A 144179-nucleotide genomic window follows, 5' to 3' on the forward strand; every position below is an offset into this window, starting at 1 on the left:
ATGGCTTACTCATAATTTACATACATCAATAGTACTAATCTCCTTGGGCAACAACACATTTATATCATCATCAACAACTTTTCCCATAGCCATATATACACGCCAACGAGGCTAACAAAATAATTTACAAAATGTGAGCCGACAAGGCTAAAAGACATCTATCCAGACACAACTGTCTACGAGCCTGTAAGAAGAGTATGTAACATCATATAGGCGGGACAGGACCCCACCATGCCCATATATATATATATATATACACAAAAGAATAGTACCCAAAGTTGTAACTCCGAATGAAATGGAGCTCCTCTATGCAGTCCCTGAATAAGAAATCTATGGATCAAGCCTGTCTCCCTGGCTACCTGTGGGCATGACGCAGTGTCTACAAACAAAAGGACGTCAGTATGAATAATGTACTGAGTATGTAAATCATAATCAACATCATAGTAGAAGCATAAGAGACAGCATAAAAAATAGCATAGGATGGGAGAATCAGGAGGTAATAGAGCCATTTGTACCTCTAGTGGCCATCGTTATATTTACTTACTTGTCTTTCGTAGGGACCTTCCATTTCTAATTCTTACTCACGTACATATACATATATTTATTTGTGTTTGTACTCGTATCATACCCGACCATGAAGGTTCGGTGTTTCACATACACGGCCATGACAAGGCTCGGTGATTATACATACCTGGCCCTATCGGCTCAGTGTTATCCAACCCCAACTGCAGTGGTGCGCGCGCGATAGGTATCATACCCGGCCATATAAGCTCCGTGTCACATAATAGTCATACATACTTAGACACGTATAAATAAAAGTCCATAAGAATCATCAACATCATTACCATCATCATTTTCGTTACATCTATCCTTAGAGGATCAACTATTACATAAAGGAGGTGCTAGTATCGTGAAAGTATCGAGAATCATGAGCTTTGGTAATCTTAGAGATAGAGTCATCTGGAAGACATCATGGGATTCATACATACATACATACACACACACACACACACAGATATATATATATATATATATATGTATATATATATATATATATATATATATATATATATATATATATATATATATATATTTATATGTATGTATAGCAAGGGAACCATGCCTTAATGAAAGAAGGGTTAGCCTTACATACCTCTTCGTCTTCTTAACTACTTAATGTCCACTGTCGTAGCTTGAAAAATCTACATTAAAATGATTCATTCCATGGTTAAGCCTTAATGATATTCTTAAATTCAAACTATAATAATTCATGATCTAATAAAAATTGGGCAGCATTTCCCCTATTTCATCAGCTTCCACCATATTACAAAATAACTCCCAACAACCACAATAACATCCACAATATCATAATCAAGTATTCACATTCCATTGAGCCTTCAAAATTCATCCTTATGTTCAACTTGTACCAACAACTTCACACCCATATTAGCACATTTTCATACAATGCTTCCTCATCACTATTACTACCTTCCACAACAAGATTATATCCATATCATGACTCACGTTAGCATACTATTCAAAAATATCATAAAAGTTACATTGAGCCCTCATTTTCTACTTTCTTCTTCTACCCAAATTCTTCAACAACCAAGCATTCCTGATAACATGAAATAAGCATGAAAACTAACATTTTATCTCATGGGTTGGAGCAGCTATAAACTTAGGTGAAAACCTAGCTTCAATACTCAAGAATTTCTTGTAGTCTACTAACCCTAGGAAGACTCCTAACACATTGGTACCTTGATTCTCTCCTCTTGATCTTTGTTTTCTCTTGGATTGGAGTTAAATATGCTTGGAGAAGGGTTTGGAGCTCTCAAGACTTGTGGAAAATGAAAAATGGAATAAATGAACAAAGGCCATCTATTTATACAAAAAGTTAAAAATCAACCCGATGGACTTATACGGACCACTTATACGGTCCGTATAAGTGGAACGTATAACACCACCAAGAAAGTGACCCTTTTTGTTGAGGTTAGGTTATACGGACCCTCCTTATATGGACCGTATAAAGTTATACGGACCGTATAAGTGGTCGTATAACTCCTAGTTGTGCAAAACTTTCTCTCGTTGATTCGTTTGACTTCCAATCCTCGTGGAACCTTCTTAGCACTTTCATAATACTTCATTAACCATACAATAGGCTCTATATCAGCCCCTCAAGATATATTCAAATAAATATTAGCTCAATTACAACGAAAACCTTTCAGAACTCGACTTATATTTCACTTCCTTCAACAAACTAATGCTCATATATTCATACAACTTTAAAATCTTATGGGATGCCCCTTAAGCTATCTACTACCTTCCTTAATCACGTAAGGGTTTCATAATCACCTTAAGCTCACATTAGCCTATCCACAAGGCAACAAAATGGAAATTTTTGAGGTGTAACAATGATATACAAGATATACACCAAGAAGATCATGAGACATGTACTACCCACATATATGTATCTATGAGCCTCTAACTGGAATAATGTAATCATAAGGACGGGACAGGACCCCCCATGCCCTAAATAAATAAGCAAAAAAATATACCAATAAGTGGCAACTCCGGAGTAGTGGAGTGCTCCTGTAAATCTTCTGAGTAAGCTCCTAAGCGTCTGTGTCGACTCCCTGTCTACCTACGAGTATGAATGTAGCGTCCATAAAAGAAAGGACGTTAGTATGAACAATATACTGAGTATGTAAGGCATGTGCAATAACATAATAGAGAAATAAGAGATCATAACATAAAGAGATAACCTGCAACTGATTGCCACTTAAGGCGGAATTATGCATGCTACTTTTATAATAAACATCATCATATCGTGTATACATATATAAGTTACCCAACCATATAGGTATGGTGTGATCATCATTAGCCTGCATCCGGGCCTCCCGCATCAAGGATAAAAATCTTATGCTGCCCACTAGTGGTGTTTGCCCGGCCACGTTGGCACGGTGTAATTATCATCATTGCTGCCCACTACGCCCATCGTAGTGGTGACTGCCTGGCCAATTAGGCACGGTGTAATCTTACATATACGTAATATGAAGCATGCATGAGAGCTCAAATAAAAGTTGTAACTCTATCGGAGTGAGGTAAGGTCGGGAACCTCCGATTATATTATTGAACAATCACGATCGCCATATCTCACCTTGAAAGAACTAGTATCATGAGGTGAGATGATCAACAATGAATAGCATCAAGAAAATCATTAAATAAGATCATTAACCTTATAATGACATCATTTCATAAGCTTGAGAATCTCTAAAAATAGAATCATCGTTATCATAAAACATATCTCATCTCTTTCTCACAAAAAGCTATTCAGACTCTTTAGCTTTCAACATGTTGGGATGTAAGAAAGTCATAGAGATCTATAGAAGATGGTAATATAGGAGTCATGCTTTTGAAGGAAAGGAACTAGCCTTAAATACCCTTACGTCACTTTAGCTTTATCGACTAAACGCTTCCCTTCCAAGCTCGCGATTCTACATTCAAGAGAATTCGTACTAAAATTAGATAATTGAAAGCATACTTAGGTCTCAACTAAGATGTTACACCTCAGAAAATTTCCTGTTGGTACGCAAGTAAATGAACTAATGATGTGTGCGAGGAGTGCGAGTGTATAATGTTTCATGGGAAATGTATGTAAAGGGATGTGGATGATTAGAATGAAAAGTCGAGAAATGAGAAAAAAATTGAAAGTTGGCAAAACTGCCCAGTGGTCGTATAGTGCAAAATATGGACCGTAAAGTGAAATACGGTCCGTAAATTTGACGTCTTAAACTGGCATGTCCAACTTCAACTTTCTGCCAGCCGAGGAAATGGCTAAAATACGACCTGGTGGACGGACTGTAAAGTGATTTACGGCCCGTAAACCATGGTCGTAAATCACCATGCATACAGGCCAAAGTTTTTGGCTCTGCTTAAGCTTAAAAACGACCACGAGGGACGGTCCGTAAACTGAAATACGGACCGTAAACCTCCATGGACGACCACTGTTCACCCAGCACAGATTTTTCAATTCATTAAATATGAGGATCAAGACTTGTCTTATTTCATTTACAACATTACACCACTTCTCTTTAGAACATCTCTCTACATTTATTATATGAGTTTCCAAGGATTATAAGTCATCCATAACATTAAGACAAGTGAATCAAGGATAAGGGAGTCATCAAGGATCATCCAAGTCGAGAAATCCAAATGGAGAAAAACTAGGGTTTTGCTCAAAGAAGAGTATTATCAACCAAAGCTTGTTCCTACAAATTCTAAGGTGAGATTCATGATTTTTACAAGATGTTTAAGGTATTGAAGAATTAAAATACATGGATTGTAGAAAATGTGGTCAACTAGGTCATGAATGATGAATAGTGACATTTTGAGAAATAGTTTGCATTGAGTTATGAATGTGGTTGTGTTGTGATATGAATGTGTTATAAATGGTATTAAGATCATGAACTAAACACTTTAGACGAATGGACGAAGATGGGTGTTATAATCATGAATGTTGGTGAATTAGAGGCAAATTGAGGAATCTAGATAATGTGGTTAATGTGAATGACTAATGGCCATTGTTATGACATTAATGAAGGTATAAATGCTAGCATTGGAAGGGAACGTGCAGGTGTAGAATAGTTCGACGGAAAGGTATGTAAGGCTAACCCTTCTTTCATAAGGCATGGTTCTTGGCCAAATTCCTAAATTCCTCTATATGAGTATGTTGTCTTCACATGGTTGACATTCCGAGCTCATAAGCTCACAACCCTTGATATGTACTATGCTTATACTACGTTCCTCGTATGACGAGTAAGTCTATAATGTAAATGTAACGATAATGATGAGGATAGAAATGATGATGAGAGTAAAATGAGACTAGAGATGCTTACGAGCTACGATATATGTGTATGTGTGCCTATGAAGGGCTATAATAAGACCCCGAGATTATGATGCCGGGTAATACTATATGTATATGACTATGTATAAAGTATGTATACGATTACGAAACGCGCGCACACTCTGCAGAGGGTACGGATAACCCTGATGCCTTGGTAGGGCCAGGTATGTATGACCTTGAGCCTTGGTTGGCCAAGTATGTATAAGACACCGATCCCATGAGGTCGGGTATGCTATGTAAATGCTATGTATATGAAATGACTATGTATATAATATGAATATGAATGTGAAAAGACTAAGTATAGGAATACGGATAGGGACATGTATACGAATATGAGCACAACTATGGTACGAGTATTACTATGGGATACGAACGACGCTGTATGCAAGTAAGCGACATGATGATGATATTACTGTCTCCCCTCCTATGCTATCTTCATATGACATCTATTATGCTTCTATATTGATGTTGCTCATGCTTTACATACTCAGTACATTCTTCGTACTGACGTCCTTTTGTTTGTGGACGCTGCGTCATGCCCGCAGGTGCGCAGGGAGAAAGATTTGATCCTTAGCTGCCTATTCGGAGATTTCATAGAGAGCTCCATTTCCTTCGGAGCCATATCTTTTGGGTACTCATTCTTTTGTGTATATAATTATGGGCATAGCGGGGTCCTGTCCCGCTAATGTGATATGTTATACTATTAGAGGCTTGTAGACATGTGTGTGTGTGTGGGTAGATGTGTTTGGCCTTGTCGGCCTATGTTTTGTATATCATTTTGTCGGACACGGTGGCCCATGTATATTGATGTGGCATGAATGCCTATGATGATATAAATGTGCGGTTTTCCATATGGGACTAGTTGACGAATGAATGGAAATGCATGTATGATTATGTGAATCACCTAGATGTAAGTATAAGAGTAAGCTAAGAGGGTGCTCGGGTGGGTTAGCACCGGGTGCTCGTCGCGGCCCCGAGTCGGGTCGTGACAAAAAGTTGTATCAGAGCAGTTCAGTCCTAGGATGTGTCTACGAGCCGTGTCTAGTAGAGTCTTGGTTATGGGTGTGTTGCGCGCCACACTTATAAACGAGAAGCTGCGGACATCTTAGGAATATAAGACCTTCTTTCTTCATAAGGATCGTTCGATAGAGCTATGATGTAAGAAATTCTTGTTCCTAAATCGTGTGTTGTGTATTTCAGAGATGCCTAAAAAGAAAAAGGCTACAACAGCCCAAAAGGGCAAGACGGTGGCAGAAAAGCGGGCTGAAAGAGCGCCGCCACCGGTAGTAGAGGAAGATGAGTCCCAGAGTGCGGCTCAATCTCAGTCCTCCCAGACAGTGCCTATTACTGAGGAGCACGTGGGAGCCTCAGCCCCAGCTCCAGCTCCTCCACCGAATGCTTCAGGCCAAGATGTGAGAGAGGCCATTAATTTGTTGACTCTGTTGGTTGCGGCCCAGACTCAGAGGCCAAGCGCAAGGCAAAGTGACAGGATTGTTAGTGCAAGGGCCCGTGACTTCATTGCGTTGAAACCCCCGGAATTCTTTGGGTCGAAACTGGAGGAGGATCCCCAGGACATTATTGATGGTATGCTAAGGACGCTCTGGTTGATTCATGCTTCAGACACCGAATCGGTGGAGCTAGCGTCATACAGATTGAGGGATGTATCAATCCAGTGGTATACGGTTTGGATGGCTTCGCGGGGAGCCAATGCACCTCCGCCGGTATAGAAAGAGTTTGTCGATGCTTTTCTCTGTCACTACATGCCTCCAGAAGTTCGGCGAGCTAGGGCCGATAAATTCTTGAATCTGAGGCAAGGTAGCATGAGTGCAACAGAGTATAGTCTCCGCTTCAATTCCTTGGCTAGGTATGCTTCGGCCATGGTAGCGGATATGGGCGATCGGGTGCACCGGTTTGTGAAAGGCCTAGGGCCACATTTGATGGATAAATGTTTGACTGCGTCCCTTCAGGATGGCATGGATATTGCACGCATTCAGGCACATGCTCAGGAATTAGAGGAACACCTACAGCAGCGGATAAATGAACGTGAGCAGGATAGGGGCCATAACAAGAGGGCCAGACCTTCGGGTTCGAGAAGCGAGTCCAGGGGCGGAAACAGACAGCAGTTTCCCAGCCATTCAGGCTATTCTATGACCAGTACACCTCCACAGTTCAGGGGGCAGAGATTTGACAGGTCTACTCATTCCGAACCGAGTCAGGGTTATTCGGGGTCTCAGTTTAGAGGTGATTCAGGCCAGCCAAGGCCACCTGTACCATGATGTTCTCAGTGTGGAAAGTGGCATTGGGGTCAGTGACGATCAGGTTCAGACGCTTGCTATTCATGTGGTCGGCCATGCCATATTATGCGTGATTGCCCCTCAGTACAGGGTAGAGGCAGGACCCAGCCATCAGGGTCAGTAGCCGGATCTGCGGCATCTGTACGCCCTACGGAGCCAGGTTCACATGCGCCAGTCGGCCATAGTAGGGGTAGAGGCAGAGCTCCCAGTACTAGCGGTCCTCAGCACCGTATTTATGCTTTGGTTGGACGCCAAGATCTTGAGTCTTCTCCTGATGTAGTCACAGGTATATTATCGGTATTCTCTCATTATGTATATGCTTTAATTGATCCGGGCTCCACATTATCATATGTTACTCCATACATTGCGGGTCGATTTATAATCGAGTCGGAGTCTATCAAACCTTTTGAGGTGTCTACACCCGTGGGTGAATCGGTAATAGCTAGCCGAGTATATATGAATTGTGTGATTGTGATTTGTGATCGTCGTACCATGATTGATTTGCATGAGCTAGAAATGGTAGATTTTGACGTTATTATGGGCATGGATTGGTAGGCTTCTTGTTATGCCAATGTTGATTGCCGAATGAAGATGGTTCATTTCCAGTTTCTGGGAGAACCAGTCTTAGAATGGAAAGGGAATGCGGCATCACCAAAAGGTAGGTTTATTTCCTATCTAAAGGCAAGGAAAATGATCACGAAAGGGTGCATTTATCACCTAGTACGAGTTCAAGATGTAGAAGCTGAGTCGCCGACTCTTCAGTCAGTTCCGGTAGTGAACGAATTTCCGGATGTGTTCCCGGAAGAGCTTCCAGGCCTTCCTCCCGGGCGAGAGATAGATTTTGCGATTGATGTTTTGCCAGACACTAAACCCATATCTATTCCTCCCTATAGGATGGCACCCGCAGAGTTGAAAGAGTTGAAGGAGCAATTAAAAGACCTGCTTGAAAAAGGCTTCATTCGGCCTAGTTCATCCCCGTGGGGAGCACCCGTATTGTTCGTCCGGAAGAAGGATGGCTTCTTGAGAATGTGCATTGATTATCGGCAATTGAATAAAGTGACAGTTAAGAACAAGTATCCCCTCCCGAGGATTGATGATTTATTTGATCAATTGCAAGGTGCCAAATGGTTTTCAAAGATTGATTTGAGGTCCGGGTATCACCAAGTAAGAGTTAGGGAGAAAGATATCCCTAAGACAGCTTTCAGAACAAGATATGGCCATTTCGAGTTCCGAGTAATGTCGTTTGGGCTAACTAATGCACCGGCAGTGTTTATGGACTTAATGAACAATGTATTCAGGCCTTTTCTGGATTTATTCGTGATTGTATTCATCGATGATATCTTAGTGTATTCTAGATCCGAGGCAGAGCATGCGGATCACTTGCGTGTTGTCCTTGGAGTTCTTAGAACTCGAGAGTTATTCGCGAATTTTTCCAAATGCGAGTTTTGGTTGAACTCGGTGGCATTTCTGGGCCACATTGTTGCAGCTGACGGTATTCGAGTGGATAGCCAAAAAATTGAGGCCGTGAAGACCTGGCCAAGGCCCACGACCCCTACGGAGGTTCGTAGCTTTTTGGGCTTAGCCGGTTATTACAGAAGATTTGTTGAGGGTTTCTCTTCTATTTCTGCACCGCTCACCAAGTTGACTCAGAAGTCAGCTAAGTTTCAATGGACAGATGCTTGCGAGCGTAGTTTCCAAGAGTTGAAAGAACGACTGACTTCAGCCCCAGTCTTGACACTTCCAGAGGGATTGGAAGGATATGTTATTTATTGTGATGCTTCAGGCGTCGGGCTAAGCTGTGTATTGATGCAAAATGGTAAGGTGATTGTGTATGCTTCTAGACAATTACGGAAACATGAGCAGAATTATCCTACCCATGACTTACAATTGGCCGCGGTGGTCCATGCTTTAAAGATATGGAGAAATTACTTATATGGTGTCCACGTGGATATTTATACAGATCATAAGAGTCTCCAGTACATCTTCAAGCAGAAAGAGTTGAATTTGAGGCAACGACGATAGCTAGAGTTGCTAAAAGACTATGATGTTGAAATCCTGTACCACCCCGGAAAGGCAAATGTTGTGGCTAACGCTCTTAGCCGTAGGTCAATGGGAATTCTAAGTGATGTACGACCAGAAAAGAAAGAGATGGCCCGTGATCTTCAGCAGTTAGCTAGCCTAGGAGTCCGAGTGGTGGACTCAGGTAGCAGCGGAGCTACTATTCAGAATTCAGCAGTTTCATCGTTAGTAACGGAAGTAAAAGAGCGACAATTTGAGGATCCCATGCTAATGCAGTACAGAGATACACTCCCTCAGAAGGAGGGGTCATCATTTGACATGTCGGAAGACGGAGTTCTCCGATGTCGAGGCAGGTTATGTGTTCCCGATGTGGCAGGTCTACGCCATCAGATTTTGAGAGAAGCTCATTGTTCCCGTTACTCCATTCACCCCGGAGCGACGAAAATGTATCATGATCTTAAGACTATATATTGGTGGAATGGGATGAAGAAAGACGTAGCGGAATTCGTAGCTCGGTGTCCTAATTGCCAACAAGTGAAGATAGAACACCAAAAGCCGGGTTGCTTATTGCAAGCTATAGAAATCCCAACTTGGAAATGGGAAGTGATTAATATGGATTTCATTACAGGGTTACCCCGTTCTCGACGTAAATATGATTCTATATGGGTGATCGTGGATAGGCTCACAAAGTCAGTGCATTTCTTACCGGTCAGAACGACCTATGTGGCAGAAGATTATGCCAAGCTTTATCTTAAAGAGATAGTGAGACTCCATGGCGTTCCAGTATCTATTATCTCCGATAGAGGGACTCAGTTTACAGCAAAGTTTTGGGGGTCTTTCCAAGAAGGTTTAGGGACCCAAGTGCGCCTAAGCACGGCATTTCACCCACAGACCGATGGGCAAGCTGAACGTACTATTCAGACTCTTGAAGATATGTTACGGGCATGTATGATAGATTTTGGAGGAAATTGGGATGACCATTTGCCACTCATTGAGTTTGCTTTCAATAACAGTTACCATTCTAGCATTCAAATGGCACCGTATGAAGCTCTATATGGGCAAAAGTGTAGATCCCCAATTGGGTGGTTTGAAACCGGAGAAGCTAAGTTGATAGGGCCAGACTTGGTCCAGCAAGCAATAGAGAAAGTTAAGCTTATACAAGATCGATTGCTAGCAGCTCAAAGTCGTCAGAAGTCCTATGCGGATAATCGTCGAAGAGACTTATCGTTCTAAGTGAAAGATTGGGTATTCTTGAAAGTGTCGCCGATGAAGGGCGTGATGAGATTTGACAAAAAGGGGAAGTTCAGTCCCCGGTATATTGGGCCATATCAAAATTGTGCGCAAAATAGGCAAGGTGGCCTATGAACTACATCTACCTCCAGATTTGGAGTCAGTCCATCCAGTATTTCATGTCTCTATGCTTCAGAAGTGTGTTGGAGATCCTACGAGGATCGTCCCAGTGAATGTTATTCAAGTGACAGAAAAGTTAACTTATGATGAAATACCCATTGCCATATTAGATAGGCAAGTACGGAGGCTTAGAAACAAAGAAGTGGCCTCAATTAAAGTTCTATGGAGAAATAACAATCGAGAGGAAATGACATGGGAAGCAGAAGACAATATGCGATCCAAATACCCACATTTATTTCAGCCCTTGGAAGAAGTCCAAGATGAGACGTCAAAATCATAAGGTATGCATGCTTTCCTTTTATACATTCAGGTCGTGTGTGGCCAAATTTCTAGTGCTGTTGTATTATTGCCCTGTGAGGCATTGTTATTGTGGGTTGTTGTGACAGGGTGGTAGTGCCACATTACAGAGGAAACTCGGGCGAAATTTTTATAGGATTCCCCAAGCCTTTAACATTCGAGGACGAATGTTCCTAAGGGGGGTAGAATGTTACACCTCGGAAAATTTCCCGTTGGTACGCAAGTAAATGAACTAATGATGTGTGCGGGGAGTGCGAGTGTATAATGTTTCATGGGAAATGTATGTAAAGGGATGTGGATGATTAGAATGAAAAGTTGAGAAATGAAAAAAAAATTGAAAGTTGGCAAAACTTCCCAGTGGTCGTATAGTGCAAAATACGGACCGTAAAGTGCAATACGGTCAGTAAACTTGACGTCGTAAACTGGCATGTCCAACTTCAACTTTCTGCCAGCCGAGGAAATGGCTAAAATGAGACCTGGTGGACGGACCGTAAAGTGATTTACGGCCCGTAAACCATGGTCGTAAATCACCATGCATGCAGGCCAAAGTTTCTGGCTCTGCTTAAGCTTAAAAACGACCACGAGGGACGGTCCGTAAACTGAAATACGGACCGTAAACCTCCATGGACGACCACTGTTCACCCAGCACAGATTTTTCAATTCATTAAATATGAGGATCAAGACTTGTCTTATTTCATTTACAACATTATACCACTTCTCTCTAGAACTTCTCTCTACATTTATTATATGAGTTTCCAAGGATTATAAGTCATCCATAACATTAAGACAAGTGAATCAAGGATAAGGGAGTCATCAAGGATCATCCAAGTCAAGAAATCCAAATGGAGAAAAACTAGGGTTTTGCTCAAAGAAGAGTATTATCAACCAAAGCTTGTTCCTACAACTTCTAAGGTGAGATTCATGATTTTTACAAGATGTTTAAGGTATTGAAGAATTAAAATACATGGATTGTAGAAAATGTGGTCAACTAGGTCATGAATGATGAATAGTGACATTTTGAGAAATAGTTTGAATTGAGTTATGAATGTGGTTGTGTTGTGATATGAATGTGTTATAAATGGTATTAAGATCATGAACTAAACACTTTAGACGAATGGACGAAGATGGGTGTTATAATCATGAATGTGGGTGAATTAGAGGCAAATTGAGGAATCTAGATAATGTGGTTAATGTGAATGACTAATGGCCATTGTTATGACATTAATGAAGGTATAAACGCTAGAATTGGAAGGGAACGTGCAGGTGTAGATTAGTTCGACGGAAAGGTATGTAAGGCTAACCCTTCTTTCATAAGGCATGGTTCTTGGCCAAAATCCTAAATTCCTCTATATGAGTATGTTGTCTTCACATGGTTGACATTTCGAGCTCATAAGCTCACGACCCTTGATATGTACTATGCTTATACTACGTTCCTCGTATGACGAGTAAGTCTATAATGTAAATGTAACGATAATGATGAGGATAGAAATGATGATGAGAGTAAAATGAGACTAGAGATGCTTACGAGCTATGATATATGTGTATGTGTGCCTATGAAGGGCTATAATAAGACCCCGAGCTTATGATGTCGGGTAAGACTATATGTATATGACTATGTATAAAGTATGTATACGATTACGAAACGCGCGCACACCTCTGCAGAGGGTACGGATAACCCTGATGCCTTGGTAGGGCCAGGTATGTATGACCTTGAGCCTTGGTTGGCCAAGTATGTATAAGACACCGATCCCATGAGGTCGGGTATGCTATGTAAATGCTATGTATATGAAATGACTATGTATATAATATGAATATGAATGTGAAAAGACTATGTATAGGAATACGGATAGGGACATGTATACGAATATGAGCACAAGTATGGTACGAGTATTACTATGGGATACGAACGACGATGTATGCAAGTAAGCGACATGATGATGATATTACTGTCTCCCCTCCTATGCTATCTTCATATGACATCTATTATGCTTCTATATTGATGTTGATCATGCTTTACATACTCAGTACATTCTTCGTACTGACGTCGTTTTGTTTGTGGACGCTGCGTCATGCCCGCAGGTGCGCAGAGAGACAGATTTGATCCTTAGCTGCCTATTCGGAGATTTCATAGAGAGCTCCATTTCCTTCGGAGCCATATCTTTTGGGTACTCATTCTTTTGTGTATATAATTATGGGCATAGCGGGGTCCTGTCCCGCTAATGTGATATGTTATACTCTTAGAGGCTCGTAGACATGTGTGTGTGTGTGGGTAGATGTGTTTGGCCTTGTTAGCCTATGTTTTGTATATCATTTTGTCGGCCACGGTGGCCCATGTATATTGATGTGGCATGAATGCCTATGAGGATATAAATGTGCGGTTGTCCATATGGGACTAGTTGACGAATGAATGGAAATGCATGTATGATTATGTGGATCACCTAGATGTAAGTATAAGAGTAAGCTAAGAGGGTGCTCGGGTGGGTTAGCACCGGGTGCTCGTCGCGGCCCCGAGTCGGGTCGTGACATAAGACGACTAAGAGCTAATGAAAATTGGGTAGCATTTCCTTTGTTTCAAAAACTTTCTCCATATAATAAACAACCCCAAATAACAATAGCAACACCCATAATATCATAATCAATAGATTTCTCAAGTTAAATATTGTTCACTTCACAAATTCACTTTCAAAGTCATCCATAACCATGAATACAATATAACAACATATTCATTCTTCGCATAATACTTCCTCAACATCATTAGCATCATTCATAACAAGATTATACGCATCTCATACTAAGAATCATGACTCAAATTAACTTACTACTCAAAATACCATTATTTCCATATTTGAGCTCATATTCTACTTCCTTTTCTAATCCAAGTCTTTCTGTCACACCCCGACCTTACTAGGGTGTGATGGGCACCCGACCCTTACTTAGGGCCGAACGAACCCTCCGACTCCTATTAAATACATAATCTTTTTAACCTCTAAATCAAATAAACATGAAATACATAATAAAGATTTCTGAAATATTCTTTTTGGTGCTTTCAAATCAAATAAAATCTGTAACCATGTAGAACTGATATCATAATACAACTGACGTATCGGCTGATGGAGCCGCTGGCAGACTGACTCCCAATACCCACGACTCTGTCTGCAAAGTCTCTAGCATCAATCCGGAAATCCTAGCATGCATGCTCTGACTCGGCGACACTCCAGGGAAAATGGAGCTTGCCAACTCCGCTGGAACATCTTCAAAAATAACTTCAACTCATCTGGGTGTACCTGCGCGACATGAAACGCAGCCCCCAAAGAAAGAGGGGTCAGTACGAGTAATGTACTGAGTATGTAAGGCATAAATAATAACATGTTAATATGAACAGAACATGAACAACAATATAATAAGGAAATCTGAAAGATAAAAGAAAAGATATAACTATGACTGCTTGCCTCTTAAGGCGGAATCATGCATGCTCACTTTTACTCTCATGTATACATAACCTGTCTGAATCACATAACATCATTAGCCCCCGTCCGGGCCTCCCGCGTCCGGGGTAATCATCTCGTGCCGCCCACTAGTGGTGATCCTGCCCGACCCTCTCGGCTCGGTGTAAACATAGCAGCCCGCATTAGCGGTGACATGCCCGGCCATATAGGCACGGTGGAAACATAGCAGCCCGCATTAGCGGTGACATGCCCGGCCATATAGGCGCGGTGTAATCATCACAACTCAAGCATGCATGAGAGCCCAATCAAAAGCTATAACTTCACCGGAGTGACGTAAGGTCGGTAACCTCCGATTATATTATGAAATAATCTAGATCGTCATGTCTCACCTTGAAGGAACTAATATTATAAGGCGAGACTATCAATGAAGGATAGAATTAAGAGAAAACATAAAATAAGATCATAAGTCTCATAAAACATTAGTTCATATACTTTGGAGTCATTAGAAAATCGAGTCGTAACAAGGAATAAAATTGGACTCAAAAACTAATTCATTATTCTTATTTTCATATAGAATCCTTAACTTAAGGATTTCTATCATACCATCATTTTTGTCATAATCATTCTAGACATATTCTTTTCTTCGACATCATCGTTATCATTACAAAAACATATTCATCATCGTAGTCATAGAAGTTTACAATTTCATACACCTTTGCCTTGGAAAGATATAGACGTTTTGGAAACCATTACGGGCTATTAGGAAGGTTTGGAAGTACTTATGGAATTATAGCATCAGAATCATGATATCTAACTTTCGAGATCAAGGAGATATAGAAGTAAATATAAAACCTTAACGTCGGAATCATGCCTTGAAAGGAAAGGACAAGCCTTACATACCTTGTTCGCTTCCTTAGTCAATCCGACTTAACTCTTGGCCTTCCCAAAATCTATAACAATGTTAATAAATACAACATTAGCTTTGGACATCCAAGAATCTCATCCCAAACTAACATTTTGTCTACCGAAATTTCGGCAGCACTTCCCCTGTAAATACACCATCCCCAAGAATATAACTTGGCCAATTTTAATCAACAACAATCCGGGAATTCAACCCGGACAAGCTATCAACAACAATGTCAACAATCAACCCAAGATACACTATAACATTAGCAACCTTCGTCACACAATTCAACAACACTTCATTCATATTTAATTCGATTCGCATAACATTCAAATGACTCCATTAATACACTACTCCACCCGACACATTAGCAATATCATTACTACAATTATAAGAAACCCTACTAATGTCATTCTAACTTTTTCCATAATCCACAAACAATCACAACTTCATTAGAATCATCCAATTTTCATTATCAACATAACACCCACAACAACAACAACCAAATACTAGATAAAATAATTAAATCATCACTCCTACACACACACATAGGTGCACGGCCACAACATGTTTTCAGTCTTCCATGAATTTCATCCACTTTTACATACTACAACATACAAAATCATCCTTAACATAAAAAAGAAGAATGAATTCTTACCTTCTTCCTTGATTTATCACTTAGCTAAGACTTGTAACTTGCAAGAATATGGGTTTTTCTTGCTCCAAGGACCACTCCACCTTGCTAGGAACCCTTCAATTGGTAGAAAATAATTTTTGAGGAAATTTTTTGCCAAGGTTCTTGTTGGTTTAGGGGTGGCCGAATGGCCCTTTTAGTTTTTCTCCTTCTTTTATTGTTCTTTAACTTCTTGAAATTTCTAGAGAATTATATAAATATTTTGAAGACTTGGTCTTCTTTTAAATTGTTCATTAAAATTTTATGTGGGCTTAAGCCCACACCAATTTGGACGGCAAACTTGGCCCAAAACTCAAGTCCACTCTTCTTTTTTTTTGTTCTACAATTCATGAAAAATTATTTTTCCAAATTTGCCCTTCGTCTTCCCCCACATTTCCATGGGTCATATTACGAATTTCTCTTTTTGGCCCTAGCCTTCCTTAATATTTTCACTTCAAGATTTTCATAAGCAACTTGTATGCCAAACAAAAAAAAAATAAAACTATGGCCTTGCTTGTTAACTTCCAGCGATTATCGTGAATTATCCGAACGCATAAAATGCGGGATATAACACTTTCAACCACTCAATACTCTTAATAACCTGAAATAGATGGAAAACTCACCTTTGATTATATAGGAATGATCTTTGGATGAAGATACTTCACTTGAGAAAACCCCAACTTTAACTCCAAAGGAAACCTTGACTTCTATTAACCCTAGTGAGCATCCACACACTTGATTCTCTTGATTCTTGCTAGTTAATCTTTGATTTATCTTGAGTTCATGTTGATATGGTGTGGAGAAGGTTCTAGAGCTCTCTTGAGATGTGGAGAATGATGAAAATGAAAAATAAGAACTTGGATCCTCTTTTTATAAAAATTTAAAAGCTGACCGATATGGTTATATGGACACTTATACGGTCATATAACTTATACGGTTCGTATAAGTGACCGTATAATACCACTAGGGAGTGACCCTTCTCTGGACAGTTTATACGGACCCTTATACGGACCGTATAAGCTATACGGACTGTATAAGTGGTCGTATAACTCATATATTTCCGAAATTGTTCTCGTTGCTTCGTTTGACCTCCAAACCTTGTGGAACCTTCTTGGCACTTGTATAATACTTTATTAACCATACAGGGAGCTTGATAACTCCTCCTCAAGATGTTACTAAATCAACAATAGCTCGGTTGCTATGAAATCTTCCCGAATACAACTCTACCTTAACTCTCTCCGACGAGCTTTCTTCTCTTGCCTCAAATGTCTTTGGAATCTTAATTAGAATCATTAAGTATCCCATATTAATTTTAGGGACATCATATGCACCTTAACTTATGTTAGTCTATTCGCCGCACAACGACCCAAAATTTCAAGGTGTTACACTCTCCCCCCCCTTAAGAACATTCGTCCTCGAATGTTAAGCTCTCGGGAGATTCTATAAAATTTCGCCAGAGTTTATCCTGTAATATGGCACTACCATCCTGTCACAACAACCCAAAGTAACATCGCCTCACAAAACTATAACCACAACAACAAGAAAACATGGCCACACACGACAAAAAGTATTAAAAAAAAGTGTAGCATAACAGGGAACAATGGCGTCTCATCTTGAACCTCTTCTGGGGGTGGGAATAAATGCGGATATCTGGACTTCATATCTTCTTCTGCTTCCCAAGTCATTTCCTCTTTATTGTTGTTTCTCCACAAAACTGTAGTTGAGGCTACATATTTGGTTCTGAGTTTCCGCACTTGCCTATCTAATATGGCAATGGGTACTTCTTCATAAGCCAACCTTTTGGTAACTTTAACATCATCTACTGGCACGATTCTGGAAGGATCTCCAACACATTTACGGAGCATCGACACATGAAAAAATGGGTGGACTGATTCAAGCTCTGGAGGTAGATCTAGTTCATAAGCCATTTGGCCTACCTTGCGCACAATCTTGTAAGGTCCAATATAATGGGGAATAAGCTTACCCTTCTTACCGAACCTCATTACACCTTTCATCGATGACACTTTCAGGAATACCCAATCATTAACTTGGAATGCCAGGTTTCGTCGACGATTGTCCGCATAAGATTTTTGGCGACTCTGGGCTGTCAACAACCGGTCTTTGATAAACTTGATCTTTTCCACCGCTTGCTAAATCAATTCCAGACTTATTAATTGTGTTTCTCTAATTTAAAACCACCCAATTGGCGATCTACACTTCCTCCCGTATAGAGCCTCATATGGAGCCATCTGGATACTGGAATGATAATTGTTATTGTATACAATTCGATAAGTGGAAAATGTTCATCCCAATTACCTCCGAAGTATTAAATTGTGACATTTCCTTTTGTGGAAGGGCATCCCTGTAGTGACTCAACTTGGGATCTTTATATTGGCACTTTTTCACTTCCATAACTAGGGATGAAATAGCTGGATTATGAACAGTAACTTCTGCGTTGCCCGAGTCCATTAAGAGGACTCCTAGGATAGCTAGCTGGTGGAGCTCGCGAACTAATTCCTTCTTTTCGGGCTGAACATCACACAAACTTCCAATGGATTTTTGGCTAAGCGCGTCGGCTACCATATTTTCTTTCCCGAGATGGTATAAGATACTCATATCATAGTCTTTCAATAACTCTAACCATCGCCTCTGCCGTAGATTCAACTCCTTTTGCTTGAAAATATACTGAAGCCTCTTGTGATCTGTATAGATATCAACATGTACACCGTACAAATAATGTCTCCACATCTTTAGTGCATGAATGACTACAGCTAATTCAAGATCATGGGTCGGATAATTCTTCTCATGTTTTCTCAACTGCCTGGAGGCATAGGCTATAACCTTACCGTGTTGCATCAACACACAGCCCAACCCGACACCGGAGGCATCATAATAAACAACGTAGCCTTCTGATCCTTCTGATCCTTCTGGAAGTGTCAGTACTGGGGCTGAAGTCAACCTATCTTTCAATTCCTTAAAACTGCGCTCACAAGCATCGGTCCATTGAAACTTTGCTAATTTCTGAGTTAACTTCGTCAAGGGTGTTGAAATAGAAGAAAATCCTTCCATAAATCTTCTGTAATAGTCTGCTAATCCTAGAAAGCTATGAACTTCTGTAGGCGAGGTGGGCCTTGGCCAAGTCTTTACAGCCTTAATTTTCTGAGTATCCACTCGGATGCCGTCCGCTGAGATAATATGGCCCAGAAAAGTCACAGAATTCGACCAGAACTCACTTTTTGAAAATTTTGCATATAATTCTCGAGTCCAAAGAATCCCAAGGACAGTACATAGATGATCTGCATGCTCTGCTTCTGACCGAGAATATACTAAAATGTCTTCGATGAACAAAATTACGAATAGATCTAGGAAAGGCCTGAACACATTATTCATCAAATTCATAAACAAAGCTAGAGCGTTAGTTAAGCCAAACGACATAACCCAAAATTCATAACAACCATATCTAGTTCTGAACGCCGTTTTTGGAATATCCTTTTCTCTAACTCTGATGTGATGATATCCAGACCTTAGATCTATCTTTGAAAACCACTTAGCACCTTGTAATTCATCAAACAAATCGTCTATTCTTGAAAGCGGATATTTATTATTTATTTTCACCTTGTTCAACTGCCTATAGTCAATGCACATTCGCAAAGAACTATCTTTCTTTCTTACGAATAAGACAGGTGCTCCCCATGGCGATGAACTGGGTCTAATAAACCCATTCTTGAGCAAATCCTTCACTTCTGCCTTTAACTCTTTCAATTCTGTAGGAGACATTCTATAAGGACGAATAGATACAGGTTCGGTGTCCGGTAGCACCTCAATAGAAAATTAAATCTCTCTTTCTGGTGGAAGACCTGGAAGTTCATTTGGAAATACATCCGGAAACTCTTTTACTGCCGGAACAGATTGAAAAGTCGGCGGCTTTGCTTCGGCATCATGAACCCGGACTGTTACACCTTGGAAATTTCATGTCTTCATGTAGTGAATGAACCACTGCGAGCTTAAGAGTAACAGGGAGTTCTTAAGACTATAAGACAAATATTTGGTGGTCTTGGAATGTGTACGTCAAGATCTTGAAGTTATATGAATTGATGGAATAAGGATTGATAAGGATAAGTGAAGTATAAGTGAGGTTTAGGAAAGGTTTCATGAATTAATTGCGTTGAGAATTGTTTGGTAAGGCCTTGAAGGCAAGTTATAGGGATGTTCAGATCATTAATGAAGTATTAAACAAGTGTTAAGAAGGTTGTATAAGGATTGGAGATCAAACGAAACGACGAGAACAATTTCAGAAAAACTGTGAGTTACACGACCATGTTATACGGCCCGTGGAATGTTATACGGACCGTATAATGGTCCGTATAACTCAACAACAACTAACTATTCTATAGTGGTGAACCACGACTACTTTCACGGACCGTGCCATGTTCCCCGGACCGTATAAGTGTCCGTGGAAGTCCCGACGGGCTGAGTAAGTTCAATTATATAAATGTGATCCCATTCCATCAATTTCATTTCCCACACACTTCTTCATCTCTCTCAAGACCTCTATAAGGTTACACATACTTCATCTACAAGAATACAAGGGAAATAGAAGGTTTATACCATAAATTCAAGTGAATAGAGTGCAAGGAAGCTCTTTGGGGTTGCTAGAGTCAAGAAATCCCTTGGAAGTTGAAGCTAGGGTTTTCTCCAAGTAAAGTATTTCCAACCAAAACACGTTCCTACGCATTCAAAGGTAAGTTTCATAATTATTCCATGTTGTTTAAGGTAAGGAAAATTTGAAACACTTGGATTATGGAAGAAAATGGAAAATGGATTACAAAAGATGAGATTGGTGGAAATTGTGAATAGTGATTAATATGAATCATGAATCTTGATATGTTGATATTGTAATCACGTTATGAATGATGTTAGGAGTATGAGAGAAACATTAGATAAGAATGAATGTAACATTGTAGTATGGTTATGACTATGATAACCATAAGTGTAAATTGTGGGAATTGAATAATGATGATGATAGTATGAATGTTATTATTGACGTTGGGAGTTGAAATATGATATGGGGGGAAGTAGTAGAAACAAAGGAAATACTGCCCAATTTTCTTTAACTTTAGTAAGCACGTTTAAGTAATAGATTAGCTAATGTTCATGCGACTTCCCTTGAAGGTAGAAACGTGGGCATCGACGGAGAACAAGCAAGCGATAAAGTAGCTAGATGAAAAGGTATGTGAGGCTAGTCCTTTCTTTCTATGGCATGAATCCTATAGCATGATTCGTCCTTCTTTCTCATAAATCGTGTATATATCTCAAAAAGTTAAGAGTCTATGATCGTGAGTAGCCATATGAGATAAGAGACATATTATGAGTTCAATCATGATGACGATGAGTTTAAGTCTAAATATTCTAGATGTTCATGATATGATGTTCCTATAGAGGTAATGATGTCATTTATTGTATACACTCACCTTAACTACTATTTCCTTCAATGTGAGGCAGAATGTCACACCCTAATCTACCTAGGGTGTGATGGGCACCCGACCCTTATGTAGGGCCGAGCGAACCCTCTAACTGTTATCACATACATATTCTTTTTAGACTTTTAAATCAAATAGAATGAAATACAAAGTAATACTTTCAGAAACATTCTTTCTCGTTGCACTCAAATCAAACAGAATCTGTAATCATATAGAATTTATCACATAATACAGAATACACAGCGGCTGAGCGAGCCGGTTGTAGAACTAACAACCAATACCCACGACTCTGTCTGTAAAGTCTCTAACTCGAACAAAACATCATAGCATACATAGACTCTGACTCGGCAACACTCCAGGAGTAAGTGGAGCTCGCCAATCCCGCTGGACCATCTCTTGACAAAATCTTCTACTCATCTGGGTGTACCTGCGTGGCATGAAACGCAGCCCCTGAAGAAAGGGGGTCAGTACGGAATATGTACTGAGTATGTAAAGCATGAAATACAGAAAACAGAACCATAATTGAAACAAACAATACCAGAGTGAGTACATTATCCAGATTACCAAAGTGCTTATTTTCCAGTTACAAATCGTATATGCATATGTCAGGTGTCAGAAAATTACGGATCCAGAATGGCAGAATGTTCGTTTTCCAGACACAGATCATGTATGCCGATATCATATGTCAGAAGAAGTACAGAAGGTACAGAATGCCAAAATGCTTACTTTCCAAACACAAATCATGCATGTCAGAATCATATGTCATATATATGCATATAACAGATCCCGGCCCTTTCGTGAGGGACGCGGTGGACAGAATCATGTAACAGATCCCGACCCTCTAGTAAGGGACGCGGTGAATGGAGTCATCATGTATGCGGACATCATATATCAGATACACATATAAAAGATCCCGTTCCTATAATGAGGGACGCGGTGGACGGAGTCATATATCATGTATGCTTTTAACAGAACCCGGCCCTTTAGTTGGGGACGCGGTGAGTCAGAATCATGCATGTCAAATCATGTATCATATATGCATATAACAGATCCCGGCCCTCTATTGCGGGACGCGGTGGACAGAATCATCATGTGCCATCCTGGCCGCCATCCCCATATCATCACATACAGATGTACATATAACAGAACCCGGCCCGCAAGGGAGAGGGACGCGGTGAACAATGCAGAGCAGACGCACGATAACAGAACCTGGCCCGGGGCGCAGTGAAGTACATACTGAGGCTTGCACGAACAATGTAGTGCGGAATCATATGCACACAAATCAAGTCTCGATAGATACGTACACTTACCGACATCTGAAGGCTCAGAAACAAGTTTCGGATCAATCGGATTTAGCATAAGAAAGTTATGAAAGTTTGAAGTACAGAACGTTCTACAAGTGTTTCAGAAGCTATTTTTGGAAAATCAAAGCAACAATCATATCAAGTACCTTTCGGATATCGTATCGATCAAATCAAATATAACTTTTGGAACCGTATGTACGTGAAAGTTGCGGACATTTTTACCACAGAACTTTTACGAGCATTTCGAAGCAAATCCGAGATCTTTTACGACAGTTAGGGACATTAAAACTTACAGAACTCTTTTAGAAACACAATTCTTTATGCTTATCTCGTTATTCAGTCATATAATAAGCTCAATCATATCAGACATACTTGTATCAGAAGTGAATCAGAGTCATAGACAACCTCGGAAACATATCAAACAGGGCTTCAGAAATCATAGATACATATCAGAAGGGGAATACCAATCATAAACAAACTAGGAATCACAGAATAGAGTAGCCCCAAGATGCATATCATACCTTATTTGGCTCTAGGACATGCCAAAGAAAGAAGGGATAAGCCTTACATACCTGTGCCACGCCTTGTTAGCTACGCTTATTTATCCAAGCATGCTAGTCTACATACAAAAGAATTCACATAATCATTAGATTCATTGTCATTCACTTGCCTTAGACATTCAAATGAATTCACTTATATTCTACCGAAATTTCAGCAGCATTTCCCCTGTAAATACACCATCCCCGAGATTCCAACTCGGCCAATTTTATCAACAACAATCCGAGAATTTAACTCGGCCAAAATATCAACAACAATACCAACAATTATGCTAACAATATCCACAATCGGTTCAAAATGCATATTAACATTAACAACTTCTTTCTACACAATCCGACGGCATTCCATTTATATTCAATTCAATCACATGAAATCAAACCAATACCAATGATCTCACATTTAAGTACTTGCCCAGGACCTTACTAGCAAAATTCAAGAATACTTCAAATAATTCACATAATATTCCAAACAACCCAAACAACATATTTTCTTCATTCAAATTCAAACACAACAACCCACTTACAATCTTCCAACCACATGTCTCATATCCAAATTCATGAATTACACCAATAATTCATACACTACCAACATTGTCTTCAATAATTATAAGAAGACTATATTCAAACCACATTAACTTCTAAAGCAACGCTCAAATTATTACAACTTCACTAGAGTCATTAAACTTTCACTTTCATCATAGAATTCATCACAACAACAACTAAAATACTAGATAAAATTAATTCATCATCTCCCTACGACACAACACACCATCACACAGCCAAACATGGCATATACACGGCCAAACACTAACACACTAATTTCATGGTTTTCATTCATTTTACATCATGGAATTCACAACGCAACAATCAAATTACTAAATAAAATCAATTCATCACATCTACACCATACCACTTCCATTCGGCCACAATACTACATCCATATTTTTATGAACTTTGCCTATTTCTACATACTACAACACTTCACAAATCATCTATAACTCATGAAAAGAAGATTAAACACATACCTTCCTCCACATATCTCTTTACTCGGCTAGGGTGTATATTGCGCCAATGAGTGGTTTGCTTGCTTCAACAACCACTCCATGTTGTTAAGGACGTTCCAATTGGTAGAAAAGCTACAAGAAAACAATTTTTCTTGATCAATTTTCCATGGTTCAATTTTTTTTTTTTTTAGCCATGGCCGAATTCTACTATGTCTCCTCTCTTCTTGAAACTTCTTCATGTTTCTTGAAATAAAGAGAAGATGAATAATAATCAATGGGCCATATTTTATTTATACACACTTAGCATCCATTTGGGCTTTGGCCCAATTAGTTTGGACGGCCACATGGCCTTTTAGTTAAACCCAACTTCTTATTTTTTTGTTTTGTAATTCATGGAAAATTATTCTCCAAATTCCAAGTTTGCCCTTAGCCTTGTTCCATATTTCTATGAGTCATCTTGCGAATTTCCCTTTTTACCCTTGGCCTTTCTCAAAATTTCCATATTAATAATGTTCATAAATAATATTCATAACAACTTGTATATTAAAATAATTTTTGAAAATTGTCTTACCCTTAACTTGCCATGACTACCCCGAAACATCCGAACGTACAAAATACGGGCTATAACATCCTCCCCCCCTTTAGAACATTCATCCTCGAATGTTCAACTGACCTCATGGGGTGTCATAATACTTCGGGGGGGTCCTTTCTTATAGTCATTCTTTTCTTCATGCCCATTCCTTATCTTTTACCTTACTTTCTTTATAGTCGAACCTCTTAGTCTTTACATGAGTCTTCATTCCGTGTCATGGGTTTTCCAATCCATTGCACCAACTTGTTATTCTTGTCCTTCCTATGTCATCTATTGACACAAGCATACTTGTCTTCGATTTCTTTGTATTGGTGCTCGTTTCGTCCATCGTTATTCTTTGTTGACTCTCCGGTGTAGATTCCTTACAAATATGATCAAGCATCGCTTCGTGTCGATGATTCATATGATTTCATAGCGTACATTCTCACATTCCATATAACTAATGGTCCATGAACTATATTTTAGTATCCAATGAACTCTTTTTATTTCATTCATAGGCATTGAGTTCTTTCTTTCATTCAAAAATTTCCAAAATATCAATCGTTGGTTCTTTCGTTATAATAATCGTTCCTATCCGAAATATCCTTTAAATCATATCATTTTCTCCAATATCCTTTGTGAACTTAGCTTGTAGCCATTTTCTTACTTTTTTTGTTACTCTTTAAAACATGTCGCCGCGTACTTAAGTACGGTGTAAACTTGTCCAATATGAGGGATTCAAGTCATGTTCCAAACATATCACAATTCATGTTGACAAGAAGCATTTTCTCAAGGTATCCTTCATTCTTCCCCTTTACGTCGGCCTCACGGTACACTCATTGTCATTTCATTTCTACTTCTTCCATGTATCCTTTTAATGTGCCGACATGTTTCGAACTCTGGTCCCGATCTAATAAATTCTCCTCTTCTGGAGCCTGAAAATGTTGCGAGTCCTTTCTAAGTCTAATCTAATATGTTCTCTCCCCCCCCCCCCCCCCCTTTATAAGGGTTTCCTTATATGTCACAATCTTCGAGTATCCTCGTCTTCAGTTATATTTCATTCCTCGTCTTTCTTTCCAACTCTACGCATAACATGTTGAAAACTCCATACCATAAGTTTTTCTTTCATTTTATGACCATATCATCATTCTTGTCAACATTCCCATATCTTTTCATCCATTATCAGTCCTTTCACTCATTTAACTTACTTACTTGTAATTTTTCTTAACTGTGCACTTGGGTTGCAACGGCGCATCCATATTTTTCGAACATTTCGCTACTCTTGTTCTTAGCACAGAATCCTTACGGTTTGTACCTTTTCCTTTCTTGTTATTTGCAGCATCAACTTGAAGTTCGTGAAATATTCCTTCTAACGCACAAATCCGTCCTATTCTTAAGTCACCTTTTCAGGAAAGCTGTTCCACATCCGAGGCAACCATATTAATATAGCTGCCCGTTTTATTCCTTTATATACTTTTCGAGAGTCGGAATCTTCTAACATCATCACAAGGCTTAATCGTTCTTTTCTCTTACCTTACATTCCTTGTTGCAATCATTATTCTTTTAGCCCCACTTATTCTTTTCATGTGCCTATCTTTGAATTTTTATCCATATAGTCTCATACCTTGCCGGTAATTTCTCTCGGGCGTTACTCACTAAGGTTTCTTACCATTCACCCTTTTTCCGACACTTTGATCTCTTTATCTTCCATCTACAGTCTTTCCTTCTTTTCCAGATATCGTTGTGTTAAGACTTTTCCATTCTTAACCTGTAGCGAAAATAACATCAGGTTATTTTATAACACTTGCACCATTTATTTTTGCTGTCACTCGAACTTCGGTACCTTCACTTGATTAATGCTTTCTTTGCCATAGCACCGGCTGCTGGGGCATACATCACATGCCCGTCGATACTATCACATATGAGATATCATACGCATCCACATATAGTTATATAATTACTATCAACTAGCCCACAAAACACTCCCAAACGCCATTCAAGCCTATCCAAATTTCAGAACTGTGTTGCACCTTCTGTCTTTTCCACCGGTCTGGCCTGCCTCGTCCTACGTGACCTCTTATGGTCTCCAACCATACCATAAACTCTAGCTTCCCTTTAGGTTACTCTAGCTTTTCATTTATCTCTTACGTCTAAACCTTTAGGATTTCTTGCACACTTCCCAGGGGGTCACCCATCCTAAGATTTCCCCCACCTTAGCACGCTTAACCTCGAAACTTTGATGGAATCCGGTGCCTTAATACTGATATAATCGCGTCCACTTCCTCGCATGACTTTTATTACATGATCTGGAGCACGTCGAAGTCTTACAGATTTCGAGGCATGTTCATAACACGTCCTTCCCTTTACAATTACTATTTTACCCCTTTCGATCTTCAATATTCACTTCTTGCTTCCGTATATAACTACCTTTCGTCATAGATTCCCAGATTCCCGATGGTGATGATCACATTTTCATCGTCATTACTTGTAAGTGTTCGGGTATCAGCCTGTTTGGATCCCCACTCACCACTTTTACATAATAACCGGCAGCAAAGTTAATTGTCAACTTTCTGAATTCTCCAAAAGACCTTACTCCTCTTATGCTATTCTTTCTATTCAGAATCTGTACACAGCAAGTATCAGAATGCCTTACAGAGCATACGACTATATATCACATTCTAGCCATCCGGAAATGCCAACTTCAGGTAACAGATCAAATATATCAGAACTTACCTCTTCCGTCGTATGTAAGGCTTATATGAGGAATTTCATTTCCTATGACTTGGCTCTATCGCACGATCTATGACAGAAAGAAGGTCAACAATCCCTAGATGCCCCGTAGCCTCCTGTTTATAAATGTGGCGCGCTTCACACCATAAACAGGACTCTACCGGACACGACTTTGCAGATAACCCCTAGGACAAACCTGCTCGGATACCACTTTGTCACACCCTAATCTACCTAGGGTGTGATGGGCACCCGACCCTTATGTAGGGCCGAGCGAACCCTCTAACTCTTATCACATACAAATTCTTTTACGACTTTTAAATCAAATAGAATGAAATACAAAGTAATACTTTTAGAAACATTCTTTCTCGTTGCTCTCAATTCAAACAGAATCTGTAATCATATAGAATTTATCACATAATACAGAATGACACAGCGGCTGATGGAGGCGGTTATAGAACTGACAACCAATACCCACGATTCTGTCTGCAAAGTCTCTTACTCGAACAAAACATCATAACATACATAGAATCTGACTCGGCAACACTCCAGGAGTAAGTGGAGCTCGCCAATCCCGCTGGACCATCTCTTGACAAAATCTTCTACTCATCTGGGGGTACCTGCGTGGCACGAAACGCAGCCCCCGAAGAAAGGGGGTCAGTACGGAATATGTACTGAGTATGTAAAGCATGAAATACAGAAAACAAAACCATAATTGAAACAAACAGTACCAGAGTGAGTACATTATCCAGATTACCAAAGTTCTTATTTTCCAGTTACAAATCGTATATACATATGTCAGGTGTCCGAAAAGTACGGATCCAGAATGGCAGAATGTTCATTTTCCAGACACAGATCATGTATGCCAATATCATATGTCAGAAGAAGTACAGAAGGTACAGAATGCCAAAATGCTTACTTTAAAAAAACAAATCATGCGTGTCAGAATCATATGTCATATATATGCATATAACAGATCCCGGCCCTTTCGTGAGGGACGCGGTGGACAGAATCATGTAATAGATCCCGACCCTCTAGTAAGGGACGCAGTGAATGGAGTCATCATGTATGCGGACATCATATATCATATACACATATAACAGATCCTGGCCCTTTAATGAGGGACGCGGTGGACGGAGTCATATATCATATATGCTTATAAGAGAACCCGGCCCTTTAGTGAGGGACGCGGTGAGTCAGAACTATGCATGTCAAATCATATATAATATATGCATATAACAGATCCCGACCCTCTAGTGTGGGACGCGGTGGACAAAATCATCATGTGCCATCCTGGCCGCCATCCCCTTATCATCACATACAGATGTACATATAACAGAACCCGGCCCGCAAGGGAGAGGGACGCGGTGAACAATGCAGAGCAGACGCACGATAACAGAACCTGGCCTGGGGCGCAGTGAAGTACATACTGAGGCTTGCACGAACAATGTAGTGCGGAATCTTATGCACACAAATCAAGTCTCGATAGATACGTACACTTACCGACATCTGAAGGCTCAGAAACAAGTTTCGGATCAATCGTATTTAGCATAAGAAAGTTATGAACGTTTGAAGTACATAACGTTCTACAAGTGTTTCAGAAGCTATTTTAGAAAAATCAAAGCAACAATCATATCAAGTACCTTTCGGATATCGTTTGGATCAAATCAAATATAACTTTTGGAACCGTATGTACGTGAAAGTTGCGGACATTTTTACCACAGAACTTTTCCAAGCATTTCGAAGCAAATCCGAGATCTTTTACGACAGTTAGGGAAATTAAAACTTACAGAACTCTTTTAGAAACACAATTCTTTATGCTTATCTCGTTATTCAATCATATAATAAGCTCAATCATATCAGACATACTTGTATCAGAAGTGAATCAGAGTCATAGACAACCTCGGAAACATATCAAACAGGGCTTCAGAAATCATAGATACATATCAGAAGGGGAATACCAATCATAAACAAACTCGGAATCACAGAATAGAGTAGCCCCAAGATGCATACCATACCTTATTTGGCTCTAGGACATACCAAAGAAAGAAGGGATAAGCCTTACATACCTGTGCCACGCCTTATTAGCTACGCTTATTTAAACAAGCTTGCTAGTCTACATACAAAAGAATTCACATAATCATTAGATTCATTGTCATTCACTTGCCTTAGACTTTCAAATGAATTCACTTATATTCTACCGAAATTTCGGCAGCATTTCCCTTGTAAATACACCATCCCCGAGATTCCAACTCGCCCAATTTTATCAACAACAATCTGAGAATTTAACTCGGCCAAAATATCCACAATAATACCAACAATTATGCTAACAATATCCACAATCGGTTCAAAACGCATATTAACATTAGCAACTTCTTTCTACACAATCCGACGACATTCCATTTATATTCAATTCAATCACATGAAATCAAACCAATACCAATGATCTCACATTTAAGTACTTGCCCAGGACCTTACTAGAAAAATTCAAGAATACTTCAAACAATTCACATAATATTCCAAACAACCCAATCAACATATTTCCTTCTTTTAAATTCAAACACAACAACCCACTTACAATCTTCCAACCACATGTCTCATATCCAAATTCATGAATTACACAAACAATTCATACACTAACAACATTATCTTCCATAATTATAAGAAGACTATATTCAAATCACATTAACTTCTAAAGCAACTCTCCAATTATTACAACTTCACTAGAGTCATTAAACTTTCACTTTCATCATAGAATTCATTACAACAACAACTAAAATACTAGATAAAATTAGTTCATCATCTCCCTACAACACAACACACCATCACACGGCCAAACATGGTATATACAAGGCCAAACACTAACACACTAATTTCATGGTTTTCATTCATTTTACATCACGGAATTCACAACGCATCAATCAAATTACTAAATAAAATCAATTCATCACATCTACACCATACCACTTCCATTCGGCCACAATACTACATCCATATTTTTATGAACTTTGCCCATTTCTACATACTACAACACTTTACAAATCATCTATAACTCATGAAAAGAAGATTAAACACATACCTTCCCCCACATATCTCTTTACTCGGCTAGGGTGTATATTACGCCAATGAATGGTTTGCTTGCTTCAACAACCACTCCATGTTGTTAAGGACGTTCCAATTGGTAGAAAACCTAGAAGAAAACAATTTTTCTTGATCAATTTTCCATGGCTCAATTTTTTTTTTTAAACATGGCCGAATTCTACTATGTCTCCTCTCTTCTTGAAACTTCTTCATGTTTCTTGAAATAAAGAGAAGATGAATAATAATCAATGCGCCTTATTATATTTATACACACTTAGCATCCATTTGGGCTTTGGCCCAATTAGTTTGGACGACCACATGGCCTTATAGTTAAGCCCAACTTTTTTTTTTTTGTAATTCATGGAAAATTATTCTCCAAATTCCAAATTTGCCCTTAGCCTTGTTCCATATTTCTATGAGTCATCTTGCGAATTTCCCTTTCTACCCTTGGCATTTCTCAACATTTCCATACTAATAATGTTCATAAATAATATTCATAACAACTTGTATATTAAAATAATTTTTGAAAATTGTCTTACCCTTAACTTGCCACGACTACCCCGAAACATCCGAACGTACAAAATACGGGCTATAACACAGAATGCGTATAAATGCTCCATAATGGAATCGGGGGTTCACGACCTTATGTCACCCCGATAGAGCATAATTGTCTTAAGTTTCCAGTCATGCATTATGATAATAATATGAGGAGAATATGATGAGTTTATGATATGTACATGATGCTATTACACTCTGCCTACATGGCCGGGCAGACACCGCTAAGGCGGGCAGCTATATGGATACACCATGTCTAGGTGACATGGGCAGACACCACTAGTGGACGGCATGAGATGGTACCCCGGACGCGGGAGGCCTGGACGCAGGCTAATGATTATCACACCGCACCTATATAGACGGGCAACTTATAAATTATCACACCGTACCTGTATGGACATGTAGCTTATACATTTATGCATACATGATATGATGATGATTATTAGTAAGCCAGCATGCAATATTTCTTTTATAATTGACAATCAGATACAAATATTCCTTATTGATGCTTCCTTTATTTCATTGACGTATCATTATATTGTTTATGCCTCTCATACTCAGTAAAATGTTCGTACTGACGTCCGTTTTCTTTGGATGCTGTGTTCATGCCCACAGGTAGACAGAGAGGTGAGCTTGATCCAGATTTATCGGAGCTAGTATCTGATTTGAGGGCACTCCATTTTTCTAGAGGTGCCTTGATTATTCTTTTGTGTATATTTGTATATTTTGGGCACGACGGGGTCCTGTCCCGTCCCTATGTCTAGTTCTCTAGTAGAGGCTCGTAGATATGCAGTGTGGGTTATATGGCCTCACGAGGTAGCTATTATGTATATATATATATATATATATATATATATATATATATATATATATATATATATATATATGTATGTATATGTATGTATTATTTTGATAGCCGAAAGGCTTATGTATATAAAAGTATTTATGTCCTCAAATGAAAAATGATTTTTTTTTATTTGAGTATGAAATTAATAAAAGAATGTTTAATGAGTATGTTGAGTAGCAGAACGAGTGGTGCTCGGTGTTAGCCCAGGGTACCTGTCGCGGCCCTCTAGTCGGGTCGTGAAAAAAGTGGTATCAGAGCAGTTCAGTCCTAGGAAGTTTCTACGAGCCGTGTCTAGTAGAGTCTTTTTTATGGGGTGTTGCGATAGAGCGGTGTTATAAGACTTTCTCTGTCACACCCTAATATCCCTAGGGTGTGATGGGCACCCGACCCCATATCCGGAGCCGAGCGAACCCACAGATTCTTATTACACACATAATTTCTTCAGACTCTGAAAATCGGATAAAGTAAAATACATGTTAATCTTTCGAAGTCTTCCTTTTATCGTTCTTAAAATTAAACAAAATCTATAATTATAAAAAAATTTATTACATAACAGAGAATGACATATCGGCTGATGGAGCCGCTTATAGACTGACCACCAATACCCACGACGCCGTCTGCAAAGTCTCTAACATAAATCCGGAAATCATAACATACAAACTCTAACTCGGTAACACTCCGGGAGCAAATGGAGCTTGCCATCTCCGCTGGAACATCTTCTATCAAACTGCACATCATCTGGGTGTACCTGCGCGTCATGAAACGGGGTCAGTACGGAATATGTACTGGGTATGTAAGGCATGAATACAGTATACAGAGTCATAATCGGAATCAGAAGTACAGAAGTATAACAGACAGAATCACAATCAGAATCACAGTACAAAGAGAGTGTACACTAGTCAAAATACCGGGGTGTTTATCTCTCAGAGTGCAAATCATGTATACCGATACTCTACGCCAGAAGAAGTACAGAAAATAAGAAAAATCGTTCAGAGTACCAAAACACTTACTTTCTAAATACAGACAATACGTGCTGGCATCATATGTCTCCATATACATATTCATATAACCAATCCATATATATATATATATATACATATCATATACTACCGTGAAACATACGGCCCGATCCATATATACATATCATACTGCCGTGGAACGTACGACCCGAGCCATATATACATATCCTACTGTCGTGGAACGTACGGCCCGATCCATATATACATATCCTACTGCCGTGGAACGTACGACCCGATCCATATATACATATCATACTACCGTGGAACGTACGGCCCGATCCATATATAATATATACTGCCGTGGAACGTACGGCACAATCTATATATAATATATACTGCCGAGGAACGTTCGGCCCGATCCATAATATAATATATATACTGCCGTGGAACGTACGACCCGATCCATAAATACATATCATATAGTGTTGCGGAACGTGCAGCCCGATCCATATATAATATACATATAACATATAACATACATATCATACTCCTAACATACATATTGGGACCAGACTTAACATAGTACGAATAATAACATACGGCCGGGACTTGGCAAACGACATAATAAGGGTACGCACGAGCAGAGTAGTGCGAAACCATATACATCATAAAATATTTACAAAGACTCGATAGGATAATCCGGACGGTAGATCATTCAGAGGAAGTATCAAACAATAGTCATAGTGCGTACCTTTGAGATATCATAACAGATTATGCCAAGGCAAAACCTTTGAGATCATCCGTACAGACAAAACTATATCATAGGAGTCAATGGATTAATTAAAACAACTGTTGTTTAGTAGTCGGAATGATAACCAAAAGTTTCCTTTAGTTATAGTACGGAAATAAGTCAAATGGGACAATAGGAGAGAATTCGGGAATAGTGGACCCACCTCGGTCAACAGAGGTGGCATACACAAATTACATACATTAAGCTTCATGGAGTCACATATGAAAGTCTTAGTGTAATTCGGTTCCATTTGGGCAAGTTATAGGTGTTTATGCATTTGTTTCAACAAGGCATGCAGAACTTAGTTCAATTCTATTGAATGAAAAAGGGTCAAATTCAAACTCGGATTTCTAAGAATAGAATCGTCCCCAAGACTCGTGTCCAAACCTAATATGTCTAAGACATGCTAAAAGAAGGAAAAGTAAAGCCTTACATACCTTTTCCGCTTCTTAAGCTTCTCCAAATTCAAGTTCCAAATCCTTCAAAATCTATAATTGGTCACAAATACCAAACATTGATTATAAGCCTTTAGGAATTTAGTGTTAAATCAACAGTTGTCTTAATTTCTCAAGTAAATCCACTTATATTCTGCCGTGATTTCGGCAGCATCTCCCCTGTAAATATAACATCCCCGAGAATTAACTTGGCCAAAATACCAACAACAACACCCACAACAATACCAACAACATCAACAATTACTACAAAACACATTCTAACATGAGTAGTCTCCCTTTCTACATGGTGCCACAATTTCTATTCCAACTTCACACTTTCAAACTAATATCAACATTTTCATATTCATTTACTAATTCAAGACCATTCAAATACAATTCGAAAGCATTTCACATTATTCTACAAAATATACAAAAGTTCCACCAAAACCATAATTCGCCCAAGACATTCAATCTTTGACATAAACATTCACAACACATTTTCATCTTCCAATTTCATGAACTACACTAACAATACACACATCAACAACATTATTCTCGCAAATTAAGAAATGACACCAAGATCACATTGGCTTCGAAATCAGCCCGTAACCATTCTAACATCAATTTAAACCATCAAATTCTCATTTTCGTCGTAAAATACATATCGACAACAATCAAATTACCACATAGAAATTTATTCATTTTTCCTACACAACACACATGCCACACGGCCAACACCCAACATTCATAACCTCAACCAAAATCATCAAACTTTCATTCCCAATATAGAGTCCACAACAACCACAACTAGAATGCTACATGGAGTTAATTCATCTTGTCTATACAACATATACATACACACGGCCACATACATATTCATACGACCACCATGCAAACTTCCATATTCTCATGAGTTTTATCCTTTCCTACACACTACAACATATATGAACCATTTATAATACATAAAAGAGGATGAAGTCTTACCTTTCTTCACAACTTCTCAACTTAGCTAAAGTTGTGATTTCGCAACAAAGAGCGGTTTTCTTGCTTCAACAACTATCCCTTGTTAGAGAGGACCTTCAACTTAGTGGGATTGCTAGGAGGAAATATTTTTTTGTGATCAAAATCAAAGGTTCAATTTTTTTGGGGTGCTTGGCCGAATAGGCCCTTAATTCTTGCTCTCCACTTTTTTTTGTCTTCAAACTTCTAAGGATGATGACTAAGTGATGGCCCCTTTTTATTATTTATCACATGAGTTAATTAATCATGGGCTTGGGCCATTTGTTGGTCATAACCGGCCACCCCTATATTTTGGGCCTCATTTTCTCTTATTTTGTTTTTAGCCCAATTAGTTGGCTAACATTTGTAATTCATGAAACTAGTTTCCGAAATTCCAATTTTTACCCTTAGCCTTGCTCCATATTTCCGCATCAACATTTCTCATAAACAACATATCTATTAAATAAGATCAAAATACTGTTCTATCTCATACAAGTCACACTTATTTTAATTTATCCGAATGTGTAAAATTACGGGATATAACATTCTCCTTCCTAATAGGATGCTATGATTTCAGAAATTCCGCCAAAGGGAAAAGCTACCGCCGCCAGAAGGACAAGACTACAACAACAAGACGGGTAGAAAGAGAGGCTCCGATGAATGTAGAAGAGGGCGAATCTGTTACACCTCGGAAATTTTTTCGTTAGTGTACAGTGAAGAGGCTAACAAAGGACATAGCGTATGCGGTGTTTTGGAGATGAGTGATAATGTCCCGTAGATTGATATCGAAGTGTTGAACAATTGTTAAGAAGATTCCATAAGGATCGGAGATGAAACGAAGTGAAGGGAATTAGATTCAGTGAACTGGTGGATTATACGGACCGTATAATGGTTTTACGGTCGTATAATGAACCGCAGAAGTGTCACAGATGAGATTGCTGAAGGGTGAGTTTTTGTCACACCCCAACCTTGGTAGGGCATGATGGGCACCCGACTCTCTTCAGAGTCGAGCGAACCCTAAGACATTCGCTCTTATTAAAATCTGTCATTTCAAAAAAAAAAAATTAAAAACATGAAAAATTTTCAAAATAGAAATCACTGTTTTAATCAAATTATGAAAATTTTTCATCAATTATGTACTTCTTACCAACTGAAATTATATGAAAATGCATACTCTTTTAACACATATACATGATTTACACTCCTCGACACCCTATCCACGGGACGCTGTCTGCAAAGTCTCTAACATATACAAGTACCATGACATAAATACTATGACTCGGCAACACTCTGAACTGAGATGGAGCTCGCCAATTCAGATGGAACATCTTCTAGCAATGTCTTCTACTCATCTAGGTGTACCTGCGTGGCATGAAACGCGCCCCCGAAGAAAGGGGGTCAGTACGGAGTATGTACTGAATATGTAAAGCGGTAACAAGTCATAATCCAGGAAATTGCGACAGTGAACAAGTTTAGAAACCAAACTGTAAGTAGCCAGAAACGATAGAAAGGAGTCACAACCATACCCAACAACTGTAGCCTTCGCTGGAAGAACATAAATGTGTACACAAGTCTCAAAACAGTCTTTAAGTAAACAATGCAATCCAACCAGCCTTTCAAAATAAGTAATGCGCACTAACACATTTCCCTTAAATAAATATTGCAACACAACACACGTGCCGCTTCCGGCACAATATCAATAATAGCCCCTTCGGGCAGTCGCTTCCGGCATAGTAACATAATAGTCCCTTCGGACGGCCGCTTCCGGCATAATAATGAAGATGGCCCCTTCGGGCATGCCGCTTCCGGCATAATGATAATCATGGCCCCTTCGGGCATAATAATAATGATAATGGCCCGTTCGGGCATAACAATAATGATAAAGTAAACATAAGTAGTAAATTAAATGAAGTAGTAAAACCTCGCACCCCTTTCGGAGTGATTTTAAAAAAAATAGCTCACTCAGACATAAGCTGAGGCCATAGAATACTCAGGCATAAGCTGAGGCCATAGCACACTCAGTGATCAGCTGAGGCCATAGCTCGCTCAGACATAAACGGAGGCCATAGCACTGTCACGACCCAGCCCCGTGGGCCGCGACTAGCACCCTACCCGGGTACCCAAACCGAATCACATATTCATTATCAAATCCAAACTTATTTCCGAATTTTACGAAATCATATCAAACTTAATTTATATCAAAATATGTCTTAAGCGGTCGCACCAAATCAAAATGCCATATCAAATACAAACTGAGCGGCGGAATAGACATCGCCGGTCAAAAGTGCAAACGTAAGCATAAGGGCCATTTGAGGCCATCATAACAAACTGACCGCTATAAGACCATAAAACAAAATCAAACAAACATACATAGGACCCTCACCCCACATATATGACTACAGGCCTCTACGAATTCAAAACAAAGACATATGGCGAGACAGGGCCCCGCCGTACCCACATAGTAAAATATACCGAACATATACAAAGCAGAAGGAGTCTGTACCAAAAGTGGACTCCGGATCAAAGAGGAGTACTTCGGAATAGCAAAGAGGGAAGCCTACTGTGGAGGATTGCCAATATCTGCACCTGCGGGCATGAAACGCAGCCCCCGAAGAAAGGGGGTCAGTACGAAATATGTACTGAGTATCTAAAGCACGGAGTACAGAAATATGGATCAAAACTGAAAGCAAATCAGATAACAAAGTGGAATACAAATCGGTATGTCAAAATTCGTATCAAAATCATATACGTATATATAATGCAAACGAAATCATGCAAACGCTTAGGAACGTGGTCGCCACTCCGACGCTGGCGCCACACACAGCATAACACCAGAAGGTTTCAAATCTCCGTACATCCCTGAACACAAACATAATCATAGGTGAGTGTATACAGCTGAATTATCATAGGGCGCACGAATCATAACCGGCCCGGGAACCGGTGAACGAAGTCATAATAAGGCACGAGCGGAGTCGTGAGCAAGCAAATGCAAATCATACTTCAAAATAGTCTTTCAAAACATAATAGTTTTACAAATCGTTCCATAGCACAAAATAAGTGAATACTTAGTCGATACAAAGATCCGTTTCACAAAAGTTTCCAAAGTGGTACGTATGGCTCAAAACGTAACTTAGCATATCATAATATTCCAAATATATCTCATAGGAGGGAGTTCCAAAATCGAAAGTATCATATCAAACTTTATTCACAAAGATAGCCCAATAAGGCAAATAGGGCGTATCGGGGTTAGCGGGCCCACCTCGAGTCAAATTGAGGTGGCGAACATATTTTCTGAACATTTATAGGCCAAAGGGTCATACATAATCATTTCTAAGTTAGCCGACCACATTTCGATAGGTTTCGGACGAGTGGTGGCATTCTAGCCAAAATAGAGCCCTTAGGCTTCAATTGAATTGAACGAATAGTAACTTTTCTGTGGATCGGGTTTCGAGGAGCAGGAATGCTCCGGAAGTTCTCATATTCGCCTATCATACTAAGATATGCCAAACGAAGGAGTGGGAAGCTTTACATACCTTACGGACGTCTTACGCTCTCCCAAAAGTCAAGTCCCGTTCCGTCCGAAATCTGCAAATGGTCAAAGTTACCTAATTGAGATTCTTAGGCTTAAAAATGCCATTAACTTCATTTTTGCCTACCGAAATTTCGGCAGCACCTCCCCTATAAATCTAACACCCCCGAGACCTAACTCGGCTCAAAATACATCAACAACAACAGCCCACACATCATCAAACAATACAAATCACTGTAGCTTCAAAGCTCTACTTTAGTACACAAGTTGGCAACTTTTCATTCAAACTTCCAAAACTCCAAATCTATATCCACATCATTATATTCATTTACTTATTCAAGATTAGTCAATCACATCCCAAATATATTCCAAACCATATACGAAAGTTCCCGAAATTCATTATTCTCCATATTTCATTCAAAACATCAAAAGTCACGACGGACATTCTAACTTGCGTCGTTTCATTCCGAATTCATTAACATCAACTATATGTCACATATAAAGTCTTTGGCATCAAAGATATACAATGATATACGCAAATATACAAAAGGTATATACTTTCTGATAACGTTCCGAAATCATTTTCCAACGCCATTGCAATTATTTAAACGTTCGTTTACGACATAAAGGTTACTACGACGCAACCAAACAAACTAAACAAGATCAATTCACATTTAGTTCTCCTTTTTAAGGGCACACGGCCCCTATGCCAATCACACATGCACACACGGTTTTCTACACATCAAGACTACGGGATTCTCGTCTATTCTCAATCCTCAACACATTCATATCAATTCTATAACATAAAAGTGTAAGAATTCTCACCTTTTCTTGAAACCCCGACTTGTCGCAAACGTAGTTCTTGTGCCAAACTAATTATACCCCGTTGAAGAGGGTCTTGAGTACTTCACAACTATGGGAAGAACAAGAATGTTTTTGATCAACAACCAAGCTTGGGAATTTTTTTTCTCCCTTTCTCCTATTCTCGGCCGAGAGGTGTTCTTGGCTCAAAGTTGAGTTCTAATTTTTTTTTTGATAATTACTAAGTGTGGAGTTGATATATATCCATCCATAGGTCATGTGTATATCACATGACCTTTAAAATGTGGGCTTGGACCTTTACCTTGGCCGGCCACTTCATCATCTTGGGCTTCAATTTTTTTTTTGTGCTAATTCTTGGCCCAATTCACAAAAGCCCCGTTTTGTAATTCCCGAAACTAATTTCCGAAATTCCAAATTTACCCTCGGCCTTCCCCGATGTCTTAACGTTAATGATTCCATAACCAACATAGTCATATTCACTAAAATCAAAATATTTCCTTATAACACACAAGTCGTAATTATTTCTTGATTTCCAATTATACGAAAACACGGGACATAACAAGCACACTCATGCATAGGTTGAGGCCATCGCACCCCCTTCGGAGTGGTTTTGGAAAGTCTATATATTAAAATCTCACACCCCCGTCGGGGTGGTTTTGGAAAGTTTAAATAATAAAATCTCACACCCCCGTCGGACTGGTTTTGGAAATTGTCTTTATGTTTCCTTTAATACAAAACAAACTTTCTTGAAATCATTAATAAACCACAAACACGTTTCAAGTAAATCCGAGTTAGCATAAGAAAAAAGGGTTAACAACCGTATGCATATGCAAAGTAGTGAGAAACTAAATGCCTTTCAAGTATCATTACGGACATCATTCAATATAAAACCTCTACGACCATCTTCAGACAATTCGAGACCGTCCACAGAAGCTACAGACGTTAACCAAAAGTTTCCCTTAACTATCGTACAGAAATAAGTCAAATGGAGCAACACAAAGGGTCTCGGGAATTGTGGGCCCACCTCGGGTCAAGTTGAGGTGGCGTACATAAGTTACGAACAGTAGGCCATGTGAAGTCACTTATGAAAGTTTCAAGGCAATCCGGTTCCGTTTGTGAAAGTTACAGATGTTTAAACTATTTTTCTATCAAAATATAAAGTACCTAATTCAATTACATTGAACGATTAGGGGTCAAAATTAGGCTCAGATTTCTAGGAATAGAGTTTCCCCCAAGGCTTGTATCATAACCTATTATGTCTAGGACATGCCAAAAGAAAGAAAGGTTAGGCTTTACATACCATTTCCGCTTCTTACGCTTCTCCAATTTCAAGCCCCGAATGCCCCAAAATCTACAATTGGTCACAAATACCAAACATTGATTATAAGCCTTTAAGAATGAAATCTTAAATCGACACTTGTCTTATTCTTTCAAATGAATTCATTTATAATCTGCCGAAATTTCGGCAGCATCCCCCCTGTAAATACACCATCCCCGAGAATCTAACTCGGCCAAAAATACAACAACAATAATACCAACAATCATATCTCCAACTTCAACAATTACTCCAAAATACACTCCAACATTAGTAGCTCCTTTTATATAATTCAACAACAATTTTCTTTATTTCAAATTCATAATTGTTCACATATTCAAATACAATTCCGAAACCATTCAACAATATTCAAGAACACTTCAACAACCCGCACAACATTTCAAACGGCCTAACCAACACATACACTACCCGAATTCTTCCAAATTCAACAAGAACAATTACAACACATTTCCTTTCTTCCATATTCATGAGCTACACCAACATTTTTTTTCATATTAACGACACTAATTACATAAATATAAAAGCTAAGTTCAATCACATTGGCCTCCAAAAACAGTCCATAACAATTACAACTCCAACTTGAATCATTGGACTTTTATTAACATCATAGAATCCACAACGACGACAACCCAAAATACTAAATAGAATTAATTCATTCTTGCCATACAAGGTAGCCTATATTCGGCCACCACCCCCAACACACAACTTCCATAGTTTTCATCCATTTTACATCATGGAATCCATATCACAACAATCAAACTACTATATAAAACCATTTCATTCTTTCTACACAACACACCCTATTCGGCCACACCATACACATACATATTTCATGAATTCCATCCATTTCCACATACCACAGCATGCATAAATCATTCCTATCACAAGTAAAAGAAGATTGGATACATACCTTTTTCACTCAATTTCTTCTCGGCTAGAATCCACAACTTGCACACGAATGTTTTTCTTGCTCCAACAATTTCTCCATGTTAGAGAGGACCTTCTAATTAGTAGGAAAGCTAGATGAAAATATTTTTTTGATCAAGATTTCTCCAAGGCTTTATTTGGTATGCCATGGCCGAAATGGCCCTTGTGCTTTTTCTCCAACTTTCTTGAAAATTCCTAAGGGTGGAGAATGAAGAATGTGTTCTAATTGTCATCCTTTGGGCTATTTATTAAATTTCCATGTGGGCTTTGGCCCATCAAACTTGGAAGGCCCACTTGGAAATTCAAGACTTTTCTTCCTTTATTTTTTATTTTTGAATTCATGAAAAAATAATTTTTCCTAATTCCAAATTTGCCCTTAGCCTTCCTTCATATTTCTATGAATCATCTTGCGAATTTTCCTTTTTACCCTTAGCCTTTCTTAATATTTGCACTTCAAAACTTTCATGAACAACTTGTGTGCTAAACAAGGTCAAATCTCCGTACATCCCCGAACACAAACATAATCATAGGTGAGCGTATCGCATCACAAGCCATATCACAGCATAACTCCAAACGGAACCCGGCCCTATGGCGAAGCCTCGGGAACCGTAACACAACATACGGCCGAATTATTATAAGGCGCACGAATCATAACCGGCCCGGGAACCGGTGAACGAAGTCATAATAGGGCACGAGCGGAGTCGTGAGCAAACAAATGCAAAATATATTTCAAATTAGCCTTTCAAAACATAATGATTTCATAAGTCATTTCATAGTACAAAATAATCGAATACTTAGTCGATACGAAATTTCATTTCACAAAATGTTTCCAAAATGGTACGTATGGCTCAAAACGTAACTTAGCATATCATAATATTCAAAACATGTCTCTTAGGAGGAAGTTCCAAAACCGAAGGTTTCATATCAAACTTTATTCGAAAAGAGAGCCCAATAGGACAAATAGGGCGTCTCGGGGTTAGCGAGCCCACCTCGGGTCAAATCGAGGTGGCGAACATAATTTACGAACATTTAGAGGCAAAATGGTCATACCTAATGATTTCAAAGTGACCCGATCACATTTCAATAGGTTTTGGACATTGAGTTGCATTCTAGCCAAAGTGGAGCCTTTAGGCTTCAATTGAATTGAATGAATAGTGACTTTTCTGTGGATCGGGTTTCGAGGAGCAGAAATGCTCCGGAGGTTCCAATATTCACCTAACATACTAAGACATGCCAAACGAAGAAGTGGGAAGCTTTACATACCTTACAGACGTCGTATGCTCTCCCAAAAGTCAAGTCCCGTTTCGTCTGAAATCTGCAAATGGTCAAAGTTACCAATTGAGATTCTTAGGCTTAAAAAATGCCTTTAACTTCATTTTTGCCTACCGAAATTTCGGCAGCATTTCCACTATAAATCTAACATCCCCGAGACTTAGCTCGGCTCAAAATACATCAATACAACAGCCCACACATCATCAAACAACACAAGTAATAATCAAACCACTTTAGCTTCAAAGTTCTACTTTGTTACCTAAGTTGGCAATTTTCACTCAAACTTCCAAAACTCCAACTCTATATCTACATAATTGTATTCATTTCCTCATTCAAACTTATACAATCACATCCCAAATACAATCCAAGCCATATACGAAATTGCCCCAAAATCCATTACTTTCCATAATTCTTCAAAACATCGAAAATTCACGACGAACATTATAACTTGCGTCGTTTCATTCCGAATTCATTAATATCAACTATAACTCATATTTAAAGTATTTAGCACCCTAAATATACAATGATATACACAATTATACCAAAGGTATACACTTTCCGATAATGTCCGAAATCATTTTCCAACGCCAATTTAATTCATCAATCAATCATTTACGACATAACGATCACAACAACACATTATACAAACTAAACAAGATCAATTCACACCACTTTCTTCTTCCTAGGCTCACGGCCAACATACAATATACACACACACCCATGGCTTTCTATATACACCAATGTTACGGGATTCTCGTCTATTCTCAATCCTTAACACATTCATATCAATTCTATATCATAAAAGTGTAAGAATTCTCACCTTTTCTTGAAACCCCGCCTTGTCGCAAACGTAGTTCTTGTGCCAAACTAATTGTACCCCGTTGAAGAGGGTCTTGAGTACACCACAACTATGTAGAAATTAAGATTTTTGGATCAACAACAAAGCTTGGATAATTTTCTTTTTCTCTATTTTCTCCTTCGGCCGAGAGCTCTATTTGCTTGGTGTTCTTCAATTTTTGTTCTTTGTTCTAGATAATTACCAAGTATAACATGATATATATCCATATATTTGATCATGTGCATAGCACATGATCATTAACAAAGGGGCTTGGGCCATGGATATGGCCGGCCACCCCTAAACATTGGGCCTCAATTTTTGTGTTGCATGTTTCTTGGCCCAATCATAAAATGTCCCGTTTTGTAATTCCCGAAACTAATTTCCGAAATTCCAAATTTACCCTCGGCCTTTCCCGATGTCTTAACATTAAAGATTCCATAACCAACATAGTCATATTCACTAAAATCAAATTATTTCCTTATAACACATAAATCGTAATTATTTCTCGATTTCCAATTATACGAAAACACGGGACATAACATTCTCCCCCCCTTAAGAACATTCGTCCCCGAATGTTAAATTAATCTTATAAGGTCTTATGATCAAGGCAGGAGTGTCCCTTTTTAATAATGACATACATAATTCATTTTATCAATCAACACAACAAACTGAAAAAAAAATTAGATTACCTGTGGACGTCGGGAACAAGTGAGGGTATCTCCTTTTCATCTCGTCCTCCGCCTCCCAAGTCATCTCCTCCTGATTATTGTTGCGCCACAGGACTTTGACAGAGGGCACTTCTTTAGTGCGTAGTCTCCGCACCTGTCAATCCAGAATAGATATAGGCTGCTCGTCATAAGATAACTGCTCCGTCACCTGAATGTCATCAACTGGGGATATCCTGGAAGGATCAGCAATACATTTCCGCAACATAGACACATGAAACACCGGGTGTACGGCCTCCAAGTCGGATGGTAAGTCTAGCTCATAGGCGACCTCGCCTATCTTTCGAACGATCTGATACGGCCCAATGTACCGGGGGCTCAACTTACCCTTTCTACCGAATCTCATGACACCCTTCATGGGCGACACCTTCAGGAATACCCAGTCGCCAATCTGGAAATCTAACGGTCAACGTCATCTATCTGCATAAGCTTTCTGTCGACTCTGAGCAGCCAATAACCGTTCTCGAATAAGCTTTACTTTATCTACGGCTTCCTGGATCACATCTGGCCCAATCAGCTTAGTCTCGCCCACGTCAAACCAACCAATAGGAGATCTGCATTTCCTGACATACAGGGCTTCATACGGTGCCATCTGAATGCTGGAGTGATAACTATTATTATAGGCAAACTCAATAAGCGGCAAATGATCATCCCAGATGCCCCTGAAATCAATAACGCAGGCCCGCAACATATCTTCGAGCGTCTGAATAGTGCGCTCGGCCTGCCCGTCGGACTGAGGGTGAAAAGCTGTACTAAGGCTCACCTGAGTCCCTAATCCCTCCTGAAATGACCTCCAGAAATGAGCTGTAAACTGGGAACCTCGGTCAGTAACAATAGATATAGGGACTCCGTGAAGTCTGACTATCTCTCTGATATATAATCTGGCATAGCCCTCAGCCGAATAAGTAGTCCGAACCGGAAGGAAATGGGCTGATTTCGTCAGCCTGTCAACAATAACCCAAATAGAATCATACCTGCGTGGAGTGCGCGGTAACCCAACGACGAAATCCATATTAATTATCTCCCATTTCCAGGCTGGAATTTCCATCTCCTGTAATAATCCACCGGGCTTCTGATGCTCGATCTTAACTTGCTGGCAGTTCGGGCACTAACTAACAAACTCAGCAATATCTTTCTTCATGCCGTCCCACCAATACAAACACCTGAGATCACGATACATCTTAGTGGAACCAGGATGAACAGAATACCGTGCATTATGTGCCTCGCCCATAATCTGCCGTCGTAAGCCCGCAATGTCCGGTACACAGAATCTACCGTCATATAATAATACTCCTTCAGGCGAGATTTCAAACTGAGTCTTTGCTTTATTAAGGGCCACATCTCTGTACTGAATCAGAAGAGGATCCTCAAACTGGCGCCGCTTTACCTCCTGAATAATAGATGACTCAGCAATTGGACGAACAGAAATCCCAGAATCTCCAGAATCCACCAAACGAACTCCGAGGCTGGCCAGCTGATGAATATCACGAACCAAATCTCTCTTATCAGATGGGACATCAGCCAGACTGCCCACGGACTTGCGGCTAAGCGCATCAGCTACCACGTTGGCTTTCCCCGGATGGTACAGAATATCGACGTCGTAATCCTTTAGTAGCTCAAGCCATCTCCGCTGCCGCAAATTTAGCTCCTTCTGCTTAAAAATATACTGGAGACTCTTATGGTCTGTATAGATATCAACATGGACCCCATATAAATAATGTCGCCAAATCTTCAAAGCATGAATCACCGCGGCCAACTCAAGATCATGAGTGGGATAGTTCTTCTCGTGCTGTCTGAGCTGCCGGGAAGCATAGGCTATGACTCGACCGTGCTGCATCAATACATAACCTATCCCAATACCAGAGGCGTCACAATAGACAACATACCCGTCAGATCCCTCTGGGAGAGCCAGAACTGGTGCTGTAATCAATCTCTCCTTCAGCATCTCAAAGCTGCGCTCACAGGCATCTGCCCACTGGAATTTTGCTGCTTTCTGGGTAAGCCTCGTCAGTGGTGCTGCAATAGAAGAAAAATCCTCCACAAACCTGCGATAATACCCAGCCAATCCCAGAAAACTGCGCACCTCTGTCGGTGTAGTAGGCCTGGGCCAATTCTGCACAGCCTCAATCTTCTGCGTATCGACCCGAATACCGTCTGCGCCGATAATATGGCCCAAGAATGCCACAGAAGTCAACCAGAACTCACATTTAGAGAATTTAGCATATAGCTTCTGCTGACGGAGAATGCCAAGTATCGTCCTCAAGTGATCTGAATGCTCCTCGGCTGATCGCGAGTAAATCAGGATGTCATCGATAAACACAATAATAAACATATCCAGAAAAGGCCGAAATACCCGGTTCATCAGATCCATAAATACTGCTGGAGCATTAGTCAGCCCGAAAGACATAACTCTGAACTCATAATGCCCGTACCGGGTCCTGAAAGCAGTCTTCGGGATATCTGACTCCCGTACTAGCACCTGATGATAACCTGAGCGCAGATCTATCTTTGAAAAGTATCTAGCGCCCTGCAGCTGATCAAACAAATCATCAATCCGAGGGAGGGGATATTTATTCTTTATAGTCACCTTATTAAGCTGCCGGTAATCGATACACATCCACAATGACCCATCTTTCTTTCTGACAAACAATACCGGCGCTCCCCAGGGTGATGTGCTGGGTCTGATAAAGCCCTTATCCAACAAATCTTTTAGCTGCTCTTTCAACTCCTTCAGCTCAGCTGGTGCCATCATGTACGGAGGAATAGATATAGGCTGCGTATCCGGCATCAGCTCTATAGTGAAATCAATCTCCCGCTCAGGCGGAAGGCCAGGAAGCTCGTCAGGAAATACATCTGGAAACTCACTGACGACCGGAACAGACTGAAGGGTAGGTACCTCCGCGGCAGTATCGTGCACACGAACCAAATGATAGATATACCCCTTCTGGATCATCTTCTTAGCCTTGAGGTATGAAATAAACTTACCCCTCGGTGATGCTGTAGATCCGAACCACTCTATGACTGGTTCCCCTGGAAACTGAAAACGGACTACCTTTTTCTGGCAGTCGACATTAGCATAACAGGAAGACAACCAGTCTATGCCCATAATGACGTCAAACTCAAGCATATCTAACTCTATCAGATCAACCTTAGTGCTACGATCATAGATGGTCACAGAACAATCCCTATAGAACTGTCTCGCTACAATAAAATCCCCAACTGGCGTAGCTACCTCAAATGGCTCTATAGGCTCAGACACTATCCCAATCTTACTAGCAACGAGCGGGGAAATATATGATAAAGTAGAGCCAGGGTCAATCAATGTATATACAGATCTGGAGAAAACCAGTAATGTACCTGTGACGACGTTTGGCGAAGCCTCCTGATCCTGGCGGCTGGCCAAAGCATATATGCGGTTCGAGGGACCGCTAGAATCTGGAACGCCACCGCGGCCTCGACCGCGTCCTGCCGGTGCTGGCATACCTCGCCCTCCAGGGCGTACAACAGATGGAACAGATAAAGAACCGGCGGCTGACCCTGTCTGCTGAGCAGCACTACCAGAACCGCTAGCCAAAGGACAGTCTCTCATAAAGTGGCCCTGACCACCACACGAAAAGCAAGCTCCAGTCGCTCGGTAACACTCCCCGGGATGAGACTTCCCGCAATGAGGACAACGGGGCCTGGGTGGTCTGGCCTGGCTGGGGCCCCTGGATACCTGCGAACCTGCCACTCTGGAGCTCTGACCGGCCCCAGACGGTCCCGTACTATCGAATCTCCGGCTGCCTGACTGAGTACTCCGGCCGGAGGGAGGAAAAGGTCTATCTGACTGCTGCTGCTGAGGCTGTCCGCCTCGGGAATCTCCAGAATAACCTGCGGACCTAGCCCTCTTGGGCGGCCTCCTGTCTCGATCTCTGCCAAAAGGATCAGACCTGCGACGGTCCTCCATACCCATCGCATAGGCCTGAAGTCGGGCAATGTCCATGTCTGCCTGCAATAAAACTGCCATACAGCTATCAACCAAATACCAGTCCAATCCCATAACATATCTGTGCATCCGATCGGACATATCTGCTACCACGGCTGGTGCATATCGGGCCAGAGAATCAAACTCAAGGTTATACTCGCGAACACTCCGACCCCTCTGCTGCAGACGTAAGAATCGATCAGCCCGCGCCCGCCGTAACTCTGGAGGCAAAAAGTGGCGGGTGAATGCTGTCACAAACTGATCCCAAGTGGCTGGAGGGGCACCCTCTCCTCTAGACAGCTCCCAAGTCTCGTACCAGTGGGTAGCCACATCTCGAAGCCTGTGCGAAGCCAGCTCAATCGACTCGGTCTCTGAAGCCCTGACCAAGTCCAGTGAGCGTCGCATCCCCCGAATAAAATCATGGGGGTCCTCATCGGGCTTAGACCCGAAGAATTCTCAGGCTGTCCCGCCTGTCATCGTCATCATCGTCCCTCCGCCCGCGTCTGCGATCCTGTCCTGCTACCAGTGTAGTCAACAGCTGTACAGCCTCCCTCAGGGTTCGATCCTCCGCCCCTGGCTGAGGAGCTGGAGTCTCAGGTGCGGGTACACGGACCTCTGGAGCTGCTGAAGGTCCTGCTCCAGGCTGTACCAGTGGGGGTGTAGCAGACCCCTCAGAATGAGGCACATCCTCAGGCAAATCATAAACACGAGCCCGGGTAGCTCGCTGTGCCTGGCTAGTCTCTCCCATCCTCGCTTTGCCCTTCTGGGCCGTCGTTGCCTTCTTCGGAGGCATCACTGCAAACACAATAGCGAGTCAGATCAAAATCATCCTAATAGTACAGCTCTATCGCACGATCTAAGATTCTAAAGAAAGTAACATCCTAAATGCCCTGTAGCTTCCTGTTTATAGATGTGGTGCACAACACATCGATAAACAAGACTCTACGAGACACGGCCTGTAGACATTCCGAGGACAAACCGCTATGATACCACTTTTGTCACGACCCAGCCCCGTGGGCCGCGACTGGCACCCTAGCTGGTTGCCCAGACCGAATCACACATTAATTATAAGGTCCAAACGTATTTCCGAATTTTTTTTTGAAATCATATCAAACATAATTATATCAAAATATGTCTTAAGCGGTCACGCCAAATCAAAATACCATATCAAATACAAACTGAGCGGCGGAATAGACATCGCCGGACAAAAGTGTAAACATAAGCATAAGGGCCATTTGGGGCCATCATAACAAAAAGACCGCTTTTAGACCAGAAAACGAAATCAAACCAACATATACAGGACCCTCACCCCACATATATGACTACAGGCCTCTACGAATTCAAAACAAAAACATATGGCGAGACAGGGCCCCGCCGTACCCAAATAGTCAAATGTACAGAATATATATACAAAGCAAAAGGAGTCTGTACCAAAAGTGGACTCCGGATCAAAGAGGAGTACTCCGGAATAGCAAAGGGGGAAGCCTACTGTGGAGGATCGCCAATATCTGCACCTGCGGGCATGAAACGCAGCCCCCGAAGAAAGGGGGTCAGTACGAAATATGTACTGAGTATGTAAAGCACGGAGTACAGAAATATGGATCAAAACTGAAAGCAAATCAGACAACAAAGTGGAATACAAATCGGTATGTCAAAATCCGTATCAAAATCATATACGTATAAATAATGCAAATGAAATCATGCAAACGCTTAGGAACGTGGTCGCCACTCCGACGCTGGCGCCACACACAGCATAACACCAGAAGGTTTCAAATCTCCGTACATCCCCGAACACAAAGATAATCATAGGTGAGCGTATCGCATCACAGGCCATATCACAGCATAACTCCAAACGGAACCCGGCCCTATGGCGAAGCCTCGGGAACTAAAACACAGCATACAGCCGAATTATTATAAGGCGTACGAATCATAACCGGCCCGGGAACCGGTGAACGAAGTCATAATAGGGCACGAGCGGAGTCGTGAGCAAAAAAATGCAAAATATATTTCAAATTAGCCTTTCAAAACATAATGATTTCATAAGTCATTTCATAGTACAAAATAATCGAATACTTAGTCGATACGAAATTTCATTTCACAAAATTTTCCAAAATGGTACGTATGGCTCAAAACGTAACTTAGCATATCATAATATTCAAAACATGTCTCTTAGGAGGAAGTTCCAAAACCGAAGGTTTCATATCAAACTTTATTCGAAAAGAGAGCACAATAGGACAAATAGGGCGTCTCGGGGTTAGCGGGCCCACCTCGGGTCAAATCGAGGTGGCGAACATAATTTACGAACATTTAGAGGCAAAATGGTCATACCTAATGATTTCAAAGTGACCCGATCACATTTCAATAGGTTTCGGACATTGAGTTGCATTCTAGCCAAAGTGGAGCCTTTAGGCTTCAATTGAATTGAATGAATAGTGACTTTTCTGTGGATCGGGTTTCGAGGAGCAGAAATGCTCCGGAGGTTCCAATATTCACCTAACATACTAAGACATGCCAAACGAAGAAGTGGGAAGCTTTACATACCTTACAGAAGTCGTATGCTCTCCCAAAAGTCAAGTCCCGTTTCGTCTGAAATCTGCAATTGGTCAAAGTTACCAATTGAGATTCTTAGGCTTAAAAAATGCCTTTAACTTCATTTTTGCCTACCGAAATTTCGGCAGCATTTCCCCTATAAATCTAACATCCCCGAGACTTAGCTCGGCTCAAAATACATCAATACAACAGCCCACACATCATCAAACAACACAAGTAATAATCAAACCACTTTAGCTTCAAAGTTCTACTTTGTTACCTAAGTTGGCAATTTTCACTCAAACTTCCAAAACTCCAACTCTATATCTACATAATTGTATTCATTTCCTCATTCAAACTTATACAATCACATCCCAAATACAATCCAAGCCATATACGAAATTGCCCCAAAATCCATTACTTTCCATAATTCTTCAAAACATCGAAAATTCAGGACGAACATTCTAACTTGCGTCGTTTCATTCGGAATTCATTAATATCAACTATAACTCATATTTAAAGTATTTAGCACCCTAAATACAATGATATACACAATTATACCAAAGGTATACACTTTCCGATAATGTCCGAAATCATTTTCCAACGCTAATTTAATTCATCAATCAATCATTTACGACATAAAGATCACAACAACACATTATACAAACTAAACAAGATCAATTCACACCACTTTCTTCTTCCTAGGCTCACGGCCAACATACAATATACACACACACCCACGGCTTTCTATATACACCAAAGTTACGGGATTCTCGTCTATTCTCAATCCTTAACACATTCATATCAATTCTATATCATAAAAGTGTAAGAATTCTCACCTTTTCTTGATACCCCGCCTTGTCGCAAACGTAGTTCTTGTGCCAAACTAATTATACCGCGTTGAAGAGGGTCTTGCGTACACCACAACTATGTAGAAATTAAGATTTTTGGATCAACAACAAAGCTTGGATAATTTTGTTTTTCTCTATTTTCTCCTTCGGCCGAGAGCTCTATTTGCTTGGTGTTCTTCAATTTTTGTTCTTTGTTCTAGATAATTACCAAGTATAACATGATATATATCCATATATTTGATCATGTGCATAGCACATGATCATTAACAAAGGGGCTTGGGCCATGGATATGGCCGGCCACCCCTAAACATTGGGCCTCAATTTTTGTGTTGCATGTTTCTTGGCCCAATCATAAAATGTCCCGTTTTGTAATTCCCGAAACTAATTTCCGAAATTCCAAATTTACCCTCGGCCTTTCCCGATGTCTTAACATTAAAGATTCCATAACCAACATAGTCATATTCACTAAAATCAAATTATTTCCTTATAACACACAAATCGTAATTATTTCTCGATTTCCAATTATACGAAAACACGGGACATAACAACGACTTTGCAGACAACCCCTAGGACGACCTGCTCTGATACCACTTTGTCACACCCCAACCTTGGTAGGGCATGATGGGCACCCGACTCTCTTCAGAGTCGAGCGAACCCTAAGACATTCGCTCTTATTAAAATCTGTCATTTCAAAAAAAAAAAAATTAAAAACATGAAAAATTTTCAAAATAGAAATCACTGTTTTAATCAAATTATGAAAACTTTTCATCAATTATGTACTTCTTACCAACTGAAATTATATGAAAATGCATACTCTTTTAACACATATACATGATTTACACTCCTCGACACCCTATCCACGGGACGCTGTCTGCAAAGTCTCTAACATATACAAGTACCATGACATAAATACTATGACTCGGCAACACTCCGAACTGAGATGGAGCTCGCCAATTCAGCTGGAACATCTTCTAGCAATGTCTTCTACTCATCTGGGTGTACCTGCGTGGCATGAAACGCAGCCCCCGAAGAAAGGGGGTCAGTACGGAGTATGTACTGAATATGTAAAGCGGTAACAAGTCATAATCCAGGAAAATGCGACAGTGAACAAGTTTAGAAACCAAACTGTAAGTAGCCTGAAACGAAAGAAAGGAGTCACAACCATACCCAACACCTGTAGCCTTCGCTGGAAGAACATAAATGTGTACACAGGTCTCAAAACAGTCTTTAAGTAAAAAATGCAATCCAACCAGCCTTTCAAAATATGTAATGCGCACTAACACATTTCCCTTAAATAAATATTGCAACACAACACACGTGCCGCTTCCGGCACAATATCAATAATAGCCCCTCCGGGCAGCCGCTTCCGGCATAGTAACATAATAGTCCCTTCGGACGGCCGCTTCCGGCATAATAATGAAGATGGCCCCTTCGGGCATGCCGCTTCCGGCATAATGATAATCATGGCCCCTTCGGGCATAATAATAATGATAATGGCCCCTTCGGGCATAACAATAATGATAAAGTAAACACAAGTAGTAAATGAAATGAAGTAGTAAAACCTCGCACCCCTTTCGGAGTGATTTTAAAAAAAATAGCTCACTCAGACATAAGCTGAGGCCATAGCACACTCAGGCATAAGCTGAGGCCATAGCCGACTCAGTGATTAGCTGAGGCCATAGCTCGTTCAGACATAAACGGAGGCCATAGCACACTCATGCATAGGCTGAGGCCATCGCACCCCCTTCGGAGTGGTTTTGTAAAGTCTATATATTAAAATCTCACACCCCCGTTGGGGTGGTTTTGGAAAGTTTAAATAATAAAATCTCACACCCCCGTCGGAGTGGTTTTGGAAAATGTCTTTATGTTTCCTTTAATACAAAACAAACTTTCTTGAAATCATTAATAAACCACAAACACGTTTCAAGTAAATCCGAGTTAGCATAAGAAAAAAGGGTTAACAACCGTATGCAAAGTAGTGAGAAACTAAATGCCTTTCAAGTATCATTACGGACATCATTCAATATAAAACCTCTACGACCATCTTCAGACAATTCGAGACCGTCCACAGAAGCTAGGGACGTTAACCAAAAGTTTCCCTTAACTATCGTACAGAAATAAGTGAAATGGAGCAACATAAAGGGTCTCGGGAATTGTGGGCCCACCTCGGGTCAAGTTGAGGTGGCATACATAAGTTACGAACAGTAGGCCATGTGAAGTCACTTATGAAAGTTTCAAGGCAATCCGGTTCCGTGTGTCAAAGTTACGGATGTTTAAACTATTTTTCTATCAAAATATAAAGTACCTAATTCAATTACATTGAACGATTAGGGGTCAAAATTAGGCTCAGATTTCTAGGAATAGAGTTTCCCCCAAGGCTTGTATCATAACCTATTATGTCTAGGACATGCCAAAAGAAAGAAAGGTTAGGCTTTACATACCTTTTCCGCTTCTTACGCTTCTCCAATTTCAAGCCCCGAATGCCCCAAAATCTACAATTGGTCACAAATACCAAACATTGATTATAAGCCTTTAAGAATGAAATCTTAAATCGACACTTGTCTTATTCTTTCAAATGAATTCATTTATAATCTGCCGAAATTTCGGCAGCATCTCCCCTGTAAATACACCATCCCCGAGAATCTAACTCGGCCAAAAATACAACAACAATAATACCAACAATCATATCTCCAACTTCAACAATTACTCCAAAATACACTCCAACATTAGTAGCTCCTTTTATATAATTCAACAACAATTTTCTTTATTTCCAATTCATAATTGTTCACATATTCAAATACAATTCCGAAACCATTCAACAATATTCAAGAACACTTCAACAACCCGCACAACATTTCAAACGACCTAACCAACACGTACACTACCCGAATTCTTCCAAATTCAACAAGAACAATTACAACACATTTCCTTTCTTCCATATTCATGAGCTACACCAACATTTGTTTTCATATTAACGACACTAATCACATAAATATAAAAGCTAAGTTCAATCACATTGGCCTCCAAAAACAGTCCATAACAATTACGACTCCAACTTGAATCATTGGACTTTCATTAACATCATAGAATCCACGACGACGACAACCCAAAATACTAAATAGAATTAATTCATTCTTGCCATACAAGGTAGCCTATATTCGGCCACCACCCCCAACACACAACTTCCATAGTTTTCATCCATTTTACATCATGGAATCCATATCACAACAATCAAACTACTATATAAAACCATTTCATTCTTTCTACACAACACACCCTATTCGGCCACACCATACACATACATATTTCATGAATTCCATCCATTTCCACATACCACAACATGTTTAAATCATTCCTAATACAAGTAAAAGAAGATTGGATACATACCCTTTTCACTCAATTTCTTCTCGGCTAGAATCCACAACTTGCACACGAATGTTTTTCTTGCTCCAACAATTTCTCCATGTTAGAGAGGACCTTCTAATTAGTAGGAAAGCTAGAAGAAAATATTTTTTTGATCAAGATTTCTCCAAGGCTTTATTTGGTATGCCATGGCCGAAATGGCCCTTGTGCGTTTTCTCCAACTTTCTTGAAAATTCCTAAGGGTGGAGAATGAAGAATGTGTTCTAATTGTCATCCTTTGGGCTATTTATTAAATTTCCATGTGGGCTTTGGCCCATCCAACTTGGAAGGCCCACTTGGAAATTCAAGACTTTTCTTCCTTTTTTTTTTTGTTTTTGAATTCATGAAAAAATAATTTTTCCTAATTCCAAATTTGCCCTTAGCCTTCCTTCATATTTCTACGAATCATCTTGCGAATTTTCCTTTTTACCCTTAGCCTTTCTTAATATTTCCACTTCAAAACTTTCATGAACAACTTGTGTGCTAAACAAGGTCAAAAATATAGCCTTGCCCTTAACTTCCCGCAATTATCTCGAATTATCCGAATGTACAAAATACGGGATATAACATCCTCCCCCCCCTTTAGAACATTCGTCCTCGAATGTTCAACTGGCCTTATGGGGGTGTTATAACACTTTGGGAGGGTCTCTCTTATAGTTGTCCTTTCCTTCATGTCCATTCCTTATCTTTCACCCTGTTTTCTTTATAATCGAACTCCTCGGTCTTCACATGAATCCTCATTCCGTGTCATGGGTTTTCTAATCAACTGTGCCAACTCATTATTCTTGTCCTTCGTACTCCCACATGTCCTTCCTATATTTGCCTCTTATATCCATATTTATGGAATTTTGGTATACTTCCCAGGAGGTCACCCATCCCAAAATTGCTCCCATCTTAGCACGCTTAACCTCGAAACTTCGATGGAATCCGGTGCCTTAATGTTGATATAATCGCGTCCACTTTCTTGTATGACCTTTATTACATAATCTGGAGCAAGTCAAAGTCTTACAGATTTCGAGACATTTTGGTAACACGCCTTTCTCTTTACAATTACTATTTTACCCTTTTCAATCTTTAATATTCACTTTCACTTTCATCCCCCAACTTTACATCTCAATCATACGTCAATATCCTTACCTTATCCAACATGCCTCTCCCGCACCGTTACTTACCACTGTATTGTGTAACTGCTGATGTCGTTGGTCGCTTTCTTCTATCGATGTCGCCTTTTATCTTAAATCAAAAGTTAGTACCAGGGACTTCATTTCCTACGACCGGGCTCTATCACACGATCTTAGATATGAAAGAAAGAATGACACCCTATTAATGTCTCGTAGCCTCCTGTTTATAGATGTGGTGCACAACACACCGATAAACAAGACTCTACTAGACACGACTTTGCAGACAACCCCTAGGACGACCTGCTCTGATACCACTTTGTCACACCCCAACCTTGGTAGGGCATGATGGGCACCCGACTCTCTTCAGAGTCGAGCGAACCCTAAGACATTCGCTCTTGTTAAAATCTGTCATTTCAAAAAAAAAAAATTAAAAACATGAAAAATTTTCAAAATAGAAATCACTGTTTTAATCAAATTATGAAAACTTTTCATCAATTATGTACTTCTTACCAACTGAAATTATATGAAAATGCATACTCTTTTAACACATATACATGATTTACACTCCTCGACACCCTATCCACGGGACGCTGTCTGCAAAGTCTCTAACATATACAAGTACCATGACATAAATACTATGACTCGGCAACACTCCAAACTGAGATGGAGCTCGCCAATTCAGCTGGAACATCTTCTAGCAATGTCTTCTACTCATCTGGGTGTACCTGCGTGGCATGAAACGCAGCCCCCGAAGAAAGGGGGTCAGTACAGAGTATGTACTGAATATGTAAAGCGGTAACAAGTCATAATCCAGGAAAATGCGACAGTGAACAAGTATAGAAACCAAACTGTAAGTAGTCTGAAACGAAACAAAGGAGTCACAACCATACCCAACACCTGTAGCCTTCGCTGGAAGAACATAAATGTGTACACAGGTCTCAAAACAGTCTTTAAGTAAACAATGCAATCCAGCCAGCCTTTCAAAATAAGTAATGCGCACTAACACATTTCCCTTAAATAAATATTGCAACACAACACACGTGCCGCTTCCGGTACAATATCAATAATAGGCCCTTCGGGCAGCCGCTTCTGGCATAGTAACATAATAGTCCCTTCGGACGGCCGCTTCCGGCATAATAATGAAGATGGCCCATTCGGGCATGCCGCTTCCGGCATAATGATAATCATGGCACCTTCGGGCATAATAAAAATGATAATGGCCCCTTGGGGCATAACAATAATGATAAAGTAAACATACGTAGTAAATGAAATTAAGTAGTAAAACCTCGCACCCCTTTCGGAGTGATTTTAAAAAAAATAGCTCACTCAGACATAAGCTGAGGCCATAGCACACTCAGGCATAAGCTGAGGCCACAGCACACTCAGTGATCAGCTGAGGCCATAGTTCGCTCAGACATAAACGGAGGCCATAGCACACTCATGCATAGACTGAGGCCATCGCACCCCCTTCGGAGTTGTTTTGGAAAGTCTATATATTAAAATCTTACACCCCCGTCGGGGTGGTTTTGGAAAGTTTAAATAATAAAATCTCACACCCCCGTCGGAGTGGTTTTGGAAATTGTCTTTATGTTTCCTTTAATACAAAACAAACTTTCTTGAAATCATTAATAAACCACAAACACGTTTCAAGTAAATCCGAGTTAGCATAAGAAAAAAGGGTTAACAACCGTATGCATATGCAAAGTTGTGAGAAACTAAATGCCTTTCAAGTATCATTACGGACATCATTCAATATAAAACCTCTACGACCATCTTCAGACAATTCGAGACCGTCCACAGAAGCTAGGGACGTTAACCAAAAGTTTCCCTTAACTATCGTACAGAAATAAGTCAAATGGAGCAACATAAAGGTCTCGGGAATTGTGGGCCCACCTCGGGTCAAGTTGAGGTGGCGTACATAAGTTACGAACAGTAGGCCATGTGAAGTCACTTATGAAAGTTTCAAGGCAATCCGGTTCCGTGTGTGAAAGTTACGGATGTTTAAACTATTTTTCTATCAAAATATAAAGTACCTAATTCAATTACATTGAACGATTAGGGGTCAAAATTAGGCTCAGATTTCTAGGAATAGAGTTTCCCCCAAGGCTTGTATCATAACCTATAATGTCTAGGACATGCCAAAAGAAAGAAAGGTTAGGCTTTACATACCTTTTCCGCTTCTTACGCTTCTCCAATTTCAAGCCCCGAATGCCCCAAAATCTACAATTGGTCACAAATACCAAACATTGATTATAAGCATTTAAGAATGAAATCTTAAATCGACACTTGTCTTATTCTTTCAAATGAATTCATTTATAATCTGCCGAAATTTCGGCAGCATCTCCCCTGTAAATACACCATCCCCGAGAATCTAACTCGGCCAAAAATACAACAACAATAATACCAACAATCATATCTCCAACTTCAACAATTACTCCAAAATACACTCCAACATTAGTAGCTCCTTTTATATAATTCAACAACAATTTTCTTTATTTCCAATTCATAATTGTTCACATATTCAAATACAATTCCGAAATCATTCAACAATATTCAAGAACACTTCAACAACCCGCACAACATTTCAAACGGCCTAACCAACACTTACACTACCCGAATTCTTCCAAATTCAACAAGAACAATTACAACACATTTCCTTTCTTCCATATTCATGAGCTACACCAACATTTTTTTTCATATTAACGACACTAATCACATAAATATAAAAGCTAAGTTCAATCACATTGGCCTCCAAAAACAGTCCATAACAATTACGACTCCAACTTGAATCATTGGACTTTCATTAACATCATAGAATCCACGACGACGACAACCCAAAATACTAAATAGAATTAATTCATTCTTGCCATACAAGGTAGCCTATATTCGGCCACCACCCCCAACACACAACTTCCATAGTTTTCATCCATTTTACATCATGGAATCCATATCACAACAATCAAACTACTATATAAAAACATTTCATTCTTTCTACACAACAAACCCTATTCGGCCACACTATACACATACATATTTAATGAATTCCATCCATTTCCACATACCACAACATGCATAAATCATTCCTAACACAAGTAAAAGAAGATTGGATACATACCTTTTTCACTCAATTTCTTCTCGGCTAGAATCCACAACTTGTACACGAATGTTTTTCTTGCTCCAACAATTTCTCCATGTTAGAGAGGACCTTCTAATTAGTAGGAAAGCTAGAAGAAAATATTTTTTTGATCAAGATTTCTCCAAGGCTTTATTTGGTATGCCATGGCCGAAATGGCCCTTGTGCTTTTTCTCCAACTTTCTTGAAAATTCCTAAGGGTGGAGAATGAAGAATGTGTTCTAATTGTCATCCTTTGGGCTATTTATTAAATTTCCATGTGGGCTTTGGGCCATCCAACTTGGAAGGCCCACTTGGAAATTCAAGACTTTTCTTCCTTTTTTTTTGTTTTTGAATTCATGAAAAAATAATTTTTCCTAATTCCAAACTTTCCCTTAGCCTTCCTTCATATTTCTACGAATCATCTTGCGAATTTTCCTTTTTACCCTTAGCCTTTCTTAATATTTCCACTTCAAAACTTTCATGAACAACGTGTGTGCTAAACAAGGTCAAAAATATAGCCTTGCCCTTTACTTCCCGCAATTATCTCGAATTATCCGAATGTACAAAATACGGGATATAACATCCTCCCCCCCTTTAGAACATTCGTCCTCGAATGTTCAACTGGCCTTATGGGGGTGTTATAATACTTTGGGAGGGTCTCTCTTATAGTTGTCCTTTCCTTCATGTCCATTCCTTATCTTTCACCCTGTTTTCTTTATAATCGAACTCGTCGGTCTTCACATGAATCCTCATTCCGTGTCATGGGTTTTCTAATCAACTGTGCCAACTCATTATTCTTGTCCTTCGTACTCCCACATGTCCTTCCTATATTTGCCTCTTATATCCATATTTATGGAATTTTGGTATACTTCCCAGGAGGTCACCCATCCCAAAATTGCTCCCATCATAGCACGCTTAACCTCGAAACTTCGATGGAATCCGGTGCCTTAATGTTGATATAATCGCGTCCACTTTCTTGTATGACCTTTATTACATAATCTGGAGCAAGTCAAAGTCTTACAGATTTCGAGACATTTTGGTAACACGCCTTTCTCTTTACAATTACTATTTTACCCTTTTCAATCTTCAATATTCACTTTCACTTTCATCCCCCAACTTTACATCTCAATCATACGTCAATATCCTTACCTTATCCAACATGCCTCTCCCGCACCGTTACTTACCACTGTACTGTGTAACTGCTGATGTCGTTGGTCGCTTTCTTCTGTCGATGTCGCCTTTTATCTTAAATCAAAAGTTAGTACCAGGGACTTCATTTCCTACGACCGGGCTCTATCACACGATCTTAGATATGAAAGAAAGAATGACACCCTATTAATGTCACGTAGCCTCCTGTTTATAGATGTGGTGCACAACACACCGATAAACAAGACTCTACTAGACACGACTTTGCAGACAACCCCTAGGACGACCTGCTCTGATACCACTTTGTCACACCCCAACCTTGGTAGGGCATGATGGGCACCCGACTCTCTTCAGAGTCGAGCGAACCCTAAGACATTCGCTCTTATTAAAATCTGTCATTTCAAAAAAAAAAAATTAAAAACATGAAACATTTTCAAAATAGAAATCACTGTTTTAATCAAATTATGAAAACTTTTCATCAATTATGTACTTCTTACCAACTGAAATTATATGAAAATGCATACTCTTTTAACACATATACATTATTTACACTCCTCGACACCCTATCCACGGGACGCTGTCTGCAAAGTCTCTAACATATACAAGTACCATGACATAAATACTATGACTCGGCAACACTCCGAACTGAGATGGAGCTCGCCAATTCAGCTGGAACATCTTCTAGCAATGTCTTCTACTCATCTGGGTGTACCTGCGTGGCATGAAACGCAGCCCCCGAAGAAAGGGGGTCAGTACGGAGTATGTACAGAATATGTAAAGCGGTAACAAGTCATAATCCAGGAAAATGCGACAGTGAACAAGTATAGAAACCAAACTGTAAGTAGTCTGAAACGAAACAAAGGAGTCACAACCATACCCAACACCTGTAGCCTTCGCTGGAAGAACATAAATGTGTACACCGGTCTCAAAACAGTCTTTAAGTAAACAATGCAATCCAACCAGCCTTTCAAAATAAGTAATGCGCACTAACACATTTCCCTTAAATAAATATTGCAGCACAACACACGTGCCGCTTCCGGCACAATATCAATAATAGCCCCTTCGGGCAGCCGCTTCTGGCATAGTAACATAATAGTCCCTTCGGACGGCCGCTTCCGGCATAATAACGAAGATGGCCCCTTCGGGCATGCCGCTTCCGGCATAATGATAATCATGGCCCCTTCGGGCATAATAATAATGATAATGGCCCCTTCGGGCATAACAATAATGATAAAGTAAACATAAGTAGTAAATGAAATGAAGTAGTAAAACCTCACACCCCTTTCTGAGTGATTTTAAAAAAAATAGCTCACTCAGACATAAGCTGAGGCCATAGCACACTCAGGCATAAGCTAAGGACATAGCACACTCAGTGATCAGCTGAGGCCATAGCTCGCTCAGACATAAATGGAGGCCATAGCACACTCATGCATAGGCTGAGGCCATCGCACCCCCTTCGGAGTGGTTTTGGAAAGTCTATATATTAAAATCTCATACCCCCGTCGGGGTGGTTTTGGAAAGTTTAAATAATAAAATCTCACACCCCCGTCGGAGTGGTTTTGGAAATTGTCTTTATGTTTCCTTTAAGACAAAACAAACTTTCTTGAAATCATTAATAAACCACAAACACGTTTCAAGTAAATCCGAGTTAGCATAAGAAAAAAGGGTTAACAACCGTATGCATATGCAAAGTAGTGAGAAACTAAATGCCTTTCAAGTATCATTACGGACATCATTCAATATAAAACCTCTACGACCATCTTCAGACAATTCGAGACCGTCCACAGAAGCTAGGGACGTTAACCAAAAGTTTCCCTTAACTATCGTACAGAAATAAGTCAAATGGAGCAACACAAAGGGTCTCGGGAATTGTGGGCCCTCCTCGGGTCAAGTTGAGGTGGCGTACATAAGTTACGAACAGTAGGCCATGTGAAGTCACTTATGAAAGTTTCAAGGCAATCCAGTTCGGTTTTTGACAGTTACGGATGTTTAAACTATTTTTCTATCAAAATATAAAGTACCTAATTCAATTACATTGAACGATTAGGAGTCAAAATTAGGCTCAGATTTCTAGGAATAGAGTTTCCCCCAAGGCTTGTATCATAACCTATTATGTCTAGGACATGCCAAAAGAAAGAAAGGTTAGGCTTTACATACCTTTTCCGCTTCTTACGCTTCTCCAATTTCAAGCCCCGAATGCCCCAAAATCTACAATTGGTCACAAATACCAAACATTGATTATAAGCCTTTAAGAATGAAATCTTAAATCGACACTTGTCTTATTCTTTCAAATGAATTCATTTATAATCTGCCGAAATTTCGGCAGCATCTCCCCTGTAAATACTCCATCCCCGAGAATCTAACTCGGCCAAAAATACAACAACAATAATACCAACAATCATATCTCCAACTTCAACAATTACTCCAAAATACACTCCAACATTAGTAGCTCCTTTTATATAATTCAACAACAATTTTATTTATTTCCAATTCATAATTGTTCACATATTCAAATACAATTCCGAAATCATTCAACAATATTCAAGAACACTTCAACAACCCGCACAACATTTCAAACGGCCTAACCAACACATACACTACCCGAATTCTTCCAAATTCAACAAGAACAATTACAACACATTTCCTTTCTTCCATATTCATGAGCTACACCAACATTGTTTTTCATATTAACGACACTAATCACATAAATATAAAAGCTAAGTTCAATCACATTGGCCTCCAAAAACAGTCCATAACAATTACGACTCCAACTTGAATCATTGGACTTTCATTAACATCATAGAATCCACGACGACGACAACCCAAAATACTAAATAGAATTAATTCATTCTTGCCATACAAGGTAGCCTATATTCGGCCACCACCCCCAACACACAACTTCCATAGTTTTCATCCATTTTACATCATGGAATCCATATCACAACAATCAAACTACTATATAAAACCATTTCATTCTTTCTACACAACACACCCTATTCGGCCACACCATACACATACATATTTAATGAATTCCATCCATTTCCACATACCACAACATGCATAAATCATTCCTAACACAAGTAAAAGAAGATTGGATACATACCTTTTTCACTCAATTTCTTCACGGCTAGAATCCACAACTTGTACACGAATGTTTTTCTTGCTCCAACAATTTCTCCATGTTAGAGAGGACCTTCTAATTAGTAGGAAAGCTAGAAGAAAATATTTTTTTGATCAAGATTTCTCCAAGGCTTTATTTGGTATGCCATGGCCGAAATGGCCCTTGTGCTCTTTCTCCAACTTTCTTGAAAATTCCTAAGGGTGGAGAATGAAGAATGTGTTCTAATTGTCATCCTTTGGGCTATTTATTAAATTTCCATGTGGGCTTTGTCCCATCCAACTTGGAAGGCCCACTTGGAAATTCAAGACTTTTCTTCCTTTTTTTTTTTGTTTTTGAATTCATGAAAAAATAATTTTTCCTAATTCCAAATTTGCCCTTAGCCTTCCTTCATATTTCTACGAATCATCTTGCGAATTTTCCTTTTTACCCTTAGCCTTTCTTAATATTTCCACTTCAAAACTTTCATGAACAACTTGTGTGCTAAACAAGGTCAAAAATATAGCCTTGCCCTTTACTTCCTGCAATTATCTCGAATTATCCGAATGTACAAAATACGGGATATAACATCCTCCCCCCCTTTAGAACATTCGTCCTCGAATGTTCAACTGGCCTTATGGGGGTGTTATAACACTTTGGGAGGGTCTCTCTTATAGTTGTCCTTTCCTTCATGTCCATTCCTTATCTTTCACCCTGTTTTTTTATAATCGAACTCGTCGGTCTTCACATGAATCCTCATTCCGTGTCATGGGTTTTCTAATCAACTGTGCCAACTCATTATTCTTGTCCTTCGTACTCCCACATGTCCTTCCTATATTTGCCTCTTATATCCATATTTATGGAATTTTGGGATACTTCCCAGGAGGTCACCCATCCCAAAATTGCTCCCATCTTAGCACGCTTAACCTCGAAACTTCGATGGAATCCGGTGCCTTAATGTTGATATAATCGCGTCCACTTTCTTGTATGACCTTTATTACATAATCTGGAGCAAGTCAAAGTCTTACAGATTTCGAGACATTTTGCTAACACGCCTTTCTCTTTACAATTACTATTTTACCCTTTTCAATCTTCAATATTCACTTTCACTTTCATCCCCCAACTTTACATCTCAATCATACGTCAATATCCTTACCTTATCCAACATGCCTCTCCCGCACCGTTACTTACCACTGTACTGTGTAACTGCTGATGTCGTTGGTCACTTTCTTCTGTCGATGTCGCTTTTTATCTTAAATCAAAAGTTAGTACCAGGGACTTAATTTCCTACGACCGGGCTCTATCACACGATCTTAGATATGAAAGAAAGAATGACACCCTATTAATGTCTCGTAGCCTCCTGTTTATAGATGTGGTGCACAACACACCGATAAACAAGACTCTACTAGACACGACTTTGCAGAAAACCCCTAGGACGACCTGCTCTGATACCACTTTGTCACACCCCAACCTTGGTAGGGCATGATGGGCACCCGACTCTCTTCAGAGTCGAGCGAACCCTAAGACATTCGCTCTTGTTAAAATCTGTCATTTCAAAAAAACTAAATTAAAAACATGAAAAATTTTCAAAATAGAAATCACTGTTTTAATCAAATTATGAAAACTTTTCATCAATTATGTACTTCTTACCAACTGAAATTATATGAAAATGCATACTCTTTTAACACATATACATGATTTACACTCCTCGACACCCTTTCCACGGGACGCTGTCTGCAAAGTCTCTAACATATACAAGTACCATGACATAAATACTATGACTCGGCAACACTCCGAACTGAGATGGAGCTCGCCAATTCAGCTGGAACATCTTCTAGCAATGTCTTCTACTCATCTGGGTGTACCTGCGTGGCATGAAACGCAGCCCCCGAAGAAAGGGGGTCAGTACAGAGTATGTACTGAATATGTAAAGCGGTAACAAGTCATAATCCAGGAAAATGCGACAGTGAACAAGTTTAGAAACCAAACTGTAAGTAGTCTGAAACGAAACAAAGGAGTCACAACCATACCCAACACCTGTAGCCTTCGCTGGAAGAACATAAATGTGTACACAGGTCTCAAAACAGTCTTTAAGTAAACAATGCAATCCAGCCAGCCTTTCAAAATAAGTAATGCGCACTAACACATTTCCCTTAAATAAATATTGCAACACAACACACGTGCCGCTTCCGGTACAATATCAATAATAGCCCCTTCGGGCAGCCGCTTCTGGCATAGTAACATAATAGTCCCTTCGGACGGCCGCTTCCGGCATAATAATGAAGATGGCCCTTTCGGGCATGCCGCTTCCGGCATAATGATAATCATGGACCCTTCGGGCATAATAATAATGATAATGGCCCCTTTGGGCATAACAATAATGATAAAGTAAACATAAGTAGTAAATGAAATGAAGTAGTAAAACCTCGCACCCCTTTCGGAGTGATTTTAAAAAAAATAGCTCACTCAGACATAAGCTGAGGCCATAGCACACTCAGGCATAAGCTGAGGCCACAGCACACTCAGTGATCAGCTGAGGCCATAGCTCGCTCAGACATAAACGGAGGCCATAGCACACTCATGCATAGGCTGAGGCCATCGCACCCCCTTCGGAGTTGTTTTGGAAAGTCTATATATTAAAATCTCACACCCCCATCGGGGTGGTTTTGGAAAGTTTAAATAATAAAATCTCACACCCCCGTCGGAGTGGTTTTGGAAATTGTCTTTATGTTTCCTTTAATACAAAACAAACTTTCTTGAAATCATTAATAAACCACAAACACGTTTCAAGTAAATCCGAGTTAGCATAAGAAAAAAGGGTTAACAACCGTATGCATATGCAAAGTCGTGAGAAACTAAATGCCTTTCAAGTATCATTACGGACATCATTCAATATAAAACCTCTACGACCATCTTCAGACAATTCGAGACCGTCCACAGAAGCTAGGGACGTTAACTAAAAGTTTCCCTTAACTATCGTACAGAAATAAGTCAAATGCAGCAACACAAAGGGTCTCGGGAATTGTGGGCCCACCTCGGGTCAGGTTGAGGTGGCGTACATAAGTTACGAACAGTAGGCCATGTGAAGTCACTTATGAAAGTTTCAAGGCAATCCGGTTCGGTTTATGAGAGTTACGGATGTTTAAACTAATTTTCTATCAAAATATAAAGTACCTAATTCAATTACATTGAACGATTAGGGGTCAAAATTAGGCTCAGATTTCTAGGAATAGAGTTTCCCCCAAGGCTTGTATCATAACCTATTATGTCTAGGACATGCCAAAAGAAAGAAAGGTTAGGCTTTACATACCTTTTCCGCTTCTTACGCTTCTCCAATTTCAAGCCCCGAATGCCCCAAAATTTACAATTGGTCACAAATACCAAACATTGATTATAAGCCTTTAAGAATGAAATCTTAAATCGACACTTGTCTTATTCTTTCAAATGAATTCATTTATAATCTGCCGAAATTTCGGCAGCATCTCCCCTGTAAATACACCATCCCCGAGAATCTAACTCGGCCAAAAATACAACAACAATAATACCAACAATCATATATCCAACTTCAACAATTACTCCAAAATACACTCCAACATTAGTAGCTCCTTTTATATAATTCAACAACAATTTTCTTTATTTCCAATTCATAATTGTTCACATATTCAAATACAATTCCGAAACCATTCAACAATATTCAAGAACACTTCAACAACCCGCACAACATTTCAAACGACTTAACCAACACATACACTACCCGAATTCTTCCAAATTCAACAAGAACAAATACAACACATTTCCTTTCTTCCATATGCATGAGCTACACCAACATTTTTTTTCATATTAAAGACACTAATCACATAAATATAAAAGCTAAGTTCAATCACATTGGCCTCCAAAAACAGTCCATAACAATTACGACTCCAACTTGAATCATTGGACTTTCATTAACATCATAGAATCCACGACGACGACAACCCAAAATACTAAATAGAATTAATTCATTCTTGCCATACAAGGTAGCCTATATTCGGCCACCACCCCCAACACACAACTTCCATAGTTTTCATCCATTTTACATCATGGAATCCATATCACAACAATCAAACTACTAGATAAAACCATTTCATTCTTTCTACACAACACACCCTATTCGGCCACACCATACACATACATATTTCATGAATTCCATCCATTTCCACATACCACAACATGCATAAATCATTCCTAACACAAGTAAAAGAAGATTGGATACATACCTTTTTCACTCAATTTCTTCTCGGCTAGAATCTGCAACTTGCACACGAATGTTTTTCTTGCTCCAACAATTTCTCCATGTTAGAGAGGACCTTCTAATTAGTAGGAAAGCTAGAAGAAAATATTTTTTTGATCAAGATTTCTCCAAGGATTTATTTGGTATGCCATGGCCGAAATGGCCCTTGTGCTTTTTCTCCAACTTTCTTGAAAATTCCTAAGGGTGGAGAATGAAGAATGTGTTCTAATTGTCATCCTTTGGGATATTTATTAAATTTCCATGTGGGCTTTGGCCCATCCAACTTGGAAGGCCCACTTGGAAATTCAAGACTTTTCTTCCTTTTTTTTTTTGTTTTTGAATTCATGAAAAAATAATTTTTCCTAATTCCAAATTTGCCCTTAGCCTTCCTTCATATTTCTACGAATCATCATGCGAATTTTCCTTTTTACCCTTAGCCTTTCTTAATATTTCCACTTCAAAACTTTCATGAACAACTTGTGTGCTAAACAAGGTCAAAAATATAGCCTTGCCCTTAACTTCCCGCAATTATCTCGAATTATCCGAATGTACAAAATACGAGATATAACAGTTTTACGGTATATTATACGGACCGTATAATGGTTTTATGGCCCGTAAAATGGACCGTCAAGTTGACACAGAGAAGAGTGACAACTGGATCAGTTTTACGGTCAATTATACGGACCGTATAATGGACCGTAAAATGGCATCGGGACAGATTTGCATTTTATAAAAATATGATCCAAGTTCATTTTATTTATTTCCCATTCTCACTCCACGACCCAATCTCTCTCTAGAACATTCCACACTCTTTCAAAACAAGAGTTCAAATGAAAATTTAGGATCAACTTTATCAATCCACAAAAACCTAGTGTAAGAACACATCAACGAATCATTTAAGTCAAGAAATTCCATAGAAGGTGGAACTAGGGTTTTGTCTAAGTGAAGTATTTCAACTCAAGACTTGTTCAACTATCATCTAAGGTATGTTTCATGACTTTATCATGATGTTTAAGGCATTGAAAGACTAAGAAGCTTGAATTGAAGTAAGACATAGAACATGGACCATTACTGAGTGAATAGTGCCATAGTTGAATGATAGTGGAATTGAATCATGAATGTTGAAGTGTTGTGATTATGAATAAGTTATAAATGATGATTATATCATGAAACAAGTATTAAATGCGTGAAAACACAATAATGAGTTATACGGATAAATGTGGGAAAATTGGAGGAAAATGGTGGAATGTGGTGAATGTATATAAACGATGGTTGTTGATTGTAATATTGTGGATGTTGATGTGAGAATGGGGAATTGATATAGACTATGGCAAAGTAGTATAAATAAAGGAAGTGTTGCTCAATTTTCTCTACAAATAGTGACGTGTTTCCTTAAGTCGTCTAACTAACGCCAATATGAATTCTCTCGTGAAGGTAGCGACGTGTCATTAAAGGAGAAGCAAGCGAACGAATAGCGAGCTAAACGTCAAAGGTATGTGAGGCTAGTCCCCTTTTTCTAATGGCATGAATCCTATAGTAGCAGTTCTTTTCCTCTTCATGAGTTCATGTATTCCGAGAAGATAAAAGCGTATACCCCTACATGTCTATATAAGATAAGAGATATGATATGATGACGCCATATTGATAAATATGTCATTTATTGCTTACACTCACCTTATGCACTAATTCCTTCAAGGTGAGGCAGAATGTCAATAATTGCTCCATAACGAAATCGGGGGATCACGACCTTACGTCACCCCGGTAGAGTATAGTTGATCTTGAGCCTTATGCATGTATTATGATAAGCATATGATTACAAGTATTTTATGATGAGCCTGTCATGAGCATATTACACCGTGCCTAGTTGGTCGGGCATTCACCGCTAAGGCGGGCAGCTATACGGATACACCATGACCTTTTGGCATGGGCAGATACCACTAGTGGGCGGCATGAGATGGTACCCCAGACGTGGGAGGGCTGGACGCGGGCTAATGTTATTGATTATCACACCGTTCCGATATGGACGGGCAGCTTGCATGTTATGCATATATAATATGATGATGAGTATGAGTAAGACAACATGCATCACTTCTCTTATGATTGTCATTCAGATCTAGATGTTCATATTGACGTTCTCATTATATTATTGTTATCTTTCTTTATTATTTATGCCTCTCATACTCAGTACAATATTCGTACTGACGTCCGTTTTTGTTTGGACGCTGTGTTCATGCCCACAGGTAGACAGAGAGGTGAGCTTGATCCGAATTCTTAGTAGCTGTCAGCCGATTGAGAGCACTCCATTGTTCGAAGGTGCTTATGATCCCTCTTTTGGTATATATGTACATTTTGGGCACAACGGAGTCTTGTTATGTCTATATGTATAGTAAGTCAGTAGAGGCTCGTAGATACGCAGAGTGGGTTAGATGGTCTCACAAGATGGTGTTATATGTATATATATATATATATATATATATATATATATATATATATATATATATTATTTTGATGGCCGAGAGGCAATTGTATATAAAGCATTTATGTTTCTATAAAAAATATGATTTTCCTCAAATCCGTGTATAAAATTGGTAAAAGAGCATTAAATGAGTAAAATGAGTAGTAGAGCGAGTGGTGCTCGGTGACTAACCCCGGGTACCCGTCACGGCCCCTAGCTGGGTCGTGACAAAAGTTGTATCAGAGCAGTTCGTCCTAGGAAGTGTCTACGAGCCGTGTCTATTAGAGTCTTGTTTATGGTGTGTAACGCGCCACATCAATAGACAAGGGGCTACAGGGCATTTAGGAATATGACCATCCTTCTTCTTAGGAAATCGTGCGGTAGAGCCATGCATAAGATTTTATCCTCCCTAATAGTGTGCTGTGATTTCAGAAAATACCGCCAAAGGGAAAAGCTACAGCCGCCCAGAAGGGCAAAGCTACGACAAAAAGACGGGCATAATGAGAGCTTCCGATGAATGTAGGGGAAGGTGAATCACAAAATGAGGCCTCGCCAGATGCAGAAGAGCAAGGAGGAGCCTCAGCTCCGATCCCTCCACCGGGTGCTTCGGGCCAACAAGTGACTGAGGCCATACATTTATTGACAAAATTGGTTGCCGCTCAGGCACAACGACAGAATGAGGGCCTGAGTGATCGTTCAGCTAGTACGAGAGCCTGTGATTTTATGACCTTAAATCCTCCGAAATTCTTTGGGTCAAAGCCGGATGGAGATCCGCAAAATTTCATTGATGAAATGTTGAGGACCTTAAAGATTATTCATGCTTCCGAGACCGAATCCGTGGAGTTGGCCTCTTATAGACTCCCCGATGTGGCGGTATTATGGTACAACAATTGGATGACATCAAGAGGAGAGAATGTGCCTCCTCCGGTATGGAAAGAGTTCGTGGATGCCTTTATTCGCCACTATTTGCCACCCGAAGTCCGCCGAGCTAGAGCGGACAGGTTCTTGAATCTAAAGCAAGGAAGCATGAGTGCCCGAGAGTATAGTATGAAAGTCAATTCTTTGGCTAGATATGCTCCAACTATGGTGGACGACATGGGAGACCGGGTCTATAGATTTGTGAGTGGTTTGGGGCCACATTTATTTAGAGATTGTTTGACGGCCTCTTTGCAAGACGGGATGGATATTTCCCGAATACAGGCCCATGCTCAGAATCTTGAGGAACGGCAACAGCCGCAAAGAAGTGATCGCGATAATGATCGAAGACAAGGTAAGAGGGCTAGATCTATGGGAGCGAGCAGCGAATATAGAGGGGGACCAAGACAGATTCTTTCTAGACACTCAGGTCAGTCAGTGACCAGTGCGCCTCCCAGATTCTCAGATAGAAGGTTTGATCGTTCTTTTCAGTCAGGGCAGGGCCAGAGTTTGAGGGCCTTAGATTCTCAGCTTAGAGGAGATTTTAGTCAGCGGAGACCTCCCGTATCGCGGTGCAGCCAGTGCGGTAGGTTGCATTCCGGACAGTGTCGTCAAGGTTCAGATGCATGTTATGCCTGCGGGCAAGTTGGTCATATGACGAGAGACTGTCCGTCAGCGAGAGGTAGAGTTGGGACTCAGCCTACAGGGTCAGCAGCTGGGTCTTCTTTGTCACGACCCAACCCCGTAGGCCGCGACCGGTGCCCTAGGTGGGCACCTATACGTACCCGATACCCAGATTAGCAAATTAACGGAATAATATAATAACATTAGTGAATACTACAGAAATTAACAGAAGGGTAGGCTTGGCACACATAGGCCGAGAAGGCCGTCATAGAACAAAACACCCCAAACATATGTACAGAACCCACACAGATATATCCACAGACCTCTACAGAACATAACACAGTCATAAGACGGGACAGGGCCCCGTCATACCCAGAATACTGTACACATCCAGATAGTAGTGTCAGACTGTACCAAAATATGGGCTCTGAAGAAGAGAGCGCCCCAAAATAGCAGTAATAGGATCCTAGACGTGTGGATCGGCAAACCTGTCGTCTGTACCTGCGCGGCATAAAAACGCAGCCCCCGAAGAAAGGGGGTCAGTACGAAATATGTACTGAATATGTAAAGCAGAAGTACAGAAGTATAAATCATAATAGATTCAGAAAACTGAGTAGAAAAATCCTGAATGTCATTTGCATATTTTCAAAACAGACAGAGTATGTACAAAATCATATGTCATATCACATCCGGCCCCAGCCATAGGGCTCGGCAGACAGAACGTGGTCACCCTCCCGACATCGGTGCCACAACAGATAGGAATCAGAAAAAGGGGGCGTGGCCCCGTATCATAAAATGTCATATCAGAATGGCCATAACAAATCAGATCAGAACAGGCGGACATGGCACATCATACTCCACAGACCCATGTACGCGTATACCTGCCCCCTCACCTCGGGGCGCGGCGAACAATGCAGAAGATTACGCTTGACAACATATCCTGGCCCGGGCTCAGTGTGGGAAACGTTGGGACATCCACGAATAGAGTAGTGAGAAACTAATGCAATTTAAAACGTCATAATTATCTTCAAAGACTCGACGAAGCGTATCGAAGACGAACAAATCAAATGGAGTCAGACGGGATCAAAATAACACATTTCGTATGTCAAAATAAATTACGGAAGTATAGCTTCCCCGAAGTCATACCGGGTATCAGAATAATTCCTTGGACTTAATAGAATATTTAAACCACATTCTTTAGACAATTTAAAGGTATTTAACACATTTTCTTTCAAAAATTTGCTTAAAAAGGATTCCTTAACTCATAAGGGCAAAATCGTAATTAGCGGGCCCGCCTCGGGACAAACAAGGCGGCGGGCCCAAATAGTGTTCTTTAACCATATGGAGTCACCTAAAAAGGTTCTACGGACATTCGGCAACGTTTCAAGTAGTTTGAAGTAAAGGTGCCTTATTTCAAGCAAAGGGCACCAAAGATGTTCAATTCTATTGAAGGAAAAATGGAAAATTTCCTTTGCGGATTCCGAGGGCCACGAGGTCCTTCGAGGCCCGGATCCGACCCTAATTCACTAAAGGCATGCCAAGGGAAGTAATAGGGTTGCTTTACATACCTTTCACGCTCCTTAAGCTTCTTCAAACTCGCTTCCCGTTTCGTCGAAAAACTGCAAATGGTCAAGTTTACCATTTGTAAGCCATGGATGCCAAAGTCTTGATTTAATGCACAAATTGGCTACCGAAATTTCGGCAGCACTTCCCCTATACATATAGCACCCCGAGAATTCAACTCGGCTAAAATTTATCAATCAACAACCCAAACAACAACATCAAGGTCATCTATGAACATTACAAGTACAAATATCCTCCAACTAACAATGTTTCTCACAAGTCAACTTAATTATCAATTCAACCCGATTTTCGAATTAACATTATAATCTCACATCCATTATCATTCAAGATCATCACCACATAAATCTAAAGATATCTCCTATCATTCCTCTTAGGATATACACTTGATATACATGATATACACGTTTCCGCCAAAAACATAACTTATGCAAAACATCAAATCTTTGGCATATAATTTCAAAACAAGTTTCCAACTTCCCAAATTCATCAAAGAACATCAAAATTCACAACCAAACACTTCATTTACTTAATGTCGGAAAAATCATACTAAATCGACATAAGTTCCTACCTTCCAATTCAATACAACTTATATCATTCTAACTCCATTCACATTACAAACATCACAATCTCAACACAACTAACACATTAAACAATCTTAATCCATTTTATTCTCAAGCCATATACACCACACGGCCAAGGGCTATTGTTAGCCATTCAATCAAATTTATTCCACTTTCATTCTCAACATGAATTCCATCACATTCACAACTAGAATACAACATAATTTCAACACATTTGTGGCTATACATCCCATATATATATACGGCTACACACTCACACACACACCCACTTTGCAAACTTCCACTTCTTCATACAATAAGCACATTTCTACATACTACAACACAAATAAGGCTCAACAACACAATAACAAGATAGAAATTCTTACCTTTTCTTCAAGTTTCCTTTACTTGGACAAGTGATCACCTTGAGGAATCCAAAGCTCCCCACTCCAAACCAACTACACCAAGATGCAAAGGGACCTTGAATTAGTAGGAATTCAACAAGATTTGAATTTTTGAATCAAGATTTTTTTTGGGGGTTGTTTTTCTTCACCTCACCCGAAACCCTCACTTCTTGCTCTTGATCTCTCTTTTTTTTTTTTTCTAAGTCTCATAATGGATAGGTTATGAAGACTTGGTCTTCTTATAATTAAATGTCACATGCCTTGCACATGATCACATTATTTTGGGCTTGGGCCAAGGCCTACAATGGCCGGCCAAGCACCCCTCTTTGGGCTTCAATTCAATTAATTTTTTTTTGAGCCCAATAACTTGTGGATCACATTTTGTAATTCCCGAAACTAATTTCCAAAGTTCCAAAATTACCCTTAGCCTTGTCCCGCACTTTCATAATTCTATTCTTTCATTCATAACTCGTATGTTCAATGAACTATCAAATTTGGCCTCATATCTCAAGAATCCATTATTTATCGAATTTTTCCCAACGTGTGAAAACACGGGATATAACATCCTCCCCCCCTTTAGAACATTCGTCCTCGAATGTAAAATTAATCTTATAGGGTTTGAAAACACTTTGGGGAGTTCATGCTTACAGACAACACATCTTACTTACGATTTTTATTGAAATGAACTTAAGCAGGGATTCGAGGTTACCTGTGGCCATAGGGAATAGATGAGGGTATTTCTTCTTCATTTCTTCCTCCGACTCCCAGGTCATCTCCTCCCCGTTATCATTCCGCCACAGTACCTTAACGGAGGCCACATCTTTATTTCGGAGCCTCCTTACCTGACGATCCAAAATAGATACGGGCTGCTCCTCGTACGCTAACTGCTCCGTCACCTGAATATCCTCAGCAGGGAATACTCTGGAAGGGTCTCCAATGCATTTACGAAGCATAGAGACGTCGAACACCGGATGCACCGCTTCCAAATCAGATGGCAAAGCTAACTCATAGGCGACATTCCCAACCTTCCGAACAATCTGATACGGCCCAATATAACGCGGACTGAGCTTACCCTTTCTGCCGAACCGCATCACGCCTTTCATAGGCGATACCTTCAGAAATACCCAATCGCCTACCTGAAACTCCAACGGTCGACGCCTTCTATCCGCGTATGACTTCTGTCGACTCTGGGCTGCCAATAGTCGCTCTCGAATAAGGTTCACCTTATCCACAGCCTGCTGGACCATATCTGGGCCGATCAACTCTGTCTCGCCAACATCAAACCAGCCAACCGGCGATCTGCACTTCCTGCCATATAAAGCCTCGTACGGAGCCATCTGGATGCTGGAATGGTAACTATTATTATATGCAAACTCGATCAACGGCAAGTGATCGTCCCAGCTACCCCTGAAATCAATAACGCAAGCCCGTAACATATCCTCCAGCGTCTGTATAGTGCGCTCGGCCTGACCGTCGCTCTGAGGATGAAACGCTGTGCTCAAGCTCACCTGAGTCCCTAGACCCTCCTGAAAAGACCTCCAGAAATGCGCCGTAAACTGGGCGCCCCTGTCAGAGATAATAGATAGAGGAACTCCGTGAAGCTTCACAATCTCCCTAATATAGAGCCTGGCATAATCCTCTGCGGAATAAGTAGTCCTGACGGGAAGAAAATGGGCTGATTTCGTCAGCCTATCCACGACGACCCAAATGGAATCATACTTCCGTGGAGTGCGAGGCAAACCCGTAACGAAATCCATATTAATAGCCTCCCACTTCCATGTCGGGATCTCTATCTCCTGTAGCAGTCCTCCCGGCTTCTGGTGCTCAATCTTGACCTGCTGACAATTAGGACACTGAGCGACGAACTCTGCAATGTCCCGCTTCATACCGTCCCACCAGTAAACACATCGAAGGTCATGATACATCTTCGTAGACCCAGGATGGACTGAATAGCGAGCATAATGTGCCTCGCTCATAACCTGTTGTCGAAGGCCTGCAATGTCAGGTACACATAACCTGCCCCTGTATAATAAAGTGCCGTCCGGCGAAAACTCGAACGGGGTCCTCTCCTTATCATAAGCTGTGTCCATGTACCGAGCTAAGACCGGATCCTCGAACTGATGTCTCCTAATATCGTCTCTGATGGAGGACTCAGAAACCCCTCGAACAGAAATCCGGGTGTCTCCAGAATCGGCCAGACGAATCCCAAGACTGGCCAACTGCTGAATATCCCGGGCTATCTCCCTCCTGTCTGGCTGTAAGTCTGCCAAACTGCCCATGGACTTCCGACTGAGCGCATCCGCAACAACATTAGCCTTACCCGGATGATACAAAATATCCACGTCATAATCCTTCAGAAGCTCCAACCACCTCCGCTGCCGCAAATTAAGCTCTCTCTGTCTGAAAATATACTGGAGACTCTTATGATCAGTATAAATATCCACATGAACGCCATATAAATAGTGTCTCCATATCTTCAGAGCATGAATCACCGCTGCGAGTTCCAGATCGTGAGTAGGATAATTCTTCTCATGCTTCTTGAGCTGCCGGGAAGCATACGCTATAACTCTGCCGTGCTGCATCAATACACAGCCTAACCCGATGCCAGAAGCGTCACAATAAATAACATACCCGTCCGGTCCCTCGGGTAGTGTCAGAACTGGGGCTGTAGTCAGCTTCTCCTTCAGCAACTGGAAGCTTCGTTCACAAGCATCAGACCACTGGAACTTAGCTCCATTCTGAGTCAGCCTTGTCAAAGGCGCTGAAATCGAAGCAAACTTCTCCACGAATCTCCTGTAATAACCTGCTAACCCCAAGAAACTGCGTACCTCTGTAGGCGTCGTGGGTCTGGGCCAATTCTTCACGGCCTCGATCTTCTGTGTGTCTACCCGGACACCATCAGCTGCAATAACATGGCCTAAGAAAGCCACTGAGGATAGCCAAAATTCACACTTAGAAAATTTCGCATACAGCTTCTGATGTCGGAGTACCCCTAATACCGATCTGAGATGATCCGCGTGCTCTGCCTCGGACCGAGAATAAACCAGGATGTCGTCAATAAATACAATCACAAACATATCCAAGAACGGCCTGAATACCCGGTTCATCAAATCCATAAATACCGCGGGGGCATTAGTAAGCCCAAAAGACATGACCCTGAACTCATAATGCCCGTATCGGGTCCGGAAAGCTGTCTTAGGAATATCAGCCTCGCGAACTCGTACCTGGTGATAACCAGATCGAAGATCTATCTTCGAGAAGTACTTAGCACTCTGCAGCTGATCAAACAAATCATCAATCCTGGGGAGGGGGTATTTATTCTTTATAGTTACCTTATTCAGCTGCCGATAGTCAATACACATACGCAGCGACCCGTCTTTCTTACGCACAAATAATACCGGAGCTCCCCAAGGCGAAGTACTGGGCCTGATGAAGCCCTTATCTAGCAAATCCTTCAACTGCTCTTTCAACTCCTTCAGTTCTGCCGGCGCCATTCTATACGGAGGAATAGAGATAGGCTGAGTACCTGGGAGTAAATCAATAGAGAAATCTATCTCCCGCTCTGGCGGAAGACCTGGAAGCTCGTCGAGAAAAACATCTGGAAACTCATTAACCACGGGGACTGACTGAAGTGTCGGCGTCTCTGCTGTCAAGTCTTGCACCCGTACCAGATGATAAATATAGCCCTTTCTGATCATTTTCTTTGCCTTAAGGTATGAAATAAACTTACCTTTCGGCGATGCTGTATTACCAGCCCATTCTACAACTGGCTCCCCGGGAAACTGGAAACGGACTACCTTATTCTGGCAGTCCACATGAGCGTAACAGGAAGCTAGCCAATCCATACCCATAATAACGTCGAATTCAATCATATCTAGCTCCACCAAATCTGCCTTAGTGTCACGGTCACATACAAGTACAGAACAATTTTTATACACCTGATTCGCTACAATATAGTCTCCGATCGGTGTGGCCACCTCGAATGGCTCTATAGGCTCAGACATAATACCAATTTTACCAGCAACAAGGGGCGAAATATACGATAAAGTCGAACCTGGATCAATTAATGCATACACAGATCGAGAGAAGACTGATAAAGTACCTGTAACGACATTAGGAGATGCCTCCTGATCCTGACGACTGGCCAAAGCATAGATGCGGTTCGAAGGACCGCCAATACCAGAAGCTGCACCACGGCCTCTGCCGCGACCTGCTGGTGCCGGAGTACCCTGCCCCGTGGGGCGCATAGCCACTGATGAAGATGAAGTCCCAGCGGCTGATCCGGTAGGCTACGCTGCACCACCCGCACTGCCCTTATACGGGCAATCTCTCACCGAATGACCCTGACGGCCACAAGAAAAGCATGCCCCGGTGGCTCTGTAGCACTCTCCCGGGTGGTATCTGCCACAGAAAGAACACTGAACTCTGGGTGGCCTCATCTGACCCGAACCCCTATCTGTCCGCGAACCTGAAGCCCTGGAGCTCTGGCCTGCTCCTGAATACCCTGGGCTATCAAATCTGCGACCTGTAGGCTGGGGAGGTGCGCTCTGTGCCGGCTGAGATGAAAATCTACTAGGCTGCTGCGGCTGCTGGGGCTGCTGCGGCTGCCTGCCCCGAAAATCTCCAGAATAACCCGATGATCTGGCCCTCTTGGGCGGTCTCCGGTCCTGGCTCCTGTCGGCCTGCTGCCCCCCTCGGCCCCTATCCTCCATGCCCTGGGCGTGCGCCTGAATACGGGCAATATCCATATCGGGCTGGGCCGCCAATACCAGACAACTATCAATAAAATAGCGATCGAGCCCCATAATATACCTGTGTATCCTGTCCGCCATCGTAGCTACCACAGTAGGCGCATATCGGGCCAAGGAATCAAACTCCAAACTGTAGTCCCGGATACTGCGGCCCCTCTGTCTCAATAACAAAAATCTGTCAGCCCTGGCTCGTCGTAACTCTGGGGGCAGAAAATGTCCAAGAAAGGCCTGAGAAAAGTCACCCCAAACTGCTGGGGAAGCGTCGTCCCCCCGGGATAGCTTCCACGACTCATACCAGTTCGCTGCCACGTCATATAACCGGTACGAAGCCAATGCGACTGACTCTGTCTCGGAAGCATTAATCAGCTCTAGAGTGCGCCGCATCTTCCTGATAAACTCCTCGGGATCCTCGTCGGGCTTAGTCCCGTAGAACTCTGGAGGACCACAAGTCAAGAACTCCCGGGCCCTCGAGCTGTCACGCCTATACATCCGGTCGCCTCCCAGTCCGTGGCCCTGGGCCTGTCCTGCCACCAATCTGGTCAATAACTGAATCGCCTCCCTCATGGACTGATCCTCAGTGCCTGGCCGTGGAGCTGGAGGCTCAGGTACTGGAACTGCAGGAGCTGGCGGAGGAGCCGTCCCCCGATCTGCAGCTACGGCTGCCCCAATCTCCTCTACTAGCGGCGGTGTAGACGAACCCTCTGTCTGGGGCAAAGTCTCCGGAGCAATATATGTCTGGGCCCTGGTAGTCCTCTGGACCCGGCTCGTCTCTCCAACGGCCACTGACTTGCCCTTTTGGGCCGCTGTTGCCTTTTTCGGAGGCATATCTGCAAATGTAACCATTCGTTAGGGAGGAGTCATCTTTATAACACAGCTCTAACGCACGATCTAAAACAAAAAGAAGGGTAGTATCCTAATGCCCTGTAGCTTCCCGTTTATAGGTGTGGTGCACAACACACCGATAAACAAGACTCTACTAGACACGGTCTGTGGACATTCCGAGGACGAACCGCTCTGATACCACTTTTGTCACGACCCAACCCCGTAGGCCGCGACCGGTGCCCTAGGTGGGCACCTATACGTACCCGATACCCAGATTAGCAAATTAACGGAATAATATAATAACATTAGTGAATACTACAGAAATTAACAGAAGGGTAGGCTTGGCACACATATGCCGAGAAGGCCGTCATAGAACAAAACACCCCAAACATATGTACAGAACCCACACAGATATATCCACAGACCTCTACAGAACATAACACAGTCATAAGACGGGACAGGGCCCCGTCATACCCAGAATACTGTACACATCCAGATAGTAGTGTCAGACTGTACCAAAATATGGGCTCTGAAGAAGAGAGCGCCCCAAAATAGCAGTAATAGGATCCTAGACGTGTGGATCGGCAAACCTGTCGTCTGTACCTGCGCGGCATAAAAACGCAGCCCCCGAAGAAAGGGGGTCAGTACGAAATATGTACTGAATATGTAAAGCAGAAGTACAGAAGTATAAATCATAATAGATTCAGAAAACTGAGTAGAAAAATCCTGAATGTCATTTGCATATTTTCAAAACAGACAGAGTATGTACAAAATCATATGTCATATCACATCCGGCCCCAGCCATAGGGCTCGGCAGACAGAACGTGGTCACCCTCCCGACATCGGTGCCACAACAGATAGGAATCAGAAAAAGGGGGCGTGGCCCCGTATCATAAAATGTCATATCAGAATGGCCATAACAAATCAGATCAGAACAGGCGGACATGGCACATCATACTCCACAGACCCATGTACGCGTATACCTGCCCCCTCACCTCGGGGCGCGGCGAACAATGCAGAAGATTACGCTTGACAACATATCCTGGCCCGGGCTCAGTGTGGGAAACGTTGGGACATCCACGAATAGAGTAGTGAGAAACTAATGCAATTTAAAACGTCATAATTATCTTCAAAGACTCGACGAAGCGTATCGAAGACGAACAAATCAAATGGAGTCAGACGGGATCAAAATAACACATTTCGTATGTCAAAATAAATTACGGAAGTATAGCTTCCCCGAAGTCATACCGGGTATCAGAATAATTCCTTGGACTTAATAGAATATTTAAACCACATTCTTTAGACAATTTAAAGGTATTTAACACATTTTCTTTCAAAAATTTGCTTAAAAAGGATTCCTTAACTCATAAGGGCAAAATCGTAATTAGCGGGCCCGCCTCGGGACAAACAAGGCGGCGGGCCCAAATAGTGTTCTTTAACCATATGGAGTCACCTAAAAAGGTTCTACGGACATTCGGCAACGTTTCAAGTAGTTTGAAGTAAAGGTGCCTTATTTCAAGCAAAGGGCACCAAAGATGTTCAATTCTATTGAAGGAAAAATGGAAAATTTCCTTTGCGGATTCCGAGGGCCACGAGGTCCTTCGAGGCCCGGATCCGACCCTAATTCACTAAAGGCATGCCAAGGGAAGTAATAGGGTTGCTTTACATACCTTTCACGCTCCTTAAGCTTCTTCAAACTCGCTTCCCGTTTCGTCGAAAAACTGCAAATGGTCAAGTTTACCATTTGTAAGCCATGGATGCCAAAGTCTTGATTTAATGCACAAATTGGCTACCGAAATTTCGGCAGCACTTCCCCTATACATATAGCACCCCGAGAATTCAACTCGGCTAAAATTTATCAATCAACAACCCAAACAACAACATCAAGGTCATCTATGAACATTACAAGTACAAATATCCTCCAACTAACAATGTTTCTCACAAGTCAACTTAATTATCAATTCAACCCGATTTTCGAATTAACATTATAATCTCACATCCATTATCATTCAAGATCATCACCACATAAATCTAAAGATATCTCCTATCATTCCTCTTAGGATATACACTTGATATACATGATATACACGTTTCCGCCAAAAACATAACTTATGCAAAACATCAAATCTTTGGCATATAATTTCAAAACAAGTTTCCAACTTCCCAAATTCATCAAAGAACATCAAAATTCACAACCAAACACTTCATTTACTTAATGTCGGAAAAATCATACTAAATCGACATAAGTTCCTACCTTCCAATTCAATACAACTTATATCATTCTAACTCCATTCACATTACAAACATCACAATCTCAACACAACTAACACATTAAACAATCTTAATCCATTTTATTCTCAAGCCATATACACCACACGGCCAAGGGCTATTGTTAGCCATTCAATCAAATTTATTCCACTTTCATTCTCAACATGAATTCCATCACATTCACAACTAGAATACAACATAATTTCAACACATTTGTGGCTATACATCCCATATATATATACGGCTACACACTCACACACACACCCACTTTGCAAACTTCCACTTCTTCATACAATAAGCACATTTCTACATACTACAACACAAATAAGGCTCAACAACACAATAACAAGATAGAAATTCTTACCTTTTCTTCAAGTTTCCTTTACTTGGACAAGTGATCACCTTGAGGAATCCAAAGCTCCCCACTCCAAACCAACTACACCAAGATGCAAAGGGACCTTGAATTAGTAGGAATTCAACAAGATTTGAATTTTTGAATCAAGATTTTTTTTGGGGGTTGTTTTTCTTCACCTCACCCGAAACCCTCACTTCTTGCTCTTGATCTCTTTTTTTTTTTTTTTTCTAAGTCTCATAATGGATAGGTTATGAAGACTTGGTCTTCTTATAATTAAATGTCACATGCCTTGCACATGATCACATTATTTTGGGCTTGGGCCAAGGCCTACAATGGCCGGCCAAGCACCCCTCTTTGGGCTTCAATTCAATTAATTTTTTTTTGAGCCCAATAACTTGTGGATCACATTTTGTAATTCCCGAAACTAATTTCCAAAGTTCCAAAATTACCCTTAGCCTTGTCCCGCACTTTCATAATTCTATTCTTTCATTCATAACTCGTATGTTCAACGAACTATCAAATTTGGCCTCATATCTCAAGAATCCATTATTTATCGAATTTTTCCCAACGTGTGAAAACACGGGATATAACATTCTTCAGTACGCCGGACAGCACGGATTCCCCAGACTTCAGCCGGTAGAGGTAGAGGTAGAGGGGGAACATCTACTTCAGGAGCTGTCCAGCCCCGCGTATATGCTTTAGCTGGGAGACAGGATCTTGAGTCCTCCCCAGATGTTGTCACAGGTACATTGATTATATTTTCCCGTGACGTATATGCTCTGATCAATCCGGGTTCTACTTTCTCATATATTACTCTGTATGTTGTTGGTTGCATTGGGGTGAAACCCGAGCCAATTAAACCTTTCGAGGTATTCACTCCGGTTGGTGATCCTATTATAGCAAGACAAATGTACAAAAATTGTGTAGTTGTGATATGTGATCGCCAGACAAAAGCTGACTTGATTGAGCTGGAGATGGTAGATTTCGACGTAATTATGAGGTATGGATTGTTTGGTGTCGTGCTATGCTAATGTTTGTTGCCGGATGAAAGTAGTTCGATTCCAATTCCCAGGAGAGCCCGTGCTTGAATGGAAGGGTAATATAGCTTCTCCGAAAGGTAGGTTTATTTCCTACCTTAAGGCAAGGAAGATAATAGCCAAGGGCTACATTTACCATCTAGTTCAAGTTCACGACACCGAGGCAAGGCCACCAGCTTTCCAATCTGTTCCGGTAGTGAATGAATTCCCAGATGTATTTCCAAAGGAACTACCAGGTCTTCCTCCCGAAAGGGAAATTGATTTCGCTATCGATGTATTACCGGACACCGAGCCTATTTCTATCCCTCCGTACCGAATGGCTCCGGCAGAATTGAAAGAGCTAAATGCACAATTGAAATATTTGCTTAAAAAGGGGTTTATAAGGCCCAGTTCATCACCGTGGGGAGCACCGGTCTTATTTGTGAAAAAGAAACACGGATCTCTACGATTGTGCATCGATTATAGGCAATTGAACAAAGTGACGATAAAGAACAGATATCCCCTTCCAAGGATCGATGATTTGTTCTATCAATTGCAAGGTGCCAAATGGTTTTCTAAAATAGATTTGCGATCAGGTTACCATCAAGTGAGGGTTAGAGAAGCAGATATTCCCAAGATTGCCTTCATGACAAGATATGGTCACTATGAGTTTCGAGTAATGTCGTTCGGGTTGACAAATGCCCCGGCGGTGTTCATGAATTTAATGAATAATGTATTCAGGTCATTTTTGGATCTCTTCGTGATAGTGTTTATCGATGATATTCTAGTATATTCTCGCACAGAATCAGAGCATGCGGATCATTTGAGAACTGTTCTCGGCATTCTTCGAGCCCGAGAATTGTATGCAAAATTTTCAAAGTGCGAGTTTTGGCTAAATTTTGTAAGATTTTTGGGTCATATTATTTCAGATGATGGCATCCGAGTCGACACTCAGAAAATTGAACCTGTGAAGACTTGGCCAAGGCCTACAACGCCCACAGAAGTTTGTAGTTTTCTGGGTTTGACAGGCTATTACAGAAGATTCGTAGAGGGCTTTTCTTCTATTTCAGCCCCATTTACGAAGATAACTCAAAAGTCCGCTAAATTTCAATGGAACAACGTGTGTGAGCGTAGTTTTCAAGAGTTGAAAGACAGATTGACCTCAGCTCCAGTGTTAACACTTCCAGAAGGGCCAAATGGCTATATTGTGTATTGTGATGCTTCCGGCGTGGGACTAGGATGTGTACTGATGCAGCATGGGAGAGTTATTGCATACGCTTCGAGACAGTTGCGGAAACATGAACAGAATTATCCAACTCATGATGTCGAATTGGCCGCGGTTATTCATGTGTTGAAGATATGGCGACATTATTTGTATGGTGTGCACATCGATATTTATACAGATCACAAAAGTCTCCAACATATTTTTAAGGAAAAGGAGTTAAACCTGCGGCAGAGGCGGTGGTTAGAATTATTAAAAGATTATGATGTTAACATTTTAAATCACCCCGGGAAGGCGAATGTGGTAGCCGACGCACTCAGCCGTCGATCAATGGGCAGTTTAAGTGAAGTTCCTTCAGGAAAGAAAGAAATGGTTCGTGAGCTCTATAAATTAGCAAATCTCGGAGTACGTGCGATTGATTCGGGTAGTGCAGGTATCAACATTAATAACCCCGCAGCTTCATCCTTGAATATAGAGGTAAAGGAGCGGCAATATGAAGATTCCCAATTAAGCCATTACCGAGACTTATCTCATGAGAAGGAAAAGTCTCCATTTGAAGTTTCCGTAGATGGAGTCCATAGATACCAGGGCAGACTATGTGTACCGGATGTGGCGGAATTACGCCGACCGATTCTAGAGGAAGCTCACTATTCTCGGTATTCTATTCACCCAGGAGCAACGAATATGTATCATGATCTGAAGATGATATATTGGTGGAATGGCATGAAGAAGGACATAGCAGAATTTGTAGCTCAGTGTCCGAATTGCCAACAAGTAAAGACCGAACATCAAAAAACAGGAGGCTTGTTGCAAGCAATGGAGATTCCTACATGGAAATGGGAAGAAATTAATATGAATTTCATTGTAGGATTACCTCGCTCCCGAGGAAAATACGATTCTACATGGGTGATCGTGGACAGACTCACAAAAGCAGCTCATTTCCTCCCAGTTAGAACGACGTATTCAGCGGAAGATTATGCTAAGTTGTATTTGAAAGAAATTGTGCGGCTCCATGGAATTCCATTAGCCATTATTACAGACAGATGGGCACAGTTTACAGCCAAGTTTTGGAAATCTTTTCAAGAAGGTCTGGGTACCCAAGTCAAGTTCAGCACGGCATTTCATCCACAAACTGACGGACAAGCCGAGCGTACTATTCATACCTTGGAGGATATGCTACGAGCGTGTGTACTAGATTTTGGCGGTAGTTGGGATGAGCATTTACCCCTTATTGAATTCGCATACAACAATAGCTACCATTCCGGTATTCAAATGGCTCCCTATGAAGCTTTGTATGGAAGGAAATGTAGATCTCCAGTTGGATGGTTTGAAACAGGAGAGACCCAATTAATAGGCCCCGACTTGATTCAACAAGCAGTCGAAAAAGTCAAGGTGATCCGAGATCGATTATTGATAGCCCAAAGTCACCAAAAGTCCTATGCAGACAATCGCCGACGAGACCTGGAATTCGAAGTTGGTGATTCGGTGTTTCTGAAGGTATCACCAATGAAAGGGGTAATGAGGTTTGGTAAAAGGGGGAAGTTGAGCCCAATATATATTGGACCTTATAGGGTCATCCGTAAGGTGGGTCATGTAGCCTACGAATTGGACTTGCCTTCAGAACTCGAATCAGTCCATCTGGTATTCCATGTTTCGATGCTCCGCAAGTGTATTGGAGATCCCACAAGGATTGTCCCGGTAGAGGATGTGTAAGTGACAGAGAAGCTAACATACGAAGAAGTGCCTGTTGCTATTCTAGATAGGCAAGTATGAAGGCTTCGGAATAAAGAGGTAGCATCAGTCAAAGTTCTATGGCTGAACAACAATCGGGAAGAAATGACTTGGGAAGCGGAAGAGAAGATAAGATCTATGTACCCCCATTTATTCCAACCCTTAGAATAGATTCAAGATGAAACGTCGACGATATAAGGTATGTACGCTTGATTTCTATGATTTTGGTCGTGTGTGGCCATAGATGTATCGATATTGTGATGTAGCCCTGTGAGGCAATGATATTATGGGTTGCTGTGATAGGTTAGTAGTGCCAGATTACAGGGGAAACTCTGGCGAAATTTCTGAAGAATCTCGAGCGTTTAACATTCGAGGACAAATGTTCCAAAAAGAGGGGAAGAATGTTACACCTCGGAAATTTTTCCGTTAGTGTACAGTGAAGAGGCTAACAAAGGACATAGCGTATGTGGTGTTTTGGAGACGAGTGATAACGTCCTGTAGATTGATATCGAAGTGTTGAACAATTGTTAAGAAGATTCCATAAGGATAGGAGATGAAATGAAGTGAAGGGAATTAGATTCAGTGAACTGGTGGATTATACGGTCGATTATATGGACCGTATAATGGTTTTACGGCTGTATAATGAATGGCAGAAGTGTCACACAATCTGAAGGGTGAGTTTTACGGTAGATTATACGGACCGTATAATGGTTTTACGGCCCGTAAAATGGACCGTCAAGTTGACACAGAGAAGAGTGACAACTGGATCAGTTTTACGGTCAATTATACGGACCGTATAAATTTATACGGACCGTATAATGGACCGTAAAATGGCATTGGGACAGATTTGCATTTTATAAAAATACGATCCAAGTTCATTTTCTTTATTTCCCATTCTCACTCCACGACCCAATCTCTTTCTATAACATTCCACACTCTTCCAAAACAAGAATTCAAATGAAAATTTAGGATCAACTTCATCAATCCACAAAATCCTAGTGTAAGAACACATCAACGGATCATTTAAGTCAAGAAATTTCATAGAAGGTGGAACTAAGGTTTTGTCTAAGTGAAGTATTTCAACTCAAGACTTGTTCAACTATCATCTAAGGTATGTTTCATGACTTTATCATGATGTTTAAGGCATTGAAAGACTAAGAAGCTTGAATTGTAGTAAGACATATTACATAGACCATTACTGAGTGAATAGTGCCATAGTTGAATGATAGTGGAATTGAATCATGAATGTTGAAGTGTTGTGATTATGAATAAGTTATAAATGATGATTTTATCATGAAAAAGTATTAAATGCGTGAAAACACAATAATGAGTTATACGGATAAATGTGGGAAAATTGGAGGAAAATGGTGGAATGTGGTGAATGTATATAAACGATGGTTGTTGATTGTAATATTGTGGATGTTGATGTGAGCATTGGGAATTGATATAGACTATGGGAAAAGTAGTATAAATAAAGGAAGTACTGCCAATTTTCTCTAAAAGTAGTGACGTGTTTCCTTAAGTCGTCTAACTAACGCCAATATGAATTCTCTCGTGAAGGTAGCGACGTGTCATTAAAGGAGAAGCAAGCGAACGAATAGCTAGCTAAACGTCAAAGGTATGTGAGGCTAGTCCCCTTTTTCTAATGGCATGAATCCTATAGTAGCAGTTCTTTTCCTCTTCATGAGTTCATGTATTCCGAGAAGCTAAAAGCCTATACCCCTACATGTCTATATAAGATAAGAGATATGATATGATGACGCCATATTGATAAAGATGTCATTTATTGCTTACACTCACCTTATGCACGAATTCCTTCAAGGTGAGGCAGAATGTCAATAATTGCTCCATAATGAAATCGGGGGATCACAACCTTACGTCACCTCGGTAGAGTATAGTTGATCTTGAGCCTTATGCATGTATTATGATAAGCATACAATGATAAGCATATGATTACAAGTATTTTATGATGAGCATGTCATGAGCATATTACACCGTGCCTATTTGGCCAGGCAGTCACCGCTAAGGCGGGCAGCTATACGGATACACCATTACCTTTTGGCATGGGCAGACACCACTAGTGGGTGGCATGAGATGGTACCCCGAACGCGGGAGGGCTGGATGCTGGCTAATGTTATTATTATCACAGCGTTCCGATATGGACGGGCAGCGTTCATGTTATGGATATATGATATGATGATGAGTATGAGTAAGAAAACATGCATCACTTCTCTTATGATTGTCATTCAGATCTAGCTGTTCATATTGACGTTCTCATTATGTTATTGTTATCTTTCTTTATTGTTTATGCCTCTCATACTCAGTACAATATTCGTACTGACGTCCGTTTTTCTTTGGACGCTGTGTTCATGCCCACAGGTAGACAGGGAGGTGAGCTTGATCCGGATTCTTAGTAGCTGTCAGCCGATTGAGAGCATTCCATTGTTCGGAGGTGCTTATGATCCCTCTTTTGGTATATATGTACATTTTGGGCACGACGGAGTCTTGTTCCGTCTATATATATAGTAAGTCAGTAGAGGCTCGTAGATACGCAGAGTGGGTTAGATGGTCTCACAGGATGGTGTTATATGTATATATATATATATATATTATTTTGATGGCCGAGAGACAATTGTATATAATGCATTTATGTTTCTATACAAAATATGATTTTCCTCAAATTCGTATTATTTTGATGGCCGAGAGGAAATTGTATATAAAGCATTTATGTTTCTATACAAAATATGATTTTCCTCAAATCCGTGTATAAAATTGGTAAAAGAGCATTAAATGAGTAAAATGAGTAGTAGAGTGAGTGGTGCTCGGTGGCTAGCCCTGGGTACCCGTCACGGCCCCTAGCTGGGTCGTGACAGAATCACATAATGAGGCCCTATCTAATACTTCCTCCACCCCGCCCAATGTAGAAGAGCAAGGAGGAGCTTCAGCTCCAATTCCTCTACCGGTTGCTTCGGGTCAACAAGTGACCGAGGCCATTCTTCTATTGACACAGTTAGTTCCCGCCTAAGCACAGCGGCAGAATGTGAGTTCAAGTGATCGGGCAGCTAGTACTAGAGCCCGTGAATTTATGAGTTTGAATCCTTCGGATTTTTTCGGGTCAAAACCGGATGAAGACCCGCAAGGTTTTATTGATGAGATGCTGAGAACATTAAGCATCATTCATGCCTCCGAAATTGAATCTGTGGAGTTAACATCTTATAGACTCCGAGATGTGGCGAAATTGTGGTACAACAATTGGCTAGCATCAAGGAAAAAAATGCACCTCCTCCCGTGTGGCAAGAATTTTTAGATGCTTTCATCCGTCATTATTTGCCACCCGAGGTCCACCGAGCTAGAGCGGATAGGTTCTTAAATCTAAAGCAAGGGAATATGAGTGCCCGGGAATATAGCCTTCAATTTAACTCCTTGGCTAGATATGCCCCGACTATGGTGGTCGATATGGGAGATAGAGTGCATCGCTTTGTGAGTGGCTTGGGGCCACATTTGTTCAAAGACTGCTTAATGGCTTCATTGCAGGAAGGGATGGATATTTCCCGAATACAAGCCCATGCCCAGAACTTAGAGGGACGACAGCAGCCACAAAGAAGTGATCATGATATTGAAAGAAGGCAAAGCAAAAAGGCCAGATCTATAGGGGCAGGCAGTGATTATAGAGGGGGATCAAGGCAGACATATTCTAGACATTCAGGCCAGATGGTGACTAGTGCGCCTCCATAGTTTACGAGTAGGAGATTTGATCGCTCCTTTCATTTAGGACAGGGTCAGAGTTCGAGGGCCTCAAATTCTCAGTTCAGGGAAGATTATAGTCAGAGGAGACCCCTAGTACCGCGATGCAGCCAGTACGGTAGATTACATTACAGGAAGTGTCGCCAAGGTTCAGATGCTTGCTATGACTGTGGCCAGGTTAGGCATATGATGCGAGATTACCCGTCGATGAGTGGTATAGTCGGGGTTCAGCCTAAAGGACCAGTGGCTGGTTCATCTTCCAGTACGCCCGGTAGGTTAGACTCCCTAGATGTCAGCAGGTCGAGGTAGAGGCAGAGAGGTAGCACCTACTTCAGGTGCCACTCAGCCCCGTGTGTATGCTTTAGCCGGACGACAGGATCCTGAGTCCTCCCCAGATATGGTTACAAGTACATTATCTGTATTTTCCCATGATGTATATGCATTGATAGATCCAGGTTCTACTCTATCTTATATTACTCCATATGTTGCTGCTCGTATTGGGGTGAAACCTGAGCCAATTAAACCTTTTGAGGTATCTACTCCGGTTGGTGATCCCGTGGTAGCTAGACAAGTGTATAAAAATTGTGTGCTTGTGATATGCGACCGCCAGACCAAAGCTAATTTAATTTAGCTGGAAATTCTAGATTTTGATGTGATTATGGGTATGGATTGGTTGGCCTCATGTTATGATAATGTTGATTGCCGAATGAAAGTGGTTCGATTTCAATTTCTTAGAGAGCCCGTGCTGCAATGGAAGGGTAATACAGCATCTCCAAAAGGTAGGTTTATTTCCTACCTGAAGGCAAGAAAGATGATAGCTAAAGGCTACATTTATCATTTAGTCCGAGTTCATGACACCGAAGCAAAGTCGCCAACTTTCCAATCCGTTCCGGTAGTGAATGAATTTCCGGATGTATTTCCAGATGAACTCCCAGGCCTTCCTCCGGAAAAAGAGACTGATTTCGCCATTGCTGTGTTGCCGGATACCAAGCCCATTGCTATTCCTCCGTATCGAATGACTCCGGCAGAATTGGAAGAGTTAAAGGCACAGTTGAAAGATTTGCTTGAGAAGGGGTTTATTAGACCCAGTTCATCACCGTAGGGAGCGCCAGTCTTGTTCGTGAGAAAGAAAGGTGGTTCCCTACGAATGTGGATCGATTATAGGCAGTTGAACAAAGTGAAAATAAAGAACAAATACCCTCTCCCAAGGATTGATGATTTGTTTGATCAACTACAGGGTGCCAAGTGGTTTTCTAAAATAGACTTGAGGTCGGGTTATCATCAAGTGAGGGTTAGAGAAGAAGATATTCGCAAAACAGCTTTCAGAACGAGATATGGCCACTATGAGTTCCGAGTGATGTCGTTTGGGTTGACTAATGCTTCGACAGTGTTCATGAATTTGATGAATAATGTATTCAGGCCACTCTTGGATGTGTTCGTGATACTATTCATTGATGATATTCTGGTGTACTCTCGCACAGAATCAGAACATGCCGATCATTTGCGTATTGTTCTTGGAATTCTTTGAGCCCGAGAATTATATGCAAAATTTTCAATGTGCGAGTTTTGGCTGAATTCTGTGACATTTCTAGGTCATATTATTTCAGATGATGGTATTCGAGTCGACACTCAAAAAATTAAAGCTGTGAAGACTTGGCCAAGGTCTATAACGCCTACGGAAGTTCGTAGTTTTCTGGGATTGGCAAGGTACTACAGAAGATTCGTAGAGGCATTTTCCTCTATTTCAGCCCCATTGACGAAGCTAGCCCAAAAGTCAGCTAAGTTTCAGTGGAGTGATGCTTGTGAACGTAGCTTTCAAGAGTTGAAGGACAGATTAACCTCAGCGCCAGTCTTAACACTTTCAGAAGGGTCAGATGGCTATGTAGTATATTTTGATGCTTCCGGTGTTGGGTTAGGATGCGTGTTAATGCAGCACGGAAGAGTCATTGCTTATGCTTCGAGACAGCCGCTTAAACATGAAAAGAACTATCCAACTCATGACCTCGAGTTAGCTGCAGTCATTCATGTATTAAAAATGTGGAGACATTACTTGTATGGCATGCATGTTGATATCTATACAGATCACAAGAGTCTTCAGTATATTTTCAAACAAAAGGAGTTGAATCTGCGGCAGAGGCGGTGGTTAGAGTTATTGAAAGTTTACGATGTGAATATTTTAAACCACCCCCGAAAGGCAAATGTAGTGGCTGATGCGCTTAGCTGCCGATCAATGGGCAGCCTATGTGTAGTTCCCCCGAAAAAGAAAGAGATGATTCATGAGTTCCACCAATTAGCTAATCTTGGGGTACAACATTAATGATCCCACAGTTTCATCTCTGAATATAGAAGTGAAAGAGCGTCAATATGAAGATCCTCAATTGTGTCGTTACAGCGACACATCTCATGGAAAAGAGAAGTCCCCATTTGAAGTTTCCACAGATGGAATTCTTAGATACTGAGGAAGACTATGTGTGCCAAATGTGGTAGAATTGCGCCGACGAATTCTAGAAGAAGCCCATTATTCTCGGTATTCTATTCACCCAGGTGCAACCAAGATGTATCACGATCTCAAATTGATATATTGGTGGGATGGCATAAAGAGAGACATAGAAGAATTTGTAGCCCAATGTCCAAATTGCCAACAAGTAAAAATCGAACATCAAAAGCCAGGAGGATTATTGCAAGCAATGGAAATCCTTACTTGGAAATGGGAAGTGATCAACATAGATTTTATTGTTGGGTTACCTCGTTCTCGAGGAAAGTAAGATTCTATATGGGTGATCGTGGATAGACTCACGAAATCAGCTCATTTTCTTCTAGTTAGAACCACATACTCATCAGAAGATTATGTGAGGTTATATCTCAAGGAGATTGTGCGACTCCATGGTATTCCACTATCTATTATCACAGATGTTACACCTCAAAAAATTTTCCGTTGGTACGCAAATGAATGAACTAGTGATGAGTACGAGTGCATGATGTTCCGTGAGTAAGAAATGGCGTTTGATGACCTTAGGCGAGATTTCAAAGGAATCCGACGTAAGACAAGGAAGTTGGCTAAGTTAAGATGAGATATAAGGTGAGAAATGCATGTGCATGGATGTGGATGAATAAAATCAGAAGTCTAAGAAATATGAAAAGTTGCAGATTTGAAATTTGCCCAGTGGTCGTAAAGTGCAAATACTGACCGTAAATTGGTATATGGTCCGTAAACTGGAAGGTCGTAAACTGCCATGCAAGACTTCAAAGTCGAGAAATGGTAAAATACGACCAGGTTTACGGACTGTAAAGTGATTTACGACCCGTAAACCATGGTCGTAAATCACCATGGTTGCAGCCTAAGCTTCTGGTTCTGACATGGTTAAATACGACCGCGATGGACGGTCCGTAAAGTGGAATACGGGTCGTAAACTGAGTTTACGACCACTGTTCACCTCAGCTCGGATTTTACAAGTCATTAAATAAAGGGACCAACACTTGTTTTATTTCATTACAACATTACACACCTTCTCTCTAAAACTTCTCTCTACTATTATTATACAAGTTTTAAAGGATATTTGAGGATTAACAACATTAAACAAGTGAATCAAGAGTAAGGAAAACATCAAAGATCATTCAAAGTCATGAAATCCAAATGGAGATAAACTAGGATTTTGCTCAAGGTGGAGTATTATCAACTAAGGCTTGTTCCTACAACTTCTAAGGTAAGATTCATGATATTTACATGATGTTTAAGGTATTGGAGAATTAAAATACGTGAATTGTAGAAAATATGGTCAACTAGGTCATGAAGGATGAATAGTGACATTTTGAGAAATAGTTTTAATTGAATTATGAATGTTGTTGTGTTGTGATATGAATGTGTTATAAATGGTATTAAGATCATGAACTAGACACTTTAGACGAATGGACGAAGTTGGGTGTTATGACCATGAATGTGGGTGAATTAGAGGCAAATTGAGGAATCTAGATAATGTGGATAATGTAAATGACTAATGGCCATTGTTATGATATTAATGAAGGTATAAGCGCTAGCATTGGAAGGGAACGTGCAAGTGTAGAATAATTCGACGAAAAGGTATGTAAGGCTAACCCTTCTTTTACAAGGCATGGTTCTTTGGCCAAACTCTTAAATCCTCTATATGAGTATGTTGTCTCCAAATGATTGACATTCCGAGCTCATAAGCTCACGATCCTCGATATGTACTACGATTGTACTACGCACCTTATATGACGAGTAAGCCTATGATATAGACGTAACGATAATGATGATGATAGTAATGATAATGATAATAATAATGATGCTAAAGGTGCCTACGGGCTATTGTACTTATATGTGCCTATGAAGGTCTATAATGGAACCCTGAGCTTATAACGCTGGGTAGATTATATGTATATGTATATGACTATGTATAAATTATGTATACGATTACGAAACGTGCGCACACCTCTGCAGATGGTACGGATAACCCTGAAGCCTTGGTAGGGCCAGGTATGAGCAACCTTGAGCCTTGGTTGGCCAAGTATGTATATGAAACACCGATCCTACGAGATCGGGTTTGTTATGTAATTACTATGTATTTGAAATGATTATGTATATAACATGAATATGAATGTGATAAGACTATGCACATGGATACGAATAAGGACATGTATACGAATATGAGCACAAGTATGGTACGAGTACTATTATGAAATACGGATGATGACGTAGGTGTACGAATACGTATGAGAAATGGAAGACCCTATGAAAGGCATGTAAGTGCTATGACGATGATATTATTGTCTCCCCTTCTATGCTATTTCATATGTTGTTCATTATGCTTATATATCGATGTTGATCATGCTTTACATACTCAGTACATTCTTCGTACTGACGTCTTTTTGTTTGTGGACGCTGCATCATGCCCGCAGATGCACAGGGAGACAGACTTGATCCATAGCTGCCTATCCAAAGATTACATAGCAGAGCTCCACTTCCTTCGGAGCCATAGCTTTTGGGTACTCATTTTTTTTTATACATATTTATGGGCCTAGCGGGGTCCTGTCCCGCTCATGTGTTATTGCATACTCTCGTTAGAGGCTCATAGTCACGTGTATGTGTTTAGATATGTCTGGCCTTGTCGGCCTATGTTTGTATATTATTTTGTCGGCCACGTTGGCCCATGTACATTGATGTGGCATAAATGCCAATTATGATATAATGGTGATGTCGTCCAATGGGACTAGTTTGACGAATGAATGGCAATGCATGTTTAATTATGTGGCTAACCTAGATGTAAGCATAAGAGTAAGCTAAGGGGGTGCCCGGGTGGGCTAGCACCGGGTGCTCGTCGCGGCCCCCTAGTTGGGTCGTGACAAAAGTGGTATCATAGCAGTTCAGTCCTAGGGTGTGTCTACGAGCCGTGTCTAGTAGAGTCTTGGTTATGGGTGTGTTGCGCGCCACACTTATAAACAGGAAGCTGCGGATATTTTAGGAATAAATGACCTTGTTTCTTCATAAGGATCGTGCGATAGAGCTATGATGTAGGAAATTCTTGTTCCTTAATCGTGTGTTGTGTATTTCAGAAATGCCTAAAAAGAAAAAGGGTACAGCAGCCCAAAAGGGCAAGACGGTGGCAGAAAAGTGGGCCGAAAGAGCACCGCCTGCGGTAGTAGGGGCAAGTGAGTCCCAGAGTGCGGCTCAATCTCAGTCCTCCCAGACAGTGCCTATTTCTGAGGAGCGTGAGGGAGCCTCAGCCCCAGCTCCTCCACCAAATGCTTCTGGCCAAGATGTGAAAGAGGCCATTAATTTGTTGACTCAGTTGGTTGCGGCCCAGACTCAGAGGCAAGGTTCAGGGCATGGTGATAGGGCCGTTAGTGCGAGGGCCCGTGACTTTATTACTTTAAACCCTCCGGAATTCTTTGGGTCAAAGCCGGAGGAGGATCCCTAGGATTTTATTGATGGTACGCTAAGGACGCTTCAGTTGATACATGCTTCAGACACCGAGTCGGTAGAGCTAGCGTCATATCGATTGAGAGATGTCTCGATTCAGTGGTATACGGTGTGGATGGCTTCACGGGGGGCCAATGCACCTCCCCCGGTATGGCAAGAGTTTGTCGATGCTTTTCTCCGTCATTATATACCTCCAGAAGTTCGGCGAGCTAGGGCCGATAAATTCTTGAACTTGAGGCAAGGTAGTATGAGTGCCCTAGAGTATAGCCTCTGCTTTAACTCCTTGGCTAGGTATGCTTCGGCCATGGTAGCAGATATGGGTGACAGGGTACACTGATTTGTAAAGGGCCTAGGGCCACATTTGATGGACAAATGATTGACTGCGTCCCTTCAGGACGGTATGGATATTGCACGCATTCAGGCACATGCTCAGAACCTAGATGAAAGCCTACAGCAGCGAAGAGGTAAACATGAGCAAGATAAGGGTCATAGCAAGAGGGCCAGGTCTTCAGGCCCGATGAGTGAGTCCAGATGCGGACACAGGCAGCAGTTCCCTAGACAGTTGGGCTATTCTATGACTAGTGCACCTCCACGGTCTTCAGGCCAGAGATTTGATAGGTCTGCTCGTTCAGGGCCGAGTCCAAGTTATTCAGGACCGCAGTTTGGAGACGATTTAGGCCAGTCAAGGCCACCCGTGCAACGATGCTCCCATTGTGGGAAGTTGCATTGGGGTAAGTGCCAATCAGGTTCAGACGTTTGCTATTCATGTGGTCGACCAGGCCATATTATTCGTGATTGCCCCTCAGTACATAGTAGAGGTAGGGCCCAGCCATCAGGGTCGGTAGCCGGATCTTCGGCGTCTGTACGCCCTATGGGGCCAGGTTCACATGTGCCAGTCGGCCATGGTAGAGGCAGAGGGAGAGCTGCCAGTACTAGCGGTCCTCATCACCGTATTTATGCTTTGGCTGGACGCCAAGATCTTGAGTCTTATCCTGATGTGGTCACAGGTATATTATCGGTATTCTCTCATGATGTATATGCTTTGATTGATCCGGGATCCACATTGTCATATGTTACTCCATATATTGCGGGTAGGTTTATAGTCGAGCCAGAGTCGATCAAACCTTTTGAGGTGTCCACACCCGTGGGTGAATCGGTAATAGCTAGCCGAGTATATAGAGGTTGTATAGTTATGATTTGTGACCGTCATACCGTGATTGATTTGGATGATTTAGAAATGGTAGACTTTGATGTTATTATGGGCATGGACTGGTTGGCTTCTTGTTAGGCCAATGTTGATTGTAGAATGAAAATGGTTCGTTTCCAATTTTCGGGAGAACCAGTCTTAGAATGGAAAGGGAATACGGCGTCACCAAAAGGTAGGTTTATTTCCTATCTAAAGGCAAGGAAGATGATCACGAAAGGATGTATTTATTATCTAGTACGAGTTCAAGATATAGAAGCTGAGTCGCCGACTCTTCAGTCAGTTCCCGTAGTGAACGAATTTCCGGATGTGTTCCCGAAAGAGCTTCCAGGCCTTCCTCCCGAGCGGGAGATCGATTTTGCCATTGATGTGTTGCCAGGCACTAAACCCATATCTATTCCTCCCTACAGAATGGAACCCACAGAATTGAAAGAGTTGAAAGAGCAATTGAAAGACTTGCTTGATAAAGGCTTCATTAGGCCTAGTTCATCCCCGTTGGGGAGCACCCGTATTGTTTGTCCGAAAGAAAGATGGCTCCCTGAGAATGTGCATTGATTATAGGCAATTTCAATAAAGTAACGATTAAGAATAAATATCCTCTCCCGAGGATTGATTATTTATTTGATCAATTGCAAGGTGCCAAATGGTTTTCAAAGATTTATTTGAGGTCCGGGTATCATCAAGTGAGAGTTAGGGAGAAAGATATCCCTAAGACAACTTTTAGAACGAGATATGGTCATTTTGAATTCCGAGTAATGTCATTTGGGCTAACTAATGCGCCAGCGGTGTTTATGGATTTGATGAATAATGTGTTCAGGCCCTTCCTGGATTTGTTTGTGATAGTATTTATCGATGACATCTTGGTGTATTCTAGATCCGAGGCAGAACATGCAGATCATTTGCGTATTGTCCTTGGAGTTCTTCGAAGCCGAGAGTTATTTGCAAAGTTTTCCAAATGCGAGTTTTGGTTGAACTCGGTGGCATTTTTAGGGCATATTGTTGCAGCCGATGGTATTCGAGTGGATAGCCAAAAGGTTGAGGCCGTGAAAACTTGGCCAAGGCCCACAACTCCTACGGACGTTCGTAGTTTTCTGGGCTTAGCCGGTTATTACAGGAGGTTCGTTGAAGGTTTTTCTTCTATCTCAGCACGACTCACCAAGTTGACCCAGAAATCGGCAAAGTTTCAGTGGCCAGATGCTTGCGAACGTAGCATCCAAAAGTTAAAGGGTAGATTTACTTCTACCCCAGTTCTAACACTTCCAGAGGGATTGGAAGGATATGTTGTTTATTGCGATGCTTCAGGTGTTGGGCTAGGTTGTGTATTGATGCAACATGGTAAAGTGATTGTGTATGCTTCAAGGCAATTATGAAAACATGAGCAGAATTATCCTACCCACGATCTAGAATTGGCCGCACTGGTCCATGCATTAAAGATATGGAGACATTACTTATATGGTGTCCACGTGGATATTTATACAGATCATAAGAGTCTTCAATACATCTTCAAGTAGAAAGAGTTGAATTTGCGACAACGATGATGGTTAGAATTGCTGAAGGACTACGATGTTGAGATTTTGTATCACCCCGGAAAGGCAAATGTTGTGGCTGATGCTCTTAGCCGTAGATCGATGGGAAGTCTAAGTGATGTACGACCAGAGAAGAGAGAAATGGCTCGTGAGCTCCGGCAGCTAGCTAGCCTAGGAGTCCGAGTAATGGACTCAGGTAGCAAGGGAACTACTATTCAGAATTCTGCAGTCTCGTCGCTAGTAACAGAAGTGAAGGAGCGAGAATATGAGGATCCCATGCTAATGCAGTACAGAGACACGCTCCCTCAGAAAGAGGAGTCATCATTTGATGTTTCAGGAGACGGAGTTCTCCGATGCAGAGGCAGATTATATGTCCCTGGTGTGGCAAGCTCACGCCACCAGATTTTGAGAGAAGCTCACTGTTCTCGTTATTCTGTTCACCCCGGAGCGACGAAAATGTATCACGACCTTAAGTCAATATATTGGTGGAATGGGATGAAAAAAGATATAGCGGAGTTTGTAGCTCAATGTCATAATTATCAACAAGTGATGATCGAGCACCAAAAGCCGGGTGGATTGTTGCAAGCTATAGAAATCCCAATGTGGAAGTGGAAAGTGATTAATATGAACTTCATTACAGGGTTACCCCGTTCTCGACGTAAATATGATTCCATATGGGTGATTGTGGATAGACTCACAAAGTCAGCTCATTTCTTACCGGTCAGAACGACCTATGTGGCAGAAGATTATGCAAGACTTTACCTTAAAGAGATAGTGAGACTCCATGGCGTCCCGGTATCTATTATCTCCGATAGAGGGACTCAGTTTACAGCTAAATTTTGGGAGTCTTTCCAAGAGGGTTTAGGGACCCGAGTTAGCCTTAGCACGACATTTCATCAACAAACCGATGGACAAGCTGAACGCACTATTCAAACTCTTGAGGATATGTTACGAGCATGTATGATAGACTTTGGAGGAAATTGGGATGATCATTTGCCACTCATTGAATTCTCTTACAGTAATAGTTATCATTCTAGTATTCAAATGGCACCGTATGAGGCCTTATATGGGCGGAAGTGTAGATCCCTGATTGGGTGGTTCGAAATAAAAGAGGCTCAGTTGATAGGGCCAGACCTGGTTCAGCAAGCCATAGAGAAAGTTAAGCTCATAAAGGATTGGTTGTTAGCGGCTCAAAGTCGTCAAAAGTCCTATGCGGATAATCGTCGAAGAGACTTAGAGTTCGAAGTGAAAGATTGGGTATTCTTGAAAGTGTCGCCAATGAAGGGCGTTATGAGATTTGGCAAAAAGGGGAAGCTTAGTCCCCGGTATATTGGGCCATCTGAAATTGTACGAAAGATAGGCAAGGTGGCCTATGAGTTAGACCTACCTCCGGAATTGGAGTCAGTCTATCCAGTATTTAATGTTTCAATGCTTCGAAAATGTGTTGGAGATCCCAATAGGATCGTCCCAGTAAATGATGTTCAAGTGACAGAGACGTTGTCTTACGAAGAGGTACCCATTGCCATATTAGACAGGCAAGTACGGAGGCTTAGACACAAAGAAGTGGCCTCAGTTAAGGTTCTATGGAGAAGCAGTAAACGAGAAGAAATGACATGGGAAGTAGAAGAAAGTATGCGATCCAAATACCCACATCTATTTCAGCCCTTGGAAGAAGTCCAAGATGAGACGTCAAGATAATAAGGTATGCATGTTTTCCTTTTATGCTTTTGGGTCATGTGTGGCCAAATTTTCATTCTATTGTGTTGTGGCCCTGTGTGGCATTGATATTATGGGTTGTTGTGGCAGGATGGTAGTGCCATATTACAGGGGAAACTCTGGCAAAATTTTTATAGATTCCCCGAAGACTTTAACATTCGATGACGAATGTTCTTAAGGTGGTAAGAATGTTATTCTATTGTGTTGTGGCCCTGTGTGGGATCGATATTATGGGTTGCTGTGGCAGGATGGTAGTGCGACTCCATGGTATTCCACTATCTATTATCACAGATGTTACACCTCGTAAAATTTTCCATTGGTACGCAAGTGAATGAACTAGTGATGAGTACGAGTGCATAATGTTCCATGAGTAAGAAATGGCGTTTGATGAACTTAGGCGAGATTTCAAAGGAATCCGACGTAAGACGAGAAAGTTGGCTAAGTTAAGATGAGATATAAGGTGAGCAATACATGTGCATGGATGTGGATGAATAAAATGAGAAGTCTAAGAAATATGAAAAGTTACAGATTTGAAATCTGCCCAGTGGTCGTAAAGTGCAAATACGGACCGTAAATTGGTATACGGTCCGTAAACTGGAAGGTCGTAAACTGCCATGCAAGACTTAAACTTTCTGCCTAGTCGAGAAATGGTAAAATACGACCAGGTTTACGGACCGTAAAATGATTTACGACCCGTAAACCATGGTCGTAAATCACCATGGTTGCAGCCTAAGCTTCTGGTTCTGATATGGTTAAATACGACCGCGATGGACAGTCCGTAAAGTGGAATATGGGTCGTAAACTCAGTTTACGACCACTGTTCACCTCAGCTCAGATTTTACAAGTCATTAAATAAAGGGACCAACACTTGTTTTATTTCATTACAACATTACACACCTTCTCTCTAAAACTTCTCTCTACTATTATTATACAAGGTTTCAAGGATATTTGAGGATCAACAACATTAAACAAGTGAATCAAGAGTAAGGAAAACATAAAAGATCATTCAAAGTCAAGAAATCCAAATGGAGATAAACTAGGGTTTTGCTGAAGGTGGAGTATTATCAACTAAGGCTTGTTCCTACAACTTCTAAGGTAAGATTCATGATATTTACATGATGTTTAAGGTATTGGAGAATTAAAATACGTGGATTGTAGAAAATATGGTCAACTAGGTCATAAAGGATGAATAGTGACATTTTGAGAAATAGTTTTAATTGAATTATGAATGTTGTTGTGTTGTGATATGAATGTGTTATAAATGGTATTAAGATCATGAACTAGACACTTTAGACGAATGGACGAAGGTTGATGTTATGGCCATGAATGTGGGTGAATTAGAGGCAAATTGAGAAATCTAGATAATGTGAATGACTAATGGCCATTGTTATGATATTAATGAAGGTATAAACGCTAGTATTGGAACGGAACGTGCAAGTGTAGAATAATTCGACGAAAAGGTATGTAAGGCTAACCCTTCTTTCATAAGGCATGGTTCTTTGGCCAAACTCTTAAATCCTCTATATGAGTATGTTGTCTCCAAATGATTGACATTCCGAGCTCATAAGCTCACGATCCTTGATATGTACTGCGATTGTACTACGCACCTCATATGACGAGTAAGCCTATGATATAGACGTAACGATAATGATGATGATATTAATGATAATGATAATAATAATGATGCTAAAGGTGCCTACGGGCTATTGTACTTATATGTGCCTATGAAGGGCTATAATGGAACCCCGAGCTTGTAACGCTGGGTAGATTATATGTATATGACTATGTATAAATTATATATACGATTACGAAACGCGCGCACACCTCTGCAGATGGTACGGATAACCCTGAAGCCCTGGTAGGGCCAGGTATGAGCAACCTTGAGCCTTGGTTGGCCAAGTTTGTATATGAAACACCGATCCTACAAGATCGGGTATGTTATGTAAATACTATATATATGAAATGATCATGTATATAACATGAATATGAATGTGATAAGACTATGTACATGGATACGAATAAGGACATGTATACGAATATGAGCATAAGTATGGTACGAGTACTATTATGAAATACGGATGATGACGTAGGTGTACGAATACGTATGAGAAATGGAAGACCCTATGAAAGGCAGGTAAGTGCTATGACGATGATATTATTGTCTCCCCTTCTATGCTATTTCATATGTTGTTCATTATGCTTATATATCGATGTTGATCATGCTTTACATACTCAGTACATTCTTCGTGCTGATGTCCTTTTGTTTGTGGACGCTGCATCATGCCCGCAGGTGCACAGGGAAACAGACTTGATCCATAGCTGCCTATCCAGAGATTACATCGCAGAGCTCCACTTCCTTCGGAGCCATAGATTTTGGGTACTCATTCTTTTGTGTACATAGTTATGGGCCTAGCGGGGTCCTGTCCCGCTCATGTGTTATGTCATACTCTCGTTAGAGGCTCGTAATCACATGTATGTGTTTCGATATGTCTGGCCTTGTCGGCCTATGTTTGTATATTATTTTGTCGGCCACGTTGGCCCATGTACATTGATGTGGCATAAATGCCTATTATGATATAATGGTGATGTCGTCCAATGGGACTAGTTTGACGAATGAATGGCAATGCATGTTTAATTATGTGGCTCACCTAGATGTAAGCATAAGAGTAAGCTAAGGGGGTGCCCGGGTGGGCTAGCACCGGGTGCTCATCGCGGCCCCCTAGTTGGGTCGTGACAACAGATAGAGGAGAGCTATTTACTGCCAAGTTCTGGAAATCCTTCCAAGAAGGCTTAGGTACCCAAGTAAAGCTCAGCACGGCATTCCATCCGCAGAATGATGGGCAAGCCGAACGTACTATTCATACTTTGGAAGATATGTTATGGGCATGTACACTAGATTTTGGTGGTAGCTGGGATGACCACCTACCTCTGATTGAGTTCGAATATAACAATAGCTATCATTCCAGTATCCAAATGGCTCCGTATAAAGATCTATATGGAAGGAAGAGTTGATCCCTAATTGGATGGTTTGAAATAGGAGAAGTACAGCTAATAGGCCCTGAATTGATTCAGCAAGCGGTTGAAAAAGTCAAGGTGATTCGGGATCGAATGCTAACAGCCCAAAGTCGCCAAAAATATTATGCGGACAACCGCCGGCGAGGCTTGGAATTTTAGGTTGACGATTGGGTATTTTTGAAGGTATCGCCAATGAAAGGGGTGATGAGATTTGGTAAGAAAGGGAAGTTAAGTCCTCGATACATTGGGCCTTATAAAATTATCCGCAAAGTGGGTCAAGTAGCCTACGAATTGGACTTGGCTTCAGAGCTTGAATTAGTCTATCCTGTCTTCCATGTCTCAATGCTCCGCAAGTGTGTTGGAGATCCCATGAGAGTTATTCCAATAGATGATATGCAAGTGACAGAAAAGCTAGCATATGAAGAAGTTCCCGTTGCCATCTTAGACAGGAAAGTGCGAAGACTTCGAAATAAGGAAATAACTTCGGTCAAAGTGTTGTGGCGAAACAACAATCGGGACGAAATGACTTGGGAAGTGGAAAAAAGTATGAAGTTCAAGTATCCGCACTTATTCCAACCCCCAGGAGAGATTAAAGATGAAGCATTAAAAATATGAGGTATGTATGCTTACTTTTCATGCTTTTGGTCGTGTGTGGCCATAAATATATTGATGTTGTATTGTAGCCCTGTGAGGCAATGTTATTATGGGCTGTTGTGATAGGATGGTAGTGCCATATTACAGAGGAAACTCTGGCGAAAGTTTGGCAGAATTTCCGAGTGTTTAACATTCGAGGACGAATGTTCCAAAAGGGGGGAAGAATGTTACACCTTGGAAATTTCATGTCGTCATGTAGTGAATGAACCACTGCGAGCTTAAGAGTAACAGGAAGTTCTTAAGACTATAAGATGAATATTTGGTGGTCTTGGAATGTGTACGTCAAGATTTTGAAGTTATATGAATTGATGGAATAAGGATTGATAAGGATAAGTGAAGTATAAGTGAGGTTTAGGAAATGTTTCATGAATTAATTGCGTTGAGAATTGCTTGGAAAGGCCTTGAAGGAAAGTTATAGGCATGTTCAGATCATTAATGAAGTATTAAACAAGTGTTAAGAAGGTTGTATAAGGATTGGAGATCAAACGAAACGACGAGAACAATTTCGGAAAAACTGTGAGTTACAAGACCATGTTATACGGCCCGTGGAATGTTATATGGACCGTATAATGGTCCGTATAACTCAACAGCAACTAAGTATTCCATGGTGGTGAACCACGACCACTTTCACGGACAGTGCCATGTTCCACGGTGTCACGACCCAACCCCTTGGGCCATGACTAGTGTCCTAACTGGACCCTCCTATACACACTCGCTTACGTTCATATAGATACAGAGGAAAACGTCGTCTTAAGCGGCCACGTATATCAGACATATCAAACACATCATACCGAAACCCGTAGGCAGGCGGAATGTGCATCGCCTGAACGTACAAACATATGCAAACATATAGGCCACTTAGGCCATTATAGTAACCGGGCCGCTTAAGGCACAGATTTCAGACCAAACCAAACAAACATGACCCATGACCCACATATATGTCTACAGGCCTCTAACAAACATAACAAAATCATATGACGGGACAGGGCCCCGCTGTACCCCTGAACAGATAAATATATGTACAATGATAGAATGTGTACCCAAAATATGGCTCCGAACAAAAGAGCTCTTTATCCGCTGGAAAGATGTCCTATGCTGGCGGAACACCAAAACGATCGTCTGTACCTGCGGGCATGTAACGCAGCCCCCGAAGATCAGGGGGTCAGTACGGAATATGTACTGAGTATGTAAAGCATGAATACTGTGAATAAAATCATAAACAGAAATGAAGTACAGAATACAGGTACAGAAAGTAAGCACGAAATGCAAAGTAACCAAACAACTTACTGAAACCAAAAACCATGCATGCCAAGAACGGTATCCGGTCCTTTGCAGGACCCGGGGAAAACGTGGCGCCGCCCTGCCCTCGGCACCACACACATCTAACTCTAGAAGTATTGCTCCGAAATCTCCGACACACAAATCATAATATCATATCATAGTAACAGATCATATGTGGTTCAGCGAACCAGAACACATCTAACTCCATAACACATTTAACTTCGGAATTCATATACGGTGCCCGGCCCTCGAGCGAGGAACTCGGGAACCGCGCGCACGATATAAACCGGCCCGGGACTCGGCGAAGGAGATCATAGCATATGCACGAGCAGAGTAGTGAGAAACTAATGCACATAAGTCAAGACTCAATGGAATGATCGAACGCATTATCAGAATATTCGTAACGGATTTCTCACATAGCATACTTTGTTCAGAATACTTATGCCAAAATATCCATATCAGAATATTAATATCAAAATATTCATATCAGAATACTTATATCCAAATGCTTATGTCGGAACGTTTACATCAAACTACTTATGTCAGACTACTCGTAGCGGAATGCTTGTTTTAGAGAGGCATGCAAATCAGAACGAACTCGGAGTAGTTAAGATGGCTATTATTAGTTGTTAGAATGATAATCAAAAGTTTCCTTTACTTATCGAGTGGAATGAGTCAAACAGAGCAATAGCGAAGGAGTCGGGAGTAGTGGGCCCACCTCGGGTCAACAGAGGTGGCGTACACAAATCACCAACATTAAATTTTATAGAGTCACTTATGGTAGTTTTAGTGTAATTCAGTTCCATCCGGCAAGTCATAGATGTTTAGACACTTATTTCAACAAGTTATGACGCATTTAGTTCAATTCGATTGAATGAAAAAGGGGCAAGTCCAAACTTAGATTTCTAGGAATAGAATCACCCCCGAGGCTCGTATTCACACCTATTAGGTCTAAGACATGCCAAAAGAAGGAAGGGTAAGCATTACATACCTTTCTTGCCTTTTACGCTCACCAAACTTCAAACCCCGTTTCATCCAAAACCTACAAATGGTCACATTTACCAAATGTTACTATTAAGCTTTTGGCATCCAATCTTAAATTGGTACTTGTCTACCGAAATTTCGGCAGCATTTCCCCTATAAACTCAACGTCCCCGAGAATCATCTCGGCCCAAATCATCAACAACAACAACCCAACAATACCAACAACATCAACAATCATCACAAAATACATTATAATATAAATAGTCTTCTTTGCTACATAATTCAACAACTTCCACCCCAACTTCACACTATCAAACTAATATCAACGTTTTTATGTTTATTCACTAATTCAAGATCATTCAAATACGATTTAAGAACATTTTACATTATTCTACATAATATGCCAAAGTTCCACCGAACCATAATCCACCCAAAACCTCCAATTTTCAACATAAATATTTACAACGCATTTTTATCTTCCAATTTCACTTACAACAATCACCAGTTACATCTTACAACTTCATTTTCTCAATTACATAATTTATGATAAAATCGCATGCTTTCCGACAACTCTATAACAAATTTTTCATGCTAACTTAAGCCATTATCCTTCCATTTCCATCACAAGGCTACAACAACATAATTAAGATGCTAAACAAAATAAATTCACTCCCCTCCATACACTACACCCCACGGCCACTCACAATCACACACACAACACACAAGTTTCATACTCTTCATTCATTTCCACATACTACAACACATATATAAACTTCCACAACATAAAAAGGGATTGAATTCTTACCTTTTCCCAATTTCCTTCTTTCTTGACCTAAGTTTCTCCTTGCAAGAATTGTTGTTTTTCTTGCTCTAACAATTATGCTATGTTAACAAGAACCCTTGAATTAGTAAGAATACTAGGAGAAACAATTTTTTTGAAACAAAGTTGAAGAACTCCAAATTTTTTTCTCTCTTTCTCCTTGGCCGAATGGCCTATGCCTTTTGCTCTCCAATTTTCTTTCTCTTGAAGCTTCTTGAAATGTCATGAAGTATTAGGCCCCTCCTCCTTATTTATTTATCACATGGTTAAATTTTACATAAACTTGGGCCCTTATTTTGGACCCTATGGCCGGCCACTTTATGGGCCATTTCCTATATTTTTTGTTTTTTCCAAGCCCAATTATTTGTGGCTAGTCTTTGTAATTCATGAAACCATTTTTCAAATTTCCAATTTTTTCCCTTGGCCTTCCTCGGTATTTCCATGTCAATATTTTTCATGAACAACATACATATTAAATGACATCAAAATATTGCCCCATCTCTTACTAGTCACAATTATTTCAAGTTTTTCCGAATATGCAAAATACGGGATATAACACACGGACAGTGCCATGTTCCACGGACCGTACAAGTGTCCGTGGATGTCCTGACGGCCTGAGTAAGTTCAATTATATAAGTGTGATCCCATTCCATCAATATCATTTCCCACACACTTCTTCATCTCTCTCAATACCTCTAGAAGGTTCCACATTCTTCATCTACAAGAATACAAGGGAAATCGAAGGTTTATACCATAAATTCAAGTGAATAGAGTGAAAGGAAGCTCTTTGGGGTTGCTAGAGTCAAGAAATCCCTTGGAAGTTGAAGCTAGGGTTTTCTCCAAGTAAAGTATTGCCAACCAAAACCCGTTCCTATGCATTCAAAGGTGAGTTTCATAATTATTCCATGTTGTTTAAGGTAAGGAAAATTTGAAACACTTGGATTACGGAAGAAAATGGAAAATGGATTACAAAAGATGAGATTGGTGGAAATTGTGAATAGTGATTAATATGAATCATGAATCATAATATGTTGAGATTGTAATCACATTATGAATGATGTTAGGCGTATGGGAGAAACATTAGATAAGAATGAATGTAACGTTGTAGTATGGTTATGACTATGGATAACCATAAGAGTAAATTGTGGGAATTGAATAATGATGATGATATTATGAATGTTATTATTGATGTTGGGAGTTGAAATATGATATGGGGGGAAGTAGTAGAAACAAAGGAAATGCTGCCCAATTTTCTTTAACTTTAGTAACCACGTTTAAGTAATCGATTAGCTAATGTTCATGCAACTTCCCTTGAAGATAGGAACGTGGGCATCGACGGAGAACAAGCAAGCGATAGAGTAGCTAGACGAAAAGGTATGTGAGGCTAGTTCTTTCTTTCTATGGAATGAATCCTATAGCATGATTTCTCCTTCTTTCTCATAAATCCTCTATATATCTCAGAAAGCTAAGAGTCTATGAACGTGAGTAGCAATATGAGATAAGAGACATATTATGAGTTCAATCATGATGATGATGAGTTTAAGTCTAAAGATTCGAGATGTTCATGATATGATGTTCCTATAGAGATAATAATGTCATTTATTGTATACACTCACCTAAACTACTATTTCCTTCAAGGTGAGGCAGAATACGTATAAATGCTCCATAATGGAATCGGGGGTTCACGACCTTATGTCACCCCGATATAGCATAATTGTCTTAAAGTTTCCAGTCATGCATTATGATAATAATATGAGGAGAATATGATGAGTTTATGATATGTACATGTGTCTATTACACCGCGCCTACATGGCCGGGCAGACACCGCTAAGGCGGGCAGCTATATGTATACACCATGTCTAGGTGACATGGGTAGACACCACTAGTGGGCGGCATGAGATGGTACCCCGGACGCGGGAGGCCTGGACGCATGCTAATGATTATCACACCGTACCTATATGGACGGGCAACTTATACATTATCACACCGTACCTGTATGGACGGGCAGCTTATACATTTATGCATACATGATATGATGATGATTATGAGTAAGCCAGCATGCAGTATTTCTTTTATAACTGACAGTCAGATACAGATGTTCCTTATTGATGCTTCCTTTATTTCATTGACGTATCATTATTGTTTATGCCTCTCATACTCAGTACAATATTCGTACTGACGTCCGTTTTCTTTGTACGCTGTGTTCATGCCCACAGGTAGACAGGGAGGTGAGCTTGATCCAGATTTATAGGAGCTAGTAGCTGATTTGAGAGCAATCCATTGTTCCGGAGGTGCCTTGATTATTCTTTTGTGTATATTTGTATATTTTGGGCACGACGGGGTCATGTCCCGTCCTTATGTCTAGTACTCTAGTAGAGGCTCGTAGATACGTAGTGTGGGTTATATGGCCTCACGAGGGAGCTATTATGTATATATATATGTATTATTTTGATAGCCGAAAGGCTTATGTATATAAAAGTATTTATGTCCTCAAATTAAAAATGATATTTTTTTATTTGAGTATGAAATTAATAAAAGAATGATTAATGAGTATGTTGAGTAGCAGAACGAGTGGTGCTCGGTGGTTAGCCCCGGGTACCCATCACAGCCCCTAATCGGGTCGTGACACGGACCAAATGGTAAATATAGCTGTTTGCAATCATGTTCCTCGCTTTGAGATAGAAAATAAACCTACCTCTTGGAGACGCTGTGTTACCTTTCCATTCAAGAACTGGTTCTCCCGAGAAATGTAATCGAACCATTTTTGTTCTACAATACACATTAGCATAACAAGAAGCCAGCCAATCAATGCCCATAATAACATCGAAATCCAACATTTCCAGCTCAATCAAATCAGCTTTAGTCTGACAATCACAAACCACAATCACACAATTTTTGTATACTTGTCTAGCTATTACCGGGTCACCAATAGGAGGAGACACCTCAAAAAGCTTGATTGGCTCAGATTCTACCCCAATACGACTGGCAATATAAGGAGTGATATATGACAAAGTAGAACCCGGGTCAATCAATGCATAAACGTCATGAGAGAATATGGATAATATACCTGTGACAACGTCAGGAGAGGACTCAAGATCCTGCCGTCTAGCTAACTCAAATATACGGGGCTGAGGGCCACCTGAACTGGATACTACCCCTCTGCCTCTACCACGGCCTGCTGAAGTCTAAAGAGTCTGCCCTACAGGGCGCACGGACAAGGAAGAACTGGCTAATGATGTTGTGGGCTGGGCCCCAACTCTGCCACTTATCGATGGATAGTCACGCATTATATGCCTAGTCTGACATCAGGAATAACAAGCATCTGAGCCTCGGCGACACAGACCTGAATGTAATCTACCGTACTGGCTACATCGTGGTAACGGTGGTCTCCTCTGGCTGGGAATACCTCAAAACTGGGAACCCGAAACTCTCAAACTCTGACCCGGTCCAGAATAAATGGGGCGGTCAAATCTCCTACCCATAAACTCAGAAGGCGCACTAGTCGCGGACTGGCCCGAATATCTGGAATACTATTGCCTCTGGCCCTCTCTATACTTGCTACTAGCATTGGTAGATCTGGCGTTATTACTATGCCCTCTATCCATATCGCACTCACCACTTTGCGGCTGCTGCTGCTCTTCTATATTTTGAGCATGGGTCTGAATACGAGAGATATCCATCCCGTCCTGGAGTAAAGCTGTCAAACAATTTTTGATCAAATGTTGCCCTAAGCCACTCACAAATCGGTGCACCCGGTCTCCCATGTCAGCTACCATGGCCGGAGCATACCTAGCCAATGAAGAACTCATATTTCCTTGCTTTAAATTCAAAAAGCTGTCAACTCGGGCCCGACGGACCTCAGGTGGCAAATAATGGCGAATGAAAGCATCTAAAAACTCCTGCCAAACCGGGGGAGTTGCATTTTCCTTTCTTGAGGATATCCAATTATTATACCATAGAACCACTACATCCCTCAACCAATAGGATGCCAACTCCACTGACTCAGTATCAGAAGCATGTATTATTCTCAGCGTCCTCAACATCTCATCTATAAAGCCCTACGGGTCTTCATCCGACTTCGACCCGAAATATTGTGGAGGCTTCAGACTCATAAAATCACGGGCTCTGGCACTAACCGCTCTATCACCCGGACCCGCACTCTGCCGCTGAGCTTGAGCAGCAACTAGCTGAGTCAATAACTGAATATCCTCGGTCATCTGCTAGCCCGAAGCACCCGGTGGAGGAACTGGAGGCATTGGAGCTGAAGTGGAGACCCCTTCTTGCCCTTTTACAATAGGCGGAGTGTGAGAAATATGAGATGGAACCTCATTATGGGACTCACCCTCCTCTATATTTGCCGGTGGCTCCTGCTCAACCCGGCTTCCTGTCGCAGTCTTGCCCTTCTGGGCGGCTGTTGCTTTCCTCTTCATCGGCATCGCTGAAACTATAACGCCCAATTAGGGAAAGGAAAAATCTTATAAGATAGCTCTATCGCACGATCTATGAAGAAGAAATATGGTCATTATTCTGAAATGGCCCGCAGCCTCTTGTTTATAAGTTTGGCGCGCTTCACACCCATAAACAAGACTCTACTGGACACGGCTCCTAGACACACCCTAGGACGGAACTGCTCTGATACTACTTTTGTCACGACCCAGCTAGAGGTCCATGACAGGTACCCGGAGCTAGCGTGCCGAGCACCACCTGCCAGACTTATCATCCAACTCAACTTGAGCATATATCATTCTCAACATAAGCTTATCATGAAATGCTCTTCGAATGCCTCTCATAACATAAATGTACATAAGCCCAGGATACAAAATGATATATAAGATATACACCAAGAAGATCATGAGATATCTACTACCCACACATATGTATCTACGAGCCTCTAATTAGAACATTGTAATCATAAGGACGGGACAGGACACCGCCATGCCCCAAATATATATATTCAAAAGAATATACCAATGAGTGACAACTCCGGGGTAGTGGAGTGCTCCTGCAAATCTCCTGAGTAAGCTTCTAAGCGTATGTGCGGTCTCCCTGTCTACTTGCTGGCATGAACGCAGCATCCATAAAAGAAAGGACGTCAGTACGAACAATGTACTGAGTATGTAAGGCATGTACAATAACATAATAGAGAAATAAGAGATCATAAGATAAAGAGATAACCTGCAACTGATTTCCTCTTAAGGCGGAATCATGCATGCTACTTTTATAATAAACATCATCATATCATGTATACATATATAAGCTACCCAACCATATAGATACGGTGTGATCATCATTAGCCCACGTCCGGGCCTCCTGCGTCTGCGGTAAGCATCTCATGCCGCCCACTAGTAGTGTCTGCTCGGCACTTAGGCACAGTGTAATCATCATCATTGCTACCCACTACGCCAATCGTAATGGTGACTGCCTAGCCAATTAGGCACGGTGTAATCTTACATATACATAATATGAAGTATGCATGAGAGCTCAAATAAAAGTTAAAACTCTATCATAGTGACGTAAGGTCGTGAACCTCCGATTATATTATGGAACAATCACGATCGCCATGTCTCACCTTGAAAGAACTAGTAGCATGAGGTGAGACGATCAACAATGAATAGCATCAAGAAAATCATAGAATAAGATCATTAACCTCATAATGACATCATTTCATAAGCTTGAGAATCTCTAAAAATAGAATCAACGTTATCATAAAACATATCTCATCTCTTTCTCATAAAAAGCTATTCAGACTCTTTAGCTTTCAACATGTTGGGATGTAAGAAAGTCATGGAGATCTATAGAAGTTGGTAATATAGGAGTCATGCCTTTGAAGGAAAGGAACTAGCCTTACATACCTTTACATCTCTTTAGCTTTTTCGACTAAACGGCTCCCTTCCAAGCTCACGATTCTACATTCAAGAGAATTCGTACTAAAATTAGATAATTGAAAGCATACTTAGGTCTCAACTAAGATGACTAAGAGCTAACGAAAATTGGGCAACATTTCCTTTGTTTCAGCAACTTTCTCCATATAATAAAGAACTCCCAAATAACAATAGCAACACCCATAATATCATAATCAATAGATTTCTCAAGTTAAAAATTGTTCACTTCTCAAATTCACTTTCAATGTCATCCATAACCATGACCACTATACAACAACATATTCATTCTTCCCATAATACTTCCATGACAACTATACAACAACATATTCATTCTTCCAATAATACTTCCTCAGCATCATTAGCATCATTAATAACAAGATTATACTCATCTCATACTAAGAATCATGACTCAAATTAACTTACTAATTAAAATACCATTATTTCCATATTTGAGCTCATATTCTACTTCCTTTTCTAATTCAAGTCTTTCAACCACTCAATACTCGTAATAATATGAAATAGATGTAAAACTCACCTTTGATTATATAGGAATATCTTTGGATGAAGATACTTCACTTGAGAAAACCCCAACTTTAACTCCAAAGGAAACCTTGACTTCTATCAACCCTAGTGAGCATCCACACATTTGATTCTCTTGATTCTTGCTAGTAAATCTTTGATTTATCTTGAGTTCATGATGATATGGTGTGGAGAAGGTTCTAGAGTGTTACACCTCGGAATCTCGGGTTGTTGTATTGTGAATAGACTAACACAAGTTAAGGTGTATAAGATGCCCTACATGTAAGAAGGGACACTTAATCATTCTAATTAAGATTTCAAAGACATTTGAGGCAGAGAAGAAAGCTCGTTGGAAAAGTTATGGTAGAAATTGCCTTACCCCGTGTACAAATGTACCAACAGGTATTCCTGGTAATTTATAGGGTTATAAGTTGAACGGATCGAATCGACGCAATTTTAACTGATTCAGGAAATTCTGAAGACACCAGTCAGTGCCGACAGGCCGTTGACATGTCGATGGACCGTCACTATGCATCGTCAATATGTTTCTGCAAACTGAAATCTGTAGGGGCAAGTCGACGGACCGTCGACAGGTCCAATCCCAGCTATAAATAGACAACCCTTGTTCATAATTTTCAGATTTCACTTTCTCTTCAACTCTTGAGACCTCTAGAATATTCCTGATATCACATTAACACATATCCAAGAGAAATCAAGGATTAAACACCAATATTAAAGGGAAATCAAGTGAAAGAATGTTCACTAGGGTTGATAGAAGCCAAGAACCTCTTGGGTAGTCAAGTTGGGCTTTTCTCAAGTGGAGTATTTTCATCCCAAGACCATTCCTGTGATCAAAGGTGAGTTTCACTTTTAAATTCATGTTACTAAGAATATTGAATAGTTGAAAGACTTGGATTATGGAAGAAAGCAGAGCATGAAGTTCAAATATGGAAATAGTGGAATTCTTGAATTGTAACTTTACTTGAGTCATAGTTCTTGACATACCATGAGTGTAATCTTGTTGTGAATGATGTAAATGATGTTAAAGAAGTGTTATATGAGAATGAATATGAAGTTGTGTTGCAATTATTATTATGGGGGACTTTGTAAGGGAATGTTGGGAATTGAATAATGTTTAACTTGACGAAGTTTATCGATTGTAATATCGTGAGTGTTATTATTGACGTTTGGGAGTTGTTTATTAGATGGAGAAAGTTGTAGAAACAAAGGAAATGCTGCCCAAATTTTCATTAGCTCTTAGTCAATTTAGCTTTAACTTAGGCATGTTTTCAATGGCTTAACCATGGTGCGATATCTCTTCAATGTAGAATTGTGAGCTTGGAAGGAAACCATTTAGTCGGTAGAGTTAAAGAGACATAAAGGTATGTAAAGCTAGCCCTTCTTTCTAAGGCATGAATTCCATCACATAATATCTTCTATCTTTCCATGACTTTCTTAAATTCTGGAAAGTACGAGTCCATGATTATTAAGAGCTTCTCATGAGATAAAGATAAGAGATGAGCTATGATAACAATGATTTTAGTCATATAGATTCTAAGCTCTTGATATGATGCTATTATGATGTTCATGATTCCTTGATGTTTTTCATTGTTGGTATTCTCTCCTTATAATGCTAGTTCCTTCATGGTGAGACATGATTATTATGATTATTCCATAAGATAATCGGAGGTTACCGACCTTACGTCACTCCGATAGAGTTACAGCTTTTACTTGAGGTCTTATGCATGCTTCATGTTAAGTATATGATGCTGATTACACCGTGTCTATATGGCACGGGCAGCACTGCTAAGGCGGGCGGCTTAATAATGATGACAGCACCACTAGTGGGTGGCGTGAGATGATTAACCCGGACGCGGGGTAATGATGTTATTGATTTAGACAGTTATATATGTATGTGTGATTTGTTGAAGGTAGAAACGTGAGCATTGAAGGAGAATGTGCAAGTGATAGAATAGTTGAACGGAAAGGTATGTAAGGCTAACCCTTCTTTCATAAGGCATGGTTCTTTGGCCAAATATCTAATCTTCTATAAGCCTATAATGTCCTTTAAATGATGCTATCTTCAAAAGCTACTAAGCTCATAATTCTTGATATGTTACGATTGCACTAAATTCCTCATATGATGAGTAATCCTCTAGGGATAGATGTAATGAATGACGATAGTAATGAGGCTAAAGATGCTTACGGGCTTTTATGTATATGTAACTATGTATGGCTATTATGAAACCCCGAGCTTATATTGCCGGGTAGAATGTATATATATATATATATATATAATGTGCGTGCACTACTGAAGTTGGGTACGGAAAACACTGAGCCTTGGTAGGGCCAGGTATGTATAACACTAAGCCTTGGTAGGGCTAGGTACGTATGACACCGAGCCTTGGCATGGCCGGGTATGTGAAACCACCAAACCTTCATGGTCGGGTATGCTATGTAAATGATATGTATATGAATATGAATATGTATATGAATACGAAAATGAGTACGGATATGAATATTGATACGGATATGGATGTGTGTACACAATCACGCATTAGAACTGGAAAGTCTCTATGAAAAGAAAGTAAGTGTTTGTGACGATGATACTACTATCTCCCATCCTATGCTATTTCTTATGTTGTCTATTATGCTTTCATAATGATGTTGATCATGCTTTAAATACTAAGTACATTCTTCGTACTGGCGTCCTTTTATTTGTGGACGCTGCGTCATGCCCACAGGTGGCCAAGGATACAGACTTGATCTATAGCTTTATTACTCAGGGACTACATAGTGGAGCTCCATTTCATTCGGAGCTACAGCTTTTGGTATTTATTCTTTTGTGTACATATTTATGGGCATAGCGGGGTCCTGTCCTGCCTATATGATATGACATACTCTCCTTAGAGGCTCGTAGACATGTGTATATGGTTAGATGCATTTGGCCTTGTTGGATTATCTTTTAGATATGATTTTGTTAGCCTCGTCGGCTTATGTACATTGATATGGGCATAGTTGCTAATGATGATATAAATGTATTGTAGTCTAATGGGAATAGTATGACTGATGGATAGAAAGTATGATTTAGCTATGTGGCTCACCTAGATGTAAAGGTGAAAGTATGATAAAAGGTGCCCGAGTGAGTTAGCACCGGGTGCCCGTTGCAACCCTTCGGATGGGTCATGAAAAAGGTGAAAGTATGACAAGAGGTGCCCGGGTGAGTTAGCACCGGGTTCCCGTCGCGACCCTCCAGTTGGATCGTGACATCTTGGTATACTCGTGATCCGAGGAGGAATATGTAGATCATTTACGCACCGTCCTTAGAGTTCTTAGGCTCGGGAACTTTATGTAAATTTTCAAACTGGGAGTTTTGGTTGGATTCTGTGACCTATTTGGGGAATATTATTTTAGCTGATGGTATTCGGGTAGAAACCCAGAAGATTGAAGTTGTGAAGACTTAGCCAAGTCCTACAACACCTATGGAGGTTCGTAGTTTTCTGGGTTTGGAAGGTTATTACAGAAGATTTGTAGAAGGATTTTCCTCAATTTTTGCATCATTGACGAAGCTGAAGAAGCTAAATTTCAATGGACGGATGTTTGTGAGCGCAGTTTTCGGGAGATGAAAGATACATTGACTTCGGTACTAATTCTGACATTTCCAGAAGGGTTGGAAGGCTATGTGGTGTATTATGATGCTTCAGGAGTAGGGTTGGGTTGTGTGTTAATGCAGCACGGTAAAGTTATTGCATACACTTCAAGGAAGTTGCAAAAACACGAGAAAAACTATCCAACCCATGATCTTGAGTTAGCTGCTGTGATTCATGCATTGAAGATGTGGAGGCATTATTTGTCTGGTGTTCACGTTGATATTTATATAGATCACAAGAGTCTCCAGTATATTTTCAAGCAAAAAGAGTTGAATCTACAGCAAAGGTGATGGTTGGAGTTGTTGAAAAATTATGATGTTAGCATTCTATATCATCTTGGGAAGACGAACGTTGTAGTTGATGCTCTTAGCATAGATCTATGGGAAGCTTATGTGATGTTCAACCAAGGAAGAGAGAGTTAGCTCGTGAGCTTTAGCAGCTAGCCAACCTCGGAGTTCATGTAATGGACTCGTGTAACATGGGAGTTTCCATTCAGAATTCAGTTGTTTCGTCATTGGTGGTTGAGGTGAAAGAATGCTAGTATGAGGATCCCATATTAGTTCATTACAGAAACACACTTCCTCAGAAGAAGAAGGTTACACCTTAAAAAAATTTCACGTCGTTTGTGTTGTACGTAAACTAACGTTAGCTAAGAGAGGTCATGGAACCCTTATAAGGTTAATGAATACTCTTAACAATTGTTAAGCAAGTGTCTAAATGTTCCGGGATAAAGCAAATCAAAGAAAATAATTTTGTCAAAAATTTGGAAAAAGTTGGCTGAATTTTGGATAGAAATTTTGGGTCACATTTGTAGGGGTATATCTCTGGGTTTATCAGGAGTTTTGAGGTGTTTCAAAAACCTAAAATGAAGTTCGTCAAGTCTAGTTTCCAACTCAACAAACCGTTCGTCGATACGACATCGGAGTAGGGAGTTATGGGCGTTTTAAAATGGATAGCTAGAGGAATACGAACCTCGGTGGAAAATCCGGGCAGCCCACTTAAAAGCCCACTTGTGTGGTGACCCAGCCCAATTCGATCTTGGCACGTATAAAAGGGCCTCTACACTTCATTTTATTCATTTTTCTTCAACTCCACACCCCTCTAGAAATCTCCTAACCTCTCCACACCTCTCTAGAATCTCCCACACTTCTCTCTCCATTACAAGAGTGTTGTTGAAGGTTCTCCACCATTCCAAAACATTCTATACCATCACAAAAGAGGATCAAACTCCAAAACCCCAGGCTAATTCATGGATAAGGATTGTTCTTGTCTCTACTTAATGTTGTGATAAATTTGGTCTTGGAAGAAATTGAGTCGGGTGAAGTTCTTCTAGTGTAAGGTATGTTCTCCATCCTATTTCTCATGATTAAGTTAATTTGAAAGTTTAGCAAGTCCTATAAAAGAAGAAAATCATAGTAGAGAAGTTGCAAAATATTAAAATGAAGATGATGACTATTGAATGAATTTGAAAGAAGTGGATTAATTTGAGATTAAATTGAGTATAATTCTTCGAATATGGTATTGTGCATATTGTTATGGTTTGTTGGGAATTGGGAAAATATCGTGTGGAATGTTTTATAGAGTATATTGGTGTTGAGGATGATGTTGTTGATATTAGTATTGCTATTGTTTTTGTTTTGTTGGAATTGTGATTTCGGGCTAGGGATATAAATACGGGAAATGATGTCCGAATTTTGACAAATTTTAAAAGAAATTAATTTGAAGACTTAAGATAAGCATATGACAATAAGTATAACAGTAGTATGATTTCACTTGAATGTAGAATTACGAGCTCAGGAGAAAAAGCATTAAGTAGTAGGGGATCAACCAAATATGTTAAGGCTAGTTCCTTTCTTTCCAAAGTCATGATTCCTTTTCTATGAACCTATACATGTCTTCCATAATGTTCTTACTCCCAAAAGCTAGGGATTTATGATTCTGAGAGTTTCTTATGCCGCTAAAGATGAATATGCTTTTACGATGATAATGATGATGATCTTTTTTCTAGAAATTCCAATGTTATGGTTTTAATGCTAACATGAGATCATTGAGTATGTTTCATGATTTTCTTGATTTTATTCATTGTTGTTAATCTTACCTTATGATAATTGTTCCTTAAAGGTGAGATATAGCGAAGATGATTATTCCATAATATAAATCGGAGGTTATCGACCTTACATCACTCCGATAGAGTTATAGCTTTTAATTGGGCACTCTTGCATTCTTATGTTATGTATGATTACACCGGGCCTAGTTTGCCGGGCAGGCACCACTTTTGTGGGCGGCTTATGGACATGTTAATAACACCATGCCTATTTGGCCAGGTAGACACCACTAGTGGGCGGCGTGAGATGATTACCCCGAACGCGGGAGGCCCAGACGCGGGCTAATGATCATGTTATATATGTATGAGAAATATTTTTTTAAGAAAGCGAAGTATGCATGATATTTGCCTTACGAGGCAATCAGTTGTACAGGTTATCTTTATCTCATGTTATGTTCCACATTTCTTCTTATATTATTTTCAAGCCTTACATACTCAGTACATTATTCGTACTGATGTCCTTTCTTGTGGACGCTGCGCTCATGGCCGCAGGTAGACACGTAGACGGTCCTGCTCCTAGAGCTTTATCAGTGGAGTATCAGAAAGGCTCGAATTGTCCCGGAGCTGCAGCTTATTGGTACTACTCTTTTATGCATATACTTGGGCACGGCGGAGTCCTGCCCCGTCTTTATGGATTTCCTATACTATATATATATAGATGCTCGTAGACCGGTGCATATATCTAGATATTCTGTAGTCTTATCAGTACGTATTGATGTATAGTATTTAGACAACCTTGTTGTCCTATGTTTATAGGCATGGTTGTTGATGATTGCATAACGACTTGCCATTATTTTGTGATATATGTTCTTACAGAGTATGATGCATATGAGCTAGTTTATGGCACAGTAGTTTATGAGATGTATGTTTAGATGTACTCGGTAGGTTAGCTCCAGGTGCCCATCATGGCCCTCTAGATGGGTCATGACAAAGAAGTCATCCTTTGAGATTTCTACAGACGGAGTTCTCAGATGTCGAGGCAAATTATTTGTTTCGGGTGTTACAGGATTACATCACTAGATTTTGGAGGAAGCCCATTGTTCCTGTTATTCTATTCATCTGGGAGCGACGAAAATATATCATGATCTTAAATCCATATATTGGTGGAACGGAATGAATAAAGACAACGAAATTTGTAGCCCATTGTCCTAACTCTCAGCAAATAAAGATTGAGCATCAAAAGCCCGGTGGATTGTTGCAAGCTATGGACATTCTGACTTGGAAGTGGGAAGTTATTAATAGGAATTTCATCGCGGGCTTACCTTTTTCTTAGCGTAAGTATGATCCTAATAGGTAGTTATCATTCTAGTATCCAAATGGCCCCGTATGGGGCTTTATATGGACACAAGTGTAGATCCCCTGTTCGGTGGTTTGAAGTGGGAGAAACTAAGTTAATTGGGTCATACTTGATTCAGCAAGCCATGGAAAAGGTCAGGCTTTTTCAGGATCGATTAATAATATCCCAGGGTCATCAGAAATACTATACAGATAATCGTCGACGAGACTTAGAGTTTCAAGTAAATGACTGGGTATTCCTGAAGGTGTCACCGATGAAAGGCTTTATGAGGTTTGGCAAAAAAGGCAAACTTAGCCTTCAGTATATTGGGCCTTACAAGATTGTACGCAAGGTAGAATAGGTGGCTTATGAGTTAGATTTACCTTCGGATTTGGAGTCATTCCATTCGATTTTCCACGTATTGATGCTTCGTAAATGCATTGGAGATCCTTTCAGAATGCTACCTGTAGATGATGTCCAGGTCACCGATCAACTATCCTACAAAGAAGTTCCCATTGCTATTCTACAAGTTCGAAGACTCAGAAACAAAGATGTAGCTTCAGTTAAGGTTTTATAAAGAAACAATAATAAGGAAGAAATGACTTAGGAAGCTAAGGAAGGTATGAAGTTCAGGTATCCACATTTGTTTCCACTCCCAGAGGAGATTCAGACAGAGGCACCATTGTCCTCAGGTATGTAATGCTTTCGTTCGATGATTTCTTGGTCGTGTTTAGCCATTATTGTTGATGTTTTTGTAGCCCTATAAGTCATTGTATATTGTGGGTTGATGTGATAGGATGATACAGGGGATACTCTAGCGAAATTGTGGTAGAATCCCTAACAGCCTCACATTCGAGGACGAATGTTCCTAAGGGGGGAGGAATGTTACATCTTGGGAAATTTCGTGACGTTGCATTATGAGTAAATTAGTGCAAACCTAAAGAGGCATAGGAATCCCTTATAAGGTTAAGGATGTTACCTAATAATTCCAAGTATTTTCCTTAAGGTTTCGGAGTTATATGAAGCGGTGGAAGTAAATTTGTTAATCGAGTTGGAGTCAAGATTGGGAAGTTTATGTAGTATTTGAGTTATGCATTGCTTAAAATTACCTTGAGGCGAAGCTCTAGAGCCTTTTACATGGTTAATAAAGTTTTATACAAACTCCAAGAAGGTTCCATAAGGATTGGAGGTCAAACGAATGGAAAAGAACGCATTTTCGCGAAACCGGGCAAAATAGGGCCATATGCGGTTGCATACTCAGTATGCTGGACCGCATATGGGCAGTAAACTGCCCAAAATGGAAAACGTCACTTCTAGCCTTCTCCCTAAGGAGGGGAGAAAGAGGAGGGGAGATGAGGCCGCATATCCAACATGCGACGCCGCATCTCCACCGCAAGTCGGTGCGGGGGTGCGAAGTTGCCCCCTTTTTAAATCCCCAAAGACCCCATTTTCATTCAAACTTTCTACACTTATTTCCCTACATTTCTAGAAACTTCTTGAGAGCTCTTGAAGGTTCTCGCACAATCCATACCTTTCCATATCATCTAAAGATAGAATCAACATCAAAACCCAAAGAGAATCCATGGAAGGTGATTGTTCTTGCTTCTCTTCAAAGTTATGATAAACTTGGTCTTGAAAAGAGTTGGGAAAGGTGAAGTTTTTCTATAATAAGTTATGATATTCCTATTATTTACATGATCAAGTTGATATAAATGTTTAGCAACTCTTGGGAAGGAAGAGAATTAAAGTGGAGAAGTCTTAAATGTTGAAGTGAAGAAGATGACTATGAGATGAACTTGAAAAGGGGACTTTAGATAAATTTGATATTTGATTGAACTGTAACTTCTTGAATATGGTATTATGAATGTTATTATTGTCGTTTGGGAGTTGATGAATCCTCTTGAATGTAGATTTTTCGGACTTTAGGGAAGAACGTTAAGTAGTTAAGAAGACGTAAAGATATGTAAGGCTAACCCTTCTCTCTAAAGGCATGTTTTCCTCGTTTTGAACCTATACGTGATATCCATGATAGTCCTACCCCTATAAATGCTATAAGCTGATAATTATCGAGATTTTCACGATATTGTTGACAATGTCCTTTCCGATGATAATGATAACGATTATGATAATGAGTTCAATTCTAGAAATGCCATCCAAGATATTCACAATGTCCTATTCGTAGAAATGCTAGAAGTTTATGACATTCAATATTCTTGAAATACTTTGGCAAAAGCTCTTTATAGTGATAATGATAATGATAATAGTGATGATGATAATGATGATAATGATGGAGATTAAATAATAGAAACCGGGGGTTTACTGACTTTATGTTACCCCGATAGTGTTGTAATCTTTCTCTCGAATACTTATGAATGTCGTAAATGTATGTAGCTATGTTGTGACACCGAGCCTATATGGTCGGGTATGATATCCATTGAGCGTACACCTCTGCAGTTTGGTACGGACAACACCGAGCCTTGTTATGGTCGAGTATGGATGGCACCGAACCTATATGGTCGGGTATGGTATCATTATATGCAGATGTATCAAATGTTTTCTTCAAAAGAAGGTTAAGAAAGCATAACAAACATCTTAAGAGGTATAAATGATTCATTTATCTCATGTTATTCTTCATACTTGTATTATGTTATTATTCATGCCTTACATACTCAGTACATTGTTTGTACTGACATCCTTTTATTTTTGGATGTTGCGTTCATGTCCGCAGGTAGACAGGGAGACAGAACAGACCAGTAGGTTGCTTCTTCAGTGATTGCATAGAGGCGCTTCATTTGATCCTGAATCAAAATAGTTGGTATGATTCTTTTGGTGTACATATATGTGCATGGCGGGGTCCTGTCCTGTCGTCATGATTTTACGTACTCTTCTGAGAGGCTCGTAACAATTGTGTACAATTAGGTATCTCTCAGCCTTGTCGTCTCATATTTGTATATCATTTTGATAACTTTTCCGGCTTGTATATATATGGGCATAGTTGATGATGTTTATATAAAATGGTGCCTTAGTCCAATGAAAATTATGTTATTGATGCATGTAAAATTATGAGTTAGCCATGTGGCTCACCTAGACATGATTATGAAAGTATGATGATAGATGCTCGACAGGTTAGCTCCGGGTGCCCGTCATGGCCCTCCGGTTGGGCTGTGACAGGTAAAATATCATCAAGTCTACTCGCAAACCCAGATAAAGCTTAGTACCTGTCATACCAAAATTCTGAACTAAAAATTATCTGATCCTTGAATGTGATTTACTAGGAAACCCACAAGCCTTCCTGGAAATATAAACATAGTCCACCAGGCTCTAATCAAACAATTCTGACCTGCAATTGATGCACAACCCCTGAATATCACCAATAGTCACCCGAACTGACTTCAAACCTTCTGAAACTAATCGCAGCCCCGTCACACATCTATGGCGACCAATTCTAATCTTTTCCCGATTTATAATCATTCATGTTTTTCACCCTCGACTCCAAAAGCTGAGTTTTGTCCAAGTTATCAACTTAATAACGAAAAACTATACCTTAAGATTGCAACCTTCATGGTTCCTCTATTTTCACCTGATACGCGAATCTGACGGAATCTCAGGAACTCTAAAAACAACAATTTATCCTCTTGCTTTTCTTTAACTCGCTCACAACTCTGAACATCTCAATTAATACACTTTAATCGTCGAATCTCCTAATGTAACACCTCGTTACGTCCATCACCATTCCAAAAGCATCAAATCTCGTAATCTCTTGTACCAACCCCTCCCAAATTTTCCCAAGCCTTTAATATTCTGAAAATGCTCACACAAGCTATCCAGCTAGCAGTACCCACAACATAATACACTACCACGAAGATGGTGATACAACCCAAAGTGGCTATCAAGAGCTTATGGATGACTTTTCATCAAGTCATTATTTGAATGCATAGAGGGTGCATGGAACGAAGACTTGAAGCTAAAAGACATGCATGGAAGTACAAGACTCCACTTTGACGAATACTTGGAGCGGGGAGAAAAAGGCTATTTATGCAAAGAGACTATCCTTAAAAGACAAGCCATCATCTCCAAAGAAGACAAGGAAGGCCCTTAATTCATTAAGGGTATTTTTGTAATAGCATAGCCTTAGCCTAGTTTAGTATAAATAATATGATATATCATTTCATTAGGGTCGGATTATTTTGAGATATTTTGTGATGAACTTTGCGTTCACTCTTGAGAGAGTGGGGCTATGGCCTTTGTTGCGAAACAATGTTGAGAGATTGCTTGCTTGAGGATTTCATTGCCTCTTGAGGGTTGTCTAAGAGATTAGGTGCTTAATAGAGTGTGATTAAGAGGTCTTAGTTATTAAGAACTTTGGTTGCCCAATTTTTCCTATTATTGTGTCAATCTATCTATCCTTTTCCTTTTCTTGTCAAATCTTATTTTTTTTGTTTCCGTTATTATATCAGACGGTCTCATCTCGAAACTAAAACTCCAACCTTCAAATTATAAAGATTCCTAGAATTCCTTTTTGTTGAACAAAACTAGCACATCCATCAAAGAGTGCTACGAAATTACCCAACTTGGTACCACACAAGCCACTTCCCATAAACCTTAACATTTCGGTTACCTGAAATTTGCTTCTTACTAGTCACCGATCACGAAATCTCATGGGACTTTGTCATATAACTTAGTTCATTTCTGTAGACTTCCTTCTTTAAGCATACTCAATAATTATACCTCATCTGAAATATTCAAGACAATAGCACCACAATCCATACTGACCTAAGTAATCCCAAAGATGTACCTTATATCACCAATTCTAGATCACCTATACCTTTTCTTGACTCTTCAATTCCTCAATTTCAATCAGATCAAAATCACCACCACCGTCTAACCATCACTCGAACCCATTCAATTGTATAACATATAATCATAAGTCTTGCAACTAGCCGAGTAAATCCTGGAGATAGTAGTATGCCACACACACTCTACACCCTAGAGTTCCCTACCTTACTTAACTCTAAACTGATTACTTTCTAAACCCAGAGCATCACATACACTGTCCTACTAATGTCCTCATCTATCTCTATCAAGGTTCCCTTACTTAAATTCCCTTAACTAAAATTTTGAAATGTTCTTCATAACTTGATTTAGTTTGAACTCATCATTGATCTACCACTACAAATGTCCTTTAATGCTACTTGCCTACGAAGATCACCTCTTACCTTATGTGTCGAACCGGAAAATATCTAACAAATTGTGTGATTATCCCACTCATTCGATTAATCCCACAGAGTCATAACCTAGTAATAGCAGGAACTAGCCAAAACTTACACAATAGGTACAATACTCATGCCCTTTGTCCAAGTGTAGATGCAACATCCGATAGCTCCATGAGTACTAAAACTTCACATTTTCCAACACTAGAGTCATTTTTATTAGTCAACCACTGGCTTCCATTAGCCCACGGCATAACTAAACCTACTAACTCAACACTGAAATCTTATGTCTATTCTACCATGTATGACTGCAACATAAATCTCAAATCAACTAGCTTTTTATTCCACAATCTCCTTATAATTCCTCTAAACACGATGACCTGGCGAACAAACCCTTTACTGAAGGTCCAAGACCATAGCTACCAAATATTTGATCTAGAATCAATAACCATTTCCCTGAAAAAACCCACAAACCACTAGTTCTTACTCCGTCACTATCATATTGCCACGTCGAAGCCCAGCTTAACTTTTTACGGCAGAATACAAAATCCATTCTTATACAAATTGCAATCTTATCCCAATGAGCACGTCAGATACCAATTATTCCCTTCCTAATAGCGGAGATTGATCTATCCAATTCCTCTTCGTTACGCCTCTGTCCCATAACACAAAAGTACTCTTACCAATATACCTTGAGAAATCCTATTTCGCTACACATTTTCCACAAAAGTCACCCTTTATGTCCTTATTCTTAACTTCCCTTCTTTATTACACGCAGTCACTATCCTCTTGCCAAATCCGATGATCCTTACCAAAATTACAGTCGTCCCACATATCTACATCTAATACACTGCCATTGCTAAATTGTTGACCTGCCATTGGTGCACCTGCGGCACGCAAACCATCATAATACCTTGAAGATGTTGAAATTTTGCCCAAACCAATCATACCTTGGATAAGTCATTCTCGTTAAGCCATAAATGAACTTTTGCAACTTCCAAGCAACCGAACGCCAAAAACATGGAGATCTTGTTGCCCACTGTACCATCTCTCCCATTATTCAAGGAAATCCCCACAATAAACTAGTCTTAACCACGATTCTACACAACTGAATCCTCATTCAATAGCTAGAAACTAAACTTGGTCACGCGTCCAAATCAGGATTACACATCTCGTGCCATACCATAACATGTCATAATAAAACCATTCGCATGAGAATTCAAGGATGAATTCCCCACCATTCGTGTGTGATTAAGACAAAAAAATTCAGATACCAATTGGAATCGACAAGATACCAATTCGAATGAAGTAGCACGAAAGGAATGGAAGAATTGGATGTTTCCCAAATGTCCCATAGCCTCTCACAAATAAGTGAGGAGCTCATCGTACTAACTCGCAAGACTCTACTAGACATGCTCTTGTACTTATAGACTGGTAACCTAGGGCTCTGATGCCAACTTTTCACGACCCAAATCACGGATCACGCGGGCACGTACCCAAATCCCACCTGGTAGGCAAACCTTTCCCTTATTCAATCATTCAAATTAAGTGTAATAAAAGAAACAAAAGTATCTAAGCAGTCTCCGTATCATATAAAGTATATAAGTGAGAAATACAACAGCTACCCAAGATCTGATCGAGTCCAAGTACAAGAGCTACAAAGTATGAGATAAGTCTGAATAGTAAAATACATCAAGTCTAAAACATACTATCTCGAATACGAGGGACAAGTGTAATGACCCGTTTGGTCATTATTACACTTTTGCTCATTTATCTCTTAGACCCTTCCTAGAGCCTTATCAATTTGATTTTGACCTGCGGGGATTAGTGGCATGATTTTCGAGGTAATTGGGTGAGTTTTATGATGACTTTTGTGAAATAGAGCCTTAAAGTGAAAAATGATTGATTGATATTTGACTTTTGGGTAAACTGACTATTTTAAGAAATCTGTCGATTCCGAGAAGCTCAGATGGTCGATTATGACTTGGCAGGATGCTTAGTTCGGTTCCCGAGTCATGTGCAAGCATTTTGGGTCATTGGTTAGAAACGTTTTCTTTTACCATTAGGTGTTGACCTGGTCAAACTGACCTCCGTTGGAAATTTCGAGACCGCGAGTGAGTCTGTAACGCATTTTTATATATGTTGTCATATCTAGTTTGTATCTGGGAAGTCTCGGTTGATTGTCAGGTTTTGGGGTTGAGTTAGTGAAAAACCAGAAATTCTACTTGTGTTTAGTGCCTACTGTAGTGGCATCCTTTTCACTGTAGCGGACCTGCCTCGGTAAGGCCTTGTTCGCTATGGTGAGTTGCGTAGACTAGTAGTGAGTCGCTATAGCGAGCATAGTTTCGCCGTAATAGAGTTGCTGTGGTGGATATATAGCCGCTGGCGTAGTTCCGCTGCAATAGACGCTTGACCGCTGCAGGGAACGACGTGACCAGAATCTTATTTAATGTCTGGTTAAAACCTTCTTTTCCTATTCCTTCATTTATTGTTCCTAAGTATCTTTGAGGTGAATTGAGATGGTTCTTAGCTTATTTCTCTTGAGGGTAAGTTCTCTAACATCGATTTCATTCATTTAACTTTCTTAAGCATGATTCCATGATAGAAAATCTATAGTGTAACAACCCATTTGGTCGTTATAGTGTTTTTGACCTATTTACACTCGTTAACTTTTCCTCGAGTCCTATGAGTTTGATTTTGACCTGCGGGGATGGGTGGTACAGATCTAGAGGTGATCTGGTGAGTTTTAGTGTTATTTTTGAAAATTTGAGCCTTTAAGTGAAAAAACAACAATTCCAAATCGAAATTGGAAATCTTTATTGGACCGTGATAGCTAGCTAAAACTTATTTGACCCACATTTTACTTTTGAGTAAATGGACCTATTTTGGAACTCCATCAATTCTAAGAGGTTTGGATGGTCGTTTTTGACTTGACAGGGTATTCGGTTCACTTCCAAAAGCACGCAGGAGCGTTTTGAGTTATTGGTTAGAAAGTTGGTCTTTGGCCACTGGGGGTTAACTTAGGTAAAATAGACCCCCGTTAGAAATTCTGAGGCTGCGAGTGAGTTCGTATCCCCTTCTTTTGTATATGTGCATATTTGTTTTGCATTTGTGAGGCCATAGGTGATTATCGAATTTTGGGGTTGAAATTGCAAAAAACTAGGATTTTCTGGTGTTTGGTGTCTGTGTCTGCCGTAGCGGCACCAGGCTCGCGGTGGCAGTTCAACTATGACGGAAGACCAGTCGCCACAGCGGCTGATTGGGTTTTGGGGCTAGCTGCCAAATCTAAATAGAAATTGATGATGTAATTGACTAGAATAAACATTGAAAATGATGAATTCAATGTTGTGAAGGCTAGTTCTTTCATTATTGGTGATTAATCTGAGGATTCAAGAGTTAAGGTTTACACCCAAATTTTGGGTTTCCACTTTAAATCCGAATTAAGCCCAATTGTGATGTGATTTAGCAATTTATCAATGGGTTTGATCACATAGAGCTTTTATTGCATATTTCATCGTTCAATTTCCCGTTTTACACTTGTGGACCCGTTTCCCCAATTCCTTGGATTAGAATTTGACCTAACTAGAAGTTTATCAATATAGGTGTTGTTCTTCATGATTTCTAATATAGAAATTAAATATGAATAGACTTTGAGTATTTGGAGGCATAAAGAAAGGGCAAGGCTAAGATTTACGGTTTGTGGCTCCTGTTTGGCATTCGAGGTATGTTACGGCTTACTTTATAGTTACACATCGGTTAGCAAAGCATATCTAGAGTTAGTATTTGTTGGAGAAAGCATGTTACGCCTTTAAGTATGAAGTTGGATGGATTACTTAGGTTGGTATTGTTGTTGATTATGGCTACTCGCCTTGTTGTGTTCTATTGAGTTATTGCTTTGCTGTGATTTATTGGCTTGTAGCCACTTGAGTGATTCCAGACTTATTGCTTAATGATTTAATTTATGATTGTAGATCGTATTTTATCATATGTTGATGTTGTGAGGAAGGAAAGAAAAGCTATGATTTGATATTTTGTCATCATTCATTGATATTATGCAGTATACTCTTGCTTATCTTTCATGATACTTTGATATGAATACTTAGTGACTTATTCATGGTTGTGAACCCATATCGCTCAGTTATTGGTTATTGAATTGTGAAGAGGAAGGAATTAATATTAAAATTTGTGTCCATATGTGGCACGGTTGTCATTGGCATACTCTTGTTGGCATTGATATCATGCATGAATTCATACTTATATATTTAGATCGGGTTACGCGCCACAACATATATATATATATATATATATATATATATATATACACACACACACACACACACACATTTACTAGATCGAGTTGCACGTACCGCAACACTAACTTGTATCGAGCTGTGCACTACAGTAGGTGAATAGAATTCGTAGGTCCCCCATGGGTCATGACTTTCGAGGCGTAGATATCATCCAGCCAGAGCATGTGTGTATCATTGCATTGCATTTATATTTCATTCACTCCCACATCTGGTTTCTGGTAGTGGTATTTATCGTATTGGCGGTGCTTCTAAACTTAACTTCCTAGTTGGATGCTGATTTGAGAATGTCGTGTGTATGATTAATACATACTTGGGAATTAATGGATTCGAGGAGTAGAGACTTTCTTCTAGGTTGAGACTTAAGGTTACGGAGTAACATTGTTAGCTGTTTTTATGCTTATTTTGAGGAATCATGGTAACTTGGCAAGATTTGTGTTTAGGTGTTTCACCATAGGCTATGATTCGGTTATTGATCCTTATGTACTTGAGTTGTTATTCTTGGATTGTGTGGTGTGTATACCTGATTGTGAGCATGTCTATTCTTCAGTCTCTTCCTTTATATATGTTAACTAACTATTGTCGGCCTATGATACCTATTCAGTACGTGTTGTTTGTACTGATGCTACCTTGCCACACTTCTTTTTGGGGTGTAGACTTTAAGACAGGTTCTATTTCCACTTCCCTAGACAGATTTTCGAGGCAGACTTTAGTATTCTTGGGTGAGCATTTGATGGCCGCTACCCGGACTCTTCTATTTTACTGTCTTTATTTCCTATTAAGAAACATATTTGTTATTTTGAGACTTCTATATTCTACACATATCATTAACTGCTCTTGTATTATTCAGACTAGATTTGGGGGTTATAGTTATGGTTTCCGCACTTTACTTATATTAGTAGGATTAAGGCTTATGATTCCGCCTTTTCTTTATTCCTTATTGTATGGAGTAACGATTGGAAAAGCCTTCACCTACCGAGGTGGGAAATGATAGGTGGCCACGCGACTTAGTAAATTGGGTCATGATAAATTGGTATCAGAGCCCTAGGTTACCCGGTGAATAAGTACAAGAGAATGTCTAGTAGAGTCTAGCGAATCGATATGATGAGCTCCATACTTATCTGCAAGTGACTATGAGACATTTAGGAAACTCCAAATTCTTTCTTTCATTCGTGCTACTTCATTTGAATTGGTATCTAGTCGTTCCAATTGGTACCTAGTCGATTCCAATTGGTATCTGAATGTCTTTATCTTAATCACCCACGGATGGTGGAAACTTGTGCTTAAATTGTTATGCGCGTGATTTTTTTATGACGTGGCTTGATATGGTATGAGATGTGTCATTCTGATTCGAACGCGCCAAGTTTAGTTTCTAGCAATAGCTTGCGGTTTCAGTTGTGTGGGAACATAATTAATACTCATTTATTCTGGGGTTTCTTGAGAAATGAGAAAGATGGTACCAGAGTTAAATCATCTCTATGTTTTCAGTATTGGGTTGCTCGAAAGAGGCAAAAGTGCATTTATGGCTAAACAAGAGTGGTTTATTCGATGAAATAATTAGTTGTGGGAAAAGTTTCAACTTTGTAAGGGAATTATGATGGTTTGCGTGGCACAGGTGTACCAATGGCAGGTCAATGATTCATCAGTGACAGGGTACTTGATGTCGATATGCGAGGATCAATATAAGTTCGGTAAGGATCATCGAATTTGGTAAAAGTATAGTGACCGCGTGTAAAGAAGAGAAGTTGAGGATAAGGACATAAAGGACAACTTTTATAGAAAAACGAGTAGCGAAGTAAGATTTCTTAGGGTTTATTGGTAAGAGTACCTTGTGTTATGCGACAGAGGATTAAGGAAGAGAATTGGGATAGATCACTTTTCGCTATTAGGAAGGGAACAATTAGTATCTGGCATGCTCGTTAGGATAAGGTTGCAATTTGTACGAGGTGGATTCCATATTCAGCCGTGAAAAAAATGAGTTAGGCTTCCACGTGACTATATGGTAATGGTTCGTGGGTTCTTCTAGGGAAGTGGTTATCGGTTCTAGATCAGAGCGCAATGTCACTTGTGATGAGTGATGACATAAGATATTTGGCAACTATCGTCCTGATAATTCAGTAAGGGTGTATCCGTCGGGTCTTCATGTTAGAGGAATGGTAAAGATATCGTGGAATCAATAGCTAGTTTATTTGAGAGTTATAGTGCGGTCATGCTTGATAGAATAGACATAAGGGTCAGTATTGAGTTAGTATGTTTGGTTATGTTGTGGGCCTGTGGTTGACTTGTAAGAATGACTCTAGTGTTGGACGAGTGCGAAGTTTTAGTACTCAAGGAGCTATCAGGTGTTTCATCTAAAATTTGATTAGGGTTAAGAGCCTTGTACCTTTTGTTTAAGTTTCGACCGGTTCCACAGAAAAGAGGCGGAATATACATCGCCAAATTTCACACACACACATCAGAAGGGTGGCGGAATGCACATCGCCCCCAAGTACATACACATACATACAAACTCAGAGGCCGACTTGGCCATAGCAGCGTACGGGCCGCTTAAGATCGCAAAACAGACTCACATGCAAACACACCGGACCCACGACCCACAAATCTGACTACAGGCCTCTAAACAAAACAGAACATATGAACATATGACGGGACAGGGCCCCGCCGTACCCACACATCCACAAATGTACCGAACACACACATACAACAGAAGATATGTACCAAAAGTAGGCTCCGAATCAAGGGGAGCTCTCCAACACAGCAGAATGAGTAGCCTAAACTGGAGGACCACCCAAACGAGCTTCTGTACCTGCGGGCATGAAACACAGCCCCCGAAGAAACGGGGGTCAGTACGGGAGAAGTACTGAGTATGTAAAGCAGAAGGTACAGAAATCACAAACACAGCTGGAGTCAGAAAGAACAAACACACCGTCAACGTAAACAAAGCAAACCTGTGCGGGAGGCGAACGTACAAATGCAATCAAATCATGTATAGGGTTTAGGAACGTGGTCACCCCCCGACGCTGGTGCCACAACACATCATAACTCCAGAAGTTTTCAAATCTCCGTACAGTCTCCAGGCACATCATATCACACACACATCACATCATCAGAACATATCAAATGCCATATCACATCATAACTCCATAAACGGTAACCGGCCCTATGGCGAGGCCTCGGAAACCGTAACACATCATGACTCCCGAATATGTTATGGCGCGCACGATCACAAAGTCGGCCCGGGTACCGACGAATGAAATCATAGCAGACAGCACGAACAGAGTAGTGCAGAAACCATATGCATATCAAAAATAATTTACCGGACTCAACATATAGTTTACATATAGGTATATACCGACGCCAGAAGGCTCGGAGTAGGAATCAGATTAAGCAAAATTTGCGGGTAAAAGGTACGAAGTTCCAAACTGCCAAATCTTTAGAGAAAACTGTTTATAGGTCATGTTCTGAAAACCTCACATTATTCAAAGTACAAAACGTTCACTAATGGCATAGGAAGTTTCAAACGCAGCATTGGGTCATAAACAAACGATCGCTGATCATAGCGGACGCAAACGAACCAAACAAACCGAATAAGGAGAGCCTTGGGGCTCGCGGGCCCACCTCGAGTCAAATTGAGGCGGCGGACGCAAATCACAGACTTTAGGCTCCCTAGAGCCATCTACGAAGGTTTCGGAGAGTTTCGGACACAACAACAAAAGTTATGACGATTCGAACATTCTTTGGATCAAATGCAACAAAAGGGTTCAATTGCGCTGGAAGAATAGTACCCAAACTTGAACCTAAATTTCCAAGAGCAGAGTTACCCCCGAGATTCCGATATTAACCTAGTATGACTAGGACATGCCAAAAGAAGGATAGGTAGGCTTTACATACCTGGTTGGCGCCTTACGCTCGTCAAATCGCGATTCCCGTTTCGTCCGAAAACTGCAAATGGTCACTTTTACCAATTACTATTCATGGGAGTTAGCATTTTCATCTTTGGGGCTACACTTGGCTACCGAAATTTCGGCAGCATTTCCCCTATAAATCTAACATCCCCGAGACTTGGCTCGGCTCAAAATACAACAACAACAACAATCCCAAACATCATTACACAATACAAACCACAATCAACCACACTACTTCAAAATTGCACCTTATTACATAAGTTGGTAATTCTATATTCAAACTTCAAAATTCCAAATCTATTTTCACATTAGTCCATTCATTCACTCATTCAAAATTATTCAAACACACCACCAACAAGTTCCAAACCACATACAAACTTATTCAAAGTTCATTACTTTCCAATTTTCATTCAAACCACCAAAAGTTACGACGAACATTCTAACTTGCGTCGTTTCATTCCGAATTCATTATCATCAACCATAAATCATATTTAAAGTCCTTAATATCATAAATATACTATGATATACACAAATATACCAAAGGTATACACTTTCCGATAACGTCCGAAATCATTTTCTAACACCAAATCAATTCTCCAAACATTCATTTACGTTATAAAGGCCATGACGACACAACTAACAACCTTAAACGAAATCAATTCACACTTGTTTTCCCATCTAAGGCACACGGCCAAACACACCCTTTTCACACACACACGCCAAGCACAAACACAACCCCAACCCACAATCTTCATGCTAATCCAATCACTAACACATATATATCCATTTCACAACATAAAAACATAGAAATCTTACCTTGATCTTAAGATTCCGATTCGCCGCGAACGTCGCCCTTTCGTCAAAATAATTGTACCACAACGAAGAGCACCTCGAACTCATCAATCATTCCAAAAGAAACTAGGTGTTTGGATTCGAAACAAAGCCAAGATAATTTTTTTTTTCTTTCCAATGGTTCTCGGCCGAGAGCTATTTTAGCTCAAAGTTGAAGTGTGATATTTTTCTAGATAATTCACAAGGATCATTGATATATATCCACTATGGAGAGTCATGTGCATAGCACATGACATTAAAAAATGGGTTGGGCCATTCACTATGGCCGGCCACCAGAAAATTTTTGGGCCTAGATTCTTATCAAATTTTTGTTGGCCCAATTCATTAAAAGTCCCGTTTAGTAATTCCCGAAACTAATTTCCGAAATTCCAAATTTACCCTCGGCCTTCCCCGAGGTCTTGACATTAATGATTCCATAACCAACATAGTCATATTTACTAAAATCAAGTTATGTCCTTAAAACACACAAGTCGAAATTATTTCTCAATTTCCAATTACCCGAAAACACGGGACATAACATTCTCCCCCCCCCTTAAGAACATTCGTCCTCGAATGTCGAATCGACCTCATGGGTGTCGTACTACTCCGGGAGGGTTCTCTTGATAGTTGTCCTTTATTGATCTTTCCGACATGGCTCCTTTACCAACATTAGGGGGCAACTTTTCACGTCACTGACTCAAATGCCTTCATAATACACTTTCTCATACCCCACGTGATTACCGGTCCACACGCTATATTCTTGTAATGGACGAACGCTTTCCAGACATCATAGTCAATATCATTTTCTTGTCACACTCCTGAGTTTCCTTACCGCATCGTCGTAATCTCACTTTACTTCATATCAGACACTTCATGCCAAACAGATTCAGAACTAAAGCCGGACGCACATAAGCATATCGGACAGATTCATAGTCAACCTCAAAGGTATAGAAGTATATCAGACAGACTGAAATGTGTCAAACAAATCTGGGATCGGAGTTAGACGTACAAAGGCGTATCGGACGAATTTGTAAGCAGAATCAAACTCACGAAGATACACCAGACAGATTCATAATCGAGGTCAGACGTACGGAATCATATCGAACAGATTCGAAATCAGAATCAAACATACAGAATTGTCTCATACAGAGTCGTGATCAAACAAACCGAAATGTATCAAGCACACGCGCGGTCAAAATCAAACGCACAGAAGCATATCAGACGGACTTATATCCAGAGTCAGACCCACAGAGGTGTGCCAGACAGAAACAGATTCAGAATCAAACGCACAAAAGGTTCATCGGACAGGTACATAGTCGAACTCAGAATCACAGAGGCGTACTAGGTAGAGCCTCATCGGAATTGGAAGTGCAGAAGCACCACATAGATTGTCAATTTAGGATCACATCATTCACATTAAGGCTCCAATAATTCATGAGAATTTCCCTTTATTTGCAAACTCACTCACCAAGTCGTCACGCAATTCGTCTTGCGTCTTACGTATCGACTTCCTTCAAAAATTCCACTTACTCACACTGCTTATCTTTTATTTATCACAACATTAGTTGCCGGGACTCAACTCTTAACCCGCATGGCACCAAATGAAAATCATACACACACCTACACATACACATACACACATACACATGCATTTACTCATATCTTACTGGTGAACATCTCTGGCTGTTATTCAAATTCGTTCAGTTTCCCAAGCGGTGTTGTACCCTTTTCTTTTTGCCCGTTCAGTCTGCCTCGTTCCGCGCGACTCCCGAAAGGGCACTAATTATTCCACACACATTCTATTTACCTTTTGGTTACCCCAAATTTCCATTTATATCTATCATACTCTTACTCATGAAAAACTTTGCATCACTTCCCAGGGGGTCACCCATCCAAGAATTGCTCTGGCTTGAGCACGCTTAACCCTGAAACTTTTACACATTTTGACGCGTTAGGGCTGATATAATTTCGCCAATTGCCCTGTACGACCTTTGTCACGAAATTTTAGGCCAAACGGGTTCTTAGCAAATTTTTCGTAGCGGGTCCCACTCTGACCCAAAGAGGTCGTTTGCTTTTCTGGTTGTGTGGTCTATCGTTCTAGCCTTCCAAATCCCATATATTTTCCTCCCACATGTATAGATAACTGCCTCGGATTTTTTCATTAATTCGGATTCTTACCCTACCTTTACTGACACACACAAAAAGAATATCGCATAATACTGAGGTACAAACCTACCATTGCACATATTCATTAAACAAAAGGATTAGTAGTATACCTGGGTCTGCGTCTGGGGGTGCCTCTGGGTTCCGACGACCAGTCAAAGCATAGATGCGGTTCGAGGGACCGCTAGAATCTGAAGCCCCACCACGGCCTCTACCGCGGCCCGCTGGTGCTTGCATACCTCGCCCCGTAGAGCGCGTGGCCGAAGGGGTAGATGACGAACCAGCAACGGATCTCATCGGCGGTGCTGCGCTGCCGGAACCGCCTGCCCACGGACAATCCCGCATGATATGGCCCTGGCGGCCGCAAGCAAAACAGGCCCCCGTGGCCCTGAAGCACTCACCTGGGTGCGATCTTCCGCAATACGAACACTGGGGTATGGGTGGCCTAGACTGACTGGGACCCCTGCTCGATTGAGGACCTGGGGCTCTGGAACTCTGGTCTGCCCTGGACGGTCCTGCTCCATCAAACCTCTTACCAATAGACTGTGTGTCCCGGCCTGACGGCGGAAAGTGCCCGCTGGTCATTATCATCAACCATAAATCATATTTAAAGTCCTTAATATCATAAATATACTATGATATACACAAATATACCAAAGGTATACACTTTCCGATAACGTCCGAAATCATTTTCTAACACCAAATCAATTCTCCAAACATTCATTTACGTTATAAAGGCCATGACGACACAACTAACAACCTTAAACGAAATCAATTCACACTTGTTTTCCCATCTAAGGCACACGGCCAAACACACCCTTTTCACACACACACGCCAAGCACAAACACAACCCCAACCCACAATCTTCATGCTAATCCAATCACTAACACATATATATCCATTTCACAACATAAAAACATAGAAATCTTACCTTGATCTTAAGATTCCGATTCGCCGCGAACGTCGCCCTTTCGTCAAACTAATTGTACCACAACGAAGAGCACCTCGAACTCATCAATCATTCCAAAAGAAACTAGGTGTTTGGATTCGAAACAAAGCCAAGATAAATTTTTTTTTTCTTTCCAATGGTTCTCGGCCGAGAGCTATTTTAGCTCAAAGTTGAAGTGTGATATTTTTCTAGATAATTCACAAGGATCATTGATATATATCCACTATGGAGAGTCATGTGCATAGCACATGACATTAAAAAATGGGTTGGGCCATTCACTATGGCCGGCCACCACAAAATTTTTGGGCCTAGATTCTTATCAAATTTTTGTTGGCCCAATTCATTAAAAGTCCCGTTTAGTAATTCCCGAAACTAATTTCCGAAATTCCAAATTTACCCTCGGCCTTCCCCGAGGTCTTGACATTAATGATTCCATAACCAACATAGTCATATTTACTAAAATCAAGTTATGTCCTTAAAACACACAAGTCGAAATTATTTCTCAATTTCCAATTACCCGAAAACACGGGACATAACATTAACGTAGCGAAGGAACAGACTGGCACAAATCAAACAAACATCGCTGACCAAACACGACCCATGACCCACAAGCATGACTACAGGCCTCTAATACAGACAACAGAATCATATGACAGGACAGGGCCCCGCCGTACCCAAAAGAAATCATAAACACGAAACCATATTCAACGAGAGTTCTGTACCAAAAGTATGGGCTTCGGATCAAAGGAGCACTCCAACTAGCAGACCGTGTACCCTAGGCTAGCGGATCACCACTGTAAGCTCCTGTACCTGCGGGCATGAAACGCAGCCCCCCGAAGGAAGGGGGTCAGTACGAAATATGTACTGAGTATGTAAAGCATGGAATACAGAAATCAGAACTATAATCGAAATAAGCGGTACAAGGATAAGTAATTAGTCCGGAATATCAAAGTCACTCACTTCCCAGGTCAAGGTCATACAGATCGTCACGTATCATATAAACCGCTATAATCTGCCAGACGGGTTACCAAGGGTACAGAGTTCTCAGACGCAACTTATGTCTACCTGATTCATGTGTCAGACGGAAGGCAGGACATACAGAATGCTCAGATAACGCCATATATCAAAAGGAATACAGAACTTACCGAGTGCTCAGACAATATGGTATGCCGATTGGAACACAGGACGAACAGGATATCAAACCTTACTTTCCAGACACAGATCACACATAGTGCACAATAGAGTCGTATCAGAACGCCGTAGCGTATCGAATCAGATATTGCAACCTGAGAATCATAGGATGTTTACAGAGAGTGTGCCACCTCGAGCTCAGCCCAGTACAGTGGTCACACCATACACAAATATATCGTATCAGATCATAGCAAATCATATCATATCAAAGTACGCGTCTACAACGGGTATGCCACCTCGAGCTCGGCCCAGTACAGTGGTCATCCCATGCAGAAACTGCCGTTTTTCCCGCCCGAGCTCTGCCCAGTACACGGGTCACGGATCAGTCTCGGGAGCTCGAGCTCCGCCCAGTACACTCCCAACGCGTCTGCCTGTTATCGAATCACACAGTGCAGATACTATCCGCTTTGGGGATCGAGCTCAGCCCAGACCACCCCTCACGGTTTTATTTCAGAACATCATAGGCAACATAGGAAGGAAGCGCACGACAGCATAGCTTACATAAGCGGATTAGTGAGAGATCAGATACGCACACTTTCAGACTCGATAGATGTGAGCACATATTGACATTTGAGGATTTCAGACGTATTTCGGAACGATCAGAATTGATACGTGATATTCACGGACACGTTGACCACAAAATCGTTACGAACGTATCAAAACAGAACGTGTGGAGTCATTTTACATATCCAAGCGTTTCATAAGACTTGCGAGAGTGAGTGAACATACTATCGGAATATTCATAACGGATGATTCGATCAAAATAGTCATATCTAAATACTTATATCAGAATCGCCCTAGCGGGGCGCTTCTATCGAAATGCTTATACTCGGATATTCACGTCAGCAAAAAGAGCATATGGTCGACTTGTCATAATTCGCGTGATCGATAACCGGCCCGAGGACCTGTGAACGGTATCAAAATAATGGGCACGAATTGAATCATGGACGGCTAATTCAATTTTTATGGATCGGAATAGCTATAGGGCCCAATATGGTTATACGTCGGCCCGTTAGTCTAACTAAACTGAGCAAGTGGTCATTACGGGGTTTGCTTCACGAAAGTTCTCCCAAGGTTATGTTTATATTTCAAAACTGTAATTTAAAATGTCGAAATACTTTTATAAAGTTAATAAAATCATAAGTTGACCCAGTGGTCGATGTAATTCTGATAATTAACCAAACCGGGTTCATTTCACAAAATATTTCTAAAATGGTAGTTGTGGTTTAAAATATAGTTTAAAATATCGTGGCGGCCCAAACATTATTTTATAGAGGTCAAATTCATAAGTGAAAGCCTTTTCCCAACATTATGTCAAAATAAACCTTATAGGGCTGACAGAGGGGTTTCGGACTTAGCGGGCCCACCTCGGGTCAAGTCGAGGTGGCGGACATGATTTACGGAAATTTGAGGTCTATGGAATCATACATAAAGGTTTCGGAGTGATCCGACTACGTTCGCACAAGTTTCGGACATTTGGTTACTTTCTAGCCAAAATAGGGTCATTAGGCTTCAATTGAATTGAATGAACAGTAGCCGTTTTCTAATTCGGATTTCGAGGAGCAGAATTGCTCCCGGGGTTCCGATATCGACCTAGCATACTAAGACATGCCAAACGAAGAAATAGGTAGCCTTACATACCTTTTATACGACTTACGCTTGCCCAAAACTTAAGTCCCGTTTCGTCCAAAATCTGCAAATGGTCAAAGTTACCAATTAGGGATTTCAAAGCTTAAAATTCGCTTAACTTCATTTTTGGCTACCGAAATTTCGGCAGCACCTCCCCTATAAATATAGCACCCCCGAGAAGCATCTCGGCTCAAATAGTAGCAACAACAACCCAACAACATCAACAAAGTCAACAATTATTACAATATAGCACAATATAAGGCCACTAGTTCTATTTTCCGACATAATGCAATAACGTCCATTCCGACTTCACACTTCCAAACTAAACTCAATATTTTCATGTTCATCGTTAATCAAGATCATCACCATATAGGTTAGAAGCAGTTCAAATAGTTTTCACATAATATTCACACAATATACAAGATATACAATTTTCCACCAAGATCATATTTCATCCAAAACTTTTAATCTTTGGCATACATATCCATAACATGTTTCCATCTTCCAAATCCATCAATGATCATCATAGTTTGTATCCTTAACAACTCCATTTTCATAATGTCATAAAATCATCATAAAACGACATAAACTTCTACTTTCCATTTCAATGCAAACTCATTTCGTATTATCTTCATTTACATTGCAAGCATCACCACAACACAACTAACATGTTAAACAAAATTAATTCATTCCCATTTCAATGCCTAAACCACACGGCCATATTCAATTTTTTCCATCTTCCATCAAATTTATTCAACTTTCATTTCCAATATGCATTCCATCCTACACACAACTAGAATGCAACCTAAAATTCAACTAATCACAACTATACAATCACTCACCCACACGGCCACACTCTACATCCCAAACCCACTTTGCAAACTTCAATTTTTCCATACTTTCAACTCATTTCTATATACTACAACACAAACAAACCTTCATAACATAACAACATAGAATGAATTCTTACCTTTTTCTTCAATCTTCTTCACTTGAATAAGTTGTCATATTGAACAAACAAGTGCTCTTTCTTTCCAAACAATTGTACCAAGTTATAAAGGGACCTCAACTTAGTATAAATTCACCAAGAGAAAAAATTTAGGAGCAAGATTTCCAAGGGTGAAATTTCTATGGCCAAGCCGAATAGGCCCCTATTTTTTTGCTCTCAATTTCTTGTTTTGCTTCTTTCTTGAATGTTCTAAGGATGAAGTTGACTATATAGCATGCTCCCTTAATTAACTAGTCACATGATCATCACATGACCAATTTAATTCATGGGCTTGCTATTTGTGGGCTATGGCCGGCCACTTTGTGTTCTTGGGCCTCAATTTTCTCTCAATTTTGTTGAGCCCAATTCGTTAAAAAAAAAATCTCGTTTTGTAATTCCCGAAACAAATTTCCAAAATCTCAAATTTTCCCTTAGCCTTGTACGACACTCCCGCATCGACATTCTTTCATGCATAACTCCTATGTCAAGTAAAAATTAAATTTTTGACTTTATTTCTCACAATTCAAAGATATCTCAAATTTTTCCAAGCGTGTGAAAACACGGGATATAACATATAATTATGCAGTATTCTATTGTGGGGGTTCGAGAAATGGTTAAACAATGACAATGATTGTGATCTGATTGAAATTGAGGAATTGAAGAGTTAAGGAAAGGTATAATTGAACGAAAATCCGTAAGAACAGGGTACATCTTCGGGATTACTTGGGTCAGTATATGTTGTGGAGATGGTTTGCATATTTCAAATGAAGTATGACCGTGAGTATGCTTAAAGAGCAAAGTCCACAGAAATGGACTAAGTAATATGATGAAATTTCATGAGGTTTCGTGATTAGGGACCACTGAGAAAATTTCAGGTAACCAACATGTTAAGGTTTATATGAAGTGGCTTGTGTGGTACACTATTGGAGATTTTCGTAACACTTTACAGTGGATGAGTTAGTGTGGTTTTAAGAAAAAGGATTTTGTGAAATTTCCTATTATGTGAGGGCTAGAGTTATATTCTCGAGATGGGACGGTATTTGTCGTAATTGTTTTATGTTACGAGTAATATTGACTAGATATCTTAGGTAAATACTTTTGAATATTAAGGACTTGGAAATAGTTGTGCTAGGTTGGCGTTAGAGGTTGCGAGATTTGATGCTTTCAGAAATGTTATGGGCATATCGAGGTATTACAATGGGAGGTTTGATGGTTAAAGGGTTATTATTGATGCTACTGATTTTTGCATCGAAATGTTCAGGGTGTATCAGATTTGCGTATCAGCTAAGGGTTGAGAAACTCGAAGGTTGCATTCATAAGGTAGAGTTCTTCGGTACTCAATTGACAGCGTGGGTAAGACTCAGCTTTTAGAGTTGAGGGTGACAAACATGATTGATTATGCATGAGGGATAGATTAGAATTGTCCATCACAAATGCGTGGTGGGACTGTGATTGGTTATGAAAATTTAGAGTCAGTTTGAGTGGCTATTGATGGTATTTAGGGGATGTGCATTCATTCCAGTCAGTATTGTTTGATTAGAACTTAATGGACTGTGCTCATAACTCTAAGTGGACTTATGGGTTCCCAGTTAATCACTTTCACGGATTCGATGAGTTTTAGTTCAGATTTGAGGCATGACGGGTCTACAAAGAATTATCAGGGTTTGCAAGTGGACTTGATGTTATTTTACTGGGGTTTGTTATTAGGACAGATGTAATGGTTTCGTCGATACTTAGTAATGATTTGAGGAGTTACTATGGTTGTCAGAGGTCTTTAGAGTTTTCAG

Source organism: Lycium barbarum, chromosome 2 (assembly GCF_019175385.1).
Source record: "Lycium barbarum isolate Lr01 chromosome 2, ASM1917538v2, whole genome shotgun sequence".
Taxonomy (NCBI): domain Eukaryota; kingdom Viridiplantae; phylum Streptophyta; class Magnoliopsida; order Solanales; family Solanaceae; genus Lycium; species Lycium barbarum.